Source organism: Panicum virgatum, chromosome 1K (assembly GCF_016808335.1).
Source record: "Panicum virgatum strain AP13 chromosome 1K, P.virgatum_v5, whole genome shotgun sequence".
Lineage (NCBI taxonomy): Eukaryota > Viridiplantae > Streptophyta > Magnoliopsida > Poales > Poaceae > Panicum > Panicum virgatum.
In genome coordinates this window covers 31035294-31179472 of record NC_053136.1, presented here as the reverse complement: position 1 = coordinate 31179472, position 144179 = coordinate 31035294, and the positions used below count along the sequence as shown (strand labels likewise).

Here is a 144179-nt window from a genome sequence, read left to right as displayed (position 1 = left end):
CCTCTTTCTCTCCCTCCCTTCCCTTCCCTTCCGTTCCATTCGATCCCATATCCAAGAACCAAAGCTGAGATCCGCTCGAGGAGGATGGTGGCGCCGGTGGTGATCGCGTCGGCGGGGCTGGGCATGCTGGCGGGCCTGGCGATGGCGAACCGGTCGCTGGGGGACGGGCTCCCGGCGGCGTCCAGGTGGGACGCGCGCCCGCGCTGCGCCACGTGCGGCGGCTCCGGCCGGGTCGAGTGCCTGTGCAACCGCTGGTCCGACGGCGACTCCGGCTGCCGGACCTGCGCCGGCTCGGGCAGGATGCCCTGCCGCAGCTGCGGCGGGTCCGGCACGGGCAGGCCGCTCCCCGCGCGGCTCACCGTCCAGCACCACAAGCCGCCGCCGCCGGCCGGCTACAACTGACGCTCGTCGATCGATTGATTAGGTATACATGTCCATATCCATGGATCGATGATTATAGCTCGCTCGTTCTTTGCGCTCGAGGCGCGCGCAAGCGAGAAACTCCCCTAGCTAGTATGGAAATATACGTCCATTCGATCGTGTGGATGAGATGTTGTATATGTGTCGTCTCTGCTTCATCAAGACTTGTAGTGATTGAGCCTACTTGTGTTGGTGTTGTTCGTAATTTCCAAACTGCGCAACACAAGAAGCTAAGGAAGAAGAAAGGAAAAAAAAAGTTTGGAGATCTACCCGAGAACGAACATGCATGATTGAGAGTAGACAGAAAGCAAGAGATGAAGAACACAGTTTTGCTGGCAAGTTGTAGTTACGGTGGTGGATGTAATATGTATATGCTTGGATCATTCGTTAATATATGCGCGCACATACACATGATTTACAGACCGAGATTTGTTGTGAGTGCCCTTTTCTTGGATGCCCTTCTTATTAATTTGTTAGTGACTTAGTGGTGCTCGGTTGGCTGATAGCGCTTTGCATATGGTTCTCTAGCTATGGATCTAATTCTCTCTTTTATATTTGTGGTGTTGTGTTTGTTGCTGCTGATTGTTTGAAGCTTCCTTTTTCTTTCCTTGGAGCATCAATATAACATTATGCTTGTTAATTATATTCTAATCGTAGTAGAACAAGCCCATATATCAGATTTGGTTTGCTTGATCGATTGCTTTTATTTGCTTTAAATTTGTGCATGTTTGAACATCTTATAGCTCTTCATCATTTTCTAGGCTCAAATAAATAGGAGCTCTTCATGCATATTAGCTATTGATTCCAAGCTGATGTGTCTGTATTGTACAGTAGCTTTTTATGCGCATGCATTAGACCTTATACTCTAAATCGCATCTGAGTTTCTCTGATAGAATAATAATAGAATTATAGTTATGGGAATTGGGACTACATGGATTCTCTACAAACCAGAACCGTAGAATCACTCCGGTCAATATAGATCATAAGTCTGTATAATCTGATTAGGAAATCAAGATTTCGATAAACATATAGTTTATAAGGTCCTGATATTAATTAGTTTCAGCCGTGGGCCTTATAACAAGATCCATCCTCTTGGACCAGGCGACTAGCTGCTGATCATCAGACCCTCTGAGGTTTGTGAAGGGAAGTTAAACGTAAGCGTCGCATATAAATAACCTTCCCATCATGTATTTTCAATTGAACTGCAGTAAACTTCGTTCACATGTATTTTTCAAGTAAACTGTAGTAAACTAGCATGTGTTGTAATTAAGAAGGTGTAGGTAAATTATTAGTACTCTGAGGTGCAGCATATACAAGTAGTTCGACACTATACCATTTGGCATTAGATCTGTCCGAAGCTTCTGCGCAAGAACACAGAGTGCAAGATATTTAGATATTATATTGTCAGGAACGTGACTCTGTCTTCTTTGTTTTCTGAAGCACAATTTTTTTTTGGAACAAACATGATGATGCCGGTCGGCTGACGACATGGATGATGAGCATGGGCGGGGGCGGCAGGGAGCAGCAAGTATGGGCTGGATAGGCTTGGCCAGAGATCTTGTGGTCGAGAGGAGCTCAGCATCAGATCCACAGGCTTGCAAGAAAAAGATCCCGTAGGGTAGCGTAGCCACACCAGGCACTAGCTTTGGACCAATGGGTAGTACGGTATGGGGTCCACCAATGTGCCATATACTACACATTATCAGAGAAAAAAGTGACATACACGTGCACTAGGAGCCTTTGGAAGCAAGTTCCGTCTGATTTGTGGCTTCAAACTCCGATCGCTCTCCTAGGCGCAAAAAAAAAAAAAAAATCAGGAGACGTTTGCTTGTGAGCCGATCAGCGTGTGGCTTACTAGCAAATAATGAGAATTATGGTGTGCCACCAGCCAGCCAGCAGTATTTTTCTCTTACAGTAAATCAGTACCAGCCACCAACCACAACCAGCCGAACAGAAGAAAACTTTAAACTAAATCTTAGAATCTGACCAGAGGAACCCCTTTTCAAACACAACTTGTGTCCTCAGACCTCATATGGAGTATGGATGACCCCTTTTACTAGAATTTTTTTGGAACGATAAAGTGCACGTTGCCAAATATCTAAACTAGGCATGTTTTGTCAGGGTCCAGGTTCCACTTCCACGTTATATAAAGTTGTACGCGCTAGAATAAAGTGATTCAATTATCAGGAAACAAGATAGCTCATCCACACACCAAGTTATCGCGCACCCAATTGATCCTGCAGCTCCCTTGAGCTCGCCGCTAAGGGTGGAACAAGACATCCGAATTATCAGAACAAATTTGATATTTTAAAATAGATATGCTTGAAATTTTATGCTAACCTTTTTTTTATATTATCAAACATATTATTACACATAAGAATAAAATTTTGTATAGATTTTTTATGCATTATTTGCTCCCTACAATTAAAAAGGTGAAAAAAACATCTGAATCCGTATCCGATCCGTATTCGAATTTTTATATCTATTATTTGAGAATATATATGATAAATTTGAGGTTTAGTTTTTATGAATCTTTACAAGATCAATGTTAAATACAAGACAATGAATTTACATAGTAAATTCTATATATTATTTGTCCATAATCGAAAAAATAACAAAAAATGTGACATTCGAATAAATATCCGTTTCCACCCGCCCTCTCGAGATTCGGTTGATGGCAGCACTGATTCCGTTGATGGCAGCTAGCACCGACATGCAACAAGGTTGTATGTGTTAACATGCACGAACGTAGCCTGCAGCTTCCGAACCTGCCACATTCATTTAGTTATAATAATATCAATCTGCTGCGGCTGTGCGGCAATAGAAAACAAAAGATGAGCATACATATATTGTCTTTGCCCTAGAAAATTCAAACAAGAAAGGGCGGAGTTGCATCTTGCATTTGCATCAGTCGCCCAGCTGCTGTTGGATGGTACGGCCTCTGATCCGCGTAGTCACTTTTAAAAATGCACTAGAAGTAAATAAAGAAAAAGTGACGTCAAAAAATGAAGAGGAATGAGTTTATTTTATTTGAATATGGAAAGATAGAAAAATGTTTCGAATTGTAAGTTGTTGGGGCTTGGAGCCATATATCTTAAAAAAGTTCAGATATATTCGCTTATAAAACCTAATGATCACAACCGTCTACACCACTACAAAATTCTATTTTGTGAGGCACTTAAAAAAGACCTCGGAGGCGGGCACATTAAAAAACCGCCTCGGTTAATGCATTCGATTAACCGAGGCGGTCATTTTTTTATTAACTGAGGCGGTTTCTGAAAACTGCCTCGCAAAATCAATTAACCGAGGCAGACAGCCTTAACACGTCCGCCTCGGTTAATAGTCCTATTTTCCGAGGCGGACATACTTAACACGTTCGCCTTGGTTAATAGAAAAGCCCAAATGAGCCAAGTTCTACCGAGCTTATATAAATTGGGTAGATAGGGTTTCCCTTCATTCACCCTCCCCCTCCCTTCTCTCTCCCACCCAAGCCAGCGGTGCGCCTCCCCTCTGCCTCCCCTCCCCCCTCTCTCTCCCCTCCCTCCCTCCCCCTCCCCTCCCGTGCCGGTCTCACGCACGGCGGCGCTGTCCTCCGGCGGGCTCGGCCGAGGCGGACCCGACCGCGTGGATCCGCGGTGGCGGCGGCGGCCTTGAGCTAGGGGCGCGAGGCGGCGGCGGAAGCGGGCCGGGCAGCGGTGGAAGCGGGCCGGGCAGCGGCGGATCCGAAGCGGGGGGCCCGAGACGGTGGCAGGCTTCGGTGCGAGGCGCCTTCGGCGCGGCAGCCGCGAGCGGGGGGCTCGAGGCGGCGGCGGCGGCGGCCCCAAGCGGGGGACCCGAGACGGCGGCGGCAGCCCCAAGCGGGGGGGGGGGGGGGCGAGGCAGCCGAGGCGGCCCTCTGTCTCTCTCCCTCCCCTCCTGCGTGGCCGGCGGGGGAGCGGCCCGTGGCGGGGGCGGGGCGTGGTGGCCTCCGCCGTGGCGGGCGGGGCGGCACGGCCTCCGCCGTGGGGAGGCCGGATCCGGCGCCCGCCGCGCGGATCTGGCGGCAGAGCGGCGCTGCTGGCTCGCCGGGCTCGGCGGCGCGGCGTGGTGGCGCGGATCCGGCGGGGGCGCACCGGAGCGCGGGGCTGCTGCCAGTGGATGGGCTTGGCGGGCTCGTGGATGGGCTCGGCCGGCCTGTCCACGGGCTTTCCATTTTGTTTTGTTTTTTTATTTGATTAACCGAGGTGGGCACCAAACCGCCTCAGTAAATGTCATATTTAGCGTGGTGTTTGGTCCGAGGCGGTTGTGGTCGCCCGCCTCGGAAAACCCATTTCAACCACCTCGGAAAATGAATTTTGTAGTAGTGCTACTCCCTCCATTTTTATTTACATGTTGTATTATGTTTGTCATAAATCAAACTTAACTAGCTTTGACAAAATTTATAGAAAAAATATAACAATAACTATACTATCCAACATATTGTTGTCGGTCGAAACCCACCGGCGAGCAGCGACGGGCAACACGAAGTGCCGGGAGGTCGCTGGGGCGCTGGCAGGCACTGCTCCCTCGTCGACGGCCCGCAATTCCGTCACGCGCCCGGAGGATGTGTGAAAACCGGGCGTGCCACCTGACCTATACCCGATCAATCAGGAGGGTGCAGACGTGCTCCGAACAGTTTCTTGCATACAAAGACACGTGTAAACGTAAGTCCGAGCCATGGTCGGCTCCCCGGAACGACTCTTGCATCGGCTTTCGAAGAGCCGATCGAGTCCCGGTGTCAGATTGGATCTGCATCTATCCAGATATTAATAAATAGAGCAAATAAGTGTAAAGCTGCTTCAATTGAATCTAATTAATCTAATCCACGACGGTCAAAGCTTCACTGCTAGATCGGAACATCCTACATGTGATTGGGCCTAATAAACGTAATAAATAACTAAACCATAACAAAAAACAGAGGCCTAAGAACTAGCAAGAGCCGATTCCCGGATCAATTCCCTGTTATGACTAAGGCAAAGCATCTAATACATCACCGGATCATCCAATCCGTTTGCAAGGCCTAACCTAGCAGATATCACGCCAACTCTTATGAGCAAGAGCAAACTGTAACAGATTGGATCTGCTAGACGGAAAAGAAGCAGGGTGTTGTTTCCGTGCAACCAATTCTACACAACAAGAACTAGCATAAGATTGAAACGTGACTGCACGAAAAGCAACATGATATTCGTAGATGATAAGCAACAAAGCACAATAGATCTACTAAAGCCATGCTACGAACATCAGGATAACTAGCATTACTCGCCATCAAAAACACTTCAGTACGAGTAATACCAGGGTAAAAGCAAGAACAATGCTGCCCTGATCACGCGAAGCGATCAGGGCAGCATGGCGCTTACTTGGATGAAACCCTAGAATTAGGGGTGGCGGTGCGCCGAAGTTTGTTGTGGTGGAGACACCCGCCGTGTGTAAACGAATGCCGTCATCTTTATTCAATAGCATATGAGTACATATTTATAGTCCGGAGACTTCTTGCCGTGCAAGACAACCTCTAAACTCTTTCCTAAACGAAGACTAGAGATAGATTACAACTCAATAACGACTCGAAGATTAGATAACATGATCTGGACTCTTCCCTCCACCAGTCCAGATCTTCATGAAGCTTCCAAATATCAGCCGAAACATGCCGTATAATTGTGGCAGATTCTGGTCGTCCTACTATTTTGTCAGTTCCCGTCAACTCCGAGCGAATCTGGATGTGATTCTAGTTGTATTGGAAAGCTTATCTCCTTAGCTTTCCATGCATATCTAGAACATCCAAAACGGAGTCCATATGTGGCCTGGGCGTCCATTTTTGCGCAACCTCTTCCTGCAGTCCGAACCAGCCTCGCGAATAGACTGGGCTTCAACATGGATTAGGCCCGTAACTCCATCTCGGCTTGAGCCTTGAGTGCACAGTTATCATCATATTTGGCCAAACTTATGATATAAGCCTGGCTAAGTGGACTCCTTTACCGTGGGCTTCTTCTGACATTTGGCCTACCAATCCCGGTCAAATTCTGGCGATAACACATGCCCCCCAAGTTTGGCCAAATATGACAGAATCTTCTAGGCGCCAGTCGTAAAGCAAATAAGATCATCATCTCCTCAAATTGTCTTCTCATGCCACTGATGGTCTTGCCCCCCCGAGCCAATAGATCGGCTATTAGCCAACTGACTTTGTGACCGATTGCTTGAACCGGCCTCACGCCTTCCTCGACCAATCTCAATGTTGTTGCAGACCGGTCCTAGTTTTCATATTCCATGGATGGCGCTGACTTACGGGATCATCCTCAAGCTTCATCAGATCAGCATCAACATACTTGGCCTCTTCTTGATGATCGTTAATCGCCAGGACTTGGTGAAGACATAGATATTCAATAGGTAGTCGATTCTCCATCGAATAAATAATAATGTGGGCTACATGGATTACCTGCAAAACAATCACTTGCCGGACCGGCTCTACAAAGATCATTGTGAATCGGCTAAAAGCCGATGAATCATATTTAGTTAGGCAAAAGTCATGCAAGCCGACCCAACATCAAAAAATCTCTTCCCCCACAAAAATATGCTATGTCATGCAAAGGGTGAGTGTGAGCTTCCAGGTATGTCTCAAAGCATTTACAAGTGCTAGCATGTATATACAGTGAGGGTATAGCATAAAGACACCGCATAGAAAAGCTCAAAAGAATATATCTATATTAGAACATGAGCAAGCAATTTTTAGGATTTTCAAAATAAAAAAGCATCACCGCTTAGCCCAACCAACTAGTACATTAAAGCATGACAAGCAAAAACCAGCAAGTACCTACACCAGTGAGCTCTTTCCGATACAAGGATCTTTTAACAAGCTTGATTATTCATGCCCTCATGTCTTGCAGGTTAAAATATATTGCATTTGAAACTTAAACAAGCCTTTTGTTCTGTGCCAGGGGTTATTTGCTTATCAGGCCACTTCTTACCAACCAATGCTAAGCCTAGGTCCATTGAACCATCAAAAGCTTAAAGCAAGGTTTTGGTCATTCACAGCCTAGTCCAAGTTCATGCTAAAGTGCAATAGCAAGCAGTCTCGAACTAGATTAGTGAGACAAAACAAACCCACCTGGATCTTTTCATTATAGCACAGCATGGACATCATTCAGATTTTAATGTAATTTAGCACAAGATTATCATATAAGCATTGAGACTTGAGCTGCATAAATGATTCCAAGAAAAGGATATAGCTACCAGGCATGTACAAGATAGTAAAAGCAAAGTCAGCCTACACATACTAGTAGCCAAGTAAAGCGGTGACCATATTTCAGATTTTCAAAAGAATAAAAGCCATGCTCGGTATCAGATATTCAACATATTCAAATGAGCCTAACCACACATGGTCACCAGCATCCACACCTCAAATATATACACGAAACACAAGTAGAAGCTACTAAGCATACAAGGAAGCTAGTGCAAGTGATAAATGCATATACTGTATGATGATGCAATGGTGGGTTTGAATATTACCAATCAAATTGGCTGTTGACGAGCCGATAGTTAAAATCCCGCCTGGTCCGTACTTGCCATAATGCATTCTCATCACAACTATCGGCTGTTAGAAAGCCGAACATCTGTAGCCTAAAGTCCAATCAGCACATCTGTTGTCGTAGAGAGCTCTTTAAATGCTTTGTCGACGTGGATGAAGTAACCGATGTTGATCGCATCGAAGGAGCACAGAAGCTGAATCAGCCGGCTGATGTGACGAATGCCTTGACCCTCTATCCGCGGGGGTCGGGCGAGACGGACCCCGTCCGCAGGAGTCGGGTGAGGCGGACCCGTCCGTAGGCGACGAATGCCCTGACCCCGTAGGAGCCGAATTCGCCGATGTCGATGGTGTCGTAGGAATGGGAATAGCCGATGACGACGACGATGCAGAAGTACTATTGGCCGGATCGATCGGCTAATGTATCAGACACTCCCACGCCCACATGGGAGCAGAAGTAGCCGATGCCGATGGCCGGAACTGCGAAGGGGCGGAAGTAGCCGATGGCGAAGAAGCTGTAGGAGCACCGGCAGTAATTCTTCATCCGGACAAAATTTTTTGTATGGGTCTCCATATTTCATCACCAAATCTCCGCTTATGCCCCCCCCCGAGCCAGATCCTTCATGTATTGGAGGAGATCGGCTCTCCGATCGCTGTGCCCAATTCACTTATGAACTAGAGAATTCAAACATTTTACCGTCGATTGCTGGAATCGGCTGTGTTTGGGGCTGATCTGCCCATCGGCCCGGACTCAGATATTAGCCATGCAGCAAAATTGTTCTGCTACTATTTCTTTTGACTTTCTTTTTCTGGCATCGCATCGGCTGGGGCTGATCGCTTAGATCGGCCACTACAAGGCATGATCCCGTAGAATTCATGAAGTGGTGCCAGAATGTGTTTATTCTGTGAGGCCAGTGGATAAGACCAGCCTCAGTCCGTTTTTTGTCGCCTCGATCCGATCACAGTCTTCCAGGGCGATCCCTGAGATCGGCTCTTGTCCTTCCGCATCCCAGGCGTTCATATCTGCGACCGAGATCTCGCTGGAATCATCTGCTGGGACCACTTCCACTTCATCGCCATCCCATTGGACGAGGTACTGGTGCATTGTGGAGGGGATACAACAGTTGGCATGAATCCAGTCCCTTCCAAGCAGCACTGTGTATGTACTCTTGCTGTTAACGATGAAGAACGATGTTGGTACGGTCTTGCGGCCCACTTTCAGTTCCACATTAAGAACCCCCATCGCCTCTGATGGCTGTCCATTAAAGTCATTAAGCATCACATTGGTTTTGATCAGATCGGCAGAAGAACGACCCAATCGGCGCAGCACAGAGTATGGCATCAGGTTGACTGCGGCACCAGTGTCGACCAACATCCTGTTCACAGGCTTGCCGTTGATGAAACCCTTGAGATATAACCCCTTCAAGTGCTTGTAGCTCTTCTCCTTGGGCTTCTCGAAAATGATTGGCCGTGGGCCGAGATCCAGCTGTGCGATGGCGATTCTTCCAGTTGGGGTGCTCGAAACTCCGATGGGAGCACGAACACCATGTTCACATCAGCCGATGGCTTCTCATCGGCTTTTGTCTGCCTGGGGCGCCACTCTTTCCTTGGAGGGCGCCTTTCCTCCCTTTGCGGTCGTCTGACTTGCTTCGCGAGATCCGGACGCGCCTTCCTCAGCACATCGAGGTACTTTGCTTCTGCCTCTTCCAGATTGCGCAAGCATTGTACTCTGCGCTTCTGCGACCGATTAAGCCCGTCAGGACACCACCATGGGCGATGGTACCTGTCTTCTTCCTCTAGCTCTGAATCACCCCTGGATGGGTGCCTCACGTGGCCATCCTGACGCGTTCCGGGCCCCAAGCGCCGGAACACTGATGTCTTTTCCTGCTGGTGTCCTCGAGGCCTGCACTCCAAGCAATCGTCTATAGTAGGTAATCGGCTCATGCCGGAATTCCAACAGTACCTGAAGAACGGGCAATGCCAGTGGTCGCGTATAGCCTGGCGCCTCCCCAATGTCCTTCCTGAGCGGTGCTCATACTCGCCTTCTTCCGATTCATATCGGCGGCGTAGCTGGTATTGGTTCTGGTATTTTTCCAGAAGCCGATTAGAAACTGGAAGCTGATTGCGGATGTGACGCACCTGCTCTTCAGTCACATGCCGCTGTTCCAGCTCACGTTCATCTTGCGGCCGTTTGCCAGAAACGGCCTCTCTCCTCTGCTTGTCATGGCGGCACATGGGTCCCACCATGTTGATCTGGAATGCCAAGTCCTGGTCCTCGGATCCGAAAGCTGACAGCTCCACCACTTTAGCTTGTGGGAAGGGCTTGGTGTCAACCTTCATCGTGTGTTGAGCCAGGATTAATCGGCCTTGCTCGATAGCCGATTGTATCTGACGACGTAGCTCCTTGCACTCACCCGTGGAATGAGTGAACGAGTGGTGCCATTTGCAGTACAGTCTTCCCTGCAGCTCTTGGGCCGTTGGCAACTTGTGATTCTCTGGAAGCTTCAGCTGTTTTTCTTTGAGGAGCAGATCAAATATATGCTCCGCCTTGGTCACGTCGAAGTTGAAGCCCTTCACAAGCCCCTGCTGCTTGATCCACTTGCATGGGACAGGATTTGCCCCCCAGGTCCATTCTGCCACGGCTACTTCTTGCTCCTCGCCAGAGTCGTCAGATTCTTCAGCTTGTGCCATGTTTACATGGCGCTTGAACTTGTCCTGGTACAGCTCAGGATGGTAGTGCTCGTATGCTGTAAGCTTCTGCACCAGGTGCGCCAGAGACGTGAACTCCAACTGAAAAGCCGCATCCTTGATCGGCTTAGCGAGTCCCAGGACAGCTAGATCAACTGCCTTCTTCTCTATGATGCGCGACGAGTAGCATCGGTTCTTGACCTCCCTGAAGCGCTGTATGTATTCTGACACAGTCTCTCCTCGCTTCTGCCTGACTTGGGCGAGGTCGGCAATTCCAGCTTCTGCAGCTTTCGAGTGGTACTGGGTGTGGAATTGATCTTCAAGCTGCCTCCAAGTCCGAATCGAATCCGGAGCTAGTGACGCATACCATCCAAAAGCTGGGCCTGTAAGGGATTGGCCGAAGAACCGGACCCTCAATGGATCTGACACTGAGATCATCCCCAGCTGCGTTAAGTATCGGCTCACATGCTCGATGGAGCTGGCTCCCTCTGACCCGTTGAACTTGGTGAACTCAGGAAGCCGATACTTGGGTGGCAGTGGGATCAAGTCATAGTCGCTTGGATACGGCTTGGAATAGCCGATCGCTTTCCTCTTGGGCAGGATGCCGAACTGGTCTCTGAGTATTGCACTGACCTACTCCACACTAAGAACTCCTGGGGCCGATGGCTCAGCACTCGGCCCAGTAGCGTACTTTGCCAGCCACGCTTGTTTTTCTACGTCTGCTCCAGAAGTTCCTGGGTTCACCATCTGCACCGAGCGTGCTGGACTGACGCTGTCAGGGATGTAGGCGCACGTGTAGCCGTGCGGAATCTCCTTAGGTGGCTCGGTGAGGAACTGGCCTTCTCCAGGATCACCGCCGATCTTGTGGACGACGTAGATCGGCGAGCTCTGTGGTCTAGGAGCTGCAAATGAGAATGGCAATTGCGGCCTAGAATGCAGTGCAGCTTCCACTGTGTGACTCCCCAGGATTGGCCCCGATGGAGAGTACTGGTTCTTGATTATCTCCTGGATGACGCGGTGCGCCATGCGCTCAAGCTCGTTCATCAGGCTCTGAGAATGCCGATGAAGCGAATGGGCCACCATGTAGTTCATCTCCTGACGCAGGGCCCTGGTGCGCTCCTCTGATGGTACAGACAGGTCCACATTGTCGAGAGCGCCTTCAGGCGAGAACCCCTTCCACCTGATGCCATGGTTGCGGGTCCTCTCAAAAGAGCCGATGAGATCGGCATCCAGCAGAGCTTTGATCTCATCATACTTCTTCTTGTGTTCAGGAGAGAGCTCTTCATACGTGACGGGCTTGAGAGCGGGTTCTTGATCTTGAGCTCCAGTCATTGTTGCAGTAGATGTTGTTGCCGAGAGGGGTCCCACTGGGTGTGCCAGAATGTGTTGTCGGTCGAAACCCACCGGCGAGCAGCGACGGGCAACACGAAGAGCCGGGAGGTTGCTGGGGCGCTGGCAGGCACTGCTCCCTCGTCGACGGCCCGCAATTTCGTCACGCGCCCGGAGGTTTTGTGGAAAACCGGGCGTGCCACTTGACCTATACCCGATCAGGAGGGTGCAGACGTGCTCCGAACAGTTTCCTGCATACAAAGACACGTGTAAACGTAAGTCCGAGCCGTGGTCGGCTCCCCGGGACGACTCTTGCATCGGCTTTCGAAGAGCCGATCGAGTCCCGGTGTCAGATTGGATCTGCATCTATCCAGATATTACTAAATAGAGCAAATAAGTGTAAAGCTGCTTCAATTGAATCTAATTAATCTAATCCACGACGGTCAAAGCTTCACTGCTAGATCGGAACATCCTACACGTGATTGGGCCTAATAAACATAATAAATAACTAAACCATAACCAAAAACAGAGGCCTAAGAACTAGCAAGAGCCGATTCCCGGATCAATTCCCTGTTATGACTAAGGCAAAGCATCTAATACATCACCGGATCATCCAATCCGTTTGCAAGGCCTAACCTAGCAGATATCACACCAACTCTTATGAGCAAGAGCAAACTGTAACAGATTGGATCTGCTAGATGGAAAAGAAGCAGGGTGTTGTTTCCGTGCAACCAATTCTACACAACAAGAACTAGCATAAGATTGAAACGTGACTGCACGAAAAGCAACATGATATTCGTAGATGATAAGCAACAAAGCACAATAGATCTACTAAAGCCATGCTATGAACATCAGGATAACTAGCATTACTCGCCATAAAAAATGCTTCAGTACGAGTAATACCAGGGTAAAACCAAGAACAATGCTGCCCTGATCACGCGAAGCGATCAGGGCAGCATGACGCTTACTTGGATGAAACCCTAGAATTAGGGGTGGCGGTGCGCCGAAGTTTGTTGTGGTGGAGACACCCGCCGTGTGTAAACGAATGCCGTCATCTTTATTCAATAGCATATGGGTACATATTTATAGTCCGGAGACTTCTTGCCGTGCAAGGCAACCTCTAAACTCTTTCCTAAACGAAGACTAGAGATAGATTACAACTCAATAACGACTCGAAGATTAGATAACATGATCTGGACTCTTCCCTCCACCAGTCCAGATCTTCATGAAGCTTCCAAATATCAGCCGAAACATGCCGTATAATTGTGGCAGATTCTGGTCGTCCTACTGTTTCGGCAGTTCCCGTCAACTCCGAGCGAATCTGGATGTGATTCCAGTTGTATTGGAAAGCTTATCTCCTTAGCTTTCCATGCATATCTAGAACATCCAAAACGGAGTCCATATGTGGCCTGGGCGTCCATTTTTGCGCAACCTCTTCCTGCAGTCCGAACCAGCCTCGCGAATAGACTGGGCTTCAACATGGATTAGGCCCGTAACTCCATCTCGGCTTGAGCCTTGAGTGCACAGTTATCATCATATTTGGCCAAACTTATGATATAAGCCTGGCTAAGTGGACTCCTTTACCGCGGGCTTCTTCTGACATTTGGCGTACCAATCCCGGTCAAATTCTGACATATATAAATTTGCCTTCTGTTGAAACAATTATTGCCTAATTCAGAAACACATAATAGCATGACATGTAAAAAATACTTTAGATATAAAAAGTATTCAATAAGGATGCCTAATCTAATGCATGAATTTGCCTATGTTAAGAGGTATTATTGCCTAGTGAAATATATGAATTTGCCTTCTGCTAAAAAACAAACATAAAAAATGCACGAACATATTGGGAATGCACCAAGGTTGAACTCCGCCTCGTGTCGAGCTCCCCCATGCCAGCCACCTTGATCCGCCTGCACAATATACTTGGCTACTTATTTCAATCATGAATCCAGCAGATAAAAGATGCTGTTTAGAGCTGATAACAATATACTTGGCTACTTATTTCAATGAAAATTCAGATAACACATTGCAGAGATATTAAGAATACTACATGTGTTCCCTCAGTGAACCAATCCACATAGCAATACACAAACAGTGTTTTCAAACAACATGTGATCAAGGTGATTCAAATTTTCTCCAATTTGCAGTTTGAATTACATAAAAGAACTTGACATTTCTCAAGTTTCATGCTCAGAGAAAGAGCTTATATCAATTAATCAAGCTTCAACCGAGAAAATTAGTAGGAAGCAAAAATGATACGATAAGAACTTACCGACTGACACAGCATGGGTGCAACGAGCATAGCTGTATTGTGCCTCTTCCGACACAAATGGATGATGCAAAGTCCTCTCCTGGTGGTGGGTGTGTGACATCAGCACGAAAGATGATAATTGGTACTTCTGACACAAAGGGTACGCCGTTGTGTACAAAGGCTCGCTCAAGAATTATGTTGCATCCTCCAACCTGCTTAAGGAAAAGAATCAATACACCTGCAAGAAAGAACCGAAACAAAGACTTTACACGAAGAGTATAGATATTGAGACCTTGACATTGATTTTGAGCGCAACATTTTCCAGATATTGCTTGTTTGCTCTGCTAGCTTGCTTTGGCAATTAACATTAAGATACAAGCACTATGACCCAAGCCACAAATAAAAATATGATTCCAGAATCATTTCTTGATGTTAGTATCATAAGCATTTTGATTAATGTTCCCTAGGCACTTTAATAATATCAGTTAAGCATTTCATAAGTAGCATTCCATAAAGGTATTTCCAGGTCAGAGGCCATGGACAGCTAAAGCCTTTTTGCTCATCTCACAAATAGTGGAACACTATTAAATAACCCAACCTTGAGGCTTCTCGCTTGCCGATGATGGGCCGTCGACGTGCATGGCCTCTGAGGAGGAGGCCGGATTCAGTGAAGCCTCAGATCGATGGGCTTGGCCGCCTCGGCGGTCTTGTCGCCGAAATCCTTGTGGCCCGTGCGTTTGGTGTGAAGGAGGTCCTGCGCACACACATATACTTGCCAGAATCAGCAAGCACGAGCCCACACGAGATCAAAATCAGATCTAGGACACTGCCGAGGTGTGTCGGACTGGATCGACTGGCCACCAAATCCAACAGGGGGAAATCGAGAGAGGAATTGCGGGAGGGCGCAGGCTGGATATTACGGTTTGGGAGAGGCATGGCTTGCCGTAGTTGGAGCAGACAAGGTTCAGGATGGCCTTGGGGGACTCATGAAGTTGGTGTGGTTGGTGACCTCGGTATGCGTCTGCACCTCCTCCACGCTGCGTAGCTATGTGACGCAACCACTGCACTAGAGCGACAATCTTGCCTTTGCCGTCGTGGACCCGCGCGCCGCGCGACACGGGAGGGGTGGCGGGGAGAGGAGGGGACGATGCAGCAGCATGGGGGACGGGAGGAGGCTGTGGCAGAGAGAGGAAGGGGTGTGCTGCGCCGCCGTGTCCCAGCGCGCAAGCTCGCGCCGCCGTAGAGGAAGGGGACAGGGAGAGGTGGAGGCTTCGTCGTCAAAGCAGCTGCGCCTGGGCTCCGAGCGCAAGGTGGAGGCGGAGGAGGGAGGCGGCCTCGACGGCAAGCCAGTGGCAGCAGGCGAGGGAGCAACACTTGTGGTCGTCGGAGCCAAGCAGGCTAAAGACGAGGCGACGAGCTCCTCGGGGTGGTCGGTGGTGTGGTCCTCCTCGCCGACGGCCTCGGCAATGGAGGCAAGGATCTGCGGTGTCGTCGTGGCGAGGGCCAGCGTAGGGGACGGTGGCGGGGGCCTGCGGCAGCGTGGGCGTGGAGGGCGGTGGCGGCGGATCTGCTGAGGAAGGGGGCAGCAGAATGGAAGAGGCGTGGGTGGGTGGGGCGGTGGGGAACGAGGAGCGTTCCAATTAAATTAAATGCTTCCTTGATGTTGGACGGACTCAACCGGCCATTCCAATCGATAAGAATACGGCCGGCTGTAGAGAAGTCATTACCAAATTTAAATACGACGCACCAACTCTTTCTGCACATTGCTATCGCATCACCCATTTATTTTAGGGTTAATTGGATCTGTGCCATTATAATTTCACCGTATTTGAAACGCACCACTACTTCTCGCGAAACTACATGAGTGCCATTACAATTCTGTGGTATTTTGAAGTGCGCCATTATGTACGCCTGACGCCGCATCAAGCCCATCTGAGGCATACTGGTATACCCCCATCCATCCGTATTTTCGTATGGATGCATTTTTTCCCGCCCCGACCGCGAGTGGATAAGGCAGCGCCCCCTCCCCGCTCGTGTCCACTCCTCCATCCCTCCCCTTCCCCTCCGCCCCCAAACCAAAACCCAAGATCCGGTGGCGACTTGTCCGGCGGCGGCGGCGGCGAGGCGCATGCCGGAGGTGAGGCGTGTGGCGGCGGTGCTCGAGCTCATCTGCGGATCCCCCTCTCCAGTGGAGGGATGATGATCGGCAGCTCGTCAAGCTCGACCCAGATGGGTGAATTTCTTAGGATCGACTGCCCCCAAGTGCAACATCAAGGTGATAAGGTGCCGGAGCAAGAACAATGTTGTGTACTATAGGTGCCCAAACCATTTCCCGGTCTGTGGTTTACTTCACCGTAGCTTAATTTGTGTTCCTTTATTTTTTTTATTTTGGTTCGAATGTGTGTAGCAGGATAACAAGACGTGTCCATATTACTGGTTTGAGGAACCCTATCTGGAGTATTTGCGCAGCAATCACCCTGAGCTGCTGAGCCAGGGGACTTCGGAAGTGCAGAAAGCAAGGGTAGGAGAAGGAAGCAATCCAGAAGGGGATAATGCTGATCTGAAACTCCAGATGAGTGAGCTGAAGCTGCAGATGTGTGAGATGAAGCTCCAGATGTGTGAGATGAAGCTCCAGCTTGGTGAAGTGGTGCTGAAGATCATGCAAGCAAAGGATGAGATCAAGGCAGAGATTGCTAGGGGGAAAATTGATGTAATGTTGGATGTTTAGGTAGAAGTTTAATGGTCCTTGAACTGAATGTGCAAGGATGTAATTTGCATCTTATGGTATCTTATCTTGGTAATGGTACTATGAATTGCAGTGGTTTATGCATCTTATGCTATCTTATCTCGAAATGCAGTTCATTTTCAGTTAATTTTTTGTTCATTTTCAAACCATTGCAACATGGTTATCGTTGCAACATTACATGACATATACCCAGTTTGAAACCATTGCAACAAGACATGGCTCACAGACAACACAAGGTCACATGGTCACATAACATGGATTACATGAAACTTGTTAAACTATTAGTTGACATGGCTCACAGACACCACAAGGTCACAAGGTCACATGGTCAAATAGTTCATTGACATTGCTCACACACAACACAAACTGACATGGTTCATAGATATCACTAAGTCTTGCATTCTTCATGTACAAAAGCCAAGGCAAAGCATGCCTTTCTATTCCTCCACGCCCAGCTAGCTCTTGAGGCTTCGGACCACTCTTGCTTCAGGTGCAGTAGCAGCCTTCTTGAGCCTCTTCTTTGTAGGTGTCTTCTTTTTCTTCTTAACAGGAGTCTTTTTCTTCTTTGCACCTGTCTTTTGCTTTTTCTGTTTTGCTGGCGTGCTTGGCCCTGCATCTTCTTCTCGCAACCTGCCATAGATAGGTCCATCAGTACATAAGAGTATCATGTACAGTCACCAAGTACATAGGATTTAAGAGAAGTACCTTTTAAGTGAGGCTTGTGTAGTAGCCTCATCAACACCATCATCATCTTCTGTTGGTTCAGCAAGCTTGCAGATCTTGGCAAAGTGTCCAAATCCTTTGCACCGACTGCACTTGACCTTCTTTCTGTTGTCCCTTTCTTCCAGAGTTCCTCTTATCCTGACCACTCTAGGTCTGCCTGCCCCCCTCCTCTGTATAGGTGGCAACACCCTGTAGCCGAGATCCACTTCAGGCCAGTCAGCCCTATCAGGCATTGGAGGAACTCTATCTGCATAAGCTGCTCTAAACCTGGCAACAGAGTAGTATGCATGCACAAAATCCTTGATTTGAAGTTTGTTGGTCAAGATCCAAGCCAAAGCATGCCTGCAGAGCTTTCCAGTGACTTGCCATGCCCTGCAAATGCACTTGTGGTTGACAAGGTCCATAGTGTGCCTTTTGTAGTTGTTCCACTCATCAACTAGTGTAACCTCAGCAAAATCTTCATCACTGACTGCCACTTTGACCACTTTCAAGTTGTTTGTGATAAGGTTCAGCTCCTTGATTACATTAGGCAAAATCTCATCAGTCATTTTCCTTCCAATCTTTCTCCTAAGATACCTCTTCTGCATGACCATCTCCCTGATCCCATCCACTAACTCATGTATCTACTTTATTAGGGCCAACTGCATTCCTGAATATGCCTTTGAGTACTTCAGCTTTATTCCATAATCTTCCTCAACCTTCTCCTTTGCTGCCTTTGGCCCCTTGCTAGGATTTTTCTTCAACCAGTCTATTAGTATGTCTGCCACCCAGCTTTGAGAAGCCATTTTGCCTTCAACTAGCTTAGTGGATGGACAATTATGCTGTGCTGGTAGAACCTTAATTTGACAAGAACAGGTAGCACTCATTAAGTTAGTAGCAAAACTGAACAAAAATGTGCCATGCAAGATGAATTAATTAATTGAAATGAACAAGTAAATAAGTTCATGTATTGTTTTCTGATCATAAAGCCGAGAAGCATGAATACGCCAAGGACAACTAGGGTGTTTACACTTGACAATGAATCTGCTGGGACCAGTCTTGATACCAGGTGCAAACTCAAATCCGGACTTCACTGCATAGTGCCGAATAGCTTTCCTGAATGTGGCAATGTCAGGAAATAGGGCACCCTTTTTTATTACTGGATTGTCTGGATCATGTAGGACTCTTATTTCATCAGGATCTGCATCAGTAACCTCTGTCTCAGGAGGAACTCCTTCAGCAGCAGCACATTTATGGTCATCATTAGTAGGCACAGAAGGCTTTTCAGGTGGAATTGGCATGTATATATGCTCATCATTGATACCAACATACTCTTCAGGATTATTAAAGATATCAGCAGCTGGGTCTGTTTATTGAGGGTCAGTGGGCTTTGTAGGATGAGGTTGTGGCTCTGTATCAGACTCTGGTTTAGATGATTTTGGCTCAGATGGGTTAGGCTCTGCATCAGATAATTTAGCCTCTGGCACAGTGGGTTCAAGTGGATCAGCAGGGATTGCAGCATGTATGTTAGGTGGAAGCATAACCAGGGGTTCAGGCTGCAATTATGTGTAAGGCTGCAATGCTGTAGTATCAACTTGTGGGAGGCATGGTTGCTGGAAAACAGTTTTGTCCACCACAATTAAGTGGAGTCTGCAAAGCATCTCTTGCTTATACATTTCAAACAAGTTTTGGAATTGATTATCATGTTCAATCATTACATCCTCACCCACAGTCTTGTCAAAAAAACCACAATGTGGCTGTCTGGTTAGAGCTCCAACTGATAGCACTGGACAGACTCGAAAGAACCTGATCAACTGTAAGCGCCCCTATATGCACAGACCCTAACCTTGCTCTTAACGTACGATTTTTTCCCAGCATTGTCTGTGGTCATAAAGCCTTCAACTTTGATCTCTAACCAAAACAAAGGAATCCTAGCACACAGAAGGTTTGCAAACCAAAACAGTGAAGCTCAATTAAAACAGATGCACATCGCGAGAACACTATGGCTACCCTAACACTATATATTCCACCTAACATCAACGTCCCGTGCCAAAGATATACCCCACATACAAACCCCGAAAAACCGAGCGCAATCGATAGAGCCTACCTCGAGCTGTTGCCGTCGGGCGGCGGCGCCGCCGCCGCCGCCGCGGGGGTGTCGTGGTTCGTCATGCGTCGACCATGGGGTATCTGCGGATGAGCTCGAGCGCCGCCGCCGCAGCGGGGGTGTCGTTGTTCGTCATGCGTCGACCATGGGGTATCTACGGATGAGCTCGAGCGCCGCTGCCACGTGCCTCGCCTCCGGCATGCGCCTCGCCGCCGCCGTCGCCGGACAAGTCGCCGCCGGATCTAGGGTTTCGGTTTGGCGGGCGGAGGGGAAGGGGGGAATGGAGCAGCCGACACGAGCGGGGAAGGGGGGCGCTGCCTTATCCACTCGCGGTCGAGGCGGGGGCAAATGCATCCATACAAAAATACGGACGGACGGGGTATACCAGTACGCCTGCAGAGGGGCCCGATGCGACATCAGGCGTACATAATGGCGTGCTTCAAAATACCACAAAATTGTAATTGCACTCACGCAGTTTCGCGAGAAGTAGTGGCGCGCTTCAAATACGGTGAAATTATAATGGTACAGATCCAATTAACCCTTTATTTTAGTATATATATGTGTCCATTGACATCCACGTGCATTTAGTTTGTAGAGTATACATAGTATCTGCGTCAGTGTATAGCTGGAGTGGTATGGCCTCCTACGGTCGACCTGTCACGTAAATTAAATAAATAAAGAATAGGATTGGTCAAAACAGTTCTCTTGATGGCAGCGGATCGGGTAGCTAGGACGGACTTGGTCGGTGTGGTGTGTGGGTCAGCCGGCCTCTGACACGGTCGCCGGGCAGGCGGCCATCCATATGGATATGGATATGGATGATCCATGCGTCGCGTGGCAGACTTGCTGCACGAAAAGTCAATCGAGTCGGCTCACTTTAAAAATCCGATGTCCAAATCGATCAACCGATCCATCGACAGGGTCCTGATCGATCCATCTACTGTTTTTCTGTCATGTAGCTTTCTCAGCTGCCACGCCTCCAGCTCCATGGCTTCGTGTATGTAAAAAGATAGCCATTCGCCACCGTTCACCAGCATATATCATGTTACGAACGAGGATTTTGGTTGTTGATCTTCGGTATTATTACGCAGTAAACCTTATTACCTCACATCATCCGTCGAGCAACATTTAACAGTGTTCCTTAACGAAAAGGTAGCTAGATAAAAAGGCATGCACGGATTCATTAATAGTATCGAGGATGTTAATTTTAGTTTAGAAAGCTGTACCGGTACCCCATTCGTTTGAAATTGCAGTCACTTTAGCTATGTTTTAAGTCAAACGTATATCAATTTTCGACTAAATTTATAGAAAAAACACCATCCCGTCCTGAAAACGCAAGGTCATTTTCGTCCCCGCCTCGTAAAAACCTCTCACAAGAACCGTATCCAGTTCTTTGACCCCGTCCCTTGACTTCATCAACCCTAAATCTTTGTGACTATGGTCTAGTCATGGGTATAAGCATCAAAAGGGGCAGGGCGGGGTGCGTTATTTATCAGTTGAGGTTTTAGATTGGGGTGGATTTCCATTTAATTTCCATAAACATTGTGGTGGGGTCGGCAAGGGTGGATTTAGCACATTAGCAGGCCGATTTTTAACTCTATATACAATCTTAGTTATTGATAGTTAAGTCAATATAAATTCTCAACGTGTGCCGTACTAGTGTAAAACTCCAACCAAGTGCGCTCCTTGACTCAAAGCTGGCTGCATCTTGATCTCACTCCACTCGGCGTTGCGTGCCTCGCGGCCTCTTCTGCTCGAGAGACCAGACGTTCTGCTAATCTGCTGTCATCAGACAGAGGCACAAGAAAACAAAGAATCTATGCAATCGACATGATGATTATCGATGGCCTGACCCAGCCCATGATGCATGGGTGAGCTAGCTGCTGGGCCGTTGCTTGTTGGATGGTTTCAACTGGTCCGGCCATAGGTGGGGATGGGCCAAGACCAGTGCAGCCCGAGATGCAAATGCAACTCGCCCTCTCCACCCTCTTAATATTCTTAAAAGAATATTATATATTTCCCAATAAACAAAAAGAATATTACATTTAAGATAATTTCAGAGTTTTAAATTTCCAGCATTGTAGAAGATACAGGTCTGCCGTCGTCCATGGATGAAAGGATCCTTTTGACGATGATATGTCCGGTGGCAGATCTAGCATCACTTTACCACTACTTAGAAATAACAAAGTGAAAAAGAGAATAAAACCACACCCAGCGCTTGGACGACACAGCGTCACGCATCCGCCGCGCAAACGCCACTGGCCCACCCTGCGCGCTGCCCTCCTCTAGGCCGCCGCCGCCGCCGCTCTCGTTGTCCACGGCTGCGCGCCTCCGCCGGAGCCTCCGGCACCCCCCTGCTGCTCGGCGCTGCTGCATCGGCCAACTGCTCCTTTACATCGCGGCTGGGGAAAAATCGCGGATTTCAACCTCGTCGCCCTCCATCAGCAGGTCGTAGCCCGGCGTCCCTCCGCCCAGATGAGTGGATTGCATTGGATCCAATTTCTGTGGTTGTTCTAAAAATATCTATTTTGTCCAGGTCGGCTGCGTGAGGTTGAGAAGGAAGACCGAATCCGATCTGTGTCGGTTTGGTGCGCGTTTCCGGATTCCGATTGAGTCTCGAACCGGGTATGGACATGTTCCGTGTATAAATCTGGCACGGCAGGTTGACGATCTGTTCAACCTTTTTTTTTTGCGCCGTCGCCTCTGTGTTCTGTGATGTCGATCCCCACCCCTGCCTGGCCTATCAACTCTGCCTTCCGCCCTCTGTTCAATCGGGAGCGGCGGCGGCTGCCGGCGAGATTTGCAGCTGCCTGCGCAGATGGGGAGAGGCGGACGGGTTCTCATGTACCCTCCCATCTACGACGAGACTGACGAGTGGGGCGACCTTGTCCACCGCGTGGTGTTTAGGAACGACCAGATCATTGAACTCAGTGGTCCACAGACACTGGAGGAAGCCCATGAGTTGGTGCGTGAATTACTGCGACGTGGCCTCATGGACGGCCACTACGATGAGAGTGACTTCTACCCACAGAATCCCAATGACATGTATATGCAGCGGCTCCCTTCCTACTACGTTGCTATGGGTGGCCGGGGCCTGGAAGAGGAGCAGGGGAATGCGGCGCATGGACACGGTTGCGGAGGCGGTTCTTGGGTCTGCCGGAGACCAGCGGTGAGTGCAGCGTGTGCCTGATGGACTTTGAGGCCGGCAGCAAGCTCAGGGTGATGCCCTGCTCCCACTACTTCCATGAGCAATGCATCTTCAGCTGGCTCCAGCTTAACCATGTCTGCCCGCTTTGCCGCTTCCCGCTACCCACCGAGAAGAAGTAAGAGGGAGGAAGGTCAATAAACCTAAGCTCGTGCCAAAAGTCAGAGAAAACAGCGGATGCATTGTGCTACACCGTATATATGAGCTTGGTGGTGAAAGTGCAATTTCGTCCGCAATTTATGTTTGGTACATAGTATCTGTTATTCTGTAGTGTATACAGGATTTTGTCCAAATGATGGCTAATGTGCAAAATTATATTGCTGGAAAAAAAAAGATCCTTTTCAATTCCTTCTTGATTTGATCTGAGTGTTCCCTTTTACTGCGATCTTTTGGAATAGGGAAGTATAAAGTTGAATTGTTGATGTTAACTGGTAGTTATTTGTAGCCAGGTGTTAAGATGTTTGAATGCTCGTGCTCACACCTTTTTGTTGAAATGCCCAAGCGATGTTTCCATTTGGCAAATGATGCGCTGATTTGGTTGAAAACCTACCTTTTGTTGTGTGGGAGAGGTGTAACAATCTGAATGGTAAATGTTTAGAGGCATACTTTTGTGTGTTGGTACTGTAATATTGTTTGCACTTTACATGGCAGGAGCACTTTCAGTTATTATTATTATTATTATTATTATTATTATTATTATTATTATTATTATTTGCTGTGTGTATAGTAAACCAACACATATTGCAGGAATATCTATTGCATACACTCAGTCAATGCATGGTCTTTTGTGTCGATAATAACTTCTGTGCTTCTAGAAGATGTAAGCTCATACATGCATCCTTGTTAGATATTTTTGCAATTTTTTCGATGAGCTTGCGAAGGTACCTATCACAATCAGAATATTTGAGTTTCTTGCTTTCTTCTTTGATTAGGTTACATGCTTAGTTTCTTTTACAGAGTTTTTAGTACCCATAATTTTTCAAAAAAAAAAACTAGGCGGAATAGTCATTTTTGTCCCTCAACTATTGACCGAGGCTCCATTTCGTCCCTAAACTATCAAAGTGATATTTAAGTCCTCAAACTTTCGTCCCTAAATTGAGACTTCGCGGTAAAACACCGATAAGTGCATGTTGTTTTCCTTCTCCAGTTGCGACCACCAATATCGGCAGATCATTCTCCCAAAATCATCACACAACGTTTTCGAGAGATCAAAGCAAGACATGGCAGAAGTAGGAATGGCTTGCACAATCGCCTTAATGAGAACCTCCTTCCCTACCTTAGATAATAATTTCTCCTTCCATCATTATATCCTCTTCTAAACTCGAACTTTCAGATAATTGAAAGTCTGCACCTTTGATTTTCCCATGTAGACCGGCAAGCCCAGGTACTTCTCATTGTGTGTTTCATAAGTAATCTCTAGAGATGACATGATCGCCAATCTATCACCTTCACTTGTGTTCTTACTGAACATAATGGAGCACTTGTCTTTCTGGATATTTTGTCCCGAGCATCTCTCATACAAGCAAATAATATTTTGCAAATGATCTCCACTGTGTCCATCAATTTTGAAGAGTAACAGAGAATCATCCACAAACATGCAAACAATAGATGGTTAATGCTCGGAGGTATAGGATACACGCAGACCCTCCATATCACCTCTTGCCTCCACTCCATTCATCAGAGAGGAAAAGGCTTTAGCACAGACTAAAAACAAATAGGGCGAGAGGGGATCCCCTGCTTCAGACCACGCTGAGGTTTGATATCCTCCATGGGATCACCATTAACCCTAACCTAGTACTACACCAAAACGGAATTGCCTTGGCGGCCAAAAACCGCCAAAGATAATACCAAAACCACCAAAAAAATGATCTTTGACAGCTGGCCACCAAGCAAAATCCACCAAGCATAGAGAGCCAAGGAATTTCAATTACCTTGGCGGTTGGCTGCCAAGAATTATTTTCTTGACGGTTTGGCCGCCAAGTAAAATAGATCTACGTCAAAATTGCAAACATGACAAGAAAATATTACAACCGCCAAGTAAATAACTTTTTTTGGCAGTTACAAACCGCCAAGAAAAGCTATTTACTTGGCGGGCATCAACAGCCAAGCAAAGGTCACAAACTCCATCACCACATTCACCCAATTCTGATGAAACCCCCAACTTGAGCATAATTCGTGCAAGAAATTAAACTCTCACTCCACTTGGTCATAGGCTTTGCTCATATCTAACTTTAAAGCTGCAAATCCATCACTTCCTCTCCATTTGTTCTGCGGAGCGGTAGCCTTCTTAGAGCAACTCTAGTAGGGCTTCTAAATTTGGGTGAGCAAATACCTATTTAGAAGAGAAGTGAGACTTCTAAATAGATATTTGCTCACCCAAATATAGACCTCCACTCTAACGGACCGAGTAAATTGGATTTCCATTTTTTTCAACTGACAACTAGCCCCACCTATCATTTTCTCAACCACACAGCTCTCCCACTCCCACTCGTCCATTCCGTACCCCGCGCCGCCGGCGCTCGCAACCCCATCGCCGCCCCGTTCCTCGTCTGGGCGCCGCCGCCGGTCCTCCCACCGCCTCGTGCCTCCCCAACCTCCCTACCACCTCTGCCTCCCTGCCCGTCGCCGCCTCCCCGCCCTCGTCGGTGCGAGGAGCCTGTCGTCCCCTACATCTACTAGGTGCAGTGCAGTACTCGGAGCTTTTGCAAATCCTGAGGTGGAAAAAAAAATTGAAGCCTTTTGCATCGTGTTCGTGTCTCAATTTTTGCGATCTCGCCTCCTGTCTCTGATGTGCAATGATAGAACGACAGATTGAGTCAACCTCCTGTCTCCTGTCTCAGGCTTTAATTTCTTGGCTTTCTGAAGTAGCATCAAGTTATCTGTTACCTCTCCTAGCCCTGCTGGAAAGACTATATTTTGACTAGTAATTGATATTTGTAAGCATTTTTGTGTCCACCATCAAGAATCTTGCATATTTCTTGGCTTTCTTGTGTCAACTATCAAGAATCTTACATATATATGGCCACTATATTTGCTGAATGCCTTCTGAAAAGACTAAGTTGGATGTGCATATTTCTTGCAAAGGTTCACAAATAGTTTGCGCCCCTGAACGCATAAACGGTTACTGGTTGTGACTGAGATGTAATAGAGAAAACATTTTGGAATATTAGTGTTTGTGATCAGTGTTTTTCCTTTTTGATTTCACCCTAACAAAGAATTAGATTGATATGCTCGGAATCTGAACTTGTGTGATTCGGTACCCTTAATTTTTTTTTACCATTGGGTACCCTGATATGGTACAGGCGAGTACCTCTGTTCTGGTTCACTAAGAAGAAATGCAGGAAACAACCCAGAATGGCATACTGTTAATAAATCATTTACCAGTCTTCTAAATTGTTTGCTTTGCAAGGCTTGCTATAATCTGATGTCGCTGTGCACTATGCACTTTGTTGATGACAGCTCTAATTTGTGTTATATTATAACAAAATCACTTAATGTCCTGAATATTTTGAGATTTTGTTTGAACAGGTTGGTGGCTGGACTCAAGGGTACAAGAGACTCATGCTTGTCTGATGAACTGTGGTAAATGAAACCATTGATATGCAGAACAGAGGCTGCTATTGAGGCTGTGATAACACATCCTGCAAGGCCTCCCCTGAAATTAGGAAGGAAACGATCACTGCATGGTTAACTGTACTTCAGTGTGCCTGTATGACATTTAGCATAATGTGTTTGTATGATATTTACCATTACAGTGTGTAACTGTACCATTACATTTAGCAATCATGCCTGCAGCAGCAGCATGATTGCTCGATATTGTATAAAGCATGTTTGCTGGATGCTGGATTATCTGCAGTGTGTAATTGTATGATATTTACCATTACAGTTTGCAGCAGCATTCAGAAGGCATCACAAATATGCTTGTTTGCTGGATGTCTGAATTATTTCAGTTCATTCAGAAGGCATCACAAATATCCTTGCATGGCATGAATTATTTCAGAAATCACTGCATGGCATGAATAGATTTCAACATTGATCAATCACGTCAAACATTAGGCCACTCGTCACCTTGCAACTTTAAAGGAGATGCTAGTTCAAGGACTGACACTCGTCACCTTGGAACTGAAAGTTCTGAATGAAACTGAAAGGCCAATTCAAGTTCTGAATGAACCTAACTAACAGAAACAGTAGACTTGCCGAGTTTTCTGAAGCTGATTCTCAAGTCACTGAAACATGAATCATGGCTGAAACATGACTGAAACATGGCTGCTCTTCTTTGAGACTGAATCCATGAAAGAAACAGCAAACCATTTCAGTTTTCATTTGCTCTGCTGACTTAGCAGACAGCAGAAACTTGAAAGATGACATCAGTAATCATCAACAGACAGCAAAACCATTGTCTATCAGATTGTTGGAGCGAAATTTACTTCAAGTTTCTATACTTCAAGTTTGGACACAACTACTTGCCCTTCAATGATCTTGAAAAGGCTCCAAAGGTAAACTGTGATACTAACAACTAGACTTTACTTCAATCCTTTTTGGCACAACAGTGCACTGCATATGACAGATATGTATATCAGACTTCAGGAGAAATAAGGTTCAGTTTGGACACGGGTGTATATTTGTCAAATAACATCAAGCAAAAAGAAATTCTGACGACAGGAATATACACCAATTCAAACATCAAGCAAAGAGAAATAAGCTCATAATGGAAGTAGTAGAACATCCGGATCCTAAATACAAGTCAGATAACACATTTCTGACTCCTCCATGAGAACAGCCCAGTTTCTAACACATTTTTGACACGAGATTCAGTTCTGGCATGACTTCAAATCAAGTACAAATGATTAACTGAACCCCTCATGACTTCAGAAAAATGATTCACTGAAACAAGTACAAATAATCACTGATGGCAGCAGGGTTTCAGTGCCCCGAACCATGCTTTGGCACTTGAAAAATAAAATTACACATAATCACGCGGAGATTACGTCATCCCCAGCCGCGACGCTGGGTTTCAATGCTGGCTTGCTCCCGAATTGAGTGAGGCAGCCTGGTAGGAACTAGGGTTCCGCTATGCGAGGCTTGAGCAACGAGGAAAATGAACGAGCGAGAGAGGAAGAGAGATGGCGGCTAGGGCTTCCAAGGAAGCCGGCAACAATTAATTTGTTGCAGCTTGATTTCTCACGACCAAATGTTTACAATATATAAATATATAAGAGTTTCTAGGGTTTTCTTCTAATAAAAAAGACTAATAATCAATGGGCCCTGGGCCTTTGCTGGACGTGGCCTGCTACCCGCTTGGCTGGCGCCTCCTGTAGGTAATGCCGGTCATAACATCTCGCCCCCCCCCCCCCTCGACGAACAGCTCGTCCTCGAGCTGGAAGGCGGGGTAGAGGTCTTGAAACTCCTAGAGCTGCTCCCACGTAGCCTCTTCTGCAGGCAGGCCATGCCACTGGACGAGGATGTACCAAACACCCCGGCGAAGCTGAGCGCGCAAGGCACGGTCTGGCGCTGGAAGTAGACGGCCGTCCTGCACCGGTGGAAGAGGACGGGATATCGTCGGCGGTGCACCCTTGTGCGGCTTGAGGAGGCCGATGTGGAAGACGTCATGCAGGCGCACACCCTCAGGCAGCTTGAGTCAGTAGGCCACCGACCCAATACACTCCAACACCTAAAACGGACCGGCGAATCGCGATCCGAGCTTGCCCTTGGCGCGCGGCTCCAAGGACTACGCCAACCGATGCAGCAGACGCAGCCACACCCAGTCTCCCACCGCGAACTCCAGTTCACGGTGAGAGGCATCGTAGTACTTCTTGGAGAGCTGCTGCGCCTGAAGGAGCCACTCGCGGATTTCCGCTAACGCCTCATCACGATCACGAAGGAGGCCGTCGACGGTGTCGGTCCTGGCCGCCCCAGCCTTATAGGCCAGCAAGGGCGGCGGTGGGCACCCATAGACCACATCGAACGGGGTGGCATGTAGGGCGGAGTGGAAGGAGGTGTTGTAGCAGTACTCCGTCCACGACAGCCAATCGACCCAGGTGCGGGGACGGTCACCTGTAACACAGCGTAGATATATAGCAATAACCTTATTGACCACCTCAGACTGTCTGTCGGTCTGGGGGTGGAACGCCGTGCTCATGCGCAGGGTGACGCCCGCCATCTTGAAGAGGTCCCGCCACACGTGGCCTGTGAAGACAGGATCCCTGTCGCTGACGATCGACGTCGGGAAGTCGTGGAGGCGCACGATGCCGTCGAAGAACGCCCTGGCGACGGAGACGGCAGTGTACGGGTGGCCGAGTGGGATGAAGTGGGCGTACTTGGAGAAGCGATCGACCACCATCAGGATGACCGACTTGCCACCGACCTTGGGGAGCCCCTCGATAAAATCCATCAAGATATCCTCCCACACCTGGGACGGCACTGGGAGGGGCTGGAGCAGGTCGGCGGGCTGCAGGGCCTATGTCTTGTTCAGCTGGCATGTGGCGCACGTGCGCACGAAGTCCTGGATGAGGGCGCGGTCGCCGGGGACGAAGAAGTCCGTCCGTAGACGGTGGAGCGTCTTCTGCACCCCTTCATGGCCCGCCGAGTGGGCCAGGAGGAGCGCCTGGTGCCTGAGGTCGTCGAGCACCGGGACGAAGATGCGGGAACCGTGGAGTAGTAGGCCGTCGTCGAAGCGCCACGACGCACCCAGCTCGCCGGCCTGAAGCTGGTGGCGAAGGAGGGCGGCATCCTCGGCCATCGCAGTGGCAGAGCAAATCGCCTCGATGAAGGCGAAGGTCGGCCCGGAGATGGCGTGGGCGACGGCGTCAACCTCCATGTCGCGCCGGGACAGTGCGTCGGCCACCGTGTTCATGCGCCCGGTCGGTACTCCACCGCGAAGTCGAAGCTAAAGAGCTTGCTGAGCCACTGGTGCTGGGGGACCGTCGAGAGGCACTGGTCCAGCAAGAACTTCACATTGTAGTGGTCGGTGCGAACCAGGAAGTGGCGCCCCCAGAGGTATGGCCGCCAATGGCGCACCGCCTGCACCAGCCCGATCAACTCGCGCTCGTAGGCTGCCAGCTTGAGGTGGCGGGCAGCGAAGGGCCTGCTGTAGAAGGCGAGGGGTCCCATGTCCTGGTGTAAGACGGCGCCGAACCCCATACCTGACGCATCGCAGTCCACCACGAACTGCCTGTCGAAGTCGGGCATCTGTATGTAACACCTCAGGAGTTTCATTTGCTAAACTAGGGTCATTAGCACCAAGTCATGTACCCTTAACCCAATGCAAGTCAACATGAAATGATTAGCAATTCAAAAACCTTAGTTGTGTTAGTTTTAAAATAATTTTCAAACCGTGGTTTAATTGAGCTTTTTCCTGAAATAAAACTTGTAGGGTTTTAAATGTTGAACAATTGTCATGCTCAAATATATTTAAGTTTTCATACAAAAGTTGAAGAAAATTTTGAATTTAGCTCGAACCGGGTAATAACTACATTTGTCGGGATTCAAATTGAACTTTTGAATTGGGTCCCAAATGAAAGTAGGCCTGAAACAAAAGTGATAGGATTTGAAATTTGGAACATCTTTCATATTCAAAAAATTTCGAGTGTTGATTGAAAATTTTGAGAAAGCTTCAAATTTGAAATCAATCAAATTTCTCTCTCTCTCTTTCTCTCTACTCTCTCTGCTCTCTCCTCCCTCCCCTGTTTCTGCCGGTCGACCAGAGGCCGTTGGCCTCACGCCGCGCGCCGCCCGGCCGGCCAGGCCGCCTCTCCGCCACCTGGTTAGCCCAAACCGACCACCCCAACCCGCTCGGCCTCGCCACGCGGCGCCACCCCGTGCGTGCACGCCGAGGACCGCCGACAAAGCGACACAACGACGCCGTATCGCTCCGGCCGACCGCGCTCGCTCTCTCTCTCGCCCAGGATCGCCTAGAACCATCCCGCGAGCTCCACAACGCCCTCACCCCTCTCTCCTTCCTCCCTGAGCGCGAGAGCCAGCTCCGTGCGCCCCTTTCCGCCTGGAACAGCCGCCGCCGCCAGCCATGCCCGCCGCCGCGCCCTAGGCTCCCGCGGAGCCCCCTTCTCCGCCTTTCCTCGTGCCCAACAACCCCCGTAGCCACCTTCCTCGCCTTCCACTGGTACTCCCCGACCCCCTCGCCGTCACCCCCGACCACCGGACCGCCGCCGCCGCCGCAAACCGCCGCCGCCGGCCGCTGTTCTTCGCGGAGCCGCGGCTCCTGCCATCCCTAGCCCCAACCGAGCCCATCCCTAGGTTCCTCTCGACGCCGTGAAGCTTTTCCCCTACTTCTTCCCCGCCCCCGGTGAGCCCCCATGCCGGAATCCCGCCGCCCGCCGCCTCCTCTGTTTTCCCAAACCGGCCAAGGGCCTCTCCGCGAGAAGAAAAAGTCATCCAGGGGCCTTTGTGCAAAAAGAAATCCTTTTTCCTTTTTGTTTTCTAAACCAGCAAACTTTGAAAATTCCTAGAAATTCGTAGAAAAATTGGACAAATGCAAATCCAATTGTTTTGGAATCCTTGCAACAAGATCTACAACTTTCTTGACATGCACATGTTTATTTTCTGCCTGTATATTAATCTAGGAAAAAGATTAGATTTCATAGACTATAATTATTCTAGGAGTTCTACTCAGTATCTGTGTCTGATTTTTGGCTGGTAGGTAGTGCATGCCATGCTTAGTGTTGTGTAAAAATTTAAGCACCAGTTGACCTTTGTAACTAGATGAAACCCTAGTCTTGGCTAGATCTAGTAAAATATTTTGCTTTTTATTTCTGGATGTTATGACTTAGAGATATGTATGAAACTTTTTCTGTGTATTTCCAATACTAAATGAGCACCACTTTCCAAGTTTCAATATTTTTAGATTTGTGTAGCTATTTATTTGATTTAATGCTTGTTTAGTAGATATTAATTATGATAAATAGTTTATGTTGATAATAAATCATGAAAACATTTCTGAGTGTTCTCTTTGCATAGTTTAGCTTGTCCATGGAGTTTGAGTCCTAGTTCATGAATAGAACAGAATCTAAAATTTAATCTTGATAAGCTAATGTATGTTTTGTTTATTCTCTCCTATTTAATTCTGAGCATAATAAATCCTGAAAAATTCACAGTAGCTAAATCATTCCATTTCAAACCTACTGTTAAAGTTTGAAATTGTTTTATATGCTGGTCTAACCTGTATAATTCAATCTTGTTCTAGGAGCTGTCTGATTACATGAATTGTTCTGGTTATTTGGCTACAATATTTGGGATGAATTTTGCAAGATAGCTAGTTCTGTTTACCTTCTGTTAGATGTAATTTTTTTTGATTTTACTATTGTATGTGTGCTGAGTTGTTGATTTATTAACCAACCATGGTTTAATTGCTATAGGAAACTACTCCCACTTGTTTAGGAAGTTAGTATAGTTTTCTTGTGTTGTTGATCATGTTGCCTTGTGTAGTTAGATATGTTGAGCTACTACTCTATAAACGATTGCCCAGTAAAATATGAATGAAAGTGTTTCACTCTTTAACTTCGGGTTTTGTTTGCATTACACCGTTATTGTGAAATAATTCATACCATCACAGCAACTCAGCTATGTGCATCTCATATAGATACTACTACTCTCGCTGACAGAACATACGAGCTGGTGCCCGAGTCCGAGAGTGAGCAGCGCGAAGCTCAAGTTAATCTAACTGAAGCTGCGCAAGACCCGAACCCGATTTCGGAAGAGCCCAGATCCAGTTACGCCCAGGAAGGCAAGCCCCGGAGCATGTCCTAGTATTTTAAATTTATGCAATTTATTATTGTTCCTATCTATTTGTGCATTTAAGTTTACAGGAGTTGACTAGAACCTTAGTTGCATGATCCTAGGTACCTATGATTGAACACTAGTATGTGTAGGTCGCTAGTTGGCAATGCTAAGTGTTCGGTAGAAGTCGAGTGATTTCCTGTCACTCGCGAGAATTATAGGAGTTGGTTGCTTAATACCCGCTGCAACTATAAGGCTTACGGGCGGGGCTGTGGTCCTTGTGATGCCCCGTCTGTTTAGTGAAATTTGATAAGGCCGCAGTGTGTGGTAGTGGTGGTTAAGCGTTTGAACGTACTAGACACATGCCGAGAATATGGTAATCGGTAAGCTTAAGTACCTGATTGGACCGGCAAGTGGACTTTACTTTCACCTTCTTTGAACGTCGTTTCTCATGCGCGCACATGCGGGTGCAGAGTCGTCGTACTCTGTAGTCGAGGACGGTGACCCTGATCCACAACCCGGAAAGAAAAGGGAAATGTTGCACGTGTGACTCTGGGAGTATCCACGTGACGTGTGTTTAGGTCTGCCTTGCAAGGTTAACAAATTCGATTCGAATCATCCGCTTCTCACGGTTTGGGACTGCTCAACCCTTTTACCACATAGAGTAAGAAGTGAAAGATGAGGATGATGAACATGGTTGATTGGATAATAAAAGATAATTGTTTTCACCATGCATGCCTTTGGATAGATGCTCAACTAGACTGGTTAATTGTACTAGAACCTGAAAACTATAACCTGCATTAAGGATCTACTCTTTACTGCTTTTCGGCAAAACAACCCCTCAAGCCAAAAGCCTTGCATGTCTAGATAAAGGGCTAAGTATACCCTCAGTCGGGTAAGGCTTGCTGAGTATTAGAATACTCAACCTTGCTTGTGGCTATATTTTATTTCAGGTGAAACCTTTGAGGATATAATTGCCAGTTTGACCTGGCCTTGCACTCTTCCGCCTGGTTGGTCCGTGGAGTGGGATGCGTCCCCGGCCAATGATGACAAGAACGAGTGATGTCTTGTATCGGGCTTTCTCGAGACATCCATATCGTCGTTAGTTCTCATATTTACTTTGCCGCTAAAATAAAGGACTCTGGTGAACTTCTGTTACGTTGGTTTGAAAAGTACTTTATTAAATTTGGAACTTGATTTGTAATTCTGTTTTTATGTTAAACTCTGTGGTGTAATATATTGTGAGGTATTGTAATCTCTGGACTCGCCTTCGTGTGAGTTATGCTGCTTTGTTCGATCCAGGTTCAATTGGTTTTATCGGGATTTTACCCGACAGCACTGCCGGATTGCTCCGTTTTAAGTGCGTGTTAACCCTGATTGTCGTTTGATGATGGTTAGCGCACTTAAGCCGGTTTATATCGGGCGGGGCTGCCACAGCTGGTATCAGAGCCGAACAAAGCGTGCACCAGAGTTAGTGACGAGTTTTTGAAGTATTTTATTGAAATTTTGACCGTAACAATTGTGTTTGCAAAATACGTTGGTTCGTTAAGGATGGTGCCTAGTCCGTAAAGCCCTAGGGGAATTATGGGTAGTTACTAGGTGGCTATCTAACTTATGTCATTATATATCTGACTTCCAGCACTTTACTTTCCGTCAGACCTTATTTTGTGCTCAATCAACCCTTGAATTTTGTAACGACGCACCTACGCTAAGGTAAGAAGGTAAGAATCCTCAGTCAGCTGAGGGAGTCTGACCTTCCCGTCGGTGATGCGAGCCGAACGTTGCCCTCAAGCAATGGCTTACTTGAGGTTCTGCCAATATACCAACTATCAGTTGACTATATTAGGAGTAAAGTATACTCAGTCAGCCGAGGGAGACTGACCTTCCCGTCGGTGATGCGAACCGAATGCTGTGCTCAAGCAGTGGCCTACTTGAGCTGCTACCAATATACCGACCTCGGTCGATTATATTGGGAGTAAAGGAACTTGTGAATACGCCACTGAGTAGCGTATGTTAACGTTGGCCATACGGCGGAAAATTGTATGGCTGCCGTTTCTATAGTGAATGGCAATGTATGGGTGAATATGTGGGCAACTGCATATGCGTTACCCATGTGGCGTAGGACACATGGGGGCCGTTCGTGAGTGCTGGCACGAAGGGTCCAGTTGTGGATATTCATATATATACATGCTATGCATCTCCTATAGGTACACTAACCGCGATTACGTTAAGTTAAGAACGGTTAGATTTCGGCTAGACATATATAGGGAGAGACGTAATTTTGTGCTATGTTACCGGCGTTAACCCCGTAAGTCCAAAGCTATTTGGCAGTTGTTTGTTTTGTGAGGACGAATAGGTCGTGCATGCATCATGATCTTCATCTGGAAATCAATAAAAGTACATGTGGTAATAGAGAAATACTGAGGTTTGCACCTGAGCACAGGTTATTTTTCACGATTAAGGTCGATCTAGACTCTGTCTTGTCTACCATGCCTAGATAGATGAAGTTGGTGAGCTTTACAAAAGACCTCATCTTCAGAAGTACCTTAGAGCCGAATGCAACAGTTGTGGAATGTTAAATCATTCATCATGCAAGTTATATTTATTTCTCCGCAACTACACTTTTGCAATTTGGGGCTTTGTATCCCACTTGCTTACGAAGGAATTTTTCTTATTCCAGATGGTGGGATCTACGCGTGGCAACCCGGAGGGTTTCGTGAACGCGAGTGGTAGCGGATCGCAGCAGCCGCCACCCCCACCACCAGGCATTGCGGAAGTCTTGGCCGCCCAGACTGAGTTGCTTTGCCAACTTGTCCAAGTGCAGCAGCGAGGTGGACACCACGCCCATCAACCTCAAGCTGCTGGTTATCAGGATTTCTTTGCAACCCAGCCTCCTCTGTTCCACAAGACAGAAGAACCACTGGATGCGGATGCTTGGATTCGCACAATCGAGTCCAAGTTTGCACTACTTCCGGTGCCATGTTCGGAGGAAAATAAGACTTTCTTTGCCGCACAACAGCTTCGCGGCTCTGCGCGTCTTTGGTGGGATAATTACCATGGCATGCTCCCGGCCGATCACATTGTTACTTGGAATGAATTCAAGAATGCATTTAGGGACCATCATATTCCAGAGGGTCTTATGGAAAGGAAACTGAATGAGTTCCTGGCTCTCACTCAAGGGACTCGTACAGTTATCCAGTATGCCCAAGCTTTTAATGGTCTCTGCCAGTACGCGGGCTATCACGCTGACACAGATGCTAAGAAGCGTGACCGCTTCCGCAGAGGACTCAATACCAAACTCAAAGAACGTCTGAACCCCATTAAAGTCGATACATACAATGAGTTGGTTAATCTGGCAATTACCCAAGAGGATTGCATTGTGGCTCATCGTGCTGAGAAGAAGCGAAAGCCTCCACCTGGACCCTCGAGTGCTCAGTCACCGAGGTATCGTTTCGTGCAGAATGTTTCTCCTACAATTCCTCAGAAGGTCCCTCCGTCAGGGCGTTGGGTTGTTAGGCCGCCACAGCAACAGGGAGTGATGCGACCCCCTGTTCCTCAGCTAACTGGTCCCAGACCATTTGCCCCACCACCAGCCCGTCCAGGCGATAGAAATCGTTGCTTCAACTGTGGGAGTTCAGCTCATTTTGCTCGAGAGTGTCCGCAGCCTAAGAAACAAAACCAGGGTCAAGGTTCTACTCAGAACAACCAGAACAAGGGAAGAAGGCAGACTGTTCAGGTCAGGCAAGGGCGAGTCAACTTCACCGCTCTTGCAAAACTTCCTGTGGGTGCACCAGTGATGACGGGTACCTTTTCTATCCACAACAAGCCTGCAGTTATACTATTTGATTCCGGTGCATCCCATAGTTTCATTAATGCAAAATTTGGTGCAAAAGTGGGTTTGGATTTCTGTCACACAAAAGGGTCCTATATGATATCCACACCGGGTGGGAAGATTGCTTCAAACCAAATCATTAGAAACGTTCCAATCAAACTGGGTAGTAAAGTTATCAAAACCGATCTGATCTTGTTGGCACTAGAAGGCCTAGATATAATATTGGGAATGGATTGGATGACTCGGCATGGAGTGGCTTTGGACATTCCCTCCAGGGCCGTTGAAATAAATTCCCCGATCCAAGGAGCCACTACTCTTTATTTACCCTCCCAAGAGTGCACCAATTCTTGCGCATATGCCATGAGCGAATCCAGATTAGAAGAAATCCCAGTGATATGCGAGTTTGCCGATGTTTTTCCGAATGACTTGCCAGGAATGCCACCGGATAGGGACATCGAGTTTATTATTGAGTTGCAGCCAGGCACTACACCTATTTCAAAGAGGTCCTATAGAATGCCACCTAAGGAATTGGCTGAATTAAAAATTCAACTTCAAGAACTTCTTGACAAAGGTTTTATTCGCCCTAGTGCATCACCTTGGGGTTGTCCGGCCTTATTTGTGAAGAAAAAGGATGATAGTTTGAGATTGTGTGTGGACTACCGGCCCCTCAATGCGGTGACAATCAAAAATAAATATCCCCTTCCCCGCATTGATGTTTTATTTGATCAGTTGGCTGGAGCTAGGGTGTTTTCCAAGTTGGATCTTCGTTCTGGATATCATCAGATCAAAATCCGACCCTGTGATATTCCTAAAACCGCCTTCTCTACCAGATATGGATTGTATGAATATTTGGTTATGTCCTTTGGCCTCACAAACGCACCTGCCTATTTCAAGTACCTTATGAATTCGGTGTTCATGCCGGATCTTGACAAGTTTGTCGTGGTCTTCATTGACGACATCATTGTTTATTCCAAGAATGAGGAGGACCATGCCCAACATTTGCGCATTGTTCTTCAACGCCTCAGAGATCATAAATTATATGCTAAGTTTTCCAAATGTGCATTCTGGTTAGACAGGGTGAAATTTTTGGGTCATACTATATCCAGTGAAGGCATAGCCGTTGATCCTAGTAAGGTGCAAGAAGTGATGGACTGGAAACCTCCTACTTCTGTTCATCAAATTCGCAGTTTTCTTGGTCTAGCTGGATATTATCGTCGATTCAGTCCGGACTTCTCAAAAATTACTAAGCCTATGACCGAACTGTTGAAGAAAGGAATGAAATTTGTCTGGGATGAAAGATGTGAGAAAGCTTTCCACACTTTAAGGGAGTTGCTGACTAAGGCCCCCGTCTTAGCTCAACCTGATAATGCCAAGCCCTTTGACGTGTATTGTGATGCGTCGGGTACGGGTCTTGGTTGTGTGCTCATGCAAGACAATAGAGTCATTGCCTATGCTTCACGATCTCTTCGGCCCCATGAGCAGAACTATCCTACTCATGACCTCGAGTTAGCAGCCGTCATTCATGCTCTGAAGATTTGGAGACACTATCTTATGGGCAATCATTGCAATATCTACACAGACCATAAGAGTCTCAAATATATCTTCACCCAAGCCGATTTAAATATGAGACAAAGAAGATGGTTGGAATTAATCAAAGACTACGATCTCGAGGTGCACTACCATCCGGGCAAGGCCAATGTAGTCGCGGATGCACTAAGCCGCAAGACTCATTGTAATTGCCTAACTGTGGAATTTTATGACCAGACACTGTGTTCTGAAATGAGAAGACTAAATTTGGAAATGATTCCCCAAGGCACTTTAAACCATATTTCCATTGAACCAACCCTCCACGATCAAATTATCATGGCACAACTACATGATGAAGGTATTAATATCATCAAGCAGAAGCTCTCCCAAGGGGAAGAGAAATATAAATGTTTCCGCCAAGGTCACAATGGAATTCTATGGTTCGAAAGCCGCATAGTCGTTCCAAAGAATCATGAGCTCCGTAAGCAAATCCTCGATGAGGCACACCTTTCCAAGTTCTCCATTCATCCAGGCAGTAACAAAATGTATCAAGATCTTAAACAAAACTTCTGGTGGACTAGGATGAAAAGAGAAATTGCAAAGTATGTTTCCGAATGTGATACCTGTCGGCGAGTAAAAGCCAGCCACTTGAAGGTAGCCGGCCCTCTTCAACCTTTGTCTATCCCATCATGGAAATGGGAAGACATAAGTATGGATTTCATTGTTGGATTGCCAAACACATCCCAGAAGCATGACTCTATTTGGGTTATCGTGGATAGGCTCACAAAGACGGCGCATTTTATTCCAGTGCACACTACCTACACTGCCAAGAAATATGCCGAGATTTATCTCGATTGCATTGTTTGCCTACATGGCGTAACCAAAACGATCATTTCTGATCGTGGTACTCAATTCACCGCATGCTTTTGGGAACAATTGCAAGCTTCTCTTGGTACCAAACTGATTCGAAGCTCAGCTTATCATCCTCAAACCGATGGACAAACAGAGAGAATAAACCAAATCTTAGAAGATATGTTGAGAGCTTGTGTCATTCACTTTGACAAGAGTTGGGATAAGTGCTTATCTCTAGCGGAGTTCTCATACAACAATAGCTATCAAGAAAGTTTGAAAATGGCACCCTTTGAGGCCTTGTATGGTCGGAGGTGTCGTACTCCTTTAAGCTGGTCGCAAGTCGGAGAGCGAGTAGTATTTGGACCTGATCTTGTAACTGAGGCAGAAGAAAAAGTGAAGGTAATCCAAGCAAATCTTAAGGCGGCACAATCTAGGCAAAAGAGCTATTTTGACAAAAGAAGAGATCCCTTGCAATTCGAAGTTGGAAATCATGTATACCTTCGGGTTTCTCCAACCAGGGGTGTACAAAGATTTGGAGTGAAAGGAAAACTAGCTCCCCGGTATGTAGGTCCCTATGAAATCATCGAAATTTGTGGACCTGTGGCCTATAGAGTGAGACTTCCTCCGCAACTATCCACCGTACATGACAGCTAAAGAAATGTGTCCGAGTTCCCACGGAGATTGTCGAACAAGAGGATATACGGGTTGAACCGGACCTTTCCTATGTGGAATATCCAATCAAAGTTCTTGACCGAAAAGAAAGGGTAACCAGAAGAAAAGTAGTTAAAATGTACAAAATCCAGTGGAGTCATCACACTGAAGAAGAAGCCACTTGGGAGACTGAAACTTATCTAAATGAACATTACCGTGGTTTTCTAGCTTCTCTCCAAGGTACACATACCTTCCACACTTAGCCTTTTTACTCGAATCTCGGGTCGAGATTCTTTTTAAGGGGGGTAGGCTGTAACACCTCAGGTGTTTCATTTGCTAAACTAGGGTCATTAGCACCAAGTCATGTACCCTTAACCCAATGCAAGTCTACATGAAATGATTAGCAATTCAAAAACCTTAGTTGTGTTAGTTTTAAAATAATTTTCAAACCGTGGTTTAATTGAGCTTTTTCCTGAAATAAAACTTGTAGGGTTTTAAATGTTGAACAATTGTCATGCTCAAATATATTTAAGTTTTTATACAAAAGTTGAAGAAAATTTTGAATTTAGCTCGAACCGGGTAATAACTACATTTGTCGGGATTCAAATTGAACTTTTGAATTGGGTCCCAAATGAAAGTAGGCCTGAAACAAAAGTGATAGGATTTGAAATTTGGAACATCTTTCATATTCAAAAATTTTCGAGTGTTGATTGAAAATTTTGAGAAAGCTTCAAATTTGAAATCAATCAAATTTCTCTCTCTCTCTTTCTCTCTACTCTCTCTGCTCTCTCCACCCTCCCCTGTTTCTGCCGGTCGACCAGAGGCCGTCGGCCTCACGCCGCGCGCCGCCCGGCCGGCCAGGCCGCCTCTCCGCCACCTGGTTCGCCCAAACCGACCACCCCAACCCGCTCGGCCTCGCCACGCGGCGCCACCCCGTGCGCGCACACCGAGGACCGCCGACGAAGCGCCACGGCGACGCCGTATCGCTCCGGCCGACCGCGCTCGCTCTCTCTCTCGCCCAGGATCGCCTAGAACCATCCCGCGAGCTCCACAACGCCCTCACCCCTCTCTCCTTCCTCCCTGAGCGCGAGAGCCAGCTCCGTGCGCCCCTTTCTGCCTGGAACGGCCGCCGCCGCCAGCCATGCCCGCCGCCGCGCCCTAGGCTCCCGCGGAGCCCCCTTCTCCGCCTTTCCTCGTGCCCAACAACCCCCGCAGCCACCTTCCTCACCTTCCACTGGTACTCCACGACCCCCTCGCCGTCACCCCCGACCACCGGACCGCCGCCGCCGCCGCAAACCGCCGCCGCCGACCGCTGTTCCTCGCGGAGCCGCCGCTCCGGCCATCCCTAGCCCCAACCGAGTCCATCCCTAGGTTCCTCTCGACGCCGTGAAGCTTTTCCCCTACTTCTTCCACGCCCCCGGTGAGCCCCCATGCCGGAATCCCGCCGCCCGCCGCCTCCTCTGTTTTCCGAAACCGGCCAAAGGGCTTCTCCACGAGAAGAAAAAGTCTTCCAGGGGCCTTTGTGCAAAAAGAAATCCTTTTTCCTTTTTGTTTCCTAAACCAGCAAACTTTGAAAATTCCTAGAAATTCATAGAAAAATTGGAAAAATGCAAATCCAATTGTTTTGGAATCCTTTCAACAAGATCTACAACTTTCTTGACATGCACATGTTTATTTTCTGTCTGTATTTTAATATAGGAAAAAGATTAGATTTCATAGACTATAATTATTCTAGGAGTTATACTCAATATCTGTGTCTGATTTTTGGCTGGTAGGTAGTGCATGCCATGCTTAGTGTTGTGTAAAAATTTGAGCACCAGTTGACCTTTGTAACTAGATGAAACCCTAGTCTTGGCTAGATCTAGTAAAATATTTTGCTTTTTATTTCTGGATGTTATGACTTAGATATATGTATGAAACTTTTTTTGTGTATTTCCAATACTAAATGAGCACCACTTTCCAAGTTTCAATATTTTTAGATTTGTGTAGCTATTTATTTGATTTAATGCTTGTTTAGTAGATATTAATTATGATAAATAGTTTATGATGCTAATAAATCATGAAAACATTTCTGAGTGTTCTCTTTGCATAGTTTAGCTTGTCCATGGAGTTTGAGTCCCAGTTCATGAATATAACAGGATCTAAAATTTAATCTTGATAAGCTAATGTATGTTTTGTTTATTCTCTCCTATTTAATTCTGAGCATAATAAATCCTGAAAAATTCACAGTAGTTAATTCATTCCTTTCTAAACCTACTGTTAAAGTTTGAAATTGTTTTATATGCTGGTCTAACCTGTATAATTCAATCTTTTTCTAGGAGCTGTCTGATTACATGAATTGTTCTGGTTATTTGGCTACAATATTTGGGATGAGTTTTGCAAGATAGCTAGTTCTGTTTACCTTCTGTTAGATGTAATTTTTGTTGATTTTACTATTGTATGTGTGCTGAGTTGTTGATTTATTAACCAACCATGGTTTAATTGCTATAGGAAACTACTCCCACTTGTTTAGGAAGTTAGTATAGTTTTCTTGTGTTGTTGATCATGTTGCCTTGTGTAGTTAGATATGTTGAGCTACTACTCTATAAACGATTGCCCAGTAAAATATGAATGAAAGTGTTTCACTCTTTAACTTCGGGTTTTGTTTGCATTACACCGTTATTGTGAAATAATTCATACCATCACAGCAACTCAGCTATGTGCATCTCATATAGATACTACTACTCTCGCTGACGGAACATACGAGCTGGTGCCCGAGTCCGAGAGTGAGCAGCGCGAAGCTCAAGTTAATCTAACTGAAGCTGCGCAAGACCCGAACCCGATTTCGGAAGAGCCCAGATCCAGTTACGCCCAGGAAGGCAAGCCCCGGAGAATGTCCTACTATTTTAAATTTATGCAACTTATTATTGTTCCTATCTATTTGTGCATTTAAGTTTACAGGAGTTGACTGGAACCTTAGTTGTATGATCCTAGGTACCTATGCTTGAACACTAGTATGTGTAGGTCGCTAGTTGGCTATGCTAAGTGTTCGGTAGAAGTCGAGTGATTTCCTGTCACTCGCGCGAATTATAGGAGTTGGTTGTTTAATACCTGCTGCAACTATAAGGCTTACGGGAGGGGCTGTGGTACTTGTGATGCCCCGTCTGTTTAGTGAAATTTGATAAGGCCACAGTGTGTGGTAGTGGTGGTTAAGCGTTTGAACGTACTAGACACATGCCGAGAATATGGTAATCGGTAAGCTTAAGTACCTGATTGGACCGACAAGTGGACTTTACTTTCACCTTCTTTGAACGTCATTTCTCATGCGCGCACATGCGGGTGCAGAGTCGTCGTACTCTGTAGTCGAGGACGGTGACCCTGATCCACAACCCGGAAAGAAAGGGGAAATGTTGCACGTGTGACTCTGGGAGTATCCACGTGACGTGTGTTTAGGTCTGCCTTGCAAGGTTAACAAATTCGATTCGAATCGTCCGCTTCTCACTGTTTGGGACTGCTCAACCCTTTTACCACATAGAGTAAGAAGTGAAAGATGAGGATGATGAACATGGTTGATTGGATAATAAAAGATAATTGTTTTCACCATGCATGCCTTTGGATAGATGCTCAACTAGACTGGTTAATTGAACTAGAACCTGAAAACTATAACCTACATTAAGGATCTACTCTTTACTGCTTTTCGGCAAAACAACCCCTCAAGCCAAAAGCCTTGCATGTCTAGATAAAGGGCTAAGTATACCCTCAGTCGGGTAAGCCTTGCTGAGTATTAGAATACTCAACCTTGCTTGTGGCTATATTTTATTTCAGGTGAAACCTTTGAGGATATGATTGCCAGTTTGACCTGGCCTTGCACTCTCCCGCCTGGTTGGTTCGTGGAGTGGGATGCGTCCCCGGCCAATGATGACAAGAACGAGTGATGTCTTGTATCGGGCTTTCTCGAGACATCCATATCGTCGTTAGTTCTCATATTTACTTTGCCGCTAAAATAAAGGACTCTGGTGAACTTCTGTTACGTTGGTTTGAAAAGTACTTTGTTAAATTTGGAACTTGGTTTGTAATTTTGTTTTTATGTTAAACTCTGTGGTGTAATATATTGTGAGGTATTGTAATCTCTGGACTCGCCTTCGTGTGAGTTATGCTGCTTTGTTCGATCCAGGTTCAAGTGGTTTTATCGGGATTTTACCCGACAGCACTGCCGGATTGCTCCGTTTTAAGTGCGTGTTAACCCTGATTGTCGTTTGATGATGGTTAGCGCACTTAAGCCGGTTTATGTCGGGCGGGGCTGCCACACTGTAGCACGGGCCCGGTGTAGAGGGTGCCCTTGAGCGCCTGGAATGCCTGGTCCGCCTCCTCGGACTAGGCGGACGCGTCCTTCCGTAGAAGACGCGTGAGAGGAGCCGCGATGGTGCCGAAGTCGCGGATGAACTTCTTGTAGTAGCCCGCGAGGCCGAGGAAGCCTCGCAGGCCGCACACTGATCGTGGCACCGGCCACTCAGCCACCGCCGCGATCTTGTCGGCGTTCATGGCCACGCCGCCGTCGCAGATGATGTGGACCAAGTATGCCACGCACGCTGACGAGCACTTGTAGCGCTTTAGGTGGAGGCGGTGCGCCCGGAGTGCGTCGAGGACGAGGCGGAGGTGCTGCAAATGCTCTGACCACGACGAACTGTAGATGAGAATATCGTCGAAGAACACAAGGATGAACCTGCATAGGAAGGGCCGCAGCACATCGTTCATCAACGCTTGGAACGTTGCTGGAGCATTGGAGAGGCCGAACGGCATGACCAAGAACTCAAAGTGGCCATGGTGCGTGCGGAATGCCGTCTTGGCCACGTCCTCAGGGTGCATCCGCACCTGGTGGTAGCCCAAGTGGAGGTCCAGCTTGGAGAAGAAACATGCACCATGTAACTCGTCCAGGAGTTCATCGACCACCGGTATAGGGAACTTGTCCTTGGAGGTTTTGGCGATGAGGGCCCGGTAGTCGATACAGAATCGCCAAGAGGAGTCCGCCTTGCACACCAGCAGCACGGGCGCGGAGAACAGGGACGTGGTCGGTCGGATGATGCCATGGTCGAGCATAGTAGTGCACTGTCGCTCGAGTTCATCCTTCTGGAGCTGGGGGTAGCGGTAGGGCTGCACAGCCATCGGGGTGGTGTCCGGCAGGAGGTGGATGCGGTGGTCGTAGGGGCGTGCCGGGGGCAGTTAGCGCAGTTCCTCAAAAATTGGCACGAACTGCAGCAGGAGGTCGTCCAGGAGCAGCTGTGCTGGGGTGGCCGCAACAGCCCGAACAGCCGGCTCGGTTATGTCGTCTTGGTCCGAGCCGAGGCCCTTCCGGAGTAGGCGTCGGCCCCCTCGGTTGAAAGCCATGTAGAGGTCCTCGAAGTCCCAGAGGATGGGGCCCAGCATGCGCAGGAACTCGACGCCGATGATGATGTCGAACCCGCCCAGGTTGATGCCGAAGAGCCTGACGGAGAATTCCTCCGTGCCGATGGCGAGGGCCACATCGCGGGCGACCCTGCGACACGGCGCCAGGTTGCCATTGGCCACCAAGACCTGCATGGTCGGGTGTGGCGCCGTGGCGAGACAAAGACGGCGCATGAGCTCGGTGTCGATGAAGTTGTGTGTGGAGCCGGAGTTGAGGAGGGCGACCAAGCGATGCCCATGCACAGTCACGGGGAGGCGCATGGCGTTCTCTAGACGAATCCCAGCGATGGCATAGAGGGAAATGGTCGGAGGGATCTCCGTCTCTGGTACGGCCGCTGCTGCGGCGGTCTCGCCAGCAAGGGCGGCTCGGTGTCAGGGCCGTCGACGAAGTCTGTGCACTCCAAGTAGAACAGGCACTGGCACTGGTGGCCCCGCACGTAGGGCTCATCACAGTTGTAGCATAGGCCCTGGCGACGGCTGTAAGGATCGATGGACCAAGAGGGGGGGTGAATTGGGCCTTTTTCAATTTCTAAAACACAATAAAGCAACCTTAACCTATGCAATGCTAGTAAGGCACCAATTCACCAACTGGATAACTAAGCTACCTACACAAGCTAAGAGAGAGATAACGAGAAGTAAAGCCTAGCAAGGTAGAGCTAAATTATGATCTCTAAGTTAAGCACATGAATAAATTGCATGAAAGAAAATGCTTGAATAAAGAGAGTGGACAAGAGACGACCGGATTTTTTCCCGTGATATCGATGTGTTGGCACACACCCCTAATCCACGTTGTGACACTCACAAAGAGTCTTGTCACCTCCCAAGTCACCAAGACGAGGGCGCTCACTAAGAGTCTCCGTTCACCATCCCGGCGTGGTGGAGATCAAGCCACGTACAAACTTCTTCTCCGGGCTCCCACAATCCTTGGCAAGCTCCGCGAGAAACACCTCGATCACCAAGATCGCCTAGGTGATGCCAATCACCAAGAGTAACAAGCTAAGGCCTTCACTTGAGCAAGAACCGATCACCAAGAACGGATGCACACAAGCTTCTCTCTACTCAAGTCCTTAATCTTGCTTCTTGATTGATTGAATGAACAAATATGTGGAAGATGAAGCTCAAGGTGGCTCTTGACTATAGTATGAGTGTATGGATGTTGCCTGGTGTCAAGAGTAGCAAAATGACCCATTGGAGGGGTATATATAGGCAGCTCACACGAATAGAGCCGTTGGAAAAAAGCTGCCAGAAAACTGCGTAGCGCCGGTTAATCCGACGTACCTCCAATAGTCAGCGTCGGTTTAACCGATGAATGTAAACTGCCCCTTCTGAAAACTAGCCGTTACAACTTGGGCAGATTAACCGACGTATCATCGGTTTAACCGGTGAGTGTAGTTGTCCACTGATCAACTGGAAAACCAAGTCTCTGGACAACTGCACCGACGTTAACTCAAACCTATCGTCGGTTTAACCAGTGAGTACAACTTCTGAAATCCTTGGGAAAACCATCTCACTAGTCAATTGCACCGACGTCTCAATTCAAACAGCGTCGGTTTAACCGGTGTATAGAACATGAATCACCCTGGAAAAACCAACTCTGGACTAATAAACCGACGTTAAATTCAAACACGTCGGTTTAACCGGTGTATTGACTTGTCCAGACTTTTGCTGACTTCGTTTAACCGACGTATAGAAATTTGGAAGCGTCGGTTAAACCGGTGTTAAAGACTTTTTCTGATTTTGCCTTTTCTGATTTGAGTCTTGAATGAAATCCAAATATTCTTGAGATATAAGTTGAGAACCACTTATTTGAACTTCTAGAAACCTGAGTGACCATAGTGTGCATCCATTTTTGATTGATCATGTCCATGCTCAAGTTATTTGACCTTAACCCCTCTTAATAGTGCGACCTCTACAAAACTATAAAACCTATACTAACCTAAGTGTCCTTCTCAGCCTTATGACACTTAGGACTAGAAAGATTCTTAGTCTTGACATAATCTTCAGTTGAATACCGAGATCGCCTTTTTGAATAACCGAAATTGAGGGGCCTCTTTTGACATATGACCAAATGAGCGATAATGATCTATTAAGCTGCACAAACTCATTAGTCACAATAATGGTTGTCATTAATCACCGAAACATACCTTGAGGGCCTAGATGCTTACAACGGCGCTCCTGTTGTTCCGCCAGGGAGAGGTGACGAAACATGCGCGGCGGGGGTGGGGCTCCTGCTGCTGGTGGCGCCGACAGGGCCAGCTGGGTGCCCTGGCTGGCCGGTGCTACTGGGGCGGTTGAGGGAGGGCTAGGGCTGGTGCCCCGACACGCTGTGGAGGACGCACCCCGTGTGGCGCCACGGGCCCTGGCGAGGCAGCCGCACGGCGCTTGAAGACACGGGCGAGGTGCATGGCCGTCTGGAGATCTCGAGGGTTGCACAGCTCGACGTCCACGCAGATGTGGTTCGGGAGGCCGCCGATGAACAGCTCTGCCTTCTGCGAGGCGGATAAATCTCATGCATGGCATAAGACGGCATTGAAGCGGTTGGCGTACTCCTGGACCAAAGTGCCGAAGGGGAGGCGTGCCAACTTGGAGAGGCGCGTGTCGTGGAACGACGTGCCGAAGCGGGAAGTGCACAGCTCCCTGAATCGATCCCACGCAGGCATGCCCTCGTCCTGCTCGAGGGCGTAGTACCAAGTCTGGGCGCCGCCGGTGAGGTGGTACGATGCCAGCCACGTACGATCCGACGCCGGGGTGCGCTGGCCGCGGAAGAACTGCTCACATTGATTGAGCCAGTTCAGGAGGTCGACCGCACCGTCATACGTCGGAAAGTCGAGCTTGTAGTAGCGCGGCGGGTGGGGGTGCCTCCATGGCTTGCTACCTCGCCGTAGGGTAGGGAGCCATCAGACGAGCCGGAGTGGCCGCCGTGCGCGCCGTAGGCCAGCGGCAACAAGACGATTAGCTGGGAGCTCGCCATGGTAAAGACCGGCAGGGGCGACAGGGAGTGCGGCATGCTGAGCATGTGGATGGGAATCGACCCCGTCCCCATCGTCAAGGATCCATAACCAGGGAGGACATAGGGAAACCCTGGCGGCATGGAACCCTGGGGCGGCGGCGACGGCGGCGGGTGGAGGGCCGCCAGGTGGCCATAGATGTCGCGGATGGCGAACGACATGTCGGTGAGCACCTTGATCAGAGGGTCTTGGGACCCTTGGGCGCCCGCGGCCATGGCGTACATCAATGCTGGCGGCGGCGGCGGGGAAGGGTGGAGGGCGGCGGTGTGGAGGTGGTGGGGGGAAACGGTGGATGCAGGCGGGGGACCTGACAGCTCTGGTACCAGATTGGTAGGAACTAGGGTTCCGCTATGCGAGGCTTGAGCAACGAGGAAGATGAACGAGCGAGAGAGGAAGAGAGATGGCGGCTAGGGATTCCAAGGAAGCCGGCAACAATTAATTTGTTGCAGCTTGATTTCTCACGACCAAATGTTGACAATATATAAGAGTTTCTAGGGTTTTCTTCTAATAAAAAAGACTAATAATCTATGGGCCCTGGGCCTTTGCTGGACGTGGCCTGCTAGCCACTTGGCTGGCGCCTCCTGTAGGTAATGCCGATCATAACACAACCTTTGCCGCTGCAATCTGTGCCCTCATCGCTCGAACATAGACCCTCTGCCTCTCGTCCATCGAGCTGAGATCACAGAACATAATCTTTTGCTCTTGCTCCCATGTCAACCGCCGCTCCTCTATCTCTAGCTTCTTCTCCTCAATCCTGGTAGATGCTGCAAGCTTCTTCTGCTCAATCCTGGAAATTACATTATATTAACAATGTGTTGTTAATCAGAGTTCAAACAAGCAATTGGAACATAAACTGCCAATGTAAACAAATGACTTTAAGCCTCTAAAAAAATACTGGGGCTGGGAACTCCAACCAATATGCTGCTAGACATCAATTGAAAATTTAGATGATAATTATCAGATCAGGGATCCGGATCCTTCTTCAACCCAACTAATACGATAAGCACTCAGTTTCAGAAGCTGAAATTTTGTTACTCAAATTTGTAATGGACAGGGATCTATATGCTACTCGTTTCTTCAGTTAGGATCCTTACCTGTTGATGCAAGCTGTAGTCAATTCTATATGATACTTGTTTATTCAGTTATGAGTTATGACCCAAATTTGCTGACACAAGCTGTGTCTTTGTTGCATACAAGCTGTGTCTTTGTTGCATGGACAGGCACTGAAGGATCTGAAGGCCAAGGCACAGAAGGGTGCAATCGGAGGCTCTGGCTTGAAGAAAAGCGGGAAGAAATGAGTCTGTTATGCATATCTGTGATACTTGGGAAATGATAAACATCCTGCCAATATGTGCTGTGTTTGACCATATGTGATTGTATTAAAACTAGTGGTTCTGTGTTAGTAATGCTGCAGTTGGTTGCTTGATCCGAAAAGATGATGTTGACTATGATGCAGATGATTCTATGATAATAACAAGGCATTCTAAGATGTTATCTCAAATTTTCTGTGCTGATTTTGTTTTCTTTGCCATGTTTGGCCATTTTGTTGGCAATGATGTCTATCAGTTTGAATCAAACAATTCTTGGGGATATGATCCCTGTGACAACAATAAGGAAGATCATTTTAAACAAAACATGGATATCTCCCATTCCTCCCATCGACAGCACTAGAAATATGCCAAGATAGTTGTAGGATCAAATTAAGTTGCACTGGAATCAGCCCAAGGTACTCATTTTGTGAATTAAGTTGCACTGAATTAAGTTACACAGGATCAAATTACCTTGCCAAGGCAGGAAGCCGCCGGGAGCGCCGCCGGGAAGTGGATGCTGGCCGCCGCCGGTACTTGGTTGATGCAGGCCCCCACCGGGAGGAGCCGTCGGTCCGGGAAGCGGAGCGACGAAGGACTGACGTTGTTTCCTGGATGGGGTAGAGGTCGTCGGCCGAGAAGGCTTGCGGCCGCCGGAGATGGAGGGGGCCGGCGGCGCCAAGTTCCTCGAGCTCGCCCCGCCGCTGGTAGCCTGCTGCAGATGACGTCTCCCCATGGCGTCCGCGTCGCTGGTGGCGGTGGCCGGCGTGGAGGACCACCTGCCCAAGGCGCCGGCGAAGCGGCTCACGTCGCGGAGCTGCCCCGTCGCCTCCCCGCGCCCGCAGCCTGCAAGAAGCAGGCGCTGGTGTTCCTCGACCTCGGGGACTAGGAGGCCGATGACACCGGCAGCGGGGACCGCCTCGTGATCCGCCGCGGGGCCGGGGCCGGCGGAGAGGATGTAGAGGCGTGCGGCGCGGCGTGACGGCGGCGGCTAGGGCGGCCGGCTAGGGCGTGCGGCGCGGCGGCGACGGCGGCTAGGGCGGCCGGCGGCGTGGCATCGGCGGGGGTGGCGGCGGCGGCGGCGTGACAGAGCGGGGGCGCTGTGATCGGATCGGGAAAGAAAAGAAAAAAAAAAGAGAAACCGGTGGGGGCCATAGTTGTCGGCACAAATAGAGGGCCACTAAATTGTGGGAGTGTAGTGTTGAGAAATTTGAAAGGCCTACCAAAATAGCAGCACATTTATTCTCTATGCTGGAAATTGATTTTTGATGTCCACCAACTAAATATTTAAATGGCAGTTCATTTGCTCTCCCTGCTGGAGTTGCTCTTGGAGGCAGCGGACAAGACGAGGATGGAGTTTGGGGCACAGAGCCATCAGGTTGATAAGATAATTTGACTAAGTCCCTGTTTAGTTGAAACGCAAAAAAAATTTTGCTAAAGAATCTTGTTAATTTGAAGTACTAAATGAAGTCTATTTACAAAACTTTTTGCACAGATGGTTTGTAAATCGCGAGACGAATCTAATGATGCTAATTAATCCATAATTAGCGGATGGTTACTGTAGCATCATTGTTGTAAATCATAGATTAAGTAGGCTCATTAGATTCGTCTCGCGATTTACAGCCCATCAATGTAAAAAGTTTTGTAAATAGACTTTATTTAGTACTCTATGTATGTGTCGAAATATTCGATGTAATATTTTTTTGCGTTTACAGTATTTATGGGGTGGGAACTACAGCGCCTAAGTCGAGCGGTGAGCCAATAGAGATCAGACGGCGTAGGTACGGACTTGACAGGTTATGTGGGCGTGTGGGGCAAAGCCGAGCAACATAATTAGTATAGACACCGCAAAAGATAGAAGAAAGAGAAAGCTGTAATGGAGCAAATAAAATAAAAAATTGACTAACAAAAACAAATTATTGTCTCACGGTTACAAGAAAGGGCATCCATGCACACATTGCAGTGGGTCGTTGCAAGCTTCCATCATCACTGCCTAGCATTTGGGTCTGCAATAGGCACAGTTTGCCCTGCACTCTTCCAGTGTGGCAATTCTCTTTCCGACTAGCGTCCGGGCAGCAGTAGCAAACGCGGTTGTTATCAAAGAAGTCACAGTTGCTCACGGCACAAAAAATCAATCTTACCTTGCTCGCATGTAATGGTTTGGAGTTGGCAGCAGCGGCGACAACAGTAGAACTCCGAGCATCCACGGGAGATCCCAAAATCATAGCGAACAAGAACACACAGCTGTCACTACATAGTTGGCCTTCATCTTACTTGGATCTATAAATCTTTAATGTGCAGCGAAGCTATGATTTTGGGCAATGAGGATCGAGGAGGAGATGGGATCGAGGGGAGGGGTGGGGCGTTTGGACGAGAGCTATAGTGAGCACGTAATGAGAAAGAATATAAAGTGGTAGACATGGATCGGATGGTTAATTACCGTGCGAGGTATATGCTGAATAATCAATCATTTCGGGGTTTTCACGATTACCTGTCGTATATGGGTATAATTAACCATGCATGCATGCATGCATATATAATTGTGTTATTAAAAAATCACGCTTGGATGCAATGCACTAATAATCACGCGATTAAAGAAATCATTAATTATATTATTCGTGACTACGAAAAAACCACATATTAGAGCACCAGAAATAGAAGATCTTATATGTTGTATAACGGTCGCATATATATATATAGTCTATTCTACATAAAGGGTGTTGAATAATGTTCAACATTCCAGCGGCGCTACCCCTACTCCGGCGAGTAAAATCCACAGCTCACCACTACCGATAATTACTACCCCACTAGCGCATACCATATTCATCAACACAATTAAAGAGCTACTCCCCATAATACGTTGGCCAATTAAAAACTCGTGCAATAAATTGGGCGAAATCAAAACAAATTGGCCAATTAAAGAGCTACACCCCACAAAACAAGGAGATCATGCGTGCAATAAATTGAGTGAAATCAATGGACGACAGAAATATCACCTAACGCGCCTTCTTTGAAACAAAATTTACTCCATATTGATGTGGCATTCTCTGTATTCATCATAGCAAATATACGCACTTGCGAAAAGATTTTTACTCAAATTGCTCTAACATTTTACATACAACAATACGAATGAATTTTACTCTAATGGCTAAAATTTTTTACTTATAGTGGACACAAGTACTCCATCCCAATGATTCACATATTATTCAACCGGTGCCGTTTACAACTCCGGCAAGCAGAAATTAAATCGACCAAATTACTCCTCCACACGCACAAGCGTAATTAATACAAATACTAGAATCACGGCATTGATTGCTATTGAATTTTCTTTCTCCCAATCCAATAGCAAAATCAAGTCACACGCATTTAATATCATTCAATGCACTGGATCAGCCAAAAATCTGGCCACCCCTCCGGGACAGCAAAAGTTTGGAATAAAACCATAAAAGTTTGGAATAAAACCATAAAATAAGGTACACTCTCTCTCATGTTTATCCTCTCTTTCTCTCTCCTCGTACTCACCAACTCTGAGATATTTTTAAGTTTGTGCAGTGTAACTGAGTAATGATAGGAGCAGTAATATTGCCAATCTCAAAGCGTATTGTCATAGAATTAGAGGAGTAATAGAGAAATAGCATTTCTATCATTGGGCTGATATCATGAGTTAATTTTACTTCTCCAATTCTTGAAAATTACTCCAGTAGATTATATGTCCAAGTCTAATTTTTTCTATTTCATTGACCTATACCACTGTGAGCTTAATTTCCATTAGACAATTACTTCTCTAAGTTTTGGAAAATTACTTCCGAATTTCAATAATAAACACTCAAAATTAGCCAATCTCAAAATGATACTCAAAATTACTTCTCTAAGTTCTGTAAATTACTTTCATGAAAAAATTACTCTTGTGGATTGAAAAATACTCAAAATATCAATAACAAATACTCCTATAATTTGAAAATACTACTCTAGTCAAGTGAAAATACTCCTAACATTTCAAAAAACATCCTGACATTTGAAATACTCCTTTAGCCGTCTTAACATAATAATAAAAAACTCTTATGTAATATGGAATACTACGCGTGTGTTTTAACATCTGAATATTATCCTCTTAGTTTGTCCCGTATTGGAGTATTATATTTGTCCATCTTTGAGTAGTATTTTTCACAATTTCAAGTAATACTTTTATACTCTAATAATTATCTTGAAATTAAGAGTTTAAATGAGGAGAGATGGTTTAAAGGATTTTAAATTAGGAGAGATAATTAACATTAGTTATCTTGAAAAGTAATTTTCATGAAAGAATGATTATTATTACAGTGCGTGATCTCCTCACAATTATTAACATATTTAGCCCGTGGAACCAGGTTTCAAATTGCATATGCATGCATAGTTCTCTCTCTCTCCCCCCACAAATATTTAGCACTAGTCGCTTTTTACTTCTGCCCACAACAAGAGCATAATTTTTAGCTCGTCAATGGTCTGGCTATCACGCCAACGCATGCGATGACCGGTCAACTGCTGTAAAAAAGGTGGATTTTACTGCCGCGGAGATTTGCTTGACCTCCTATTGCAAGGGTCGCCGGAGTGCTCAAATCAAAGTGAGAGTGTGAGACCAACACATTAGAAAAAAAGATGGATTTTATGGTCGTGGAGGGCTGGAGGCTTACCAGAGTTCCGGTCGCAAGGGCCGCGGGAACGCTGAAATCAAAAGAGCATTAAAATTGAGGCACAATAAAGCTTTTTACTGCCACGCTACTTGCCTCCAAACTACGCAAGGGTAGAATGGTACTCCCTCCTTCCTCGTTTATAAGGCACGGTGGAACATGGCACGGTCTCCCAAATGATACTTTGACCATTTATTTGTCATATATTATATCACTTATGATTATAAATTTATAATCATTGTAAACTATATTTGATCACGAATCCAATCATATAAAATTTATATTATAAAAATTAAAAATTAATAGTTAAATTATTGGTCAAAGATATAAATGTTTGAATCTTGATATGCGTGTGTGCCTTATAAACAAGAAAGGAGGGAGTAGTATTTTACTTCCCCAGCCTCTCATCGACAAACCACTAATTTTTGTGGTCCGTGTTTGCGGTCCGTGTTTTCACGGCTAACTGGACTCGTCATATCTCTGGCCATAACATGTAACGTGTAACTCATCGAGGCTTCATCCATAATGCCTATCCGGTAGCGTCGAGTATTATTTTTTTTTCACTGCACTTAGACTTTCAAAACACTACTTTTTACTTCCACACAATCTAATATATACTTCAGTGGTACGTGGGCAAGGCAGCCCATAAGACACACACGATTGGAACAATAATTTTTTTTATTCCACGATCCACACGTAACTGTAACCTAGCTTTTTTACTTTTGTAGATTCCAGTTTATACTCCATCTACACATTTACATCAAAGTAGGAAAGAAATGACACGCTCATGGCGCCCTATTCACTAGTCAACCAATGCTAAAAAAATATGCAGGTCATTGAAATTATATTAAATACTCCAGACCCGCATCAACCCATGAGAATTTGACCAGATCCACCGCAAACTACATTAAAAGCAAACCAAATACTATATTTTACTACTATGTTAAGCATAGACCGTAATTTCTTACCGCTGGAGGAGAGGCGGCGCTCCGCCGTGGGTGTTGAATAATATTCAACACCCGAGGTGCTAAATAAACCAATTCTATATATATATATATATATATATATATATATATATATATATATATATATATATATATATAATGGTGCTATTAAAAAGAAATCACGCTTGGATGCATGCACTAATAATCATTCTATTAAATAATGCATTAATTATATTACTTGTAATAATGGAGAAACCTCACAATGCTACAGAAATGGGCTTTAGTACTGGGCGGGAACCCCTGGTTATTACCGACTCCCCCCGTACTGCCTGTTCGGTACTAAGAGCATCTCCAAAAGTTCCCAAAACAGTTCCTAAAACTATGATATGGGAAACTAACTCCAAAACTCTCCTCCAATAGGTGCCCAATCACAGTGCCAAAAGTCCTGCACGCCCACAACCACCCGCAGCGAGAGCTCAGTTTCCGCGGAGGGATCGCGGTCCCGATCACTGAGGTTGACTGGTTGAGGGAGAAAATATTGACCCGTCTGCATGCACTGTACTTTTTAGTAGGGTCGTAAATACTGCTAGAAATATGCTCATTAGTATCGGTGGACCGGTACCGCCTGGCCGGTACTAACTGGAGGACTGTTTAGTAGCGATCACAGCGACCGGTACTAAATGCGTCATCCAGAAAAATTAAAATATATATATATATATATATATTTTAAACTGACATGTGGGACTCACGTGGGCCCGAAAGACGTGGGTTCCACACGTTAGTGACTTAATGTCACGGAACCGTGGCAATGTCACTGAATCTCAATCCGGAGGTGGAAGCAAGAAATGCCAAGGTACCCTCAGCGTTCAAGAGTTGTACGTCGAGCTTTGATCTGATGGCCACATTAGTAACAATGTGGTACATTTGGTGTTAGTTCGAGCAGAGTCGAGTCACATACCTCGGCGTGGAGTTCGTGCATACTTAGAGCCAGTTTGGTAGAGCTCCACCAAATTCTGATTCTCTGTGAAAGTTGATTTTCTGAGAGAAGTGATTCACTAGCTGAAAGTGATTCTCTAAGATTAATTTTATGAAAAACAAAATCTGAAAAACAAAATCTAATGTGAGAGGTGAAACAGGGAGAAGCTACTTTTTCAGTTCCTAGCTCATTGGTTCATTTAAGAGAATCACTCCACAGAATCATCATAGAAGAAGCACGAGTATGGTTTTTCCAACTATGCCGGCCCGGGCAGGCAAGCTCTCCGCCGTGGATCCTGCTCCAAAATTAGTGCGCCCAGATGCTCGGGCTGAAGTTGGTCCCACCAGCACCAGCCTGCCTATCTTGTTCCTGCCTCGCCATGAGTGTTGAGGAGAGGCTCCAGGCACCGAGAGAGGCAAAGTTCTTGGGACCCACTTCAATGCTCGGATTCTCCTTCGAGGTACTGCCACATCAGTGGGCCAGAACACATTCTTCCTCACGAGCTCAGCCATGGAGTCTCCTTCCTCTTCCTAGATCCGGTTTTTCCGAAAGCTGTTGACCAACACCTATGGCTGCAAGAGAGGAGCAGAGCAATGGGGTAGAGCCGCCGGACCATCCAAATTCAATCGACAGTACAGGTAGTAGCTTCGATCTGGTTTTCTAGTCCGCCACTTCAATCTCCAGAAGGGGAATCAAACTGGTCTGTGTTCTATTCGGATCGATTTCTAGAACTCTTTTTTTAACCAACTCATTTGCACCACTGTGTTGTTCTAACCAGTGTTTTCATGTCTGCATTTTGGGTGTCAGGTGCCGCAATGACATTCCAGGATATGGTAATGAGAGCCAGCAAAGGGGTGCTGAACTATGCAGTTGATGACATGAAAGGAAAAAATGTTACTGGCCGCGTAGAACAAGATCAGAGTGACCTCCAATGATTCGGGAGTTCATCTGGATGTAGCAAGTTGCCCTGTGGAGCATAACTCACCTGTGGAAGCTGCATCTTCCTTCTTTTGGTAAGCACTTCTTGATTGAAATAGATAACCATTTTCGGTGCTGCATGCCTTCCACCATTATAATTGATACTGAGCACCTGTTTTTTTGTTAGTTTGCATTTATGACTTGTTCCTTGAATCCTTGATAAGCACGAGAGATGGAAACCAGGATGAATCAGTGCCATTTGCCTTACAAATTGAATAGGAATGGAATGTTTCTGGCAACCTGACAATGATGATCAGTTTAGAAATTGAATCTCAGCCATGGCCTAAGGGGTATGCATGTACTGACCCTTCTTTTTTACTACAACAACAACAACAACAACAACATAGCCTTTTTTCCCAAGCAAGTTGGGGTAGGCTAGAGATGAAACCCGAAAGAAATAAGTTCAAGGTTCAGGCACATTAATAGCTAGTCTCCAAGCGCTCCTATCCAAAGCTATCTCTTTAGAGATGTTCCAATCTTTAAGGTCTCTCTTAACCGACTCAGCCCACGTCAGTTTAGGTCTACCTCTACCCCTCTTTACATTATCGACTAGCTCAAGGACCCCATTACGCACCGGCGCCTCAGGAGGCCTTCGTTGGACATGTCCAAACCATCTCAGCCGATGCTGAGTAAGTTTCTCCTCAATTGGTGCCACCCCGACCCTATCCCGAATAACTTCGTTCCGGACTCTATCCCTCCTTGTGTGCCCGCAAAACCACCGCAACATCCGCATCTCTGCTACACTCAGTTGCTGCACATGTCGCCTTTTTGTAGGCCAACATTCAGCACCGTATAACATCGCCGGACGAATTGCTGTCCTATAGAATTTGCCTTTTAGCTTTTGTGGCACCCTCTTGTCACAAAGGATGCCAGAAGCTTGCCGCCATTTCAACCAGCCAGCTGAAATTCTATGTCTAACATCTTCATCAATGTCGCCATCCTTTTGTAGCACCGATCCTAAATACCGAAACGTATCCTTCTGGACCACCACTTGCCCATCTAGACTAACGTCTCCCCCCTCATGCCTAGTCGCGCTGAAATCGCACATCATGTACTCGGTCTTGGTCCTACTAAGTCTGAACCCTTTCGACTCTAACGTGCGTCTCCACAGCTCTAACTTCCTATTAACCCCTGCCCTACTCTCGTCAACTAGCACCACATCATCAGCAAAGAGCATACACCAAGGGATCTCACCTTGTATCTCCCTTGTGACCTCATCCATCACTAAAGCAAATAAATAAGGGCTCAATGCTGACCCCTGATGTAGGCCTATGTTAATAGGAAAGTCAGTGGTGTTGCCATCACATGTCCGGACAAACGTCGTCGCATCCTTGTACATATCCTTAATGAGGGTAATGTACTTAGTTGGGACTTTGTGCTTCTCCAAAGCCCACCACATGACATTTCTCGGTACTTTGTCATATGCCTTCTCAAGGTCAATGAAGACCATGTGCAAGTCCTTCTTCTGCTCCCTATATCTCTCCATCAATTGTCGTATTAAGAAAATCGCCTCCATGGTTGACCTTCCAGGCATGAACCCAAATTGGTTTTGGGTCACACTTGTCCCTCTTCTTAGGCGATGCTCGATAACCCTCTCCCAAAGCTTCATCGTATGACTCATCAGCTTAATCCCACGGTAGTTAGTACAACTTTGAACATCGCCCTTGTTTTTGAAGATAGGTACTAATATACTTCTCCTCCATTCTTCCGGCATCTTGTTTGACCGAAAAATAAGATTAAAAAGCTTAGTTAACCAAACTATTGCTCTATCTCCTAGGCATCTCCACACCTCAATGGGAATACCATCAGGACCCATCGCTTTACCTCTCTTCATCCTCTTCAAAGCCTCCCCGATCTCTACCTCCTGAATTCTCCTCACAAAACGTCTGTTGGTATCGTCAAAAGAGTCATCTAACTCAAGGGTAGGGCTCTCACTCTCTCCATTAAACAACTTGTCGAAGTACTCTCTCCATCTATCCATGATCTCCTCATCCTTCACTAGCAGTCGATCTGTCCCATCCTTAATGCATTTGATTTGGTTGATGTCCCTTGTCTTCCGCTCGCGGATCCTAGCCATCCTATAAATGTCCTTCTCCCCTTCTTTCGTGCCTAGCCGCTGATACAGGTCATCATACGCCTTACCCTTTGCTACACTCACAGCTCGCTTTGCAACCCTCTTCGCTAATTTATAGCCCTCGATGTTGGCTGCACTCTTGTCAAGGTGGAGGCGCTTGAAACACTCCTTCTTCTCCTTAATAGCCTTTTGCACCTCGTCGTTCCACCACCAGGTGTCTTTCCCCTCCTGTTTGCCTCCCTTACTCACGCCAAACACCTCTGAGGCCACCTTCCGAACACATGTTGCCATCTTTAGCCACATGTCATCTGCGTCTTCTCCTTCTTCCCAAGGCCCCTCACCTAGCATCCTTTCCTTAAACGCTTGTGCCGCTTCCCCTCTAAGCTTCCACCACTTTGTTCTCGCAATCTTAGTACATTTGTCCCGGTGGATACGTACCCGAAGACGAAAGTCCGCCACCACAAGCTTGTGTTGAGGGACAACACACTCCCCAGGTATCACCTTACAATCTAAGCAATCACGTCTATCCTCCCTCCTAGTAAGGATAAAGTCGATCTGGCTCGAGTGTTGTCCACTACGAAAAGTCACAAGATGGGATTCCCTCTTCTTAAACACGGTATTCGCTATCAACAAGTCGTAGGCTAACGCGAAGTTCAACACATCCTCCCCCTCTTGACTCCTGCTACCATACCCAAAACCCCCGTGCACTCGCTCGAACCCTACATTAGTCGCACCCACATGGCCGTTGAGATCTCCTCCTATGAAGAGTTTCTCGCTGGTAGACACGGTACTAACCATGCTATCTAGATCTTCCCAGAACTGTATCTTGGTGCTCTCACTAAGGCCTACCTGAGGGGCATAGGCACTGATCACATTCAAAACCGAATCTCCAACTACCAACCGGATTAGGATAATCCGGTCGCCTTGCCTTCTAACCTCTACGACTCCATCCTTAAGGTTCCTATCAATCAAGATGCCTACACCATTCCTACCCGGAGTTGCTCCCGTGTACCAAAGCTTGAAGCCAGTATCCTCAACCTCCTTCGCCTTCTGGCCCTTCCATTTAGTCTCTTGAACGCATAGAATATTTACACGCCTCCTAATTGCTACATCATAATATTTGTTAAGCTGACTTTATACTATCATGTTAATTAATAGATCAGTAAAGGAAAATAGTTACAAAACAGCTTAGGTACTTATTGCTTGGCTCTATAATAAACACAGAGGAAAACACTGTTAAATGATGAATATTCCTACTGACATAACAAGATAGCACAGATTGCACATGAATAAAAGATGCACCTGACCATTACATATAGCCCAATATCTAAATATTCAACACATTCCAGTCTTGAACATAATGAGTTGTATCTATCTGCTTCCTGTCCTTTTCAGAAAGAGGCTGCAGTTAGTGTTTTATTTCTGTTCCATTTTCAAATCTCATGATTCCATCGTTTCACCCTCTGAAAAGTGCTTTTACCCTAGGTTTTTCTGACTAAATTTGTTTTTTCAGTGAGTAGGTTACCTGAATGTAAATTCAATCAGTGGTCGTATGGAACAAGATGAGTCCTCCATTGGATATTTAGGACTTCCAAGCAAGGATTATGGTGCAGAAAGTTACCTGGCTGAGCAGAACAGTTCAAGCATCGGAAAACTTCATCAAGCTCCGTCTTCATCCGTTTGGTAATTTTTTTTCCTAATTAGACAATCATTTGACCAATGCTTATCTTTTTTTTTTGGTTAATGTGTGATGATGTATTATTCTCTGTTGGCAAGCGTGGGAAATGGTGGTGATATGTCTATTGGCGGTGGGATTGGGAACCAAGATGAAGCATGGCAACATGTTTTAACTGTAGAGGAGGGAATTTTGCACCAACCTGACAATGATCCACACAGATAATGGATCTCAACCATGGCCAAAGTGTTATGCACTTACTGATTATTTTTTTGAAAAACAATTGAACTCATATCGGCATTGATTAACTGAACTATATTTGATCTTGTTAATGGATAGACCAACTAGGATAACATTACAAATTCGGTGTAGCTAGGCTGTAAAGTTTTCAAGAAAACATAATTATTTTCAATGCAGTTGTCTGCTCCTTAGCCAATCAGGTAGTCTTCACATAATGCTTGGAATGGCATATATTGAATTGCACATGCTGACATTATCAGTGAGATAGTGACCTACTTATGTATACATGAACCATTTGAATCCTGTTTTATTCAGGTGTAGTTATGTGATACTAACCTGGTAGAATGACTTCAACCTTTACTACCCTTGCCTATTTTCTTTTATTGCAGTAAGAGGTTACCGAAGGATGCACCTGAAGGGCGTACCCCAAGTTAGATGGGTGCCATCAAGATGGTGCTGCGCAATTCTTCTAATAGAAAGGGTAAATATATATTTGAGGTACCAACTGGGATGACTTTTCACAGCTTGAACGAAGACCCTGAGTTTTATAATATATACTCTTGGGAGGTTGGATTTGGTACCAAGGAGATAAATATGGGAAATTAATGCAAGAGTTCCAATGCCAGTGCCACGTGAGAGCTTGGTTATCTTGGTTTTACGAATTTTAGTGCATGTTTGTAGTCTTAATCTGCAAGGAAAATAATCAAACCAATTTTTTATCATGTTCTTTGTTTCAGGGTTCTGACAATCGAGAAGGTAAGCAAGAAGAAAAAAAAACACAAGTGCTGCGTCACTTGCGACCTTGATGATCATAAGATGCCGGCATGTGTAGCCAATATTGTTGGTATTAGTGACACAAGGGTGTAGGCATTGTATCTGCTAGAGTTATTGATATGTAGATGATCTTAAGCAGAAGGTGTTTTTGTACTTCAAGGTTCTACGGACATTGCATATGTCCTAGGGACCATTAGCATAGTCCACCGCTAGTTTGATGATTTAGCTAATTTCGAATGGATAGACAACTTAATCTCTCTTGTTGCTATCACAACTGTAGCTAATGTCGTTCCAATTAATGTACTTTTATCACATTTCATTTGATTTGTTACCAACCAGGACCCCGGCCCTGCAAATTTGGTTGGCTATATTTAACTAAGATGTTGCTACCGATTGGGTTTGTATTGTTACATTTGAGTGATATGGTGCCACCAACATAATCGTCCTAATCATCATCCTACTGTATGCAAGCTGCCAGGTAGCATGGTTTATGGAATTGACAATGGATTCTTTAACAAAGCTGATAGCAAACCACTGCCTTGTTTTGGCAAGAAATGCCAATAGAGAATGTTTAAAACAGACCTGACCAAATCATGATGATGTTCACATCAGAGGCATAAAACAATGTTACTGACAATCCACCAAAAGTACTAATCAACAGTTTAGGTATGGTGTGCTACTAAATGCTAGGCAATCTGCAAAATGTTTTGATTAGCTTTGGCGACATGAGACCACTCTCTTCAAATATCCAAGACGTCAATCAACAAGTCTGGTAGGTATGTTGCCCACATTCCCAGCCATGCTGAGAAGTTGGTAGACCATTGCTATGACCTTAAATACCAAATGTTTTGCGCTGGCCTCTGAAGAGAACTCCTGGAACAATACCAGCACATCTTAGCTTCAAACAAATCTATTTGTTGTGGAGCTAGAGAACACTAAACCATACATACATGTGACAGGTTTTGGGTGGTGGGAGCTTTCATTCTCCTTCCCTGGATGCTCCATGTATTCCTGCAGTTCAAAATAAAATAAAATAAAAATCAGAGAACAGCTCCAGTGATATGTATCTGGGCAAAACACAAATGTAAGAAAAATAGTGCTGATTACATGTGATCCATACCTTGGAGAAAACATTGATGAACTTGTTGTCGTCATAATCTCTAGCGGCCTATTATATGTATCTAGGTGAAACACAAATGTGTGGCCTATTATATAAGCACACTTCTCCTTGAAGTCAAACATTTCAAATCCTGACCAATACGCTGCATGGTTCGCTTCCTGGGACTCTTGCAACTTCACTTCCAACTCCTGGAGTTTGAGCAGCATTTTGGCCTCCATAGCCTCAGCTTCTTGGTAGACCCTACTCCCTAGCAAGCTTCTCCTCATTCACGACCAATGCTTCATGAGCCATGGAAAGTTGTTCATATGGAGGCAGTCATGCGTTGATGCGCTGCAGTACTAAACCATTTCATCCACAAATCGTAAAAGTATATCCTCCCAAATCCAAAGCTTGCAGCCCTATAATACCAAACAGAAAAAATAGATTTCGGTTGAGTGAAAAAAAAGGAGGGGATCAATCACATGGGCGGCGACACACACCCTCTCGAATCCTGCCTTGCGGCACATGTAGAATTTGCGGCCAGGACTCCGGGGTGTCTCTGAGGTTACGGACCAAGCGGGATCACCACAATAACAGCGGAAAACAGGTTCTTGTAATCGCTGCCCACAATCAGGCGCGCTTACAGGAGCAATGGTGGATGGCGATCCATGGTGGTAGGCGTAGGGGGGAGGTATGGCGTGCAAGGATTGGAGAAGCGGAAGAGGGAATGAAGGGGAAAGGTCTGGTTAGAGATCTGCAGCAGGAAAGAAAGGGGATCAAGGAGGACCCGGATCCGGTGACATCGCCACATCATGTCAACACGTAACATTGGGGGAACCTGAGCCGCCGAAAACAAATCGGACGTCTCATACTCATCCGGCTGAAGAATCCCGTTTTCCCCACCCCGTCGCATCGCACCGAAATTGGACGAGCGGACCCGTTTTCACCTCGCCGCGCGCCGCAGGGAGGGAACGGCTGGACGCCGTGCGAGGGCCGGGCGAGCGGGCGGGCGTCGCACCCCTGCTCTGCCGCCGCCGGCACTGGAGCCCGCCGGCCCGGCGCGACTGGGGAGCGCCGCTGCTGGAGCCGCCATGGGAGGCTGCAGGGGCCGCCGCCGCGGAAGCCGACGCGGAGGCTGCAGGGGCCGCCGCCGCGGGAGCCTGCAGGGGCAACGCACCACTGCTCTGCCGCCGCCGGCACCGGATTGAAAGGCAGGCGTGCCCCTCGCCGCGGAGGACTGGGGACGCGGGCGGGCCGCCGCGCGAGCCAGGGTCGACGCCGACGGGCTGGGGGACGGCGCCAGTGGAGTCCGCCGGGCCACCGGCGCTGGAATCCGCCCCTGGGACGGCACTGGGCGCGTGGAGGTGGACGCGGTGGTCGTGCCGCCGCGAGCAAAGGCGAGGACGCCGCTGGACGCCGTCGAAGCAGTGCAGGCAGTCCTACCCTGCTGCTGGGAAGCAAGACTCCTAATTGGAAGTAGAATTGGCAGTGCAAACCGATCCTGTAAACTGATTGAGAGTTGGGCAAATTGATTATGTAAACTGATTGTGAGTTAGCATTGTGAGAGTTGGCAAATTGATTCACTTGGGCAAACTGATTGAGATTGATTTGGTTCTATGACTCATGTAAGCTGTAATTTAAATGAATGAATGAATCAGTTACTTTTGTGATATTATATTCTTAAAAATTTGGCAGAATGTCTCCATAATTAGAGGTGCATAAGTAGAGCTGAAAGCAATCATCAAATTCAAAATACTGGTTCACGTATTTAACACATAACAAATGATGTAACCAAATCAGAATGCTCATTCTTGCATTGTCATTCATATATATCATTTGGAGCATACATGTCTAAGGGTAGGCCACAGTCACTTGTACAGTTTGGCCACAACATACTATAATTAGCTCTGTCCAAAATACTAAACAGAGATCACAAAAGACTATAGTTAGTGCTGTCCAAAAGGCATCTAACTATCCTATCCAAAAGCCATCGAACCTTCCTGTACAAAAGCCATGTAACCATCTTGCAAAGACTAAAACAGATCTTGATCACATAGAATATCATCACCATAATTTGGAGCTGTCACAAGCTGGGTAAGCTTGGAGTTCTGAAATTTTCCGTTGTGATTTCATCAAGTGGAGGGTCTGTGGTAAGTGGGGTGGGTGGTTGTGTTCAAGCACAACATCAATGACCTCATAATTTCCCGGACCTCGATCCAATGAAATAACCATCCGAGCTTTGCAATCAGTTCTTGTTTCATCTCTAAAACACTTTCTCGCATGTTCTGATTCCTTTTTTCTTCGATGACCTTCATTGGAACACACATATCTGCATGAAGTCACCTTACCATCCATTGTGCTTGTATTTGTGCATCTTTTCCTCACATCAAAACCAGTACGACCACCATATGCCACCCAAAAAAGCCAACCCTCATCTGGATTGCTAAACCTCAAACCAAGTTCAGCTATCTTCCTATCAACTTCTGTCATTGTCTTCCACAACAATTAAATGCTCGGTACTCGAATTTCTGAAAAAAATCGCAATTGTAATAATCAGAACACCTATTTCATCATCTCAAACATAGCATTGGAAGACTGAAACAACACAAAACATGTTTCATAAAAAGCAGCAAAGCAGGAAGCAGTAATGTAAGCAATGATAGATTTAAAATGCACTATCCTATTGGTGCTCATGATTAATCTTGTATGTTATACTTGGTCGATGAAAAGTCCATTAATCAAGAGCACATGGACCAGAATCAAGCACACATTATCCATCTGGAACTCTAGACATAGATCATCGATCGAATTTAGCCTCTAGCTGGCTGCTCAGATATGACACTCAGATAACATCATGGAGTTGACGTGCATTTATACCTGCTAAACAGCATGTAGCCTCCCCAAACGCGGCCTCCTACTCGCGCTCGCGCGGCGGCGGCGGCCTCCCTACTTGCGCTCCGGCGGCGGCGGGCTCCTCTTGCTGCTCGCGCGACGGCGGCGCTCCGGCGGCGCTCCGGCGTCTCTCTGCTCGTGCTCCGACGGCGGAGAACTCCTCCTTGCTGCTCGCGCGGCAGCGGCGCCCCGGCGTCTCCCTGTTCTCGCTCCCGCGGCGGGGGCGGCCTCCTTGGTCGCGCTCGGTGGCGGCGGCCCACTCCTTGCCGCTCGCGCCACGGCGGCGCCCCGGCGTCTCCCGTGGGATTGGGACGTCCGCGGGACGCGGGATGGGCCGAGTGAGGGAGCGTCGCGGGAGTTTGGCGCCTGTTTAGCCCAAACGGGATATGCCGGTCAAAACGGAGTCGAGGGGTGGGCTGGCGTAGAGGATCGTCCGATGCTCCTTCCACGGTTCAGATTCCCCCCAATGTTACGTGTTGACATGATGTGGCGATGTCACTGAATCCAGGTCCGATCAAGGAAGGGGATAGACTGGCAAATAAAAGAGAGAGAGAGGTTCGCATGCCAGGCAACGGAGGAAGGGGATAGAGCTGACAAATGGGCCCAGGGGGTGCCTCAGACTGAGGCAGAAAATGGACGAGGCGCACCGTCTGGCAGTGGCACGTATCTCGAAAAAAGAATCTGACGGCAGCAAACTTCACTTTCCGAGCCGGTACCACTGGAAAACATTCACTCGAAGAAGCACTTCTCTCAGAAAAAATTGTTTGGTGGAGCTCTCTTGGACTCGGCCTAGAAAGCTGCTCTAGGAGCTCTACCAAACAGGACCTTACATTTGATTCATTTTTAAAAGTAGTTTTACAGAGAATCCTAATGTTGAAATAGTTTACAAAAAGAATCGAACTGAAAAAAAAAACACTTGTCCACGGGATCAGGTATAAGTACATACGAGGCGTTATTGGCCCAACCAGCTCTCATCACGACGCAAGATCCTATTGATTGGTTGGTTGTATCATCTCCGTAACCTGGCTCAGCAGATGCAAGGGGGACAAGCGAGCGAGCGAGCACCAGGTAAAGAAGTGGATTGGCTGCTGGTCGAATAGGCAACCAAGCATAATCTTTAGATAGCCTGGCTGAACACGTCCGTCAACCAAACAAAACGCTGCTTTGCAGGTGCGGAAATTAATCACGCCCTACATGATGCGGGTGACTTGGCGCCGGCCTAGCTAGCTTTACATGGCCTGCAGCCTGGAGGAGCCCGGAGCTGAGAGCGAGAATAAAACTGAGAGGCTGAGGGGATCGGATTTCAATGGACCGGGCCGGGGGACATGGAGCATGTCCGGGCAGAGGCAGCTGCAGCTTTGCATCGCATCATCGTGTAAACACATGCAGGTCCAGGGCGCCTAGGTCAGCTACTCACCATCACCTTTACAAACGGAGCTTTCAGCTTTGTATGCCTTGACGCCTTGTGTTGTTCTGTTCTCCACGCATGGGTCCAGGACGACGGATACCGGCTGGGTTCGGGGACAATGATTCGTGCATCATGGTCTCCCACCACTGCCGGGCAGATCGAGCAGACGTCCAAACGGAAGCAGCCTTTGGCCACCATCGCCCTCACTGCAACAGGATCTCCCTCATCTTTCTCGATCTCACTTGCCTTTATTCCTCAGCCTGTCCCGTCTCTGCCTCTTTATATCTCTTTTAATTTTCCCTTGTCTTTTTTTTTCTTCCTCGGATTATAGTACAAACATTGAAACAAAGATGCTCATATAAATACATGTACATTTGTTCTTAAACACCTCTAATATAAGAGACTGGGCCCACAAATTTGTAGTTTTCACATCCAAAAGGCTGCTAGATGGGACCAGCGTATAGTAATCCATGCATGGTAGAAGAAGCTTCTCCGAACTCAGAAGAGCACATGCATCGTGTAGGCGAGAAATCATGGGTCGCATCTGAAACCACCTCATGCCGACCTTAAAGTGCACAAAAGGAGCTCATATGCATGTGGATCAGAAGCACTTCGCGAGAGAGAGAGAGAGAGAGAGAGAGAGAGAGAGAGTAATTTGTGGGCTGCAAACAAAGCACTTGGAGAGTGATTGTAACAAAGCTATCTTTCTACCAAACAAACATTATTATTTGAGATAATGTCACGTGCATTATTCAAATCTTTATTTCGATCTCGATAAAGGCGCCGTGCAGCTGTCTCGTTCTCTAGCTCCAAAGGGAAAACCAATGAGAATTCCATGTCGTTTCAAAAAAAAAGAGAGAATTCCACGTGTCATCATCTCCAACGGTATATATACCTCCCCAAGTTCTACTGATGATCCCAAGGAGAAGAAACATATTATCATCTCCAACGCCGACCACACATGTATGCCGCGTCTTTCTCTGAGTGCAGCGCCAGGAACCGAGCCTCGTAGCTCATACTCCCGCATCCTCCCTCCACGACGCCGTCGAGCTTGACGGCGTGCTTAAGACGCCACCGTGCCACAGCGCAGCAGGTGATCAGTCGTCGAGCATCCAGACCTTGAGCTGCACGCCATTGTGCACGAGACGAAGCCCCACGCTGCACGAGACGGGGCGAGGGGGCGTTGAGGTGCGGCAGCCGAGCCGGGGCGAGGAGGATCGTGACTACGGCGGTGGGCCATTCCGCCATTGCGCCGGAGGCGGAATCACTGTGAGGGTCGCAGAGGATGGAAGCGTTTTTTTTTTTGCGAAGGGACCTGGAACCCATTTTATAAAAGCCCGGCTTTTACAACGAGTACCCTGGAGGAAAAAAAATTTACAATAAAGTCCATCATCCCCATCCTCCAGAAATGCAAATTTGCGTACAAGACCCTCAAACCATTCAAATTTAAGAATAAAGTCCTTGAATCTTCACGCATAGCTCCTGGACATCGCACCTCTTTTGAATCCGCCGGCATCGGGGAAGAAGCACACCGTCCAAAAGAGCAGCTCGCCCAAACCACCCGACGAGACCCCCAGCTTGTGGAAGAAAACGCAGAGGAGGACTTACTGCCAGGCATCGATGCCGAATAAACGGCCTCCCAAGCACATCGGCCATCATCGTCGAAGTCGAGGAAGAGCAGCAAGCGATCCTCCATCACCGAATAAGACACCAGTGACCGGAACAGGAGTCTGGCGCCGACGACAGAGCCGCCAACGCAAAAGGAAATGCTCATGGGGGAGCAAATTAGATCCATCCCCTTCACAAGAAGATAGACCACAGAGATGGCGTCGCCCAAAAACATCCCCGAAGAACATCCGGCGACCCAACTCAAGGCAAACTCTAACCAGGGGAAGAGAACAACTGTCGACTCCCCCATTATTAGAGTAGAGCAGACGCACCTGGCCTCCACCGTAGCAGGAAACTCGACGAACTCGAAATCCCCGCCATGATTGAGTCCCGGCGAGCAAAAGCCCCAATCCGACACCGATGCCGGAGGGAAAAAAACCGTCCTACCCTACCTAGGATGAGACTAGATAGAAGATATATGTACACCGGCCACCGGATCTGCCGCTCTCCATCACCTCCGGCGCCTAAGAGGCAGGCTGACGCGGTGGAGAGGCGGCGGATCCGGTGCCCGAGGGAAAGTCGCCTCGAATTCGCCCTCTTCTACTGTAGCAAGAGGAAAAGTCGAGAGATAGCGCGGAGTGACTTCCTCCAGAGGATGGAAGCGTTGGGAGGGGAGAGGAATAGGTGGATTAATCTTTTTTAGAAAGAGAGGAGGAAATGATAAGTTTTTTCTGGTGGTCCAGTTGGTCAGTGTTATTTATGTGATGCTAATGGCTCTCCCATCTTGTTCGAGCGGACGAGACTCGCCTGACGTCAAAGTCACAGGACATCGTCACTGACTGATGGGCCCAGGCACTGAGCTGGACCACATGCCGGCGACTACTTCTCCGTGGAGTCGACATCTGAGGAACTCGTTCCTCCGGTTGTGGAAGTAAGGGGATAAATCTTACTTTTAGATTCAATGGCAGTGAGGACCACCGGGGCAATTTAAAAAAATTTATACACAAGGAACACATAATTATTTATGGTACTGAAGGAATTTGCTAAAAAAAAGAGCAGAAGAGACTGAAATGCCTTTTGTATCCTTGACACATAAGCCCAAACCACACACCACGTGCTTGCTATCCCAATCACCTTGAGCGCAGTTTCACATGGTCTGCACTACTTGTGGTAAAAGCGAACGCTAGTACAAGTAGATTTCTGCTTTCCCTCTATCACATCGAGTCTAGTGTCTTATGATGCATCTATGTGTGAGAATAAATTAACTGTTTTATATGATGTTTTCTGTCTCGGGATGGCAGTAGGCAGGTTCTAAAAGGACTTTGTTTGTAGAAGTTCCAAATTATGTACCATTGCTACCGAATTCGGAACAGGCAGTAGATAATGAGCAGTGAAAATAGGTTTCCTATTGCTGCTGATTTTAGTACCAACAGTGATAGAATTTCTAGAAAACAAAAAATAAAAGAAAAATGGTTTGGCGTTCGAGTGAGAGGCGATGGAAGGGACTTCTGGTGGCAGTGTTGCATTGCATTGGTTGGACCATGGGTAGATGGTAGTTCAAGGAAAACAGTGATAAATAATCTATTATCTTATTATTTGGCCAACAAATGGAGTCTCCACATTCGCTCTCAAGATCTAGAAATTCTCACATTAATCAGAGAAAATAGAAAAATAAAAATTACCCACCACTGCCATTACGATAAAAATTAGCCTAAAATGCCCCTGTGCCTAATTAAAAATCACCCATCAATGCTATTATGAAAAATTAAATATAAAATACCATTTAGCTATGTATTAGTTACAAATATATAATATTAATAAAAACTAAAGCTAACAACAATCAATCAAAGTAAAATGAAAATAAGAATAATTATTTGCATAATATTATTAAAGCTCAACAAATCAAAATGTTATTATAGGTAGATCATAGTTGAATTGTTTTAATCGACATAATTTACGATAATGAACAGGATGATATATGGTAAAAAATAGTATAACCTTTAAGTAAGGATACAACGACATGCAAATTTTTTAATTTCAATACTAACCGCGCAAATGCACGGGCTATACGCCTAGTTATATTAATATTAATATCGGTGCACTCCGTGGACCTCCTCTACATGAATATGCATTTTCAATGTTAGTTCCAAACACCTAATAAAATGGTATGTGCCCCTATACACTTGCGTTGTACATTCGATCAATGGAATTATGCGACTAATCTTAGACAATTATATCAAAATGATAGAATCATCATACCAAGACCACGTCCTGTCCTCTACATAGCTACTTAGTAATATCTATTGTAGAGCATTTGTAAAAGAACAAATTAGTGCCCACACATTTTAAGCTTATGGAGAAACGTGATCAGATAAGGGAGAAGAGTTTAACTGCACACCCGGCTAAGGACGACCGTTACAAGGGCAAAATGGTCCGACACGTCCACTGCCACTCTAACAAATAGGACCACTGACTCAGACATGAGATGTATCATCGCATACACCTCCAAGAAGGTCTCAAACATTCCATGGCAGGACGATTTCACGGGCATGCCGGCTACCTGGAGCACTAGTATAGCACCAGTGGAGTGGATTGCAAGGGCTTTCTGGTAAAATCAACTGCCACTCTGCCAGTTTATATCGTATAAAGATCCGGTTCCACAATCCACACTACCAGCAGCACCAGCACCAAGCACGAGCCCCTCTGCCATGCTCACTCCCCTCTTCTCAGCGGCCATCATGGAGCCCCAGCGCGGCGAGAGGGAGCTCCAGCTTTTCCTCCTCCCCACAACCACGCCTCTCGACGCCGCCTTCCACGCCCCTCGGCCGCCTGCGAGCTCCTCCGACGACCACCCGCAGCTGGACCTGAACCTATCCATCAGCATTGGACCACCGCCTGTACCCCAGTCACCAGCAGCCGCCGCCGCCGACCAGATCAAGAAGGCGGCAGCGGGCGCCGCGGACGTGCAGGCGCTGAAGCGGCAGACGGCGGAGCAGGCCCGGATGGCGTCGGCGGAGCGGGCGTACGCGGAGCGCGTGATGGAGCTGGCGCGGCGGGAGCTGGAGCTCGCGGAGCGGGAGTTCGCGCGGGCGCGGGCCATCTGGGAGCGCGCCCGCGGCGAGGTGGACAAGGTGGAGCGCGTCAAGGCGATGGCCGCGCGCCGGATCGCCGCCGGATCCGCCGCGGCGCTCGAGATCACCTGCCACGCCTGCATGCAGCGCTTCCACGCTTAAACCACCGCCATATGGATGTTCTTCATGGCTACCTTAACTATTATATTAGCTGCTAATTAAGGGCTTTGTTTATGAGTGTTTTTGCGTCAGTTAATTCAGGCCTCGATCGCATCATCGATCATCTGTTAGCGATTCAGTGGAAAAGGGGAAGGACAGGAGCAGATCAATGTTCTTCGTTCTCTTGCTTTTCTTGTAGAATACAGCACCGTTTCCAGCCTAAAAGGAGAGGGAAAGGGAATCTAGCCAGCAGTTTAGCTTTAGCTAGTGGTGCGCAATTTGGATAAGCTGGCCTCCTCACGGTTGCGTTAATTAGTTGGCCTTCTTTAATTTGTGCAACACATGCATGTTTCTGGGACCTCTGACAACAAAGGATTCAGGACAGTTTGTAATTCAGGAATTCTGTCTAAAGTTTATATGAAACAGTTAAAATCCAAGGAGACTGATGAAATCTTTTTTTTTAGTTGCGGTATCCGGGTGGCAGTGTCAAGGCCAGGCCTGGACCACACGCTGGATCCAAAGCATGAAATCCGTACGGCAGCCAGTGATAGACACACTTGCTTAGACGACAGCGAAGGGTGGATACATAGCAGCCTGCAGCCCTGTAAAGATGGTTACGCAGAGGCAGAGGTAGAGACGAGCAGGAGCAGTAGCAGGCCGCACCGCAGTAGGCGTCAGCAGATTCTCGCAGCCATCCCATCACACACTCTTAGGCCTGTTTAGTTCCCACCCCATAAACTCTGTAAACAAAAAAAACGTCACATCGAATGTTTCGACATATGCATATAGTACTAAATGAAATTTATTTACAAAACTTTTTTCATGGATGGACTGTAAATCGCGACACGAATCTAATGAGCCTACATAATCCATGATTTGCAACAGTGATGCTACAGTAACCATCCGCTAATTATTAATTAATCATGGATTAATTATGATTATTAGATTCGTCTCGCGATTTACAACCCATCTGTGCAAAAAGTTTTGTAAATAAACTTCATTTAGTACTTCAAATTAGTAAAATTCCGTCGCAATTCTTTTTTGTATTTCATCTAAACACACCCTTACCCATGAACAGGCGGTGCGCCTGCAGCTGCAGTCTGAAAGAGACGACAGGGAATGGCTCGAACTCGCACGGCGTGTCGATGCTGCCAATTCCGATGCCAAGCCAAGATGTCGGCACTCGATCGGCAGAAAGGATCTTGCTGTGCTGCTACAGCTCGATCGCTCCTTGATTTTCCTTTCACCTTTTCTATATATTTCTTGTGATCGATCGAGTTAATTAATTTTGTGGTTGAAAGGGCACTTACGATTTGTTCCAGAAGTATGCCACGCTGCCAAGTAGTATGGTCAAATGATTGGCGTGTCATGCTTATGCATGCAGGGTGGAACGAATCAGAGGAGGTGCTGCTCCCTCTCGCTGCGGCTTTGCTCTGGACCAAGACATGATGAGGCCAGTGATGAACAATCTCTTGGAAAGTAGCCACCGCCTCCGAACCGAAACGTCGCTAGCAAAAGCCAACGACCCATGTGCGCGGCCGGCGGTGGTGCCTTTCGCACTCGGGAATCTTGTCCTCGCATCGCTTGATTTTGTCGATCCGGGCTTTCTCGAGCTTGATCAGGGACGGAAGAACATCACATGGTGGTCTACTAGCTAATTTGTACTGCATGCACATCCCTCTTCTGTTATCTTGTGTCTTGCAAAGATAGATTACTCGATGCATGTTGCTGTCATACAAGTTTCTCAGCACTGGCAATCAAAGTACATGCAGAGAGGATGAGCAGCACAGATCGGAATGGGCTATTGATGTTTCTATGTCGGCCGTTGAAAGATCCGCGGCATGGCAGCGCTGATCAGCTAGCACTAGCAGCATGAATGCGCGGCATCCCCGGCGAAAGCGTGCATACGGATGATCCAAAACTGGGAACCTGACAGACAGAAACTAACAGATGATCGAGTAGCAGGTACGTAGCTTTGGCTTCGCGAGACAAAAGGAAGGGGACAAAGTAGAAGCGGATGGATGGCCTGGGCTCGGGCTGATGAAGGATGTGTATGCAATCATAATGTGCTTCTACTGCCCTTCCACCGATGCAGAACTGCGAACTGTAATTGAGAGAGAATTTCAGCAAGTATGTAGTGCCAAGCACGGGAGAATAATATCGATCAAGAAGGTGAGCATGGCAGACAACAACAAAGGATTGGCTTGTAGACCAAAGTTTACCGACAGTGATAATATCAGAAAAGATCTTATTTGATCGAAGAAGAAAGAACAATATTAATGGGGTTTGTACGCTACTCGATCGTTCGATCGGGTCGGACGACTAGTGAGAGCGAACTGACATGGTGCTGGCATGGTTGAGCAATGGGGCTACCTGCGCGTCTCTGAATGAGCAGGGATGAGCGAGAGGGGTCCCCATGGCCGCTCGCGGGCACCGCAGTCGGCAAGGTAGGCTCCCGGCATGTGCAGGGCAGTGTTGGGTTCCATTTGGGTCACAGTGTGTCAGTCGTTCAGCAGCGTCGTCGACCTCGATCAACATTCTCGCCCCATTCTCTCATAGTCATCCCGTACATGTCCTGATGAGCAAGGAGCCGTGTGTGGTGCTGGAATCCTTAAAGCCTCACAAAGAAACTACCAGCAGAGAGATAGGCAATGAACACTGCTAGAAAAACTAGTATTTGTACCGGCGGGAACCCCGGTCAGTGAACCTGAGTAAATAAATTATTAGAGTGTCAAAATAATCTATTAGTAATATAAAATAAATACCAAGTATGTATCTCCATTTCACTTTCAATAATTATTCAATTTGACATTTCGCATTCTCAAATAAATATTCAAATTGAAATTTATCTATAGTATATACTGTTGGCGCAAATTTAGGGATAACACACACGAACGCGCTAGATCGCGCAGCAGCGACGGCACAAACGCAACGCCGATACTCAGAGCGGTCATACCGGTCAAAGGGACCGGTCAGACTGGTTCGCCGGTGAAGAACGGCGAAGTCCGACAGAACGCTCGCCCGAAAGGGATCCGTCAGGGCAGGCACACATAGGGTTGTTCTAGGATCAGCAGGCCACCTAGAACGTCTTCAGACGTCGCGGAGACGAAGGAAGAATAACAGATTGAGGTTGAAAGAGCTAGAGTTTGGAGATAAAAGTAAAGACAATAAATATAAAGAAAAGTAATGTATTGAAGTGTTTTTAATCGATTGGATCCCTCAATCGGTCGTGGCCCTTTATATTTATAGGGTGGGGAGGTCTTGCCCCGAATAGGGTTGAAACTCTAGCAAATCCCGTGCCAAAATACAACTTTTACACAGATTCTACAGACCGAAACCAGTTTGACCGCCCCTGCGAACTGGTCTGATCGATCTGTCCGGGGTGCAAATCTTCCCGAAGTCATATCTCCCTCATCCGGACTCCAAATTGGATGTTCTTTATATGAATCTTGATCTACTCGACGAGAGCTGTCCAATGGTGAAGTCTATTTTACATTTTGAACAAGTTGACCAGACTGGTCTGACCGGTTTAGGGAAGAGGTCTGACTTGTTCCACCAGTTGTGCCAATTTTGGTCGTCAACATATACCCCCCTGTTCTTTGGCAACTCTGGACCAAAATTGTCTAAGGGCGATGATTAACACATCGGCCATATATTTGTTCTAAGGGGGTGTTGGGGGAATGGCTCAACACATATTGTAAATGAGTCTCATGCGATGGCCCAAAGACCTATTTGTAAATATTGTATTCATCAAGAGGCCGGAGGCAAATTACCACCTCCCCTCCTATATTTATAGCTGACCCAAGGGGTCAAAGGGGAGACTGACTCTCTCTCTCTCTCTTGGAGCTCTTGATGTTCTCTTGGAGCTCTTGATGTCCCTCTCTCTCTACTGCTTGGCGGAGTCTTCTCCCCAACAGTTTGACACCCACCACGTATCTGGCATGAAATCAAAGCCCACGAGTACCACAATAATCAAAGCGGTGTGCTCCTTCGGCCTGCTACACCTTTGACCCACGACGAGCGACGTCTTCTTCGGCAGGCACAACGCGAAGACAGCCTCTTCGGCAGGCACAACGCGAAGACGGGCGCAACAGCTTTGGCTCGCCCTCCGCGGGCCTTCGATCCATCTTCAGCAAACAGTGCACGTCAGCTACTTGGCTTCGGCACACAAGGTCGCTCTCATGGTCTTCCTTTATTCTAGGCAAATGTGCCCGCGGCGAAGGTGGCCCAGCGCTCCCGGTCTTCGGCCTGCGGCGAAGGCGGCCACCGGCGGCCCAGCATGGCGCGCTCCAGGTCTTCGGCCCGCTGCGAAGATGGCCTAGTGCTCCCGGTCTTCGGCCCGAGGCGAAGGCGGCCACCGGCAGCCCAGCGCGCTCAAGGTCTACGGCTGCGGCGAAGGCGGCCCACGACAAGAAGCGCGGCGGCCTGCAGCGGCTACGCCGCCCCGCGCACTCCCTACGGGCTTCGGCCCGCGGCGAAGCGTACCCTCCGGCCCTCGACATGGCAGACGCGCCCCCCACAACTTAGACACGCGGCGAAGCGCGCCCCAACCAGCCCAGCGCATCCCTGACATCGGCCCATAATGAAGGCGCGGGTCCACGAGACTTGGACTCGCGCGTGCGCGCAGTCCGGAGGTAGGAATGGAACCCGCGACCTGCAGGTAACATCGTGAGCCAACTCAACCATTTCGTTTGTTGATGCATGCCTCTATGTAATATATTCAAGTCTTATATTCCGTAAAAACAATTGCCTGAACCGAACAACTTCGTTCACTCGTGGCTTTCTCAAGTTTTTGTTCTCAGCTAACACGAGAGTTTTTGTTCTGCTTGTCTTTTGCTACGTGAGAAAGGTAGCAAAGTCCGCTGCATATTGCCTTCGCTAGCCGGATCTGTTTTTCCCGTCGGAATGAATTTTTCACCCTTAAATGGTGATTCGGGATTGATTTTTTTTCTTTTCAAAATCAATTTTTTCATCATTCATTGGTAAGTGGTAACCCCCTTCGGCTTCCACCCAGGGGCATAGACCGGGGGGGGGGGGGGGCTGCCCCCTTATGGCTCCCAAATTTACATTGAAAATTTGAATTTTGATTAAATTTTTATATAAATTAGCATGGTTGGCCCCCCTAATAATGAAAAAATCCTGGCTCCGCCCCTGCTTCCACCGAAGATGCTGTCACTAACAGTGCTACGTCAATCACTAGATTTTATTTATCTACCAATATCTGTTCATGATTAACTAAAACTGTTGGAATCATTCATGAGCATTGCATCCCTTTCGGTCTATCATATTGGGGCTTCGGAATTCTTTTCATTTTTACAATGGAGCTTCGGTCATACTTATATATAATTCTTCTAGAGAATGGGTATATAATATGGCTTTCTGCACCCCATTTCACTTTCCCTATTTAAATTCAGTTTAGTTATAATTGCAAATTATGCCTTCGACCCACTCTCAGAAGTCGCCACTTATTCTTAGCACTACTAGTATTCTAATGCATTAATATACAGCTTGCACAGTTATCGAAGAATTAGTTTCTTATATACATATGGATTTGTCTAACTCTTTTGTTGGGTACCGAAGAGACTATATTACTACCTTTCGGTTCTCAGCGCTGAAGCAACCTACCCCTCTTATTCAAAGGGGTGTTGCCATCAGCTGAGGGGGCTGAAATGCCCAGAATAAGCGGGCACAGTCCGTCCTCATTTTTATGGCAAGGACGACCAATACCTTGCTTAATGGCTTACGCTTTACCCTTCGAAAAGCCTTGCTTAATCATATGCTTATTCTAACTTTTCGTTTGCAAGAATACCACATATTTTTTCTACAAGCTCTTCATCAAAGTGTTGTCGGTCAAAACCCACCGGCGAATAGTGACAGGCAACACGAGGAGCCGTGAGGCTGCTGGGGCGCTGGCTGGCACCGGTCCCTCGGTCAACGGCCCAGATCCTGGCACACGCCGTCGCTTCCGGAGATGCAGGGTGTGCCACCTGATCTATACCCGATCAGGAGGGTGCGAACGTGCCTTTGACGATTTGCCTACAAGCACAGACACGTGTAAACATTAGTCCGAGCTGTGGTCGGCTCCCCGGGACGACTCTTACATCGGCTTTAAAGAGCCGATCGAGTCCCGGTGTCAGATTGGATCTGCATATCCAGATGGTAATGGATAAAGCAAATAACTGCAAAAACTGCTTCAATTAAATCTAGCAAATCTAATCCACGACGGTAAAAAAGCTTCACTGCTAGATCGGAACATCCTACACGTAGTTAGGCCTAACAAGCGAAAAAGATAACCGAACCTTGACCAGAAAAGAGGCCTAAGAACAAGCGAAAGCCAATTCCCGGATCAATCCCTATTAAGATCAAGGCAAAGTATCTAATACGTCGCCGGATTGTCCAACCCGTTTGCAAGGCCTAAACTAGCAGATATTACGCCAATTCTTAAATATAAGAACTAACCATAACAGATTAGATCTACTAGATAAAAAAAGAGCAGAGTGTCATCTCTACGCGACTAATTCCATGCAACGAGAATTAGTATAAGATTAAAACATGATCGCGCAGAGATGACATGATGTTCGTAGATGATAAGCAACAAAAGCATGATGAATCTACTAAAAATCATGCTACGAAAATCAGGATAACTAGCACTACTCGCCATCAAAAACGCTTCAGTACGAGTAATACCAAGGTAAAAGCGAGAACAACGCTGCCCTGATCGCAAGAAGTGATCAGGGCAGCATGCTGCTTACTTGGACGAAATCCTAGAATTAGGAGTGGCGGTGCGCCGAGAGTTGTTGTTTGCAAAACGTAATGACGTTCCTCCTTTGACAAATGTCATAGAGTATATATTTATAGTCCGGAGACTTGGACAACAATCTAAACTAACGTGTCCATATCGGACTCTACCTCTAGCTCAAACTGAACTAAATCTAAAGATACATGGCCCACATGGCCCAAACGCTAATGCAGGAGGCGATTCGTTAGCCTCCTTTAATTTCTTCATTAAGCCCAACTCACTCGCGGCCCATTAATTAACAAGTTAATTTATGGCGATAACACAAAGGTATCATCTTCGGGCTATTTATTATATGGGTGCCCCCAGCCCATGACGCAGGCGGTCTTCGTCGGTCATAGACCGTCGTCGAAATTAATGGTCTTCGTCCAAATTATCTTGGTCACTATGGTCTTCGCCGAAATGGTCTTCGTCAAAACGGCCTTCGTCGAAATTATCTTCGCCGAAATTATCTTTGTCACAATGGTCTTCATCGACTTGGCTTCGTCAAAACGACCTTTGTCGAAATTATCTTCATCGAAATTATCATCGTCACAATGATCTTCGTCGAATTGGCTTCGTCGAAATAGCCTTTGTCGAGTTGTCTTCGTCGAAATTATCTTCGTCCAAACGGGTCTTCGTCGACATGGTCTTTGTCGAATTCTCTTCGTCGACACGGTCTTCAACGAAAAGTTTTCATCGAAATTATCTTCGTCGAAGTTATCTTCGACGAAATGGGACTTCGTCGAAAAGTCTTCGTCGACATAGTCTTCGTCAAAATTCTCTTGATTGCCCTTGAAGTTTTGATGATGAACTCATATTCTTGGCTTCACCTGATTGCTTCTTCTTCTTCTGAGCAGCTCCTTGCTTCTCATATTTGGCCAAGAGTTTCTTAAAACTCGTCCTTATCTTGCTTTTAGAGGAGCCCCCAGATTCATTGGACAGACCGGTCCGACTGGTCCTGGATCAGGTCAGACCGGTCGACTTGCTGTTGGCCTTCCTTTTGTATTGCCCCCCGAGCGCTGAAATAGCTCAAGATGTTTTATTCTGTAGCATCTTTTTCTCAGGCCTCTCTTCTCCAATAATCACATTTTTCCTTTTGTTGATTCGGCTTTATTCGGCCGAATTAAAACCTTGGGATTTTACAACTCAAGCACATGCGTATGCATTGGAAAAGAATTTTGATAAATTATTCAATTTGCATTCCAGAAATAACCAACCGTCCTTCATTTATAGCCGATTGAATTTGTCTACGAAGAATATTGCAATCATTGGTAGCATGGGCATTATGTAACTTACAATAAGCACGTCGCATCAACTCATCTACCGATGGAATAGTGTGAGAAAACTTAATCTTTCCAAACTTTGCTAACTCATCAAAGATTCTATCACACTTAGACACATCGAAAGTGTATTTAATTTCATCATGCCGATTTTTAGGAATCGGCTTTAAAGAAGCACAAGTGCTAGGTTTATCGCTAGGTGACCATACAAATTCAGCAGCATAAATTTCACTATTCTCATCGTCTGAAGAATCACCATATACCATATGCATACCAAGACGATCAGATTTAAATTTGGACTCTTTACTTCGGCTTTCTTGAGCCAAAGCCCTTTGCAAAACTTGATTAATGGTTAAGAACTCATCTTTCTAATTTTTTTAATATGAGACCTCAAACCATTAAGAGCTAATTTGGCAAGATCATTTTCAGAAATAACCAAGCTATAACATCGATTTTTTGTATCTCTAAATCAGCAACAGATTCATTATGTTTTTTTGCTTAACCGGTGTTAAATGACATAACCTCAACTCATTTTCACCATTATAAAAATAATCATGAAATTTACATTCTAATTGAAACCATGTTTGCACAGAATTAGGAGCTAATGCCGAAAACCATAAAAAAGTAGTACCAGATAATGATAAAAGGAACATTCTAATTTTCAAATGATCAAGACTTCCATAAATTCTCATCCGTGCATTAAACTGACTAATATGCTCCCATGTAGTTCTACTATTCTCTCCAGTGAACTTAATAAATTCTGACATCCTAATTCTGAGGATAAGAAATAGAACCAAAACTCTAAGGATAAGACTTTTGACAAACAAGAATTTTGTCCTTAAGTTCTATGCCGAAATTTTCTTTAAACATAATAGTCAATTTTTTCTTATGTTTCTCAAGTATTTGATTAAAATAAGAGTCATTTGGCTTTTGCACATTAACACTAGAATTATTCGGCATATGCGGTGCATGATTCGTTTGTGTATACAGTATTCGCTGCATATGACTATTATTTGGCACTGCACCGTATGAATTATTCATTCGGCTAAAGTCAGCCGAAACATGAGATATACTAGTAATTGGTTCAGGAGAAGATGGATATGCAACTAAAGCCCCAGAACCGGTCTGACCGGTTGGAACCGGTCCTAATGACTCGTCTGACCGGTCGGCGTGACCGGTCCGACTGCTCCATGCCCACGATAGTATTCTGGGTCTTTCTGATCATTATAAAAATTCATTGGCATGCCATGCATAATAATGTGCATATGCTGCCGATGATTCAGGAGGCATAGTATTATACTGAAAAATGCTATCAACATTAAAACCGGAAGCACTACCATCATCAGTCAAAGGTTGTTTTCCTAATGATTTATCAATCATGCCTTGAACAGTAGCAAGTATTTTTTTCTTGACCACTAACCACCAATTGAGAAATTTGCTCCAAAGTAATAGGTGATGTTGCAGCACTTACAGTGGCACTTGATTTGGCTTGTTCTTCTTCATCCGAAAGAATGACCACATCTTTGTCCTCGGAGATATCACCCTTCCGATTCTTGGAAAAGTGAGACAAGAACCACTGACGCTTTTCTTCAAGTTCTTTTTCCTTGCGCCGTTTGCTCTACTCTTCACTCCTTTATGAAGGCATCATAAGCTTGACGATCCTCGGGCGGCAACTCATCAATAGATGGTCTGCTGATGTTATCGGGATCGATCTCACCAGGATTTGACAGCTTCACCATGATAGTAGATGGAGTAGATTAGATCGGTTTTAAATAACCAAGATCTTTCTTCCCCAGCGTAGTCGTCAAAGTGTGTTGGCGCAATTTTAGAGCCAACACACACGAACGCACTAGATAGCGCAGCGAGCGACGGCACAAACGCAGCGCCGATGCTCAGGGCGGTCAGATCGGTCAGAGGGACCGGTCAGACCGGTTCGCCAGTGAAGAACGGCGAAGTCTGACGAACGCTCGCCCAGAAGGGACCCCATCAGGGCAGACGCACATAGAGTTGTTCTAGGATTGGCAGGCCACCTAGAACGCCTTCAGACATCGCGGAGATGAAGAAAGAACAGCAGATTAAGGTTGGAAGAGCTAGGGTTTGGAGATAAAAGTAAAAGCAATAAACATATAGAAAAGTAATGTATTGGATTGTTTTTAATCGATTGGACCCCCTCAATCGGCCGTGGCCGTTTATATTTGTAGGGTGTGGAGGTCTTGCCCAGAATAGGGTTGAAACCCTAGCAAATCCCGTGCCAAAATACAACTTTTACACGGATTCTATAGACCAAAACCGGTCTGATCGCCCCTGCGAACCGGTCTGACCAGTCTGCCCGGGGTGCAGATCTTCTCGAAGTCATATCTCTCTCAACCGGACTCCAAATTGGGTGTTCTATATATGAATCTTGATCTACTCGACGAGAGCTATCCAATGGTGAAATGTATTTTGCATTTTGAATAAGTTGACTAGACCGGTCTGACCGATTTAGGGAAGAGGTCTGGCCGGTTCCACCAGTTGTGCTAATTTTGATCGTCAACATACACTTATAATTTAAAAAAGCACTATAAATTAGCAACACTCAAACTATCCAATAAACCTTCTCTCAAATTCAAGTCATCGGTTCTATACATCTCAAATCAATATGCAAATCGTGCTCTTTCTCACTCTTTCTAAAAACCACAAATTTCTCTAACTATGGAGCATGAAACGAAGCATAAAGATCATAAAGAAGAGAGGATGAAGTTGCTAACCTTTGGCACACTTGGATGAGTGAAATTCCCACAAAACTTGAAAAAAATAGACATCATCTCCTCTCTAAAATGCTATGGAGAAGAAAAAGCCCGAGCTCGTCAAATGCTTGGCTCGGGCTTGGGAAGGAAATAGGTGAGCTGATATATAGAAGACGCATTAGTACCTGCTGGAAGCTCCAGCTGGTACTATAGCTCTTCACTTAGTAGTTAGTACCTGCTGAAGCCACCAACCGGTACTAAATGTCATTGGTGCCATTTAGTACCGGCTGGTCTCTCCAGCCAATACTAAGTTGCCCCTAGCCGTTGCGCGACGGTATCGATAGCGCACTTAGTGCCGGCTGGTGGCTCCAGCCAATACTAAATGCTTCTCTATGACATTGTTCTAACGTTCTGGTGCTAATTATAAATGTGTGTTAGTACCGGCTGAAAACGAGCCCGGTAAAATAAATGCTCCGTTTTCTGTCATTGGAAAGCCAGCAATGCTGATGCCCGGCCATCTCGGACCTGATCGAGATAGCATAGCTGAACCTTTGTAAAGGTCTGGCAAGCTCGAAGCCAACAAACAATGATCCAATCAAGATTGGGCTGCGCAGCCGATCGATCGACTGGCGGTGGAGGCAATTGGAGGAGGTGACACGGAGGCTCGAGCTCCATGGCCACTGATGGATCACCATGCGCCGTGGCCACTGATGGTGATCCATGCATCACATTTATGGTCCTTGAACAATGAACACCCAGTGGGACCTGAAACAGTGGTGGCCATGGCCTGATCGAGCTCGCTGCCTGCCAGTGCCATCCACGGCAGAGTGCAGGAGGAAGCAACGCGATGTGGTGGGCGCGCACGTGGTTCGGCCAGAAAAAAGAAAAAGAAAAAGCGACGGGTCGTCGGCGGCCGATTCCTCGACGCGGAAGCCAACAAGGAGAAGGGAGAAACCTGCGGGCGGTGGAGGGAACACGTACGAGAGGCTATATTTCTCTCCCACTTCGCCAACAGCAGGGGAACTGCATCCGGACACGGTGCACGCGGTGTTGCTGGCGCTCTCAACTTTCTAGCTCGCGTCGTCAGCTGCAGCGAAGCCTTCAGGTGCGGGTGGGAGCGACAGGTCCAATTGGTTGGTTCAATAAGTTACAGTGGATTGCATTGTTCGAGGGTTCGTTGTTCGTTCGGGGAGGATGGCAAGGATCAACATAGCGCCAGCGAGCGACCGTCTGTCTATACCTTGATGCAGAACGATTGCCGTGCTGTCTATCCATGATGGAGCTCACTCACCTGATCCTGCCTGGCTGCTCACGTGTCGGCAGGAACAATGGCAATTATGAAAGGGGTCCTAGTGAGCGTGGAAATGGGCCGCATTTGAGTCCGAGCAGTGGTTGGTTGGACTTGGAAGGCCCAATTTTCTTTCAAAAGAGTTCCAAATAAAGGCTGAATTTCTTGATGTGTCTATCTGACTCTATCTAATCTGAAAGGAAAAGAAATCATTTTTGCCTCCCTAAACTTTGGGCTGAGTCTGTTTTTCCTCCCTGAACTTTAAAACCGGCCGACTAGCCTCCTCGAACTGCCGAAACCAGTCGCACGACCTCCTTGAGCGGGTTTGAGGGTGGTTTTACTGTTTTTCTTTTATGTTTATTTTAACTGAATCTTTGAAAAATTATAGTAAATCACAAAAAAAATCATAAAATAGAAAACCTAATTTTATTGGACTCCACATGAGTAGATATACGCAGTGAATATATTATATGGTATATTTTAATACAATTTTTTTGTTATATCTTTAGATATATACTTTTCTGTTATTAATTTATAGCTACAGTTTCTGTCATCCAATTGTTGTGAAATTTTTATGGTGGGCTAATCATTATATGATTGAGTTGTAGTAAAAATTTTGTGATTATTTGATCATGTATGATTGAGTTATATATTTATCTAGGTTTATCTATAGATTCGTTTAGATTTTCTATAGATTTATCTAGTTTATATAGATAAATCTATAGATCAGTGAAATAATATCCAATAATTATAAAATTTTTACTACATCTCAATCATATAATGATTAGTCCGCCATAAAAATTTCACCATAATTGGATGGCGAAAACTGTAGCTATAAATTAATTACAGAAAAGTATATATCTAAAAATATAGCAAAAACTTTGTACTAAAGTATACCATATAATATATTCACTGCATATATCTACTCATATGGAGTCCAACAAAATTGGATTTTCTATTTTATGATTTTTTTGTGCTTTATTATGATTTTTGAAAAATTCAATTAAAATAAACATAAAAGAAAAATAGTAAAATCGCCCTCAAACCCGCTCAAGGAGGTCCTGCGACCAGTTTCGGGAGTCCGAGGAGGCTGGTTGACCGGTTTCAAAGTTCAGAAAAGAAAAGCGGACTCGCTCCAAAATTCAGAAGGCAAAAAGGACTTTTTTCAAAATGCAAACCCGATGGGCCTAAACTATAAAACATGCGGCGGGCCTTTGCACAATGCTCCTCACCTAGATAGGGCCAAACCAATTTGTGCGGCCCATTTGCAATTGCGAGGAAGGAGGCGGCGGCGAACGGCCCCGCGCCCTCCACACAGCACACACACAACGACAGAAGCCGGAGAGGCGGCGGAGCAAGAGGCTTCCGCCGAAATATCTTCTCCGTCCGAACAAAAAAGAAATCCTCGGTGGTCGCCGCCGGCGAGAGACGCGAGCACGGGACGATGGCTTGCTGCCGGGCCCTCGCGCTCCACCTCCTCCCCGCGTCCGCTCCCTCCCTCCGCGCTCCCCGCGCCCGGATTGGCGCCCACCGGCCCCGCCCTTCTCCCGTCCGGTGCTGCGCCGCCGCGGGCGACCAGGCGGAGCCGCCGCAGGACACCGTTCTCAAGGCCATCTCTCGTGAGGAATCTTCCTTCTTCTTTTTTTATCTTTCTCCCGGACGGTCGACGGATTACCCCAACTCGGAGTAGAAGGGGCAAATTTGGCACCAGTTGCCTGTGCCTCTACTTTGACATGGATATTCTCGATAGCTGCCGGAGAATCAGTTGAATGTACAGGTTCTGGTTAGTTGGGACAGGGATTGGGAGCTGTTGGCTAATGTGCCGACGTTTTATTGCCGTTTCTCTCTTATTAATAACTGCACAATTCAGCGTCAACGATCGTAGTTTTGTATTGTGATACTGCTCCATTGTGTTGTGCTAGGTTTTAGTTTGCAGCTGTGATGTGCTCGACGTTGCATTAATGTAGGCAAGGCAGCAAGTAGTGCCTCTATCTTCCGATTTGGCGGTTTCCAAACCCCCTCACTTGGTTAAAAAGTTAGGGAGAAAGTCACCAAAATTTTGCTTCCTCTCTTATTTTGGTGTCTATGTCGGAGTTACCATATTGCACGCGGAAAATGTCTTCCCATAACAAACTAGTACTTCTTTTTGGGTACACAATTCTTGAAACCTTTCAACTATTGTCAAATGGTTTGCCTTGCCTCAAGTCCTAATTTCTGAATTAGATCCTCTGAGTTTAAAAAAATTGAATGATTGTCGAGTTTATTGATTTGGACCTTCAGCATAATAAATATTATTCTTGTGACTTAACCTCTTCTTAGACAAATCAACTCATGTGCTTGATCATAGCTGATGGGTTACTGTGGATCCTATGTGTCGTGTTCTGCAAGAGTCCGTACTGGCTTGAGCTAATGGTATAGCACGTTAGATGAACTTGGGCCTAACCCCTCCCTCTGAAGCAACCAAAAAGGCAAAAACCACTTTTCAACAATCTGTCTGTTCTGTTTTCTTGTAGGATTTTCCACTACCACTTCTCAATTTTTTGTTTGCCATTGTACTATGTTTTTCAATGCACAATTTCCAGACGGGCCTTGAATACATCCAGCTTGCTTAATGTATAGCATTTTAATTATGAATGTTTTACATGATATGCGCACTTACATGCTTTCAAGCTTATTGCTTAGTTGATCCAAAGCATAAAGCAATCACTCCTTCCAGTGGCTCACATGTTTTATCTTGTCAAACAGTCACAATTCTTTTATTTCCAAAAACAGAGATAGCAAGCTCTACAGGAAGGGTTGCACAAACAACAAATGTTGTCATGGGTGGTACTGTAACAGATGACGCAACAGATGAATGGCTTGTTCTTGATAAAAAGGTGTTCTCTCTTCCACATTAGATTATTTGCTCCGCATCTGTGTGTTCTTCCTTTGGCAGTAGGTATATGAACACCATGTAGTTTTCTAAATCTCAACAGAGCCATCAGGCAATTTGGAGATGAAGCCATTTTGCTTGAATTCTGTTTCATGTTAATGATCCCTTTGGAGGAATGATGTGTGTGGTGTAATGTAAATAAACTATATGCCCCTTGTAGCTAATATTTCTGCATCGGCTGTCTGCACTGATTCACTGAACACTGTACTTTGGGTAGCCCAAATACACGAATCGCCATATCCTAGAGCTGTAAATAGCTTTTTGTGTAAGCTACTTTTTCAGTATCTTTTCTAAGCTATGTTAACACCATATGCACAAGGATTAAGTTGTCTTAAACTCAGCAGTTATTTGCAAAAGAGCAGTAGTTGTTTGAGCGTTGAGTTAGTAAATTATCATGGCACAAGATATTATGGTACGCAATGTGGGTTCTGACTTCTGAGTGACCCGTGATCCATTTTCTAACTCCTTTTAAAACTATGCCTGAGACTAAGAGAAAATGGGAACAGTGCTCTTGGATTTCACCTGATGCTTCATTTTAAAAGGCTTGCTGGTTCTATGTTGCAGGTAAATACTTATCCTACAGTTAGAGGGTTTACAGCAATTGGTACAGGAGGTGATGATTTTGTCCAGTCAATGGTTGTTGCTGTTGAATCAGTTATTGAAGAAAGTATTCCTAAGGTTGGTTTTTTCAGTGTCTTTGGTGCTCTGTTTTTAAAATTACAGCGTGTATTATTGATGAAAGTGATTCTGGTTGATTTGCTTGGATTTAAAATACTCCAATTGTTGCTGCACATATAATTTTACTATTTATTTTGGAAGTAAGAATACACACTAGCACATGCAGGAACTGTTGCCAGAACATCTGTTTGCATCTGAGCAAGCTCCCGAGTGCTTAGTTTCTTATGCACTTCAGTTTTAATTGTCTACATTACCACATGTGGTTCAATCCTGCCATTGTGTAACTATCCTGTTTCTGATGAACTGTTAACCCTGTATGTGTAGGGTCAAATATCCCAGAAAGTGTCTGCAAAGGGGAAATATGTGTCTGTCAAAATTGGACCTATCCGTGTGGTTTCCAGCGAGCAGGTAACCTGTCATTTCTCTTGTGATCAACATAAAACATAAGCCCAAGATCCAAGCCAAGACACATCGATAAGGCCTTTAATTTCTGCATTTCGGACCCTTCCATTTATGTGATGATGTTTTGTCACCATTTCATTTCCAGGTCCAAGCAGTGTACAATGCAATGAAGAAAGATGTGCGGATGAAATTCTTTTTGTGAATGACAAATAGGTATAGCTATTGTACACGAAATGCTGATTACACTTTCTTTAGCCGCATCATTTTATAGTGGTGGGCTGATGACATATTGCAGGTTCGGAGTGTTGTACCGCATGAGTAAAAGCTTGCAAAGCAGAGTTGCTTGCATTGCATGCTACATCACCTCTTGTTGGCGAGGTAATTTGTGAAGGACTAATATGACATGCCAGCCAGCTAGGGAAGGGATTAGTGGTCCGATCCATCATCTGCTGGAGTTTGTTCCGTTCCGTCGATGTAGCTCGAGATTAGTTTTGGAGACGTTTCAATGTTCAAAGCATCACTATTGTGTTGTAATTAAAAGGTGGACATAGAAACAAGTATAGAATGGAATGGGCAATGTATATGTCGTGTTCGGAACTCGGAAGTGATGATGTTGTAGCATTTGCAGCTGGGCTGTGCAGCAGCAGGTGTTGAAAACGTCAAAAGGATAGGTCGTATGTACAAGTCTTTCTCCATTGGTTGAATCGATGCAAGCATTCGGTAATAAACGGGGAAAAAGAGGAAAAAGTAGACGCAGCAGAAATTTATCGCTCGCTCTGAGTGGCCTAGTGAATAGCGATACCGTGTAGCAATTATAATCAGTCGCTGGTATGACCGTGAGGCAAGTGCTGTTCTATACCAGTGCGATATGCTAAAGTTGGGTGTTAAATTTAGCATGTATTAGCATTTATATATTTGATAAAGTTTTTAAGTTTTGATTAAAATTTAGTCCACCCTATTAAGTACACTACTATTTGGATGGACTAGTACTAAACTTTAGCACTTCTAGGTAAGAGCATTTAGACTCAAACACTCTCACTATCTTCAATGGTTCAACTAGTACACTAACTCTAAGTTATCCACCTCATACAACACGTAACAAAAAGATTACATATCCATTGGTTTATCCTATATTAGATTCATGCCCGTGCGTTGCTACGGGCAGCAAAAATATATAACAAACTACATAGAACATCACAAAAGACAATAATGCAATGCTATAGTTTTACTAAAAAAACAAAACTACATGCCCTATATTAGATTCATGCCCGTGCGTTGCTACGGGCAGCAAAAATATATAACAAACTACATAGAACATCACAAAAGACAATAATGCAATGCTATAGTTTTACTAAAAAAACAAAACCTGCTCTATATATTTAGACTCACGATGCGATTAAGATAATATTTTATATTAGTCGGAAGCATCTTCCGAAACCGATTCGCTTCATGTGCCAAGACATGAATATTTTGATTGTCAAATTAGAATAATTAGATCCATTATGAAATATGTTTTTACAATTTATTTATTTGATGTGTTAGATGTTAATATTCTTCTCTACAAATTTGGTCGAACATAGACTAATTTCAGTTAGGGCAAAGCAAAATGTCTTATATTTCAGGATGGAGGGAGTAGGCCAGCAGTGATGGTAGGAGACAACAGACTTGTTTTGCTGGACCTGCAACTGATAGATGAAGTCCATTGAGTCCAATTAATTAGTAGGGGTCTAAATCTGCAAAACCTATGAGAATTCACTCAAAGTTTTTTCTTACCTGATCAAATCAAGAAAGACATCAGTAAATATGTAACTTGCAAATCATATATGTGTACACTACCACATATGAAGAAAGATATATTGTCAATAAGTAGGATAGGTTTTCTGTACTTACCCCTATTTCATATTCTCAAATGCCATTTATTATGTAAAACAATCTATAACATTATGAAACTGCAAACATCCCATTATGAATTGGGCCAGGAATTGAAGTTTTGGACACAGCAGAGTGCAACAGGTTGCACTCCTCTTAAAAGTCTACAGAACTTAAGAGCTATGAAATTTGAACATTTTAATTCTTCAGATCCGGTATACTAATCAAACAAAAGCATCCGCTCCCATTGGTTTCCCGCACAACTTGGCAACCCCCCGCTCTCCTACTCGGTGCCTGACGATGGCCCTGATGTGCCACTGCTCCCCAGTGCTCACAGGGAGGTCTAGTATCAAAATAGCATGACAAATAATGTATGATTCCTTTAGTGGCAAAGTTTTGTAAACCAAGAACACATAATTTCGTTGGGAGACAATAAAAGGTACCAGCAATCTAATCATATAGTATAATGCCATATGCCCATATGAGTTCTTTTGAGGCATAAACCATATGATTTTGCAAATCAGTTGAGAATCAGTAAAGTAGACTAACATGAGTAATTATTTATATGAGCATTGTACAATAGAAAGAGAAAAAACACAGATCACCATCTCAATCCATGCGAAGCTGTTTGATATTGTCTAACTGTTATTTTTAAAGACAAGATCAACAGGACAACAATAAAAAATAAAGAGATGGTGAAATGCTAAAGAATAAAGATGGCAGGAGAGTCTGTGGAGCATGCATATTACCTGCAAGCATGCTCAAAGCCATATTTCCTTCCCACTGTTTTGACAATCTGGAGCACAAGACAAAGCAACTATATTTCGGATATTTTAGTCCTTACAAATATTGACACAAAAATTTTGATTTCTATTTCCTTTTTCTATATATGGATCCAAGTATTCAGTTGGATGTCAACTAAATTTCTATGTCAGTCATTATATGCTAAACAATGTGTAGCATCCTTTGATCTATAGCAGGTCAAAATAGAGGAAACCGATGCCTCACCTGGTAGCATTTGTTGATGCAGTGCAAGAACAGGTGAGAGGATCACCTCATTAGTGCTCGATCCAGCAGAACACCCATTGACGCTGGTGGGGGGAATAGGACGGGGCAGGAATTTCTCATAAATGCAAAAAGCAAAGAACAATTGGCAAATAAGAAAGGAAGTCATTTCACATGTGTCACTATAAGTTGGTGATCTGGTTCTTACTTGCAATGGTCTTCATCCTATCGAATGACCAATTCCTTCAGCCGGGTGTACAAGTACAAAAAATTTGGCTTGTAGAATGCATGTCAAATCCTAAATAATCTACAAGAAAATCTTTATAAGTTTCAGTTCTAAAATGTATCTGCAGTGCATGCAAGGAAGAAACAAACATATCATACCTCGATCATAATGTTATCATTTCCATCCAAGGCTCCAATCATCTTCGACAATTCCACTGTGTTTTGAAAAGGACTGAAAGTTTTTTTTTTGAAGCAAAGAAAGGACTAAAAGTAAAAAGAAGGATCATTTACCACCAATTTAAAACATTTATACGCTATTTACCACCAAAAAATTGAATTGGCTAATAAAACAGAACAAAGGGTTCCTTAACTGAACAGCGAACACAGGTTTGTGAGAGAAACACATGGATGGGTTAATGTAGAGTCTAAACCCTAAACCGTAAACTAAGGATGGGATCCACGCGGCCTCCTCCCGCGGCCAGGCCGTGCCTCTGCCTGCCTCGCGCCGCTACGCGCCCTCCGCGCTGGCCCCGTGCACCGGCCGCCACTCGCTGCAGCACTGTCGCCGCCGCCGCGCAGACCTGCACGTCCCCACGCAGGCCGCCGCAGCCGGCCAGCAACTGCGTCGTCGTCCCCGCTCCCAGGCCACAGAAAGCCGCGCCGCCCTCTGGCCCCACGCGCCGGCCGCTGTCCACCGGGCCCAGCCGCCGCTGCTCTTGCCGCTTCTCCGCCGCCCGCAGCCGGCCACACCACCGCGCGCCTGCCCACCGCCGAATCGCTCCGGACACCGCAGATCCGGTCGAGGGGGCCCCGGATCCGCCGCCTCTTGCCCTCGCCGCCGCTGGGGAGGCCTATGCCGGCGAGGCAGCTCAGCCGGACGTGGCGGCCGCGTCCACCACGGATCCGCCCGAGGAAGAGAAGGGGCCCCGCCGCCGCCGTCATGGCGTGCCGCGCGGGCTTCCGGCGGCCCGCTCGAGCGACGGCGCGGCGGAGGGACGCAGGGGGAGGGGGGTTGCGGCGGCGGCGGCGTGACCGCCCGTGTCGCCCACGCGGGGGGCGACGCGGGGGGAAGGGTAGGAGAAGTTAACTTCGAGTATCACTCTTTAGCATCAGATGGAGTTGGCATTTCTTATTGTACTATGCTGAATGATACTTAAATCTCCTCTCTCCTATTCAGGCATCCGCATCAGTCTAGAACATATTGTGGCTCCACAATGTGAGTGAAGTTTAAAACTGTTCATACCAGCCACCTCATTAAAGTTAGCATCGATTCTCTCTCCTAAAAAGCTGAAAGCAACTCATCTCTCATTTCCTCTCTACACACCAGGTTCTCTCTCCTCCCATCCAATCTCTCTTCTCCTAAAATGTGCCAATACTCTAACTCACATAGTATGAATTTCTTATTCTAGATCACTTCTCATCTTCATGAACTTCACGTTTCCGCTTGCCGAGAACTGGTTTCTGCTTGCCGAGAACTGGTGTGACATCCTTAATTTGACTGTACACATCACTCTCTGAAAAATGTGCTGGAGGAGATCGTGAAGACCGTGACTCCCTTGTACCATCAAGCTATTTGTCCATGCTTCGGTACATGTGATTCCTCGAAAACATCATCTGTGACCCATGTATGCAAATTTGTTCAAATTCTGCGGCCACAAGGAGCATGTCTCTGACAAGAAATGGAGCAGCGTTGACCTTTTCTTTTGCTCTGCCTGGACAAATTATGATGAGCCGAATTATCACTGATGGTGGTCATCAGCATAGCATGCAAAGTGAAGCGCTGATTGACGACAGCATCCCTATCCTCCACACCTTTTCCAAAGGAGCTGAAGATCATCTATGAGGGGCCGAAGGAACACATCAATTCTATCACCAGGTTATTTCAGTCCAGAGACCAATGTTGACAACATGATATACTTGTGTTTATTACAAAGCTATGGCGGATTGACAATAGAACAGACACGTGCTATGTGAGGTACTCATGTTTTCATAGGATTCATTTCATCTGTGCTTAGAGAAAACCTGATATTCCTAGGATCATCCCCGAATCAACCATAGGTGTTATCAATCTGTCTCCATTGAGCACAATATACAGGGTGACGTAGCATAGTGTCTTTATTACGACCCTTCTCATGCCAATGTAACAACTTTGCCTCTTTGTTTGGGAACATCCACCACAGTCTAAAAATCAGAGGAAAGTACCATGCAACTTTTCTAGGAGTCCCCTTCTTCCTCTCATTGATGCTATCCTCTCCATCATCACCACCATTCTTTTGACGCTTGTACCTTGATGTTCCACATTCAGGGCAATGGTCCGGATCTTCATTTTCTCCACGAAACAGGACACAATTATGACAACATGCATGATTTTTTTCAATTTTTAATCCCATGGGACACACAATCTACTTGGCCTCATACACAGTATCTGGGAGCAAATTTCCCTCTTCCAGCATATCCTTCACGAGAAGAAGCAATGCTTTGAAACTCTTATCCATCCAACCAGGAGCAGCCTTTAGTTGCAGAAGCTTCAGGTCCCCGGTTACCCGCGACTACTTCTCACAACGGGAATAAAGCGTTTTTTAGAATCTTCAACAAATTGCTTGTATTTACGCAGCTCGGCTTCCGTCATCTCATCTTCTTCTCCCCTTACATCACGGATCATGTCTTCAACATTGTTAACCAATGCATCAAACTGGTCATCATTGCACTCCAAAATGCACTACTCACTGATGACACCATTGCCTTCTCCTGATCACCATCTTCCCTGCGGCTGGGCCCTTCTTGATGATCAGCGACCCATTCCCTCCTTTCGTTAGGCCCTTCTCTCTGTGCTTATTCCAACAAGTGTAATTTGGTACAAATCCACGAACGATCAAATGCACATATAACACTTCAAAGTCAGAGTATTTCTTATCATTTCCACAATCGAGGTACGGACAGTAGATTGTTATTTTAGACCTCGCTTCCATATGGGCTCTCGCAATCTCTATGAAAGACTTCAAACCCCTCAAGTATTGCGGACAACAATGGCTAGTAAGGCCTATTCAACTTTTATCCTCCATCTACATCCGCAAGAACACAAGATTTTTCAACAATTAACTGGAGATCGAGGGAGGGGAGGAGGGCAAGGAGAGGAAATAGGGGAGAAAAGAGAAGGAGAGGGGAATAATTTGGAGCTCTAACCCTGCACGACTTTAAAATCGCTCAAAATTGCTGCCGGCCCCGCAGTCGCTGGCTAGCGGCAATTACATGCCCGAGCGGCGGCTGCTAGAGAAAAATACTAGGTCAAGATCAATTGTGACGGACATCAAGAAAAATACATGTGTATCCTTTAAAGGAGACGGACGTCATGATAGGCCATCACTTATACCTACGAGGCCAAGGCCCGTCACCTATGACATGATTATAGGTGACGGGCTTCATTGGTTGCGTCACCTTTGATGTGTCAAAGGTGACAGGCAACTTTTTGTCGGGATCCCTAGGAGAATAAAAGATGACGCTTCTCATATGAGCTCGTCACTTTTCTTATATGGGTGACACGCGATATAGATATGTCACCTTTGTGCGTGTTACTATAGGGCGATTCTTACATAGTGCCAATATCTCTTCTCCTTTCAATATTTTAACAACAAGCACTGATGCCAGAACATTCACCGCTCTCATTTTTTGCATGCATGGAGATGGTGCCCCTACGGTCCCCCCTCACCCTCATTTACTGTAGATTAGGGGCACTTTTGTACTTTGTGAGCTTCATTTAATGACATTTAGTCCCTCTAGTCTCCCTAACCAAACAGAATAAGACTTACAATTTTAGTCTAGGGACTAAAATAAGTTCAGAGACTTATAGTAACCAAATAGAGTCTAATTATTGGCTGCTTGGTATTTGAAACAGTGGTATGTGCACGCGGCATCCCGTGTCACCGCGGAAAGCTAGGGGGGCTGGACCACGAAACCCCATTGTTTTATGCGGCAGCAAGCAGTAACCACCTGAGATGCACGACAACGTCGACGGAGAGTCGACACGTCGCGCCGCAGAGCAGCCGCAGGGCACGCGCAAAACCTCCCTCCAACCGCGGCGCCTCCACTGATCGACAGCCGGGCCCCGCGCCGGCTTGCGCCCGTCCCGGGCCCACGGTCCAGTGAACTCCCGTGGAACTCTGCCACAAAGCAATCCCCGGTCCATCCGGGTAGCCCGTCTCGCTGACACCACGGGCGCGCGGAGGTCGCCCGCCTGCCCGTGTGCCGCCGCGCGCGGTCGCCCGCCTGCCCGTGCCCGTGGCCGGCGGCGGCCCGTGCTCGCGGGTTGCGCTCTAAACGGAACGTCATGGAACGGACGGCCCAGATGCGCCCCGGAGCGGGTACGTGCGGCGCGGCGGGGCGGGGCGGCTTGAATCGTTTCCGTCTCGGTCGGGTATGTTTCTGCGCGGGCGGGCGGGCGGGCCGGTGCGACCGCGCCAGGAGCGCGCACTGCTGATAGGCGATTGCTCTGCGTCGCGCAGGGCCCTAGATTTTGGGAAAGCTACGCGCTGGCCTTTTTTAAACTGCTATATTGCATTGGACCCTCATCGAAATGACATATTGCATTAGATATTCTACGTCATAAAACCAGAGAGCACATGTTGCTTGGAGCAAACCAGGGAACGGGTGATTGCCTGGTTGGGATGAAAGCGGGACGGGAAATTCCCGTATCGACCGACATCGTATTCCGTATTATAATATCATTCCTGACCGTTTTCATTATTTGAAAAATATAAAACTATCATTTGCAATTAATTTTATAGTTATTTTTTACCGTATTTGATTTTGTTAGTTTGGAAAAAAAAATCCTGACCCGACCGTTTTCGTTTTCCGTATTGTAATACCGCTATTGACCATTCCCGATCGTTTTCACCCCTAACTGCCGCGCGATCACTCAAGTGCCTAATCAATGTGCCGTCAATGATCGGTTTCTGGTTTTGCCATTACTACATGTGATATACGCACAAAAGATCATAATTCCTGACGTAATTCGCACACGATAGAAATACTTCTTGTATTTGTTGCAACTAATAAAAGTGGGTGGCAGTTCAATGAATGACACCTCATATTTTTAGCTGATACCGCAACTGAAACCAAACTTTACTTGAGAGAAAATTTAGAAATACTTGAGAGAGAAAAAACAATAATTGTACACTTTAATAATAAGAGCAACTCCAGTAGGGCTTCTAAATTTAGGTGAGCAAATGTCTATTTAGAAACCCACTTCTAAATTTTACTCACCCAAATATAGGCATCCACTACAGCAAGCCGAGTAAATTGGGCTTCTATAGAGGGCTCATAGTTGGCAGACCAAATAGAGGGCCACTAAATTTTTTTTTTGTGAGGGAGAGATTTGGAAGGCCTACCAAAATGGCAGCGCATTTGGAAGGCATGCTGGAGATCAAATTTTTGCACACACCGAGCAAATATGAACATGACAGCACATTTAGTAGCTCTACTGGAGTTGCTCTAATGCTTGCATAGTAACTCATTCGTACTATGACTCATAAAAAAAATGATGACATAGCGACCAAGGCAAAAGAGATAGCATATCCTAGAATTTATACAATTCTAACTTTGGCGGGACAACATGTTCATATTGTGCCCGCGATGACTATAGCAATGATTATCTTTTTGTTGCTACATGTTATATTCTCAGTTTTGTTAAATTAAGGTTGGAAAGAAACATGAGCCACACCACTATTGCCACTAGAAACATTGCCCATGATTTTATTGATATCAACCATGATATTTATACGCAACAATATACTCATATACACACTCGTTACCACATTACAACACGTTTGGAAAGAGGCACCTGAGCCCACATATTTGAAAATGGGCTATTGTTTTCTTGCCCTTGTTTTAAACCTCAATTATAATTTTACCATAACTTTATTTCACTTTGCAGTTTTATTCTTACTGTTTGGAAACGAAGCCTCATTTTATTCCTGCTCCGTAAACAGTACATGGCAGTGTTAAAGAAGGCAACTTTGCCATTGCAAATATACTCCTATTTTTTTAGAACTTTGTGAATATACTTCTGTTTGCCATTATATTTCAGTAGCATTTCAACAAGAATATGAACAAGAATTTAAATTTCTTTAGAATTAGTTAGCTCTTGAAGAGCAACTTCCCCATCTATAAGCTACAAAGGCACCACAACAATCTTCTTTCATCGAATCTTGGACACACAAGACACTGACGATGGAGGGACTGCCAAGACACTGACACTTTCATCAATCGAGCACAAATTAAAGGAAGACAAGAACGCAGCCAAGAACAGACGGACAGAGATCAATGCGCGCGAGCGACGCGTGTAGAAGGTGTCAGGAGCTGTGGTGGATCGAGTCACCGGGTCTCCTCCTCGGCGCGCCGGGCGGCGCCGGAGAGCTCGTCGAGCGACAAGGAGGTTGAGGTGGAGGTGGCCCGCCTACGCCATCGGCATGTCTAAGGTAGCCGCCGCCACCTGCGCCTCCAGCGGCTAGAAGCCCCAGGCCTCCGTTGTCCGCGGCGGCGGGCAAGGCCGCCCAGAACACGGACGCGGGCACCGCGGCGGCGTCGCCTTCCTCGCGCGGGTGGGATTTTGGGAAGAGAAGCAAGGGCTCAGGAACCACACGGCCACACGGGTTGGGGGATAAGGGGTATTTTAATCTTTTTGCTATATTATAAAGTGTTTTCTTATTTTTTTTATTTTTTTAAATCCTTGATGCAGGTAACGGGGTCATTTCTTGGGATAAACGGAGGCTTCGGAGTGAGAAACTAGGGGTAAAAATGCAAAGTAGTAAAATATGGAGATAAAATCACAATTGGAGTTTAAAGTAAGAGAAAAACGCAATGTTCACATTCCAAAAATCAAGGGGAGGTCATTTTTCATCATTAAAGGTCATGTCCTCAGGTTTCATCTTAACATGAGCTATACTAATATCACACAAATCACATTGTATTCGGTTATATCTACACAAACTATAATCTTTTTTGGAGGCAAGAGGTTGGATTAGCCTCCATGTTCATCGAACCTTAAGAAGGAAGTCAGACTCTCTCCGCTATACTCCTATTTGGTGAAGATCTCACTCCCACCAAGATGCCCCAACCAGAATTCGAACCTAGCACTCTTGTTCCGGAGTTTGGCATAGAAGCCATCCAGGCTATCTATCCGCTCCCACGAACTATACTAGCACAATAACCCATAGCTTCAAATAGAAATATGAACTTGTAAGGTAGATATAAACCACATAAATTAATATATGATAAGAGTTATATATCTACTACCTCCGTTCTAAAATATAGATTGTTTTGACTTTTTTAGATTCATATATTTTGCTATGTACCTAGATATATGTTATATCTAGATGCATAGCAAACACTATAAATCTAAAAAACCAAAATGACCTCTATTTCGGAACGGAGAGAGTACAAACCATTTTATTTTTTTCTTACATCTCACACAGCCTCGTCGATACAAGGAGAGGGGATGAACCTTATAACTACAACATACGCGTAACCGTCATGCAAAACGTGAAAACTTGGAGGACTAACTCGAGAAAGCGCCAGAAATTTTTTTTTTATCACAGCGCCAGAAAAATTGTGCACCAAAGCGAAAGGAGCCGAACAACAGGCACTTTTAGGCGTTCTCCAACGCCTCCCCCCAAACCCCCCTCGCCCTGTGTAGGGGGAGCTTTAGAGGGGAGGGTGCCTCCAACGGCACCCCCTAAAGCTCCCCTACGTAGGGGTGGAGTTGAATCCTCCCACATATAGGGGGAGATTACAACTCCCTCTATACTCTAATCACGTCATTTATTTATGATAAAAAATTTATTTGAATTTCGTAACTTGATAATAATATGTATTATAGTAGTATAAATACAGTACTATTTTTTCAAAATTTAAAAATGATAAATAAATAGTTAAAGAGTGAGGTATAGTGTATATGGGGAATGGATATGAGGGGAATGGTTGGAGAGAAGGAGTTATAGGGGGAAGTATTTTTTGGAGGGAGGTAGTAAAATATAATAAATAGTACGTTTGGGGGAGTTTGGGGGAGTTGGATGGGGAATGGTTGGACGGGGCGCTCCTCCCGAAGCCCGTCATCCCCCACCACCACCTCCGCACACCCCGACCCCTCGCTTCTCCCCTCTTCTGCCTCAACCCCCAAACACTAACAGCCCACCACCGTCCCCGACGAGGAGGCCGAGGGTGGCTTAAGTCCAAGAGAGCGCGTGAGGCCCAGCGGCGGACCATGAAGACGCTGTGCCCCAAGCCCGGCAAGGGCGGCAAGATCCACCCGTCGCCCGCCGAGGACCCCATCGCGGCGGCGTTCCGCCTCCTCCCGGCCGCCACCCTCGTCCTCGTCGCCGGGCTGACCCCCGAGGACCAGCGGGTGCTGGCCCACCTGGTGACGCGCTCGTTCCTGGTGGGCTGGGACGCCGCCACGGCGCCGCCCTCGGAGCAGGCGTGCCGCGGCGGGCGGCGCCGGCGCGGCCACCCGCCGACCGTCGGGTGCCTGTGCTTCGAGTGCTACGGCAGCTTCTGGACGCGGTGGGGCTGCTCCCCGCAGCACGACCGCATCCACGCCGCCCTGGAGGCCTTCGAGGAGCACCTCAACGCCGCCGAGTCCGCCGCCGCCGCCGCCCCTCCCTCCTCCAAGCGCCGCGACAAGGGCAAGCGCGGCAGAGCAGCTGCCGCCGCCGCCGCTCCACCCCCGCCGTCCCCTCCGCCGCAGCCGCCGATTCGGAGCCGCCCCAAGTCGCCGGAGCCCCCGGCCGTGGCGGAGGTCGTCCCGGAGCCTGCGTCCCCGCCCCCTCCTCCCACGCTGCTCCCGGTTCCAGCGGCGTGTCCCTACGAGAACAAGGAGAATGTCCCGGAAGTCCCTGCGGAGGCCACGGCGGAGGAATGCGGCGGCGAGGTGGAGGCGGAGGCGGAGGCGGAGGCCGATGAGGAGAGGAAGCGCGGGTGGGCGGACGTGATGGGCGGGGTGCTGAACCTGCGCCGCTGGTGGATTTGGAGCCCCGCCGTGGAGAGCGCCACCTAGAGGAAGCTGCCGCCCGAGGGCATTCCTGTGGATGCCGGGCGTTCTTTTGGGGAAAAACCGGGCTGCGTAAACAGCAGCAGAGCCATAGATAAAAGAAGCGCTGGTAAATTCCTCTTCTCCCTGGAGGAAATTGGAAATCTTCGAGCGCTGCTAACCAGCTACTAGTACTGTAGATTGTAGTATGGGGTAACATTGCAACCAGCGATGATGCAACTGCAACTGAACGGGATGAACATCATTTGGTGCTTGATGATGGTGTGAATTCTGCTCGTCTTGCATGGTAACTTCTTGCTGTGTTCAAAGCTTCCTTGCTCGCTTGCCTTCCTGTCCCTGATCCTGCGTTCCTGCTGGAGGCGGGTTGCAGCCTCGCAGGAGAAGCCTCTTCCTTTTGTGATGTAATTTGGGCGGGTGGTTTTCTGATGCTCGATCATGTGCAGTAGTATTCTCTAGTCAATGCAGTGTTCGATTTCGACATTGTTGTGCTTCTTGGATGGGCGATCCCATTTCATTGGGATCTTCAGTTCTTGCCTAGCTTGTTTTGCTTTACTTGATGTGAATGATCTCATCCGGGAACTGACGTGGAAGAACCATTGAATGAACCGGCTGCTCGTTCCAGTTGAAGGCATTGCGTCAGGTGAACTGTAGTTCTTGCCAAGTTCTTCAGGTACAAGATGACCACTGCGGCTGATCAATTCCAATTGGTTTTCGCTGCGCTGTTGATTTGTACTTGCCTTATCCGATACGCCCTCCGGCCCTAGATCCGTATTGCGAGTTTTTTTTCCTCTGTAACCGTGAGTACTCCTAGAACATGGGACTCTGAAGAGATGGAGTGGTTGGGACTCTGAAGAGTGAAGAGCGAGTAGGGGGCTAGGGGCGTGATTAGGACTGGGCATAATTAACCGAAAATCGAACCGAAAAGACCGGGACCGAGACCGAAAAGATCGAGACCGAAATGTTCGGTCAGCAGTTCGGTCCCAGCCTCCAAGTAACCGAACTTTCTACGGTTCGTTCGGTCTTTGGGCTCGGTTAACCGAACTGACCGAACTATGTATGTATAAATACTATTACGTAACCTAAAAACAGCACAGCCCAATAGAAGTGTTAACCCTAGATATATAAACAGCTCCCAGTCCTCACCCCACGGCCCAAAAATGCTGTCAAAATTTCTAGTTAATTCTGCTGTCACATGCCTTTTTACTGGTTCCTACAGTGGTCGGTTAGTTCGGTCATGACCCAGACCGAACCTAACTAACCGAGACTGAAATGTCCCGGTCCTGTGTTTTAAATGTCCTGGTCCTGTGTTTTAAAAAAGACCGACGGTCTCATGTTTTTGAAGACCAAACTTTGAAAAAGACTGATGAACTGAACTGATCGGTTCGGTCTGAAAGATTGCCCAGCCCTAGGCGTGATTGGTTTGAGAACCGGCCTAGCCTGGCTCGCATCGACGATGCAGGCTCTGGCCAGGCTTACGGGATATCAGGGGTGTTTGGATACATCTCCTAAAGTTTAGTACCTGTGACATGGAATATTTATACATTAATTTGGAGTATTAAACATAAAGTAAGTTCAAAACTAATTGCCCAGATTGAGACTAATTTGCAAGATGAACCTATTAAGTCTAATTAATCAATGATTTGACAATATAGTGCTACAGTAAACATGTGCTAAGGATGAATTAATTAAGCTTAATAGATTAGTATCCAAACATTTGATGTGATATGTGCTAAACTTTAGCACCTAGATCCAAACACGCGTGGGCCTATTTAGTTCGCAAAAAGACAATTTTTGGGGTATCACATCGGATGTTCGACCAGATGTCGGAAGGGGTTTTTGAATACTAATAAAAAAAAGTTAATTTCATAACTTGCCTGGAAACCGTGAGACGAATCTTTTGAGCCTAATTAATTTGTCATTAGCACACATAGGTTACTGTAGTACTTATGGATAATTATAGACTAATTAGGCTCAAAAAACCCGTCTCGTCATTTACAACCAAACTGTACAATTAGTTATTACTTTTAACTATATTTAATACATGCATGTGTCCAAATATTCGATGTAATAGGTGAAGCAAATTTTTTTTGGAAACTAAACAAGGCCCAGAACACAATCTTAATAAGCGCGAGATAGACAAAGGCGCTTGCATTCGCTCCAATGATGGCTGCAGGAAGAATTCCATTGCTCACTCCAACATTTGTTTTGTCCGTCTTGCTGCCAATACTATTGCCTCACATCTTCTCTTCGTCCCCAAGCCTGGGTGCAACCAACGTTAACGGCAGCCAGACCGACCTCGCTGCACTGTTGGATTTCAAAGCACAGCTCTCTGATCCTCTCCGTGTCCTTGCCAAGAACTGACACCTCATCCTCCATCCATTAAAGGAGCAATTGAATTCATCTAGGTCCACCCAATCCCCCCCCAGATGTCCAGCTCGCACTGCACCAACTAAGTTGTACCTCAAATCTCGACTGTATAAAAATCAATGGCTCCCAACACTCTTAACATAGCTTCAACTCCATCCAACAGACCCTGTTATATGGATCATCCGCTTCAACGCGCGTTGAAGCGGACACCCCATTGCCCGCGCACCCGCCCTTCTGCCGCGCCCCGCGTTCGAATCTCTCCCCCACCCCGCACTCATCTTCTTCCCAAAATTGGTGTCGCCTGTTCTTCTAGACGGCGGACTCCCGCACGCCGCCCTTCAATTGGCAAACCCGCCCGCGGCCGTCTTCGAACTCCTGCGCGCCGCCGTGAACCGCGAACGGGGCGACCTCCGGACGCCGCCGTTAGCGCGTCCGGCCTCCGGGTCCGTCGCCTAAGGCTGTGGCCGCCGGGACCTCATCCGCGCCGACTGCGCCCTCCGTCCTGACGCGCGCGCCTCTGGCCTCCGGGTCCACCGCAGCCGCGCCGGACGCCGAGAACCTCAACTGCGGCGGCGGCGCCCTCCACCCTGACGGGCGCCGGTTGCCCCCTCCGCCGGACGCCGTGCCCCGCGAGCGGTGCCGACTGCGGGCCACGCCTCCACGCCTGACAAGAGCCGACTCCGGGCTACGCCTCCACGCGCAGCGAACGGGGCACCAACGGCGGCGGAGACGGTGGGCTCGGATCGACGACACAATCCCCTACGCCGCTTCCGTGAGGGTGACTGCATATTTTCCTGATTTGCTTTCTTACTTATTATTATATATTTTTCTGATCATGGTTTCAGTGCAACAATCGTTGCCGTACAGTGCTCATGCTAAGGGGGATTAATATTTCTGATCATGATTTTACTATAATTGGGGATCCCTGTATTTTGTTAATTTTTTTATTCTGTTTCATGAATTCTTTTGTTATTTTTCTAATTCTGTTTCATGAATTCACTACTATTGGGGATCCCTATATTTTGTAATTTTCCTGATCATGATAATGTATTCCAGTAATGCTAATGGCTATTCCTGTACACATATATTATATGCCTAATGGATCTCAGAATCATTTTCTCCTGCTAATGGCTATTCCTGTATACATATATTATATGGCTATTCCTGTAATCTCAGAAACATATGGTCATGCTAATGGCTATTCCTATAATCTCAGAAACATTTGGTCATGCTAATGGCTATTCCTGTATACATATATTATTTATTATATGGCTAATGGATCTTCTTGTACAAATATGTGAAACATTTGGACATGCTAATGGCTATTCCTGTAGACATATATTATATGGCTAATGGATCTTCCTGTAAAAAAACCCGGCGAGGTGGTGGCGGAGGACCTCGAGCCCGGCGAGGTGCGCGAAGGGGCGGGGCGCGAAGCAGGGGCGGCCTGCGGGCCGCGGCGGCGGCGCGGACGGCGGGCCTCGTCGCGGACCGGCGAGGCGACGCCTCACTCCGGCGGGCGGCGAGCGGGTGCTCCCTCGGGTGCCAGCGGCGAGCGGCGGCCCTCGAGCTGTATCCGCGCTTCTCCGATACGTATCCAAATAAGTATCCGGATTTTTTTCTTATTTATTTTTTTCCCGATACTCCTCCGATACGTATCGGTGACTAAAGATGGCAACGGGTAAAATCCGCGCGGATATCAACTTCATAAACCCGTACCCGCGTGCTAAAATCTGTGCCTGCGCCCGCGCCCGCGCCCGCAACCCGCAACGGGTAGAAAATGATACCCGTACCCGCTATCCGCGGATACCCGCATACCCGCGGGTACGCCCGCATACCCGCAAGTTTTAGAAAATCAAGCACACAAGCACATTTTAATAGCATGTAAATATTAATATGCACCTCTATATCTCAATATTAATAAATTATAACCTAATAATCAACACGTCAACACCATTTATTTGAGGAAACAAATAAATTTTAGCAAATAATGAACTAGTCTCATACATAATACATCACAAAAGTCATTATTTGCGGGTTTGCGGGTTTGCGGATTCGGGTATCAATTTTTCAAACCCGTTTGAAGATATCCGTTGGGTTTAGAGTTGTACCCGCGCCCGTACCCGCGGGCACAAACTCAAACCCGTATCCGCGCCGTCGGGTTTGGTATCCGCGGGTACGCGGATATTTCGTACCCGTTGCCATCCCTATCGGTGACGTATCGATGGCGTATCCGTATCGGATACATATCCGATACGGGATACGCCCATGCACCGGCGTATCGGGGTATCAGAGGTTTCAGCTACCATGGCTATTGTATTGGCAACAAAAAAATCATGAAGTGGTAATTAGCGATGGCTAGAGGGTGGTAACTTTATTTTCTTTTCAGTTGTCAGTATGCATATTTTCCATTCTTAAGCTCTGCATAGCTCTATATGTTTTAAGATTTATGCTTCTGAAAAAGGTAATGAAATACTGAATATGGAAAAAAGGATGTATAAGTCTGCAAGGTATCAATTAAGTGCACATGCCCAGCCATGCAAGCAATAAAGATTTGGGGATGCTTAATCTACTATGTCTGATTCTTCAACAATGACAGGTGATTTCTGCTTGGTGCTTCTTTATAACGATATGAGGAGGATTATAGTTTGCATAGTTTAATAGCTTTGTTGTGTTAATCCTGTTTTGTCTACTATCTATACAACACTAATTGAGATGGATATTGCTAGCAGCTAGCATTTACTATAGTGAAAAAGGTGGATGCTATTTGTGATGGAGCTGCCAGCTAATTACCCCCTACTATCTTCCTAATTAATGTAAAAGAATTCTATATATTATTTGTACAATACAATAAATACCAGTGTTTTGAATCACCAGCTAAGGTGTTTTAAAACAGCTGATGACAAAGCTAAATGGAGCTATAACAGGCTATAACAACTAAATTGTACATGATCACAGATAGTTGTATTCTTGGCAAATGATTGTATTAATGCAACCATGACTGAAGATGGGAGCAGCTATGATCCTAGGATTATGCTTTGGTTTTATGTTATCTATAAGCACCATAGTGCAAATTGCAGCTATAACTCATCGCAAAACTCTGAGTGAATATGGGAGCAGTTTGCAATAGAGAGGGGTATGGAGCAGAGGCAACAACGAGTTGGGCACCCGTGCAAGGCAGGCTATGGGCCTGTTTGTTTCAGCGTTGACTTCGATTTTGAGCGAAAGAAGCAAGTTAATCCCGCCAAACTGCTCGTGTTTCACGCGCGTTGTCCGGCCGCCGGACACGGAATAAGCGGGAGTTACAACGTACAGCCTCAAAATCGCGAGAAGCGAGCTCCCAGCCGCTTAACGCTTATACGCACCGCGCTTTTCTGGTACGCCGTCCCAAACAAGGCCTATATTGAGATGGTTGCTGCTTAATTTTTGAAGAACAATTTAACAGGACATATGCTAACTTAGCTGGATTTGAAGAGGGATTGAAGCTTGGTGATGTACCTACAATTTAGCTTCGGTAAAAGAAATAACTAGGTGTTATGCTATCTTTTAGAAATATTTACCTTTTTTTGTACAACTTATGTATACGTATTCGATGAATATAAAATATATGTTTAGAATTTTTATTAACACGTGCGTGCCGCACGTGCATTCTACTATCAGTTCAAATGTTGGTTGCAACTAAGGTCGAGCAACATACATGTAAGCACGCTGGCTTTCCCCATTTGCATTGAAAAAAATGTTTTACATACTAACATATTTTTTCTTAATAGAGAGGGAACTAGGAAAGGCCGATGTTGGAGAGACATTGCTCGATGCTGTCACAACTGGTGACCATCTCAATATGGATATTCAAATGAAGAAAATTTTACTCTGTGGATGTGATTGTGTAATCAACATAATAACTCTGTCCTTTGTGTGAAACAATTTGGACTATGGATCATGTATTGTTTGGTGTATGTTTGAAATTTACTCGTGGCGTTAGCACGACACCTTATTGGTCTAGGTAATCTCTCTTTCCACGCTCATCCTCATAAACACTGGCTTCGTCCGCACCATTCCTGCCGATCTTTCTAAGCTTCATCGTCTTAGATATCTCGTTCTCGCTAGCAACTGCTTGTCAGGGCCCATTCCTCTCACCCTAGAAAACCTCACAAGGCTAGAGTATCTTCACCTAGGTAACAACAGCCTCTTAGGGCAGATATTCCACCTCAGCTACCGCGGAACGTGAGAAAGCTTCAGGAGTCTTCTCTAACAACGAACGAAATGAGTAGCAATATCCCACCGGATCTGTTTAGGGCGCGTTTAGTTCTCCATCCAAAAATTTTTGGATGTCAAATCAGCACTTTGACCGGATGTCGGGAAGACTTTTCGGACACTAATTAAAAAACTAATTTCAGAACTCACTTGGAAACCACGAGACGAATCTTTTGAGGCCTTTGACCGCGTCATTAGCACATATGGGTTACTGTAGCACTTATGGCTAATCATGCACTAATTAGGCTTAAAAGATTCGTCTCGTCATGTACATCCAAACTGTGTAATTAGTTTTGTTATTTAATTACATTTAGTGCTTCATATATGTGTTTAAAGGGGAGGTGAAAATTTTTGGGTGAAAATTTTTAGGAACTAAACGCGCCCATCGGAAACAATAGCCTATCGGGTCCAATACCGCATGGTGTGGGCTCATTGCCCATGCTTGTGTACTTGTCCCTGCAATTCAATCAGCTCGTTAGCACAGTACCCCCAAGCCCTCTATAACATGTCCAGGCTGCAAGTGCTATTATTTGGATCTAAGAATTTAATTGCACTACCACACAAGTGACCTTTCGTCCACGTCCGTTAGTTCTGGCTGTTTCAGACCGGCTCTACATCACAATGCCTACGGAGGTATTTTAGTACCGGTCACAAGCCGATAATAAAAGGCGCCACCAACATCGGGTTGGGGGGGGGGGGGGGGGGGGGGGTGACTACAAAAAGTACCCGGTACCAACGTCCAGCGTGAGAAAAAAATCTGTGGACCGTGACCGAGCAGGTGCCAGCAGCGCTTCCTTATCTTCTCTCTCCTTCTCTTCTCTATCTTCTCATCCCTTCTCACTTCTCTCTATTGATCTTGGCCGTGTTTGGTTCTTGCTGGATATCTAGCACGCACATTTTTCGAGAGAAGAATCTTGCATACATGAGGTACTAAATGAAATCTATTTGTGAAACCTCTTTACGAATGAGTGTAACTTTTCGCGACGAATCTAATGACGGTAATTAATCAATGATTGGCTACAGTGATGCTACATTAACCATCCTCTAATCACGTGGTCAAAAGCCTCATTAAATTCTTCGAGGTTCCTAGCGCAGAGGTTCTGAAATTGCTTTTGTAAACTAACTTTATTTGACACTGTAATTAGCGGTTAAAATGTTACTATTTCTAGCACAAGAATAAACCAAACAAGACCCTTATCTCTTTCACTCTCCCTCTCAGGCGAGGCAGGCAGTAGGTGGGCGGCGCTATCGGCCCGGCGCGGGTGGGCAACGCGCTGCGGCGCTCGGCGCCTCCGGCCCCCGCGTGGGTAGATGCAGCTGGCACCCACCGCGGGCGGGCGGGCGGGCTGCTCCAGGTCTGCCCTGGCTCGCGCGGACGGCGCGGCGGAGGCCCGCACCGGCCGCGGCGGCCCCCTACAGGCGGGCAAGCAGACGGCGCAAGCCCCTGCGGCCGGCGGCGGGGCCCGGGCCGCCGCCGGCGGGAGTCCCTAGCGGCCCGCGGTGGAGGCCCTGGCCGGCGGAGTTATTGTTCTTGTGAGGTCCAACACAACCTGTACAGAACATTCTTTCATCCATTTTCTGTTCTCATTTCCTTCAAATTTCAGCAGGCTTTATCAACAAAACATTAGATAAAAGAAAAGGACAAACACCACAGAGAAACCCTATCGCATTTCTACTCTTGACAAGTTTGATCTCATCCTAGAGCTCAAGGAGGCGACTATCGAGGCAACCAAAGCACTCCATGTTCTCCTGATACAAATATAAACAATAAAAGATTAATAAACGTCTAAGGTACGTTGTTAATATTCCAGATCCATGAGTAAACGTATTTCGAAAGGTACAAGCATAACTTTCAAAATGAAAATGATATGATCGAACACAAATCCATTTCAATGTTGCTCAACTAAACAAGTACCAAAGTACCACCACCTCCCAAAGCACTCAATTACTATGGCCAAATAAATAAGGTCAACTTTTGATGGCCATGGTGTCCTCATACATGGGTCACAACTTTTGATATGCAATATTCAACATTAATAGGCATACAATATATAACTTATGCCGTACAACACTCTCTCAATATTTCGGAGCCTATGTTTATTTGCAAGAACTCGGATCCTAAGCTCATCAGCTGTCGAGAAACACTGTATCAACTCAACAAGATAATCACAAAGCACCCACATTGTGGATCCAACAAATAAAAATAATATAGGATCACATTAATTATCTGCCACATGGCTCAGGTAGTGTTTACCCAAGTGAATGTGTTTTCAAGAATAATCTGACACTTACCACAAACCCACATCAGAAATGACAAGACATGTATTTCTAAAAAAAACAGATAATTAATGGTTTGCAATTAATGCTGTGAACACTAAATTAGATCACAGTTACAGTTTTGGATTGAACAACTTACGTTTATAAAATCACCATAAATTTGCATTGAAGCGACCTTTTAAAAGGTGTTAACTCTTAAGATCCATACAAGACAATTTCTCAGAAAAGTCATAAGAAAAAAAGACATCAAGAGCATAATTATATATACTCAATCTTTCGATATAATCAATCAAGTCACAAGCATAGAGCTACCATAAAGCAGAAATAAAACTTACAGTAAAAGGGAAAAACACACGAAAGGTACTGGGTAACAAAAAGCCAAAACAACAAAAGAATACACTAGGTACATATGAGTTACACATGGATTTCACCATACCATGCAACGAATATTTAAAAGCACAACTATAGTTTTAACCACTATAATTTTCATTAATAAAGTTCACTATAAATTATAGTGAAGTAAACTATAAGTGGTAAATTAATACTTCAAATCCATTAGTAAACATAGTCAAAAAGTCACAATTACAGATGATGTAAATATAGCTATAAAATTAAATCATCACATTTAATTAGACAAATGCAAAACAACTCGTGTCCCTTCAACAATGCAAATGTCACACTTTTTAGTTATCCAATACAACAGATATCAGATCCACTTAAAAAATGGACAAATCCAAACTAACAAACTAGCAAATTTCATAATTTAAAGAAACTAAGCTCATTGTATTGGTCACTAAAGTTAGAGAGGTTCTCCCGTAGCAACACAACACAGTGAAAACATGTTAAAATGCAAAAAAAAAAGAAAAAAGAATCTAACCTTGAATGGGGAATCAGGCAAGGATAGCTACAGCAGCAATCGTCAAAGAGATGAAGACATACAACAAAAATAAGTAGAAAGGATCAAATCACAATATAGAGGCCACACTTCTCAATACATATCCTAGTGAGGCAAATCAATAAAAATATGCATTGAGCAATATCCGCAAGAAGGATAATGCATGATAAGGCAATTACAATGTGAATGAAGTCAACTTACAATACATATTTCAGTGTAAAAAGATCATTAAGAAAACAATGCCAGACGCAAATATACTATGATATCAAAAAATTTGGACAGCCTACTTATGACGTATCAGGCATGATCAGATATTAAAGATGTCATTCCTAAGCAAGAGACATAAACAGACTTCACAATATATAATCATGGATAGACATAACCATGAATTAGACAGAAGTTTCATATACCACACTTCATATAAGAGTATTAAACACCCTGCATTCCTCTCCACTTAGATTTTCTAATTTGCAGATGAAATATAATATAACAATATTAAACAATCCATTAAATATGAGGCAGCAGACATTATGATATCTAAAGAAGAAACAGATTGAGACACAGAAGCTTTGTTGTATTTTCTTCCTATGTGTTAAGTACTAAAGTATTGAACTCGATCATAATTGGACCACAACTACAATACGCAAGAGACAACTGTAGTTTCACACAGAAGCTAACATTTGTGTTATCTTGGTCAGTTGATTAGAATCAGAGGAGCGTGCAGCTACATGCTTGAATGAACTTGCATGTACATGCGCGAGGGTAAAGCGGGCCGGCCGGCCAGATGCGTGCGATGCGAGCGAGCGGCCGAGAAGGTTTTGCGGGAACCAATTAAGTGCAGTAAAATCCGCTTTGATGCCACGGCCAGAAAAAATTCAACTCAACCTGGCCGGAACAGATGAATCAAATGGAGAAAGGATCGGCAGCCGACAAACCTGAACCCAAATCGAGTGCCGCTGCTGGCCGCGCTCACTGCCCTCGAATCCTCGATTGATTATGGAATTGGATAAACCCTAGCGAGTCACCTGAACAAACTACAGACAACAAAAGAAAGAACAAGAGATCAAATCAGAACAAGAATCAAACGAATCAGTAAAGGAAGAAGAAATTCCATGAAAAAAATCTTTGATCCGCGGGCGAGATCAATGGAGCCATGGAGGAATTGGTCGCCCGCCGCTCTGAGGGAAAAGGAAGGGGCGAGAGAATAGATTGGATCTACAGTTTCGAGAGAAATGGACAATGGAAATGATGCGTCGCTTGGGTCCTGCTGCTGCCTGCTGGGATACCGGGATGCAATCCATGGGGACCGTATATGGTAGACAGATAAGACAACAGCACAAATCTCAAAGCATCATCATGTGGACCAAAATTTGACAGATTTTTCTCAAAATTTCTGTTGACAGATAAATAACTTTTCTCTAAAAAATGTACCTCTGTATCCTTGTGCACAGCAAATTACCGGCGTAATGCAATTACAGGTTATTAATAATACAATACTTCCAAACATGTTGCACCTAATTTTGCCTACGTGCACTGCTAGAAAATATGCCAAAGATAGATACCGGTTTATTTTTATACTGGTACTTTTGGGGTGGATGAAATTTATGGATGAGTCTTAGATATCGGTTGGTATCGGGTGGTAATTTTTACATTAGTACCGAGTGGTACTATCAACCGGTGCCTATGGATGAGCTTAGGTAGCGGTTGGTGTTATCAACCGATACCTTAGGAGGATTAGGTACCGGTTGGTAATACCAACCAGTACCTTAGGCTCATCCATGTGTTACTTCAAAAGGAAAATATCTCTCTTCTCGTCAGAAGTGATGTGTAGGTGAGATGGTAAGAAAGGTACACGCGAGAAAAGAGATCCTGAGTTCGAATCAATACAACCCTTAGGCACCGGTTATTTTATCCGGTGCAGATGACCGCAGCTTTAGGTACCACTTTCGGGGTACCGGTTTACCAATAGCCCTCCCCAACCGGTGCCAAAGGATTCTTTTCTACCAGTGGTGGCATTGTTTTGACCTTTTTTAATTCCTTTGACTGCCAGGTAATCTCGTCTGACGTGGAATACTTGAGGGCTACGGGCAGAGCTGAGCCGAGCCAAATAGCCGCACGTCTGCACGAGCAACTCCCATCCAGCGCTCCAGCAACATTTGAGCCGAGCCCTCCAGTCTCGAATCGCCTGCACAGCTGCCAATGCCTCACGTCATTATTTGTCAATCGGAGGCAAAGCCGAGCAGGCTTCCTTATGTTGAGTACGATGAGCCGATGAGGTGACAAGAAGTGGCAACAAAAGGCAGACCAGGCCAAACTGACGAGCAAACCTTAGTTGTTCTGCATTATTTTGCATTTACAGAGAACTATGCAAAGGCAAACTGACAAAGGCAACGAAGAAACACAATTCTTTTGGCATCTAAATATAGCCAAACTGATACGGCATTTCTGATACACTTGTCGAACACCATTAGAGTGCCATGAGTTCAACACTTATGAGAGAGGAAAACATTCAGTACTACTACTGTGCTTCGTTCCACACTTATGAGACAGTAAAACATAACATGCGAGTTAATGATTGGCACTGGCTCCACTCAAAATCTCAAATTATGCTAATCCTCAAAGTACCTTTATCACTTAACACAAGCATTCAGGAGAGGGATGTACAGGAACTCAAAATTTCATTAAATAATTGCAGTTTTCATAAGCAATGGCTGTCAGTTGACTGCTTCATTTTTTTTCTTTGCTTCCGAAACGACAACAGTCTCAGGTGATGGCTGCAGTTGGCAGTCTCACTACATGAGGCCTAGCCTAGCATGTCCTGCTTGTCAGTTTGTCCTCGTCGGCCTTGTGTCGCCGCTGCTCGTCACCTCATCGAAGCCTGCTCGGCTGGGCCTCCGATTCACAATGACAAGAGGCATCGGTAGCTGGCTGGAGCCTACACCCTACAGGGCACGGCTCGGACATTGCAAGAGCCGCCGGACGATGGGAGCTAGCTTAAGGGTGGCAACGGGGCAGGTTCGGATCGGGTGGATTGTTTGGGCACCCAAACCTGAAACCTGAAATTAAAACCCAAACCCGACCCGAACACTGATTCGGATTAAAATTCATCCCCGAACCCGAAATCCGCGGATCCCCGAAACTCGACGGATAATCCGAAACCCGAAATATATTTTCACAGAACAGCAACACACTACTCACCCAGGACCCAGCCCCGCAAACGGTCGACCGCAGCACTCACAGCTGACGCGCAGACCTAGGCGCCCAGCCTCCAACCGCACCAACCAGCAGCAAACGGCGTCACGCCCGCGAGCCCACTCGCTCAGTCCCTCTCAGGTTCAAATGCACCAACAAGCGGGCCCAGCGAACCACCCATGCAGGCATGCAGCCATGCAGCCATGCACTGTGCCGAATGGCAGGGAACGGATGGCTTAGGGTGCGCCCACTCCACTCCGGTCAAACCTGCGCCTGCGCATGTCGCCGCCTGCTCTCCCTGGGAAACGGGCGAGCCGGTCCCACCTCCCACGCTCCTGGCCAACCAGCGGTCCAGCGGGCAGTCAGTTAGAGAAGGCATTTTGGGTCAGCGACAATCAGCGTACTGCAGACGGTTGAATGTTTCGGGTCCCGTCGGAGATCCGCGGGTTAAATTAAAGATCCGCCCCAAACCCGCTGTATTTCGGATACCCGAACCCGAAAATCCGTGGGCGAAAATTAAGCCCCAAAACCGAAACCCGCGGACCCGAAATCTGCGGATATCCGACCCGACCCGAACCCACTGCCATCCTTAAGCTAGCTACCCAGTGCAGACGTGCGGCTACTTAGCTCGGCTCTGCCTGTCGGCCTCAAGTATTCCACAGACTACCTGGTGGTCAAAGGGATTAAAATCAGCCAAAATAATGCCACGTAGGCAAAATCAGGTGCAAATCCCGCTTAAGGGGTAAAGTAAGTCGGCATAAATAGAAAGGAGTAAATTGGGTCAATATTTTGGTGAGGGGGGAGGGATGGACAAATTGAATAGGTGAGAGGAGTAAAATAGATTTTTTCCTAATAATTTTGCATAATATTGCAGAAGGCATGTGGCCTGGCGGCTGCGTTCGAGTTCTGGGAGCAAGCCGCCCGGGGACGTACGTACGTACGTCAAACAAAGGAAGGAAGTTAATTACTATCTATTAAAAATACTATGCACAATATTATTGTTGTCGAGAAAATTACTATCTTTCTTTTCAAACGGACATGTCACCGGTTTCTTGCTGTTCTGTATCCACTCAGCCGATGCGACCGTTTCTTGCTCCTCTTCAGACTCATCATTAGCAGAATACTCCACATAGTTTATCTTTTTCTGAAAAGGCTTCTTGGACTCATAGGATCGAGTCTCCCCTGTCATCCGACTCGTGATCTGGCTAATGCTTTCAAACTCTTGTGATGCATACTTGTCTTTAATGTGTGTCAAGAGCCCATTAAATGCTGCATCGGCCAACTGCTGATCGGACAGAACTAAACTGTAGCATCGGTTCTTGACATCTATGAACCTTTGGATGAAAGCAGCAACCGATTCATCATTTCTCTGTCTCAAGCCGGTCATATTGGTCAACTTTAACTCAGTAACTCCAGAGAAGAAGAACTGATGAAACTGTCTTTCTAGATCGGCCCAATATAATATGGAGTTTGCTGGCAAAGTGGTGAACCAAGTAAAGGCCGATCTAGACAAAGACAAGGAGAACAACCGAACTCTGAGTGCATCATGGTTGCCTGCTTCTCCCAATTGTAGAAGAAACTTGTTAACATGTCCCATTGTAGAAATTTCTCCTTGACCTGAGAACTTCGTGAAGTCCGACATCTTGTACTTGTGCGGGAGAGGAATCTGATTGTAAGCTGGAGGATAGGGAGTCTTGTACATAACAGATTGTTGCTTTGGTCTCAAACCAAACTGCTCCCTCATCACTTCAGCTATTTTTGCGTTCCAATCAACTTGCTGATCAACTGCTGACATCTGCTGAGGAGAGGCCATGCTCGCTGTATTTGTCATCATTGTAAGTTGCTGAGTTATATGATTCATCAGCTGTTCAGCCGATTGCATCTGATGTGCATGTTGAGCTATTTGATTGGGTGTCTGTTGAGTCATCGTCGGTTGTGGAGCTGATGGACTAGCCGATTGTTGACCAGTAGTATCCATGTATGGTATGCTGACACATTGTATCTGTCCAGTTGCCTGATTGTGGAAAACTCAGTTGACTCCCTTCTGATGAGGAGATTGCGAAATCAATACTTCTGAAGGAGACTGGGGCTGAAGCAAGATAGCAAGACGCTGCTGTGGGGTCATTGGTGGTGGTGCCGATGCATCCTGCTGAGTACCCATCGGCTGGGTGGCCGATGGATCAGGATGAGAGGTCATCGGCTTAGAAGCCGATGCATTGAACTGTCCTTTGACTGGTGTGGTAAAGAAATCTGGATGCATACCATATCCAGTCATTGGATCCCATCCTTTGGGAAATCCAGATGCGGATCCACCCTGCACAGCTGTAGGGATAGGCGAAGTGGTCGTGTAGACAGGAGCTGTTGTAGCCACGGATGCTGTAGCAGTAGTTTGTGGTGGCACTTGACTGTTGCTCGTTATTGCCTGGCTATTTTGAGCCGACAGAGTTGCTGCCATAGACACTTCCAAGGGGACATATTGCATCTGATCTGGTTGTATGTAGCAAGGACCCATGCACCCCTGAAACGTACCTTCAGCGAAAGTTTTGACCACTGCGTTGTGCACTGTGTTGCCCATGACGGTCGCACTCTTGATGAAAGCTTGTGCCACAGCTTGGCCAACCGCATCTATCATCTTATTTTCACGTTGAGCCTCTGTCAATGGCTGGAAGGATGGGAGATTAAACTTCTTGATCACCTCGCCAGATCTGGTGACGCTGTATAACTTGAGGCATTCACTTTTAAACTTCTCCACCAGCACCCCTGAAACTGGTTTATATTCCTTCTTTTGTTCTTCTTTGAGCTTGTCTTCAGGAACATGAATCTGGTTCTCTTCACTGACCACAGATTTATCAGTAATGTCTATCATGTTGAAGCTTTCGGTCCCACTGGGCATGCCAAAAGATGTGTTGACACAAAAATCAACACACTGGAATCCGAGGGCAAGTGTTCGCCAAGCGCCGAAAAGTCAACTAAGCGTGCCAATCAATTTGACCTGAAATTGACAAGGGAGAAAACAAAGTCAAATTCGAGAACGTATCGGCTGGGATTCCAAATATCTCTCTCACAGGCGTATCGGCAAGCTTTGCCGATACAGGGGATGACAAAAAGATATTAAATGCGAGCGTGTAGTAAATGAGCGCGTCGGCAGGATCAGCCGATGCGCGTAACGACAAAACCGGCTTGAAGTAGCTGATTACGCGTGTTTGACAAAATCTAAGCTACGAATGTGCAACTTAGATGATGTAAACTAAAAACAAATCTAAACCGGCTCTTGAGATAACAAAAGTGTTACTGCAAAACCTAAAGCCGATCTAGTATGTTTTTAGCAGGTAGATCTGATAATGGCCAAAAAGCATAGGAAAACCTACAAATCTAGCCGATATCAATAATTTGTGAATAAATCTAGACGAGATGACAGTGATATTAAATGCGAGCATGTAGTAAATGAGCGTGTTGGCAGGATCAGCCGATGCGCTAAACGACAAAACCGGCTTGAAGTAGCCGATTACACGTGTATGACAAAATCTAAGCTACGAATGTGCAACTTAGATGATGTAAACTAAAACCAAATCTAAACCGGCTCTTGAGATAACAAAATTGTTAGTGCAAAACCTAAAGCCGATCTAGTATGTTTTTAGCAGATAGATCTGATAGTGGCCAAAAAGCATAGGAAAACCTACAAATCTAGCCGATATCAATAATTTGTGAATAAATCTAGACGAGACGACAGCGATATGCCCGGAAGTCAAAGCCTAGATAAACTTGATAACTTTTGAATAGATTTGAATGAAGCCACAGCGATGCGCCCGGTAGCTAAAGCTCAAATATACTCGGTAAAACAAAAACTCACCAGCAAACCAAGTCGCTCTAATGTGTGGCGTCCTTGATCAACTTGAAAGAACTCGTCGAAAAAGAAAAGAAAAGGCAAAGTCGCCGAAAAAGTGCAAAGGAAACGTAAAGTTTTGTTGTATTGGATGTGTATCAAGTTTTTTGGTCCCTTACAACTGATATTTATAGCCTAGCACTATCAAATTCTAGCCGATTATGGCAAACATTACTTGACCTAAAAGAAAGACTTACTAAAGATAAACTACTTTAAATATTACAACCGAATCATCAAGATTTTCGTAGAGTTCGGGTCTCCTTCTCCTTTCCTGACTTCATCGGCAACTCTTCATCATCCGAGCACCAGAGCTAGTGGATCAGCATCTTTGAAGCATATTCTTCTAGCCCATCGGACGGGCTCCATCGGCCGATTCCAACACTGTACATCTTTTGGTTTCTTCCAAATCAGCCACATTCCCTTCACTAAGATCACCTTCCTTGACATGTGTCAAAAAACGGTGTCAACAACATCCTTCGAGGTGCCTTATTCTGTGCATCCTTCCGGGTGCCTATGGTATTTTTAGAAAAATGTCACCCGCACTTTTCTTTAAGATAGATTAGGTTTGACGAGGTGACATGCGCAAGGGGAATTTTTCTTGTAAAAATGTCTCCCCCTTCCTTGCGCACTATTGCCGAAGTTGTTTTTTGAGAACAGCTCCGAGTGATGAGTACTGAGGTAAGAGAAAAATGTCTCCCCCCTTCCTAGTGCACATTGCTCAGAGGCTTCAGGAGGTGTTTTCCTTTTTGGATGCTTTATCCGAGGTGATGTGTGCAAGTTTTTGGAAAAACGTCTGCCCCCTTGCACGCCAGCTTGGGATTTTTGTTGGGTCGAAGGACCCTGGCTTAGAGCCTTTGCTAGGTTGAAGCTTCTTGGCCTCTTTTTGCGTTGTATCGTGCTGTTTTATTTGGTTGCCCCTTGGCTTTTTGTTTGCACTTGGTCATGGCATTTGTCTTATTTCCGAAGGTGTCTTTTGCTTCGAACCTTAGCTAGGTCGGAGCCCCTTGGCTTTTTGTTTGCTCTTTGTTGTGCTATTTGTTTTATTGACGAAGTTGTTTTTGCTTCTAACCTTCATTAGGTCGAAGCCCCTTCGCTTTTTGTTGCACGAAGTTGTGCTATTGGTTTTATTGCTAAAGAGGTTTTTGCTTCAAACCTTCGTTTGGTCGAAGCCCCTTGGCTTTTTGTTGCACAAAGTTGTGCTATTTGTTTTATTGCCGAAGGTATTTTTGCTGCGAACCTTGGCTAGGTCGAAGCCCCTTGGCTTTTTGTTGCACGAAGTTGTGCTGTTTGTTTTATTGCCAAAGGTATTTTTGCTTCGAACCTTGGCTAGGTCGAAGCTCCTTGGTTTTTTGTTGCACGAAGTTGTGCTGTTAGTTTTATTGCCGAAGGTGTTTTTGCTTCTAACCTTGGCTAGGATGAAGCCCCTTGGCTTTTTGTTGCACGAAGTTGTGCTATATGTTTTTATTGCCGAAGGTATTTTTGCTTCGGACCATGGCTAGGTCGAAGCCCCTTCGCTTTTTGTTACACGAAGTTGTGCTATTTGTTTTATTGCCAAAGGTATTTTTGCTTCGAACCTTGGCTAGGTCGAAGCCCCTTGGCTTTTTGTTGCACGAAGTTGTGCTATTAGTTTTATTGTCGAAGGTGTTTTTGCTTCAAACCTTGGCTAGGTCAAAGCCCCTTGGCTTTTTGTTTGCACTTTGTGCTATTTCGGATAAGTATGCTAAGTTTGCGGATACTGCAAACTTTGCAAACTTACTTTTAAAGCATATTCGAATGTGTGCCGAAGTTTGCCATTTGGGCTGCATCGGCGAAGGTGAGACAGTTTGGGGGAAAATTTCATTGTATTGACAGCATTTGCAATGGGTCCGCCTCGTTAAAAACCTCACCTCCGAAGTGGAGTTCTCCTATGTGAGGAAAAGACGGCCCTTGAAAGGAAAAAGGAAAAAAATAATATGCGAAGGTCCTAGGCCGCTTATATTTTTGCGACCTAGCCTTTTACATGTTTACATATAGTATTTTTTGAGGCTGTCAGCATTCCATGGATGCTGCATCTCGTTGCCTTGGGCATCAGACAGGTGATATGAGCCTGGTCTGTTGCTTTTGGTGACAAGGAATGGGCCTTCCCACTTAGATTGAAGCTTGCTTGTACCTTCGGCGTTTGGTTTTCTTTTTAGGACCCAATCTCCGATGGTGATGTTCTTTTTTACCACCTTTTTGTCTCTCCACTTGGCGGTTTCTTGCTGATATTTTTCAAGGTTCTCTGAGGCTTGGAGGATATCAAGCTCCTTGAGTTCTGCCTCGCCCGAAGGTTCTGTCTCTTTGTGTTGAGAGACTCTTAAGCTTCGGTTCTTGAGTTCTTCTGGTGTTATTGCTTCTGCACCATAGAGTAACCTGAAGGGCGTGAACTTTGTTGCTCTTGATTCTGAGGTGTTGTGGGACCAGATGACCTTCGGAAGCTCGTCTGCCCATTTGCCTTTTTTCTGATCGAACAAGCACTTTTTGATGCTGGTGAAGATTATGCCGTTGGCCCTTTCGACCGCTCCGTTGGATTGTGGATGGTAGACAACAGCAAACATGAGCTTCGTGCCTATGCTATGACAGAATTCTCTGAATAGTTGGCAATCAAACTGTTTACTGTTGTCCACTGTGATCTCTATGGGGACTCCGAATCTGCAGATAATGTTCTGCCAGAAGAACTTGCGGATTGCTTTCGAGGTTATGTTGATTAGAGGTTTTGCCTCGATCCATTTTGTGAAATATTTGACTGCAACTGTGGCATACTTGTAGTTGCCTTGAGCTGTAGGGAGTGGTCCCACAATGTCAATTCCCCATCTCTGTAGGGGCCAAGTTGGTGATATGAGTTGTGATGGCTCCGAAGGTCCTTTGGAGTTGGGACACATCATTTGGCAAGCTTGGCAGGTTTTGACGATTTGTTGAGCGTCTTGTAGTGCCGAAGGCCAGAAGAAACCTTGTCTGAAGGCCTTCGATACCAGTTGCCTGAAGCCAACATGGGAGCCACAGAAGCCAGAATGGATTTCTTTCAGCAATTCTATACCTTCGGAGGTTGGGATGCATTTCAGCCAAGGGCTTGTGATGCCTGACTTGTATAGCACTCCTACGGAGATTATTTAGCCCCTTGCCCTTTGGAACATTCTTTTTTCTTCTAGTTCATTTGCTGGCTCTAGGTTGCCCCGAATGTATTCCATTATGGGGGTTCTCCAATCTTCAGTAGAGATGGAGAGGATTTCCTTTTCCTTCCTTGCTTTGGATGAAGGTTCTGTAATTTCTTCAAAGAAGACATCTTGGGGTAGTGGTTCTTTTCTTGCAGCTCCTTTTGCTAACTTGTCAGCTTCTTCATTCATTGCCCTCGGGATGTGCACAATATCGAAGCCTTTGAAATGCTTCTCCATTGCTCTTACAGTGTAACACCCGGTTTATAAAAGGACATAAACCGAGCAATCATATATGTGCTAGGATCAAGTCACACGTATATACAACAGAATGAACAATATATCACAGCACATATCACGTAAAAAGATATAATAAAGCGAATACGAATGTTATTTATTATATTAATGACAAAATGTCGGATTCAGAGTATGCGGAAGCGTAAAACTTAAACGAAGCCTCTCGGAAGCTGGGCACCACAGGGACGTCGACTGGGAGACGAACGCCTAGAAGTCCTCGTAGTCCTGGTAGCGCTGAGCGAACTCCCTCGCGTCGGCAGGAACTGAGCAGCAGTAGAGTATCCCAAGAGGAAAAAGAGTAGAGTAGGCAACAGTGAGTACATAACTTGTACTCAACAAGTATAACACAAACTATGAGGCTCTAAGGTTGGCTGACTCAACTGCATTAGCTTTTAATCTTGGCAAAATTTTATTAAAGCTAAATACTACAAGTGGATGAATTACCATAAACCCAGTTACATAGTAATTAATCAAAATTAATCATGATACTACTGAGAACCAAACCAAACCAAGCCACCCGGGGAAACCTGCCTCGTCAAAGGAAGATAACCCCACTAATCAAAAGGAGGATCTGGGCCGCTCATGACCGTGAGCATGGCTAGTATACCAGTTTTACACTCTGCAGAGGTTGCACATCTTTACCCACAAGTCGTGGGCTACGCTAGTTGTTCATCACACTTCCTTAGGTGAGATGACTAGCAAGCACACTATGAGGCCTTTACAAAGAATCTCGTTGGTAAGGAGTAACCGCGAGGGTGGATCGGCGACTATGGAGCAGGTCTAGTGTGCGTCAAGACACAGGTGCACAGACCAAGCATAGACGAGGCCACTCAGTATGAGGGCCATAGAAGCTTACCTCCCCTGCCCCGCAGGTAAGTTACTCCAAACCAAAAAGACCTAATTATTACGCCAAGACCGTCCCATTCCAGTCTTGTGGTAGCGCTGTTGTCCCAGGTTGTCGCTCTATGAACCGGTCCTTATGGAGAGTGGCCAACCAAGCACTAAGCACTGTGCTGGCCCCCCTAAACCATGTTTCTAACAAAAAACCAATTTTTAACGAGACGTGAGCCACTCAAGCACAACACAGAGGGCCACTCTCAGAATTAAGTTGCATATACCATTAATAAAATTAATTAAAAAGGACCAAGTGTGTTATAGCGCGGCACCTAGCACAACTAACCAAAATGCAACCCAAGGGATATATATATATATATATATATATATATATATATATATATATATATATATATATATAAGATAATAAAGTGGCTAGGAAAATCCTTATAGGCATACAGTATTAAAATGCAGTATGAAAATGTATTTAAAAGTGATAGGTTGTTCATGTTATACTTGCCTTCCTCGTACTGCTCCTGCTGCTCAAACTGCTCTGAAGATGGCTCCTGGTACTAGTACTCCTTCGAAGGATCAACGTCTACTCACGAACACATGGCCAAAAACAAGGCACAATAGTAAACATACATGTAACCACTAGCAAAAACTAAGAAACAGTACAACAATACATGAAAACAACAAACAAAACTAGTCTAGAACTATTCTACGCGTTACAATGATCGCGTGGATATAAAGAACACCTAAAACGGAGCTAAAACGCGAAAACTATGCTTAAAACAAGATCCAAGGACCTATCTGCAAGAAAACTAAAGTTCCTGGGGGTTCTGGGCAAAAACCGGGGACTTATACGCAATTAACCCATAGACTCAGGGGCTAACGCGCAAAAAGTCGGGGGCTGGACTGCGGGTTTTAAAAGGGAAAAGTGCAGGGGTTTAAGTGATAAAAACTGGGCCTCAGTGTAATTACTTTTACACTGTCCTGGATGGCGGGTTTATTCTAGGAAAGCGCAGGGGTTCTTTTGCGAAATTGCGGGCGCTGACCGGTATCTAACTCGTTTGACTCCGGGCCGATCTAATCCGGGCCGTCCGATGGAGATCGCGCGGTCCAGGAGGGACTCGGCGCGCGGGGTCGGGGACGCGCGGCCACCGGCGACCAATCTCGCGGCGGCGCGGCTCCGGGCTCACCGGAGTTGAGCAAAGTGGGCCGCTCGGGGCTGGTTTGGCTCGGTTTTTGGCCGGGAAGCACAGGCGCGGGATGCGTAATCCACTGGAGCGGATAGCGCGGTGCTGCGGTGACTCTAGCATGGTGCGCAACGGCAGAGCGGCCATCGCGCTCCGGCGAGTAGGCGCATGGATCTCGGGTGTTGAGGAGGAAGGGGAAAAAGCGGCTGGGAGGATCCTTACATCTCGATGAAGTTCATGCGGTGCTCGAAAACGGCGTAGAGGGCTCGCAGCGGTGGATCCTTGGCGGCATGGCGGCTCGGTGATGCTCCGGCGAGCGATTCCCGCGCGGAGGTTGGAGTAGGGGCGGAGAGAGCGGCCGGCATCGACCTCCTCCACCTCACGATGCTCCTGCGGCGCTCGGTGGCCGGAGAGGGGCGCTGAGGAGGTGGGTCTGCGGTGGCACAGCGGCGGTTCTCGAGCATAAGGTTCTACGGCAGCGAGGTGCTCTGTGGCTAGGGTTTGGTTGGGCTGTAGAAGGAAGATGGGATGCGGGGGGGGGGGGGGGAGGCAAGGGCGCGTTTAAAGGGGGATGCCGGGCCTCGGCGTGTGGGTCGCCGGGGAAACAGACTCCGTGATCCACACGGAGTCGTTGCGGCTCGGGTCTATTAGGCCCAGGAGCGTGCTTCTAGAAGGGAAATGGGGTCGTTCCGAGTGAGGGCTGCAGGTGGGGTTCGTGCCCGGGGCGGCTCGGGTGAGGCAGGCGGCCCACGGAGCAGCGAGGCTCGAGCGGGGCAGAGGAACTCGGCGAGCAGAGACGCGCGGCACGGGGAAGAAGAAAGGAAGGAAGGAGGGGGGGCGCCGACATGTGGGCCCGGCGGGTCAGACACAGAGCGGAGACAGCGGCGACGCGCGTGATGAGAGGCTGGCGTGGGCTGACATGCGGGCCCTCCCTGTCAGTCGAGGGCGCGCGTGCGGAACGCGAGCCGAGCAGAGCGAGGGAGGAACGGGTGACGCGGGGCGAGCGGCTGCAGGCGCTGACGTGCGGGGCCAGAACAGCGAGGACGACGCGCGCGCGTGACGCGGGCTGAGCGGGGAGAGCGGGGGCGCGCACTAGGCTTCGGCGCATGGGGAACAGCTGGGCCGAGCTGGGGGAGCGGGCCGCGGGGTGAGGGAGAAGGAGGAGAAGGGCTGGGCCAACTTCCGGGTTGGGCTGAACGGGTTGCTGGGCCGCGGGCTGGAAAGGGAGCAGGCCGGGCTGCAACAGGTTTTGGGCTGGGTTTTCCTTCTCCTTTCTTTTTCTTTCTTCTTTTCTTTTCAAACTCCACTCAACTATTTGAATTCAAATCAAATTTGAATTCAAACTCCTATGCACTCAAACAAACAATGCACCAGCATGAATGCACAAACAAGTTAGCCCTAAAATAAATTTTAATTACTTTATGAAGCAGAAATAAATTATAAATGCAAGGCTAAGCAAATTAAATCCTAAAAAATTAAATAAATCCAATTAAATTTATTATTAATTACTGAAATTTGAATTAGGTTTCTGCATACCAAGAATGACTGGACTATTATCCCGAATGGTTTCTGCTGACACATGGTGAACTCTACCCTGGAGGTACTCTTTTGGTCCCTTCTTGGATTGCTCACGCTTTGTACGATCACTGCACACTGGTATCACTTGCTGCTGATCCTGATCATTCTGGGCATCTTGCTTGGAGCAGTTCTCGGAAATAAGGTGGGTCTCGTCACCACTGGTATGCGGGATTGTTGAAAGGTCCTGGACTGGTGCTTCTAGTGACAGCTGATTCTGAGGACAACTTTTGGCATAATGACCTTCTTGCCTGCATTGGTAGCACAGGCGACGGCGGTGAAAGACGCTACTTGGTTGACCTCCCTGTGAACTTAACCTCACATCTTGCATTATTTCTGCTGCTTGCTCTTTGGACTCCTTGTGACTGCGTGGCTGAATCACCTTCATAGTGATAGTCAACCCATCAACATAATCATAGAGTGCTTGGTTCTTGACCTGTGTATCTCTAGAGCACTTAGGATCCTTTCTTGTCTGGATGGTCTGTAGCTCATCGACCGATGGAGAGTCGAGGAAAAGGGAATCCTCTACTAGCTGCTCTTGATGAGACCTCTTTCTCTTTGTACTGGAGAACAACCTCTGGTTCCTCCTAGTTGTAGCTTCATCTTCAGTCGCACGAACTTGACGACAAGGAACGCCATAAAATTGGCAACACAGGCAAGCTTTCTCACCATTCTTCGGATGGTATGTTGTTTGCGAAGGCTGATCTTGTACCGTTATCGGTTGCTCCACCGAAACTGTTGCGTGGACACCATCACCCATTGCACTGTCTTCAAGGCCTTTTTGTTCTGCCGACATCTGAGCTGGGTAAAGAGGAAACACAGGTAAGGTCAAGGAAGAGAGAAAAACTCCACTATTTAAGGTTCTATCTTATCTAGACGACACTGCCCAAGCATCACTGCTGCTAACTCCAGATAGGTGTTACAGAAATCCGGAAAAAAGGAACTATAACATAACTGTTTTGCCTCGTCTGAGAGAAGGGCTGGGCCAACTTGCGGGTTGGGCTGAACGGGTTGCTGGGCCGCGGGCTGGAAAGGGAGCAGGCCAGGCTGCAATAGGTTTTGGGCTGGGTTTTCCTTCTCCTTTCTTTTTCTTTCTTCTTTTCGTTTCAAACTCCACTCAACTATTTGAATTCAAATCAAATTTGAATTCAAACTCCTATGCACTCAAACAAACAATGCACTAGCATGAATGCACAAACAAGTTAGCCCTAAAATAAATTTTAATTACTTTATGAAGAAGAAATAAATTATAAATGCAAGGCTAAGCAAATTAAATCCTAGAAAATTAAATAAAGCCAATTAAATTTATTATTAATTACTGAAATTTGAATTAGGGTGTTACATACAGCATCCAGGTATTCGATGAGCTCCGGCTTTCTAGCCTCAGCATCTTTTTCTATGTGATCTCTGATGTCCTTCGAGTCTGATTTTATGATGAAGTTTTGGTGGCCCAGAGCCTTCATCTTGCGGAGGCCTAGGAGTAGAGCCTCGTACTCTGTCGTGTTATTCGTTGATGGGTCGGGTGTTGCGAAGCTGAGTCGGGCTGCATATCTTGTTTTAGCACCGGAGGGAGACTCTATGATTGTTGCGATACCAACACCATCCTTGCACCATGCTCCATCACAGTGCACGATCCATGCTTCGGTCGGAGGTTCCTTCTTGAAGACTGGGGACGTCCAGTCAGCTATGAAATCTGCCAAGACTTGGGATTTTATTGCTGTCCTCCTTTCAAAGTCAATGTAGAACTTTGAAAGTTCCGAGGCCCATTTTGCGATTCTCACCGAAGCTTCTCTATTGTTGAATAAGTCATGTAGTGGTTGATCTGTCACCACTATTATCTTGTGTGCTCCAAAATAGTGGCGAAGCTTGTGGGCGGACATGATCACTGCGTAGGCTATCTTTTCAAGCTATGAGTACAGTAGTTTGGAGCTGGCCAGAGCTTCGGACACGAAGTATACTGGCAACTGTTTCTTTTGTCCTTCGATCTCTCGTTTGAGAACGAGGGCCGCACTGACAGCAGAGTATGAGGCAGCAATGTACAGAAGCAACACACCCTCCGTGTTTGGGGATGTCATCCTGGTCATGTTTTGTAGATGTTCCTTCAGTACTCGAAGGGCTTCACTTTGCTCGTCACCCCACTCAAATATGTTTGCGTTGCGTAGCACTTTGAAAAACAGTAAGCTTCGATCGGCTGACCGTGGAATGAATCTGTTGAGGGCGGCGATCCTTCCTGTTAGTTTCTGTACGTCCTTTATAGATCTTGGCTCCTCCATGTTCCAGAGTGACTTGACCTTGTCGGGGTTAGCTTCGATCCCCTTTGTGGAGACAAGGCAGCCCAGGACTTTTCCCTTGTGAACTCCGAAGATGCATTTGTTAGGATTGAGAGACAATCCTGCCTTTCTTAGGCTGGCGAAGGTTTCTGCCAAGTCTGCAACATGGTTTCTTCTAACTGAGCTGGCGACGACTATGTCATCCACGTAAGCCAAGACATTTCTTCTCAGTTGGTGCTCAAGAACCACTGAAAACATTCTGGAAAAGGACTGCCCCGCGTTTTTCAGACCTTCGGGCATCCTGACAAAGCAGTAGGTTCCAAACGGAGTGAAACTTGTTTTTTTTTCTCATCTTCTTTTCTCATCCAGATTTGATGATAACCGGAGAAACAGTCCAGCAGAGACATGAGTTGGCTGTTAGCCGCGTCATCGACGACCTTGTCTATTCTTGGGAGGGGGAAATCATCCTTCGAGCATGCCTTGTTCAGATTAGTGAAGTCAATGCACATGCGCCACTTGCCATTTTTCTTTTTGACTGGGATAGTGTTTGCCAACCATGTTGGGTATTTGACCTCTCGAATGACCTTCGCGTCTAGCAACCTTTGAACTTCGGCATTAACTGCTGCGACTTTCTCGTCAGCCATTTTGCGAAGCCTCTATTTCTTTGGCCTTATGGATGGGTCAATATCGAGGCGGTGCTCGATGGTCTCTGCTGACGCCGCAAAGGTCATTTACAGACCACGCGAAAATGTCTTGATTCTTGCAAGGAACTGGAGGAGCTCTGACTCTTCTTCTGGTTGCAGGGTTGCATTTATGATTACCAGCTTGTCTGGTAGGTGTTCGTCCAGGGGTACCTTCTTGAATTCGCAGTCCTCTTCGAAGGTTATTTTCTCTTTGTCTCTTTGCTGCTCCTTGAATGGCGCTGGCTTGGGATCGATTTGGAGGTTGTGTACATTCTTTTGTCCTGGGGTTACACCCCACTCAATATCTCTCGTGAGCTGCTGATTCCCGCAGACTGTTATGGTTCGTCTGGGTGCGGGTATTTTCATGCACATATACAACTGGTGGACAACAACTTCGAACTTATTGATTGTCCCTCAACTGAGGATTGCACGGTATGAGTAAGGCATCTCTACTACGTCGAAGGTGATGTGCTCTATTCTTGCATTTGTTGTATCTCCGAAGGATACGGGGAGTGATATTTTTCCTATGGCATTCACTCTTTTTCCTCCAAATCCCATCAGTGGGAATTCCGAAGGTTGCAGCAGATTTCTATCGATGTTCATCCTGTCGAAGGTATTTGAGAATATGATATCCGCGGAGCTGCCCGCATCGACCAGTATTTTGCCGATGGTCCACCCCTGGATGTTTGCTTCGATGACGAGGGTGTCTGTATGAGGATAGCTGATGAGGTTGACATCATCCTTTGAGAAGGCAATTGGGAAATGTGACCACTGGGTTCTTCTGGTTGGACCCTCGGAGACAATGCAGTGAACTTGTCTGAAGTAGTCTCTGCGCTGCCTTTTGTTTTCAAAATCCAAGGTTGAACCTCCGGAGATGGGCATGATCATCCCGAAGGTTGGTAGGGGCGAGGGTTGGCTGTTTGGTGTCTGGGTTTCTTGTTTTGGTGGTGGACCTGGCGGTGGTGGTAGGAGTTGCTCGGGTTTTGGGCTTCGGCCGGAGGTTGGTTGAATTGTCTTAGGGGGGTGCTGGTTGATGCTGCCAGTTGGGATTGTATGGGTTGTAGTATGTGGGGGCCGGTATGCTGGGGCGAATGGGGGTGGTGGGGGTAGGTATGGTATTTGTGGAGGCTGAGGCCATGAAGTGTGTCCAACTAACTTGGCCTTTTTTTCGGCCTCCATTCTTTCGAGGGTTTTCTTCTTTTTTGGGTACTGATTGGTTCTGTGGTCAGAATCCGTCCCATGGAAATGGCAGAAGAGCCTTTTCGGGTCTCGCGAAGGTCCGTGGCCCCTTCCTCTTCCTCTGCCACGGCCCCTGCCATGGGCTGCGGACAAAGGTTGGTTGTCATTTGCATGTTGCTGAGCTTCGGGTAGACTCGGCGGTGGTGTCATGAATGGATCATGAGCAAGCGGGTCTTCATCATCTTGCGAGGGTTCCACAGGCAAAATGAGCTGCTGTGCTGGTTGTTTTTGTTGCTGCCATGATTGTTAGTTGTAATTTTCTGATTGCCACATGATTCTTCTTTGCTCGACCCTTCTGCGATGGTCGGCATCTGACTTGGCATATTTCTCTGCCTCTATGTATAATTCATCGAGGATTCTTGGTGGTTCTCTTGAGTAGTGAGACGCCAGCTGACCTGGGAGCAGACCTTCGATGCATTTTTCGATTGCATCCTTCTCTGGGAAGTTTGGAATTTGAGCTTTCTTCTGGACAAATCTTCGGAAGTAATCATAAAGGGACTCTCTGTCATACTGATGGCATTCGAACTGCTTCACAGTATTTGTGTTTAGTCTCTTGAAGCCCTGGAAATCTTGGAGGAGCTTGCCCTTTAGCTGATACCAGTTTGTGACTGACTGTGGAGCGAGGTAAGAATACCAGTTGGCCACAGAACCTTCGCAGGCCATGACGAAGGACTTTGCCACAGTGGTGTCATTTCCACCAGCTGAGGCGATGGTTTCCTCGTATGCCATGAGGAACTGGGTAGGATCTGCAGAGCCATTGTACTTAGGGAGCTGAATGGGTTTGTAGCCGGGAGGCCATGAGCTTCGTTGCAGTGCAACAGAGAGTGGGGAGGTGGGGTCAAAGGTGAGATTGGCCGGAGGTTTGGGAGGTTGTTCCTCGTAGTGGCTGTAGTTGGTGTGCAAGATTGCGCAGTTTTCCTGTTGCGGCGATGAGCTTCCAGGGATTGCCTCATAGGCTTTTTGCAGGCTTGCAACCTCCGCTTCCATTGCTGCGAGCTTGCGTTTAGCTTCGTCTAACTGTTGGCCTGTTCAAGTGCTCTTTTCTTGGTGGCCATTTGGGCTTTTTTCATCTCCATGGCTTTGAGCCTCAGTGCGGTTGATGTGAGCTCGGAAGTTTGGGCGGTTTGAGCTTCGGTTTGTGCAGCCTCCTAGTCGGGGTCTTCAATCGGCTCTATTAGGGGCGGATCGCCGAGGGTGTTGTTTGTCTGAGGGGGGTTATTTTGTGGGTCAGCGGGAGCTTGCTTTTTGGATGGGGCCATCGAAGATTGTTTTTTGAGTTGGAACGGTGGGCGCCGCTGTTGGGACCTTCGTTTGGTGGTCAACCAAACAGGGAGCATGAACACGCGGGAACGGAAATAAAGCAACAAGTGAGCAATAATTCTCCAGTAATTAACTAGAAAATTCAACCTGTTACAATTTAGAGGGGAGGGGCTATTTATACCCTAGATCTTCACCTCATTCCCAATTTGCCCCTCTCCAATTCACAGCCAGCTCATAATTCACTGGGCATACAGTAATTACAAAGGGTAGGAGTGTACAAATCGGATTTTCTCACATGTTCATGTTTTTCACACACTCATAGGCCTATACGAAGGTTCCCATGACCTTCGTCATCCTCTCAGGACATGGTCCTTAACCTTCGGTCGTGCCGAATCTCCGGGGGCCCGAGGGTGGTGTCCGAACCCCCATGCACAATCACGCTTCGCTCGTGACCTTCGGTTGTTCGCTTGGGCCTCTCTCCGTCCGGAGGTGAGGCCCATCACGACGAGTGCCGCAATGCTTCGTGCTCACCCCTCGACTCTTCCTTCTGACGAAATCGTCGGTTCGTTCGCATCCTGCGCCAAAGAAAGGGAGATGTTTTTCTGCAACCACCGAAGGTAACCTTCGGGGGAGATACCCGAAGGTGTGATCCCCAACACCTTGCACATTAAACCCTACAACCCCCACGGCCTTCAAGCTAGAAGCGTCATGCACGTTTACTATTTTTTGCTCTCGATTTCTCCCATGCGCCAACCAAAAAAAAATCGCTAGCTACTTCAATAAAAAAACAATTTCCATGCACCGACCAAATTGAAAGAGAATTAGAAAATTGTTGGCTACTTCAACAAAAAAAAATATAGAAAATGCTAGAACTATTTACCACACGTAAAACATTAAAGCCATGGAGAAACACTTATCGATATCCTAATCTCTCTTTCATATTTCTTGTGTAAGGTATCCTAATCTCTCTTCTATATTTAATAGAAAAATCTATCCTAAAAGATCCTTAGTTAATACAACTCAGAAATTAGATCCTTAGTTAATACAAATACCCTATACGTGCATACATAAAAGAGAGCTGACGTCTTTCCAGAACCATACGACGATTTTGTGTTCTCCTTCCATCAACTAGAGTCTCCTACTTTCATCAACATAACTAGGGCCTACTGCTACTCAACAGGAAGGTAGGATCGACTTGCCTCTGATCGTTCTTCTGGAATTGTTATTTAATTTGTATTCAGTCTTCAATCGCACTAAGGTACCATCAACTTGCCTCCTGCGATCAATATGTGGTATTTCCGTCTTACTCCTCGCTAATGGAGATAATAAGTATTTGTAGCTAGAGATAGAGATAGGTGTTGACACAGAATCGCACCAACACACTCGAATCCGCTAGAACGCGCGAACGATCGTCAAAACGATTAACACCCGCGAAACCCTGGGCAGGCCGATCTGACCAGTGCCGCCGACCAGTCTAACCAGTGCAAGCAGGGCGTCGTCGGAAACCTAGAACAGCGAGCTCGGGAGGGACCCCGTCGGAGCTCGTGAACTTAGGATTGTCCTGAAGTCGACAGGCCACTCAGAACGTCTTCAAACACCGTAGAGACGAAGGAATAAAGCAATCTAGGGTTGGAAAAGGTTAGGGTTTGAGAGAGAAAAAAATAATGCGATATTTCGATTGATTCGATTGGAAATAACCTCAATCGGCTTTATCCTTTATATTTATAGGCCGGGGAAGACGTACCCCTTCACGCTTCACGAGTAGGATTACATGAGGACTCTTTACAAAAACTCTAATTTTACTCGGACTGTACAGATCAGACCGGTCGGCCTCGGCAGGTGCTAATTTTGGCTGTCAACAATAGGATGTTATTTGGTCATGATTTTCTCGTGATCTCGGTTAGTTGTTCGTACTGCATATGCGTGCTTCATCGGAGTGCATCTACGTGAATGGTTCTGCAGAGAAAGCAAAGGTGATGTCGACGAGTGTAAATGCGTAATAGCGGAAGTAAAGTGATGTTTGATCAACACCGTTCACTACTTAAAAAAATATTATTAGGGACGGGAAAAATCTATTTTTAGAAACGGATGCGCTACCCGCCCTTAGTTTTCGCAGCTAAAAATCGGATTTGTAGAAACGGGTAACATGACCTCCCCCACAAATGATTTGTAGCAACGGGTGAGCCCATGACCCGTTGCTACAAAGCGATTTATAGCAAGAGGTGAGCCCATGACCCGGCCCTACAAATCATTTTCCAGAATATAAAAAAATTAAAAAACTCTAAAATAGCAAAATAAAAAATAAAAAAATATGCCAATTATATTTCAGTGTATATAAAGATTAAGATTGTGGAAACCTCAAAGTATGACTTGTTATATGAGATACTATATAGTTATAGCTATTAGAGAACTTATAATAATTTTTTGGACTATTAGATGACCTCAAATGAAAAAGTTATCAACTGCAAAGTTTTAGATCTCATCATTCTCTACAATTTTGATATAAAGTTTGACTTCATCCGAGATCATATGAAAAAGTTATGATTTTTTTTACGTGGAACCATTTGTAGAGACGGGCCATGCCATCATCCGCCCCTAAAAATATATTTGTAGGAATTGGTGAGGTCATGATCCGCCTCTACAAATGACACCATTTTTAGAGGTGCTTCATGGCATCATCCGCCCCTATAAATACTCTTTTTAGGGGCGGGTGACGCCATGAACCGCCTCTGAAAATGACGTTTATTTTTTGGGGCGAGTGAGGGGCTGACCCGCTCCTAAAAATACTTTTCTAGGGGGCTACTGTAACCCCATTCTATTTGTAGCAACGGGTGACATTTTGGTCCGCTCTTAAAAAAATTTAGACGTTCTTACAAATCGTTTTTGTAGTATGCACGCAATAAATTGGGCCTCTCATTCACGGCTGCATGTGCTCCTCGCAACTATTACTGTCAGAAATCGTATGTTTAATTTTAGCATGCCGCTACTTTCATCGTAAAAATGGTACAAACAACTTACCTGTGACCATTCTTCTCAAACTATTCGTATAGAATATTCCTATCGGAATATGTTTTACAATTTACATTATTGTTGTTTGTATATCGTAACTTATGCATAGAAAAATAACTTAATTTGTATTCCTGCCAAATAAATGGCTGTAAAATTCCATGTTTGTATATCATGTCTTTTGTATTAAAAAATAGTTTAATTGGATCCATCACCATATTTTTCTAAGCAGTTGAACAAGTTGCGATAGTTAGAAAAAAAACTTAAGGAACAAGATTGAGTTCCTAGAACTCAATTAATATACATTTTTATTGTAGATATGTTCACAATTGAGTTCTAAAAGAGGGGCCTCCCACGTGCCCATATACTTAATTTGTTTTTTGCCATCTGCTGCAATGGAGCTCAAACTATACAAGGACAAGGCATGAAACATAGTGATTCTCTTTTTACGGTCACAGGTCTATGAGATAAGAACAAAGTCAATTGTGCTTATTAGCAATAGCATTTTTCAAGCATAGTATGCACTAAAATCTTAAATATGTATTTGTTTCGCTCTCCAATTATAATAAACTATGCTCATTATGTATTATTAAAATTATATATAATCTAAGCATAAAAAATATGTAATCCTTCTTATTATGCCATAAGTATCAAGAAATCAACATGTAAAAAAACAAAAAAAATTAACTCTACATCTTGATTTAAATAATATAACTAATAATATTTATGTCACCTAAAGTACTAACCTGTGCAGAGCACGGGTTGATGGACTAGTTACGCCAAATCGGAGTCAGCCACAACGCAAAGTGCCGCCCAGTGATTACCATGTACCCTTGTATACATACGCAGATACGCTCTGTTCATTTCTGCACTAGAAGAATAGCTACCTGCTATGATTTGTAGACACGCTCGCTGCCACGAGCCCACGATCGGCTGCTCATGAATAATGCAGCGAATTGTTTTCCCTGGGCTTGATCCGGGTCGGTGCTTCATGATTCTGATCGGGGGTGGCGGCGGCCGTCGGCGGATAGAACGGAGCCGGAAGCGCCGATCCATACCAAAGCATGGGCCGATATGCAAATACTCGGATCGCGATCAATAATTGCGATCTGGTTTAGGGGGTTATGTGTAAACTGTAGGGTCTCATCTGAAAATATTCGGATCGCGATTAATAATTGCAATCCAAATAAGGTGGTATATGTAAAACTCAGGGTCCAAACCGGGGTCTCTTCTGCAAAGCATTCAGCGGCGGCGGACATGGCGTCCGGCGGCACCGCGCTGCTGCCCGCCGGACACCGCTGACTTTGCCGCCGTGCGTCCTGCGCTCCCCTCCATAGTTCCATGCCACCACCACCTCCAGTCCACCGCGCTTCCGGCACCCACAAGCCACAATTACGTCTCCCGCCGGGGAGACGAAGAAAGAGGATCCCTCGGCAGTGCCGGCGCCGTCGATTGAGAGGTTGCGCCATGGCACCTGTAGTTGCTCTTCTTCTCAGGTTGCCTGCTGCCCTGCTGGGTTCCCCTCATTCGATTTGACACTGACAAGATATACGAAGATATCATGCACAGCATGTGCTCGATGAATTACCTACGAAGGAGCACTGATGAGGACAAGCTTGGTTCCATGCCGCTGCACTGATGAGAGTATGAGACCTGAACTAATGATGGCGAGATGGACATGCGCACTCCAAATGCCTCGGCTGCAACTTTAGTTCTGGTCATCAGTATTGTAGGCCATCTCGGTCGCTGGCAGCGCTAGCAAGCAACGGGTGTCACTTCGTTCTACTCCTTGATCAAGTTCAGGTCCAAGAGCAAAGGCATCGATGGCGGTGATTCTTTCAAGTTTTTTACTGTATGGGCTGCTGGCTTCCAAAAGGCAATTTCAGAATTATTAAGTTGCAGGTTCCAACCAGCTCAACCGAAAAACTTAAGCTGATGGGGAAATGTGGGCAATTTACTTATTCTCCAACACTCCTCCTCGCGTGCAGGCTCCCTTAAGCCGCATATGTGGAAATTGGAGTGAGCTATAATTATTTTATTTAATCGCGCTTGAGACCTCTAGCTTTGATACTATTTTTTTAAACGAACCAGGCAGGAGAGCTGCCGATTATATTAAAAAGAAGAAACAACATCCAGATTGGGCACCACAACGATCAACAAGGACACCATCACCGGCCAACACAGCCACACAACTCCTCTCAAACTCAACTCAAACAAACAACAACCGGTTGGATTGGGACATTAACACAGTTGCGCAACTCAAATTCGACTCCATACAAAACCACCACGCTGCGCCACCACTACCCGAGAAGAAGCCGACAAACAGCCCACCTCGTGAGCGCCGTCGTCCCCGACGATGTCCTGCACCGACCAGCCGCTGCCGTGCAAAACTGGCTGCCACAGTCCGCTGCAAGGTGGCCACCACGACTCCTCCACCATGCCACCATCGTCTTCATATCACGCAGACACGATCGCCAATATCCCAACTCCGGCCATACGTTAGCAGAAGAGCCCACCGCACCACACCAAAAGAGCCACCACCATGCAGGACCCCTCGTCGAAGTACCGCTACGGCACCATGCACTCCAAACACCGAAAAAATTGTCGGATCCTGGAACACCGAGACAACACCTCACCCAGGTCGGATTGGGACATCGACCCAGGCCTCAACTCAACACATGGGGGGCCTCGCCACATCCACCGCCGCACACCACTCCTCGGACACCACCTTAAAGCGCACGGGTCTCACCACCACCGCCACTGGACTCTCCAAGGATCCGGATTTGCTTCGGCGTCGAGGGTGATATCGTACCACCGAGCCACTCCTAAACCTCACCTTCGTCGTGCCGCCGTTGGAATCTCCGCTGCACTAACTACGCGACAGGAAGTCTCTAGAGACACGGCTCATCCTCGCTGACCAGGTCGGATTGGGACATCGACCCCGGTCTCAACTCGCTATGTCCAGTCGGATTGGCCTATCGACCAGAGCCTCTACACACCCTACCCGGTCAGATTGGGTCTCGACACAAGCTGCACCAACACAAGCAACATTTTATTTAAGGGAAGAAGAAAGGAAGAGAAGAGGTAGCACACCCTGTCGATGGTTGTCGCCGCCAACCGGATTAGCCTAGCGTCGCATTCAAGAAGGTCGCATCGCCGAAAGCGCCGCCGACGCCATCCCAAGATGGGTTGGGTTTTCACCCGCAACATCCGGCACGGGGAGGCCCAAAGGTGCAAAAGGACGCCTTCAAGGAGGGAGCGGCGTCCGCAAACATCGTCATCCAAGCTTTCGCCAGCACCCTGGGCAATCCCCTGAGGAACAGAAGCAGACCAGATTGCGGCCAGGCAAGAGAGGGCATCGCCCCCATCGCACCTGGCGCCGCCGGGAGCCGCGAGCGCCACCACAAGCGCCAGCATTGCAGCCGCCAACACGGCGCGCCGTCCACTGCGTCCGTAGGGCCGAGCCCCGTCGCGCTTCGGCCGCGGCATTGCCGTGCCGCACGCGGGCAGGCCGTGGGAGCCGCCGCCGTCGGGTCGTGCTGCCGCAGCTAGGCCCGTCGTCATAGCGCCCCGACGCGCGGAGGCCCGCGCCATGTCGAGTCCCGCTGCGTTGTCCATGGGCATGCCTCGGCGCCGAGCCGAGCCGTGCCGCCTACGCCGCAGAGCCCCGCTGCACAAAGGCCCCAGGGGAGCAGATCAGGCGGCCGTGTGGGCGGATCCGGACCCACACGGGGTGGATCCGGCCCTAGACCACCGCTGGGCCGTGCCGCTGCATACAAGCGCCGTCGTTCGCCATTGACAGGACCACCAAAGGGAGTGCGCGAGGGAGGGAAGGAGGAGGAGGGAGGGGGCGGAGCCCCGCCGCCGCCTTCCTTGCGGCCGCGCGGATTTTCGGTGGCCGCTCAGGCGACGGTGAGGGTTGGGGAGCGGCGCTAGGGGCGGCGGCGGCGGGCGTTGGGGGGTCCGCCCGAGCCGCCCCGGGGAGGAGCGACGCGGGAGTTGGGGTTTTGATACCATATTGAGTTGTATGCTCCAACAAGTTCAACCTAAAAACTTAAGCTAATGGAAAAAGATGAGCAATTCACTTATTCTCCAACAGGGATGATGTCAAAACATTTATTACGAAGAGGAGGCATTCATGACCAGCAAGCGGAGAGATACCAAAGCATTGATGTAGCATACCACACCGAAGAAAGAGGTTGAGGTGGATATACAGAGCATACTAGGATATCTGATTTCATTCAATTCGCATTGTGATACATATGTAGTATCCAAAAGCTATAAATCAGATCTGAGAGCCCAAGAATTTGTATCACACCATGTTACAGCCATTGCGGCCTAGGCTATATATATACGGGGAAGATTTATACACAAAGAGGCACCATCATATCTCCTCATCGTCTTCTTGTTCTCCGACAGATCGATCCTCATGGCGGCTCCGTTTAAGAAGATGAACACAGCGGAAGCTGCTGCTGCTATTTGCATTGCTCTTATCCTGATCATGTCTTGTGCCCTCTCCTCCAGCGGAGAGGAAGAAGAAGGTACGCATATGCACGCGCTGTGTGTAATATAATGATATGTTAAATAAACTGCTACCCTCTAAATATAATACACATATAGTATTTTGTGATTAATATAATTAATCTTCATAGTCTGACTGGCAATGGCATGTACGTGTTTTGTCCAGCTGAGGGGGGGGGGGGGGGGGGTCTCAATCGCAGCAGCGAGCTCCCCCGCCTCCGCCGCCGCCCTCCACTGCCGCCACGCTAACTGAGGTTGCATGCCCGCCCTCCCCTAACCTCTCCGGCGCCACGCCCCCACCCGGGACCTGGCCCGGCCGCCGCCCTCCACCACCCCGGCCGGCGGCGCTCCACCGCGCCGCCTCACCGCCCGCCCACACACCACCGCCCACCGCCGGTCGATTCCTCCCCTCCCCCCCACCCCACCACCTTCTCTTTTAGATCCGGCCATGGAGCCGCCCCACCCCAGCAACCCAGATCCTAAGACCGCCGCCGCCCTCCACCACCCCGGCCACAGCCGACCTCGTCGGCGGCCGCTCCCCCCACCAACCACCCTCGCCGGCCACCCCCTCTCCCTCCCCCCTTCCCTAGCTCGCCGGCGGGCGCTCCCCCCTCCCCTGGCTGGAGGTAGAAGATGAACAGGAGCTTCGCCGGCGGCCGGCCCCTTCTACGACGCGTCGCATGCCACCCGCACGCGTGATATATAGATTTGCCGGCTGAGACCACCTACTTCCCTGTACGACGATGCCAGGAGGAGACAGGCCAGAGGGCGTGCCGAGGCGTCTGCGGCGTCGAGGCCAAGAAAGCACGGGTACGAGCGGTACGACGGTGAATGCTACACACATGTCACACCTTACGAGTGCTGCTGCACCTTCTATTTGCCGCCTCCGACGGAGGCAATGGCATAGTATGCGGCGGCGGAGAGTTGCTCCATCTTGGCTTGATATATATGGGCTTTTTGGTAGTCTAGATCGACTAGAGAGCATAAGAATAATCTGTCAAAGTTAGCAAGCATATGTTTGCATTGGGATATCAAACGTATATGACAAGACATCTTTTAGAATGCCGGCTTCATCTTTTCATAAGTTTTGCAATTTTATTCTTAGTGTGCCCAGGACCTTTGCTTTTCATCCTTACATAAATCTGGTACGGCTGCAGCTCATTACATGCATTATAATAGTACATCAAATCTCTTCTCTTCTTTTGGCAGCAAAATTTGACTGTCAGAAAAAAAAGAACTAGAAGAAGCCCGTAATAAATCACATCCAAACATATGGGTTAAGGTATCGATTTACTTCTCACGGAAGGTTAAGGTATCAAAGTAGTAATCAAGAGATTCTGGTTTGACTTTTTGTGCCTCCCTTTTGCCTATATAAAATTAACCTGGGCCCCAGAAGGAGCAAATTAAAGCACAATCAAACAACACCACAGCTACCAAGATCCAAGCAGAAAGAATACAAGAGGCCTTCTTCTCCATAATCCACTGCTTGATCACCATGTCACATGCCAAGAACGGCACATGTGTTCTGCTGTTCGCAGCTCTCGTCGTGGCCATGGTCTTCTCATCTTGCCAAGCAGCAGGTAATAATGTGTAGTTAATGGAGCAGGTTCTGTTTTTTCTCCTGCGTACACTGCTAACAGTGCTTTGGTGACAGACTACTGCCACGCGATCGTTCCATGCTCGGACGAAACGTGCAGCAACTACTGCCAAAAGAACAACTACAAGAATTTCCAGACATACTGCCAGTACTACCCCACCTGCTGCTGCAGAGTGCCGGATACCTGAGAGCAACGCTTAGGAGCTAAGTATAGTGGAGGGCGCGGAGCAGGCTGAATCACCGCTTGTAGAAAGAGAAAAGGAGAGAGAATGCCGCGTGGGCATCTCACGAAACGCCGGCCGGAAGGGCGAACTGCGATCCCATTAGCTGCATGCGCTGCAGAGCTCCCTTCGCCTGCCCCGCATGCGGCTGCATGTGCTGCTGCGCAGCTCCCGATGCTGCTACCAGCCACGCTGGAGTCTTAGAGCAAGTATTATGACTGACTGAGAAGTGGCTGAGAGTCTACGTGGCACATGAGAGAGAAGCAACCGGGCGTCTCGTCAAGCGCCGGTGCAAGCCGGCTGAGAGGCTCTGCAACCCATTCTATTGGTGCAGCTAATGGGACCCGCCACAATCATGACCTCCCTCCCAGCCCGCAGCCGGCGCGATTATAAACCATGCTCGCTGGAGTCTTAGAGTAAGTATTATGACTGACTGAGAAGTGGCTGAGAGTCTACGTGGCACATGAGAGAGAAGCAACCGGGCGTCTCGTCAAGCGCCGGTGCAAGCCGGCTGAGAGGCTCTGCAACCCATTCTATTGGTGCAGTTAATGGGACCCGCCACAATCATGACCTCCCTCCCAGCCCGCAGCCGGCGCGATTATAAACCATGCTCTTATGGTTACGTCGGCCGCCGGCGGCAAGCAACGCCAGGTCACTCAGCTGGGCTGTAGAGAGGGAGGGTAGTGGTGGGACCTATAGTATCATTTAATGCCCTCTGCAGCTTCAGAGCCAATAGGAGTCTTCGCAGTGCCCAACCGTCGGTTTGAGCCGGCGCTTCACAAGTCGGCAACCTCCTTCTCTCTCCTTGTTCTCTCTCCGCCAGCTGTGCTTTTTCCGGATGTTTACAACTCTCAGCCGGCCTAACTGGCATTATTATACTTGCTCGAAGCAAGGATCAATGACGGCCGGCGGCCGGTCCGGCCGCCGCCCGAGAAATGGTTATCATGGAGCCGTGTGATTTATGTGATGACGACGTATAGGGGATTGGATTAGATTAGATATCCATGGATGTTAGTGATGCTATGACGTTCTCTCTGTCTTTGATAATGCACTAATGATGAGCAACAGCAAGCAGCATGTGCATGCATATTCAGTACACTGAGGTAGTGGGGTATCTGGGTATATACCATATAGTCCTACTATGAAATTATACGATTTATTTCCTCCTTTTTAGCACTAAAACCATGCGATATTAATGTAATGGTTATTAAGAGGTGCACTTCTTTTAAGTTTGCAAATATCCTGAGAATAATATTCAGCAGCTTTCCCTGTCAGAAGTACAGCAGAGTTGTCATCAAAGAAGGGAAGTAAATAGGTTAACAGGCCACATTATGCTGGGCCAGGCCAATTAAAAAGGAAACCTTTTTTTCATTTAACCAGCTCCGTTCAAGAAGATGAACACAGCGGAAGCTGCTGCTGCTATTTGCACAAAATATAAACTAAAACAAACTATCTAAATGTGCAACTACGGTTCTTTTAAGCGTTTGCACCCTATCCCAAAGAGTTTTGCGACCTAAAGCCAATCCTATCAAGATGCTACTCTATGTAAGTAAAAACACTCAAGTTGTAAGTAAGAAATGTGGAAACGTAAAGTAGAGGGTTAGGTAATGCAAACGTGACACGGTGATTTATCTCGTGGTATCGGTAGGCAAATGCCACCCCTAGTCCACGTTGGAGCTCCACGAAGGATATGCTCCTGGCCACCAAGGCGAGTGATCCGGTCAAGGTCTTGGTCTCGCCACGAAGGCTCTCACCAAGTGGGATGAGTCACTTTTCACGAAGACAAGACTTACCACTCCCTTCTCTTCCAGTCACCTTTACACCGTTTCCACTAAGGAGCTTCGGAGCTTCTCACGAAGGAAGGGGGTCTCCACGTCCCCCACACGGTCGCCGTCGCCACTCCACACCAAACTCGGAGGGTCGAAGACTTGCCGGCGAGTCACTAAAACTCCAAGGCGCCAGCTAGCACCTCTTGTACAAGATGGTTTACTTTAGAACCAAACACAAGGTAGCAGGACCTTGCACTCTCTCAATCTATGCCTATCTAGCACTAACACTCTTCTACGCTTGTGCTAATGGCCTTAGATTCATCTCTATAGCACTTAGGTGGGTTGGAAGTATTCTTGATGTAGCTTGAGCTTCAATGGACTTCTAGTTACTCCAACCACTTCAAATGGACTGAGTAGAGGGGTATAAATAGCTCAACAACTCAGGAGAACCGTTGCTCAAAAGCATCCCAACGGCTAGCTCACATTTGTATTGATCGGATGATCCGATTGCCTCTTTGATGCTTCGATCGGATCTTCCGGTCCCATACAACTTCCTACACACTAGTCGTTGCCCCACTGCCCATTCTGACGCCGTTCATCCGATCAATAGTCCGATCCTCACATTTTGCCTTTGATCAGATCTTCCGGTCGCTACATTTGAACTTGGAATATAGCCGTTGCATCTCTGTCTTTACTATTCATCCTCCAATCGGATCATCCGACCATCGGTCGGATATTCCAATCTAGCTATCTTGACTTCATCGCACTTGACATCGTCTCTGAGTAAACTCGATATTTTGATATTTTTCTCCGGTCGACACCAACTTTAGTCGATCGGATCATCCGGTCGCACACAGCTGACAACTCAAGGCCGACCGGATGAACACCTAATCATCCGATCTGTGTAAAGAGGCCTCGATCAGACATTCTGGTCACCTAGGGTTTGCTTCTCTGAATCTGCTCATCTTTCTTTGCGACCTATTTATCCGATCGTGCAACCAAGGGTCGATCGGATATTCCGATCGCCTTTATCCAGCAGAGACTCATCCAATTCAAAGCACCTTTAGTCCTTAGCCAAATCCACACTTGTTTACAAGAAACCACCATTTGAACGACCCAAAAGAATACTAACTCTGGATTTTGGGTACGGTTAGGATGAGAATACCGTGACTTGGATTTCATCCTTGGGGCCTAAAAATCCACAAATCACATGCTTAACAAACCATTAGTCTCAATGACTATGTTGTCATTCAATCACTAGAATCACAATTATATGGCAAATGGTGCCATGTTGGTTACAATAATAAGACTTGTTCATCCTCCATATGGCACCTGTCAAGAAGCAGGCCACGAATGTTCTGATGCTTGTCATGGCCATGGCCATGGTCTTCTCATCTTGCCATGCAGCAAGTAATGCAAATGAACACTGACCTGTGCCTTTCGAAACTAGCAGTCTGTTCTCATTGACTGTTCCATGTCCATTTCAGTATGTTTGGACTGGGTGCTTACTGCAGAGCTTGCTTGTTTGTTCAGTTCAAACAGGGTTCTGCAGGCCTGATCCAGACTGCGAGACAGCAGGGTGCAAGATTCAGTGCTCTCTCCCACGCATACAATTTTGCCAATCTGATGGCCAGCGGATGTACTGCTGCTGCGGTGATGGCGATAACTCACTCCTGATGGTGAATAGCAACAGCCATCAGTAGCTCTATACTCCTGCATGCAATAATTTGGCAGTAAACAAAGTGTATACGCATTACTGTTGTCATGCTTAATGCAAACCCAGCAATAAACTTGACTCTGCTCCGTTATGATGAATGAAGTTGGTTAAAGTACATTAATCTGGATTCGCAAGAAATTTGTGAACTATATGCTTCCCGTCCGTGCAATGCCTGTGAGGCCCGGCGGCGTTCCAGAAATGCACGCCCAGTTATACAAGCGACCGCTGAGCTTAACGCGACGTTTCTATTGGTCCAGGTTTCCTTGAAATCCGTGTCCGGGCCGGGCTGCATGCAGCATTTCCTGTTTTCTATTCGCGTGGGCTCCATCTTGGTCAAACCAAAACTTGCCTCGCCCGCCCGCTGTGCTGCTCAAGGTTCCAAAATTTGCCTCGCCCGCCCAAACACCGATTGTTCGCGGCAAGGTGATGAAAAGTTCCCTCTTGCATTTTGGAAATTTGTGTGGCCGCTGCTCTTTTTACCTTTGGACAAAGCTATTTCTTCCCCCAATCTCACATTCACCTTATGAATGGCGGCGGCGAATCTCGGTCTCCTCCCCTCGTCGTTGAGGTCTGGTTCGTGGCCAACGGCTCCCGTGAAGGTGGTCGCCCTGCATCCCGTGGTGGCCAAACACGAAGGATAATTCAGTACCAGCAAAACAACTCTGTATTCAACTATTGATCGCCATTGTTCTAGACTTCTAGTTAGTTGGGCTGCACATTTTTGCACAATCTTAGTCTTTTCCAAAAGCTAACTTAGTCATGATATTTCTGACCCCCCCTCCATGGTATATGCTAACTTAGTATCTATGTATATTTCTCATTGCATATAGGGGGAAGTGTGCTCATATTTGTTTTCTTTCGCACATCTGGTATTTATTATTGAACTTGTAAATCCATCGAAGCTACAATTTGGCAAATCTCATGACTTTGTATTTCCTTAGCTACATAATTGTAATGAATATGTGTTTTGCCTTTACATGCCCCTTTTTGACATATGTATGCTAGTGTCACTACGTAAGAAATTAAATGACCTATAGTGACGTGCACAAAGGTGATACATTGTTGTTGCACGTCACCTTTGTTATATGGGTGATGCGCGAAGATGATGCACGTCACCTTGACCCCTTGGGGGGCCCCTAAAATGTTACCCGTCACCTTTGTTATGACATAGGTGACGTGCAACATCAAAGCGTGTCACCTTTATTATAAGTGACGGGTCACATTTATGGCCCGTCACCTATAAGTGTGATATAGGTGACTGGCAACATTAAAGCACGTCACCTTTGTAGGTGACGGACTTTGATAAGTAAAAGGTGATGGGCAACATCAAAACGCGTCACCTTTGTGATGACATAGGTGACGTGTAACATCAAGGCGCGTCACTTTTGTGACTTTTATTAATATTTGAACATGCGATTTTTGAAAAATTCAAATTATCTCAGATTAAAAAATGGTCTATATAAAAGTTGTAGGTCTCAACCAGATCTACAATTTTGTAGTTGAAATTTTTTTTCAGTTGAGGTTGTTTTGGCACCCAAATACATGGTTTAAATTTTGAATTTCAAATTTTCAAAATTTTCAAATGACCTCGGATGGAAAAAAACGTATATATGAAAGTTGTAAGTCGCGACCAGATCTACAACTTTATAGTTGAAAAGATTTTCATTTGAGATCATTATAGCTGTGAAATAGATTATATAAGTCATTTGAAAGTGATGATGAAAGGAAAATATCTCATTATTGGTCACATGTGATGGTGTAGCCCAGTGGTAGGGAAGGGTACGCGTGAGGCAGAGGTTGTGGGTTCGAATCCTGATAACGCTGGAAAAAAAATCACACACGCGCAA

General features: G+C 46.6%; 6 protein-coding genes and 3 long non-coding RNA genes across 13 annotated transcripts in view; 6 read left to right on the top strand and 3 right to left on the bottom strand.

The window, feature by feature from the left end:
• LOC120702623 (chaperone protein DnaJ-like) overlaps positions 1 to 848 on the top strand; it is a 1106-nt gene extending 258 nt beyond the window's left edge. Inside the window, exon 1 of the mRNA XM_039986490.1 lies at positions 1 to 848. This exon is cut by the window's left edge and continues 258 nt beyond it. Within this exon, the coding sequence (XP_039842424.1) occupies positions 85 to 402 (318 nt within the window). The 5' untranslated portion in view covers positions 1 to 84 and the 3' untranslated portion in view covers positions 403 to 848.
• Positions 849 to 25434: 24586 nt separating this feature from the next.
• On the top strand, positions 25435 to 26883 carry LOC120702617. The gene is made up of 2 exons (XR_005686468.1): positions 25435 to 25664; positions 26514 to 26883. It is a non-coding gene; the product is annotated as an uncharacterized LOC120702617 (long non-coding RNA).
• A 21526-nt stretch (positions 26884 to 48409) lies between these two features.
• LOC120654519 lies at positions 48410 to 51540 on the bottom strand. Its single transcript, XM_039932082.1, has 3 exons — positions 51457 to 51540; positions 49790 to 50319; positions 48410 to 48795 (listed from the first exon to the last, which is right to left on the bottom strand). The coding sequence occupies exons 1-3, from the start codon at positions 51538 to 51540 to the stop codon at positions 48606 to 48608; spliced, it is 804 nt and encodes a 267-aa protein (XP_039788016.1). The 3' UTR covers positions 48410 to 48605.
• A 4610-nt stretch (positions 51541 to 56150) lies between these two features.
• LOC120702607 lies at positions 56151 to 62032 on the top strand. Of its 3 annotated transcripts, none has more exons than XR_005686466.1 (6): positions 56151 to 56540; positions 56710 to 56915; positions 57045 to 57170; positions 60468 to 60637; positions 60731 to 61501; positions 61607 to 62032. It is a non-coding gene; the product is annotated as an uncharacterized LOC120702607 (long non-coding RNA). The 3 variants fall into 3 exon arrangements; XR_005686464.1 differs by having other exon boundaries at positions 56151 to 56602; XR_005686465.1 differs by having other exon boundaries at positions 56152 to 56602; positions 61259 to 61501; positions 61607 to 61962.
• A 121-nt stretch (positions 62033 to 62153) lies between these two features.
• On the bottom strand, positions 62154 to 63531 carry LOC120702588. Of its 2 annotated transcripts, none has more exons than XM_039986451.1 (4): positions 63243 to 63531; positions 62764 to 63161; positions 62594 to 62654; positions 62154 to 62516 (listed from the first exon to the last, which is right to left on the bottom strand). In XM_039986451.1, the coding sequence occupies exons 2-4, from the start codon at positions 63027 to 63029 to the stop codon at positions 62400 to 62402; spliced, it is 444 nt and encodes a 147-aa protein (XP_039842385.1). In that variant the 5' UTR covers positions 63030 to 63161; positions 63243 to 63531; the 3' UTR covers positions 62154 to 62399. The 2 variants fall into 2 exon arrangements, with proteins under 2 accessions (XP_039842385.1, XP_039842393.1); XM_039986459.1 differs by having other exon boundaries at positions 62764 to 63093; positions 63243 to 63520.
• Positions 63532 to 71163: 7632 nt separating this feature from the next.
• LOC120702578 (protein indeterminate-domain 16-like) lies at positions 71164 to 72317 on the top strand. The gene has a single exon (XM_039986441.1). It carries the CDS (start codon positions 71359 to 71361, stop codon positions 71881 to 71883), a length of 525 nt encoding a protein of 174 aa, XP_039842375.1. The 5' UTR covers positions 71164 to 71358; the 3' UTR covers positions 71884 to 72317.
• Positions 72318 to 85267: 12950 nt separating this feature from the next.
• LOC120702570 lies at positions 85268 to 88720 on the top strand. Its single transcript, XM_039986432.1, has 6 exons — positions 85268 to 85571; positions 86725 to 86828; positions 87449 to 87562; positions 87887 to 87970; positions 88110 to 88177; positions 88260 to 88720. Exons 1-5 carry the CDS (start codon positions 85397 to 85399, stop codon positions 88164 to 88166), a joined length of 534 nt encoding a protein of 177 aa, XP_039842366.1. The 5' UTR covers positions 85268 to 85396; the 3' UTR covers positions 88167 to 88177; positions 88260 to 88720.
• Positions 88721 to 99140: 10420 nt separating this feature from the next.
• Positions 99141 to 100587, top strand: LOC120702559 (atherin-like). Its single transcript, XM_039986422.1, has 2 exons — positions 99141 to 100215; positions 100286 to 100587. Exon 1 carries the CDS (start codon positions 99321 to 99323, stop codon positions 100110 to 100112), a length of 792 nt encoding a protein of 263 aa, XP_039842356.1. The 5' UTR covers positions 99141 to 99320; the 3' UTR covers positions 100113 to 100215; positions 100286 to 100587.
• Positions 100588 to 108280: 7693 nt separating this feature from the next.
• Positions 108281 to 111190, bottom strand: LOC120702551. 2 transcript variants are annotated; one of them, XR_005686452.1, is made up of 3 exons: positions 110835 to 111190; positions 109882 to 109908; positions 108281 to 108476 (listed from the first exon to the last, which is right to left on the bottom strand). It is a non-coding gene; the product is annotated as an uncharacterized LOC120702551 (long non-coding RNA). The 2 variants fall into 2 exon arrangements; XR_005686451.1 differs by having other exon boundaries at positions 109882 to 111190.
• Between the last annotated feature and the right edge of the window lie 32989 nt (positions 111191 to 144179).

Coding starts and splice junctions, on each gene's coding strand:
- LOC120654519 (XM_039932082.1), bottom strand. CDS start 51,540: ATGATTTTGGGATCTCCCGTGGATGCTCGGAGTTCTACTGTTGTCGCC. Junction 50,320..51,456: donor AACCATTACATGCGAGCAAG/GTAAGATTGATT, acceptor CGCACGCCCTAG/CCGGCCGCCCTAGCCGCCGC. Junction 48,796..49,789: donor CGGCTTCCTGCCTTGGCAAG/GTAATTTGATCC, acceptor TGTAATTTCCAG/GATTGAGCAGAAGAAGCTTG.
- LOC120702588 (XM_039986451.1), bottom strand. CDS start 63,029: ATGAGGAGAAGCTTGCTAGGGAGTAGGGTCTACCAAGAAGCTGAGGCT. Junction 62,655..62,763: donor TCATCAATGTTTTCTCCAAG/GTATGGATCACA, acceptor TTTGAACTGCAG/GAATACATGGAGCATCCAGG. Junction 62,517..62,593: donor CCACCCAAAACCTGTCACAT/GTATGTATGGTT, acceptor GTATTGTTCCAG/GAGTTCTCTTCAGAGGCCAG.
- LOC120702578 (XM_039986441.1), top strand. CDS start 71,359: ATGCTCACTCCCCTCTTCTCAGCGGCCATCATGGAGCCCCAGCGCGGC.
- LOC120702570 (XM_039986432.1), top strand. CDS start 85,397: ATGGCTTGCTGCCGGGCCCTCGCGCTCCACCTCCTCCCCGCGTCCGCT. Junction 85,572..86,724: donor CGTTCTCAAGGCCATCTCTC/GTGAGGAATCTT, acceptor TTCCAAAAACAG/AGATAGCAAGCTCTACAGGA. Junction 86,829..87,448: donor GGCTTGTTCTTGATAAAAAG/GTGTTCTCTCTT, acceptor TCTATGTTGCAG/GTAAATACTTATCCTACAGT.
- LOC120702559 (XM_039986422.1), top strand. CDS start 99,321: ATGAAGACGCTGTGCCCCAAGCCCGGCAAGGGCGGCAAGATCCACCCG.